Source organism: Nipponia nippon, unplaced genomic scaffold (genome assembly GCF_047370975.1).
Source record: "Nipponia nippon isolate SJK-2023a ecotype South Korea unplaced genomic scaffold, ASM4737097v1 scaffold_5, whole genome shotgun sequence".
NCBI classification, from domain to species: Eukaryota; Metazoa; Chordata; class Aves; order Pelecaniformes; family Threskiornithidae; genus Nipponia; species Nipponia nippon.
Genome location: NW_028262369.1, coordinates 69,247,267 through 69,391,445, shown reverse-complemented (window position 1 = coordinate 69,391,445; position 144,179 = coordinate 69,247,267). Strand labels below are relative to the sequence as shown.

Genomic DNA, 144,179 nt, shown 5'->3' with positions numbered 1-144,179 from the left:
GGGGTACCAAACCTGGGACAGCCTTTTTTAGTGAGACAATGTTCTCCCAGATTGTGCTGCCCAATACAGTGCCACTTTAAATATGCCAGTAATGCAGATACTCAATGGGAAAAGATGCTGGATTCAAAGAACCTTATTTGTAAAAGAAGACATTTTGACTTTCAAATGTTGTCTTTTCCTTTCTGTAAAATGGGAATGATGACATTTCTTGAACTTTCGTTACCCTAAAGGTCAGATCTAATCTTAGAAAAAGCTTGAGGACAATAGAGTTTGCCTTTTTCCAGCATGCAGTTTAGGAGACCACTGAATTAGAATGCTGGGTTGAGGACAGGGTTTGGAGATGGCTGCCTTTGCTGGGTGATGATATGCACAACTTGCAAGCTTCCTTGCTCAAGGATGCCAGTTGCAAATCAAACAGCATCTCCTGCCTGGCCTCAGACACACATGCTCCTCCAAATGGAGACAACTGCTCAACTAATGAGTGGCTGCAGCTAATTTGTGTGACTTTCTGATGATGAGGAAAAACTGCAGTGACTCTGGTCATTGTGATTTTTTCTTTGTTTTTTTTTTTTTTTAATATTGCTTTCTCCTGAGGTCTAAATTTTCTTAGCTAATTTACCACATCAAGGTGCAAAACTTCTGCCTTGCAATTTTTCAGTTTTGAAGACCACTAAAAACATTCTGGTCAACAAATGTTAAATTTCCAGTAAAAACTCGGTACCCTCCTGAAGTGGCAACCCTTATGGTGAAAAACCACAAACCCATTTGGTCTAGCCAGATGCTTTCATCTCCTTAGTTCAGCTGAGTAAATGATTCCTATGGTTCACCCCCACCCCCTCCTACTGCTTTATTTACTAACACAATAGTAGTACATCCAAGATAGAGGGGTTAAAAACTGGTTTCTCTCTGTTCTTTCTTTTTCCTTTTTTTCCCCTTCTTTTGAGGACATGACCCTTTCACATAAATGTTTTCTGCTTTCCCAAATTCTAGTCTCATTGTGGAATGTATGGAGGCAGCAAATAAATTATACTTAAAAATGACATAATTACATTTTCAGTAAATATGAAATTCTCTTATTAGTATTGTAATGAAAAGACTATCCACCCACTCCCGGGAGAAAAGGCAAACCAACAGTGGATCAAATACTGACAAAAAACAATAGTAAACAGTGTGAGCAATTAATGCTTTCGGTATCTGCTGAGACAGTAAAACCTTGTATTGGCTTCATAGAGAGCATCTGTACTAGAAACCCCTGCCTGGTTCGTTTTGGACTTTAGCGTTGCAAATTCTTGCAGCAATGCAAGTTTTCTGCATCAAAGGTGACCAAACAGACTTGTCTACCAAAGGAGGGAGGAGGGCCACTGCAAACTGGATCCAGATCTGTGTTAACTGCTTTTGAGAAGAAGGTAAGGAGCATGGGGAAGAGATGGTTCTGGGGATGGCGAGGGAGGAGTGGTCAAGTGCCTGGAGGAGTTGCTGCCTTACACTTTCTCTGGATGTACAGACACTTGAAACTCCTCAGCTGGGACAGGACAGAGTACTGGAAAATACAGTGAATAGCCCAGCTTTGAGGGCTGTAGCATGGATGACAAAATGCATTTGTTCGGTCTCATTCATGTCGCTTGTGAATGGTGATGGCTGGTGAGCAGTAGGACAAGGAGCAGAGCAGCCACCCTGGGTTTTTGTACCTTGAAGGGAATCTGACTCGCCCTTTCATAGTGATACTTACCAACAAAAGCTCTCCGTTCTTTGGTCTTCTGTGCAGTTTTGCTATCCCTTAGTTATGCCTGAGACACAGGGAACAGAAGAAGGGGCAGGCTTTTATTATGGGTGAATTGTCTGTTTGTAGACCTCCAGCTGAAGGTCTGTCCCTAGCTGTAAGGCTTCTGGATGATAGAATCCACTCCCAGGACGAGCACTGGGGGGTCACACTTGGGGTGTCCATTGGGATTGTGCCATGCCCGTTTACTTACAGCAACAAAACTAAACCTAGAAAGAAGGACAGTTTTCATGGATATGTGAAAAAGTAGAAGAATGCTCGTCTCATGTATCCTATTGAATTGATGGAGGGAATACTCGCTAGTTAAAAAAGACACACTGTTGAGTACTTATGTAGAACAAAAAGATCCATGTACAGTAACGTTAAAGCAGCAAGAATGCAATTTTAATATAAGCTGTTGCCAGTATGATGTGAAATTAATTTTTTTGTTGTTATATTAGGTGCCAAAGAATCCAAGGTCTCAGCCAGAGAACAGCCTGTTTGGTTTATATTTTTTCTTTTACATAATTTGAAAAGAAAATGTCGTGCTGTTGGCATTAGAACAGCGCAGGAAAAGAGTAAAGTGATTTAAGATGCTCTATAGGCCAGTCCTCAGTATTTCTCACTTACATGGACCAACATGTTTACTTTTAAATTTCTGATTAATTATAATCATGTTAGAGTTACATTCTATAGCTTTCAGAAACAATAGTAAGCTATCAAAGGGAACAAGTGTCTATACACAGACATTTCACTGCTATTAGTATCAGAGCACTTAAACTTACCATACTATGGGTTTACATTCTTAACATTGCTGAAAGGCAGGGATGTAACTGTTAGCGTTGTAAAGGTAGAGATTTGAGGCCCAACAGCTAGGGCTGGTAGTCCCTGAGGAGATGAGACGCTTGGCTAACGTGGAACAAAAACTTGCATTAAATGAAAAATGAAGTTGTAAGAGCTTTTGGCCCTTTTAATGTGGTGCTATGCAGTAGTGAAGAAGACAGGAGGACTGTGAATAAACCAGTGATTCTTTTGCATGAAGCAAGAGCTTTCTTCAGCCTCTCCTTCATGTTCTCCCTCTCTTGTCTCTTCTTTCGGTTCTGGCTTGAAAGGAGAAAAAGTGTTTTCTCTTTCCTGAGCCCACTGGAAACAATGCAGCATATTAGTAGTCCTGGGATGTGGTAATAGTGGAGGTAGAAGTTTCCTCTGGGCTGAGGTGCAGAAGACATTGTGCTAGCAAAACCAGATGACACTAAGAGGAGTGAGCCTCTGCAGAGAAGAGTCCTAGCAGACTTGCATGCATCTTAAATGTGTGCTTGGTAATGAATGTGCTGTGGGGGAGACTTGAACATCTGGTCACTTCATTCTAGTATTTCTTAATTTATAAGGATATGAAAATTTGAACATGATATTCGAGATAAAGTTACCAATCTGATAAGACTGTCATTCCCCATGAGTGAGCATTGTTCTTGTGAATATGGGATAGAACTCTTACTGTATCAGCTGTGCCTGTAGCTCATTAGCAATGTACATTTCTGAGCTGGAAATCTACTTCATTTATGACTTGGTGTATGAGTGTCCCAAACTCTCTGCTGTTGCCTCTCTCAGAAAACTGCAAAGTGCTACGTATGCAGGAAAGACTGTTCTCCAAAAATACTCTGTATGTGCAGTTTGAAGAGCAGCTGACTTACTTTAAGGGTCAAAACCTTTGGCAGACAAACTCTTTCATGTGTTGCATGCCTGGTGTGTGAGTGTGCTTCCTGGGGTGCCATTTCTCTTGGTGGTTAGAGTTGGAAAAGGGGCAGGCTATCTCCAGGATGGTCAGTACCAACTTGCAACTCAGCTGGGAAAGCCTCTCCAAGTCTTGACAGAACCTGAAAACAAATTAGGCTGATGCAAGAATAAATGCCTGGTTTTAAAGACTTTTTTTCACAGGAAGAGGATGACCCTGTTAATGAACATTAGCAGCACTAATTCCTGGTGGTCCTGACCGAGGAAACAACATCCACCCAAAGTCTACTTTTATTTTGCTTTGTCTTTAGAAGCAGACCAAATGTTTGGTACTCCTGTTTTTGCTTAAAACTGCTTCCCTGCCCATCTGTCAGCTGAGATGTAGGCTATGGCTTCTGTAAGGTGAAGTTCTTGTATGATGCCAGCACCCTAACTGTGGCTAAAGGCAGTATGCATCTGTCTGGGATGCTGGCAGATGCCCTAGGGAGATGCCGTGTTTTCAGACAGCTGAGGATGCTTGGGGTACTTGCCATGAGTGTTGCAAACTAGAGGTCCCAAGGCAGTGCTGAGGTGACTCACTTATCAGCCTCTGTACCCTGTGTGCTGGTGGCATGTCTCTCCAGCTCCTCATTAGCGGGGGTGGCAGCAATGGCCTGAGACAAGCTCTTTGGTCTCCTGTTCTTCCTTGTTCTGTCTTCTTCCAGAAGACATGATCCCAAGGTATCTTGTTACCTATATAAGTGGTGATGCCTAAGCAAGACAGATGCTTGCTGTTGAAGGAAGACCTTTCAGGCAAAGGGTGCATGGCATGTGGGTTTGGCTCAAAAAAATCTCTCTCCCTGGCTGTGGGCCAGCTTCCTGTCATCGTCCTGGCCAGCTCTCCAGCATGGCCAGCAGCCCCGCCTTGGCACCTGGCAGCAGGGCCGAAGGAGGGACACCACACTGATATCCCTGGTACGGCAAGGTGAACTCATGAGTGCTTTGAAGGGAGGACTTAAATGCACAAAGGATTAAGAAGTTAACCGTATGATTCTGCGTGTGCCTAAAGAGACAGAAAGCGTGAACTGACTCCTTAAGCTGCTGCTTTCAGATTTTTTTTTTCTTTCTATGAAGCATGGAGAAATACAGCTAAGGTTTACTGTGACAGTTTGGAGTCAGGATGAGTGTCATTGTCCTGGGACACACAACCAAGCTTTTGGCCCATATTTCTCCAATGATTACCTCTAAGAACAGGGTGTTTGATTCCTCCCCCCCAACCTCCTCCTCTAGACTAGAGTTGTTCCTTAATGCTTACCAAGACCCTAAGTGTTCTTGGAGAAACTCTTTTGGAAAGTGTCACATTATGTAATAATGTGGGTTTTGTTTTGTTTTGTTTTCTTTAAGTTGCCACTTAGTGCCATGCTTGCTCGAGTACTGTGTGGCCAGACAGGAATGCCAACCAGGGGAGGAGCCTTTTGAATCAGTAAATTTGGTCTGAAGAACAGCTACTGTTTTCAGGGCAGAAAAGCATGTTCCTCCTCCATCTTTGCCCCATAACAAAATTAGAGCCAACTAGAAAAGAGAATTCTGTTAATCAGAATAGTCAATTGGGGAATCATTAGCTCTGATTTTAAACACTATTTGTAATTTGCTTTAGGGTCTGTAGCCTAATTCTTTCCTTTGAGTTAATTAAAATATGTTTGAATGTGACAGACATTTCCAAATCTCCCCGCAATCCAGGAGGAAGGGTAGGTTTTTTGTCATCCTCCATCAAGTACAGAGGCTCTGAGCGCAGAAGAATTTCACTACAATGCTGCAAGGTTGTTTACCTTAGCTCCTTCACAAAAGATAATCCAACAAATTACATTAATTATAAACCAATATGTTCTGTTCAATTCCCACATGAGCCAAACCTGGGTATGAGCATCTGCTCTTATTTTCTGAGCTGGGTTTTGAGGACAAGACTCACAACAATGCTCAATCCATAATTAACAGAAAAATTAAAGATGCAACATCCCTTGCATCCTGCTTTTTGAAGCAGCATGTTTAAAAATATACATGCACTGTCCTGGCAGTTTTTATTCAACACAAAAAAAACAATACTCTATTGTTACCCCTGGTGTGTTTTTGTTTGTTTAAAATATTTACATTTATGTTAGGCTTAAAATAAACATGTAAATACTTTCCATAAGAAAAAAAAAGATTCCTAATTCCCTCTTGTGCTACATTTTTTCTTTTCAATTGTTTCTCTCCTCCCCCCCCCCCCAAAGATGACCTCTTTTCATAAAATGCGGTTTATTCTGCATTAAGCATATTGTTTTCTTTATGAAAAAAGGACTGGTTGGGCTTCTTCTTATTTTATTTTTTTAAGTGGCATATTTTTTCAGTTTCATTTCATAACAGGAAACAAAAGAGAACGTGATTGTTTGACCTGGTTACCAAAGAAATATTTGGCTAATAAAAATCCCATTAGCATGATGCCAAGTTCTGCTAGTTGTTTATGGTAAGCATGCCTATACAATTATACTCCATTTGCATGTCGAAGGAGTGGAGGAAAGAGCGCTTTTGTGGTTTAGGCACTAGACTGGCACTTGAGATAAGAAATCAGTTCCCAGCTGCGCAGCAGACTGACTTTGAACAGACAGCAAATTTCCGTAGCTTACTTTTGCAGAAGGGATTAATAACACTTCTTTTCTCTCATCTTCTATCTTATTTCTCTAGAAACTGAACTCCCAAAGGCTGCTTGCCCCGGTGTGCAGCATTGGGCCTGTTGTGGGCCCCCACCCCTTGTCCAAGGGGGATAGCTACATTGCCTTTACCTCAGACTCCTGCGGGAGCAAGACTAAATTAATAACTCACTCCAGGGGATTTATTAATTGGTGTTTAATAGAGCTCATGCAACATAAATGGAATAAAAGATTATGTGTTTGCTACTATCTATTCCCATTTCAGGGAGGAGGAACTGAATTTCTTGATAATGAAGGTCTTTCCTTTGTGCCTCCCATTCCTTGAGTTTGCCCGTGGCTGCATCTGATGGTGCTGACAGCCCCAAGGCTGCTAGGTGCTGTGGAGCAGCCTGTGGGCCTGCCCCGGCCCTGGTCCTGCCCATCCTGCCCAGAGGTGCCCTCCTTGCTGGGGACCCCCACGCTGCTGCTGGAGACAAGAGTGCAGTCACTGTCCTGTTATAGTCACGCTTCTCGTACCGCCGTGCTGTGCAGCAGCCTCTGTAGGCTTGCCGGGTTTCCTGCATTTCATGCAAGCCTTGTTTTAATGAATAAATAATTGACAAGAAAACAATAGAAATTCATTAACTACAGGGGGAAAAAATAACATGGAAAAGCTTAACACGTTGGGAAGCATTTCTTCTGGAAAGAGGGAGGGACCATTTCTTTGAAAGCCAAGACATGTAGCCCCTGGAAGTTCAGAGATGTCGCCTCTGTTCCCCGAGTTTTTTTTGTTCCTCGGGGACTGGCAGCATGGATTCAGCTGTGAACACACTGCAGAGAGCAGGATGTGGTGAACCAGAGGCTCTGTGGGCTCCCTGCTTGGCAGCACAGTCGGAGCTGCTGGGGCAGTCCAAGGAAGGACTGCGGGAGCGCTTCTGGAGTGACTGGTTGGTACAGAGGATTTTTCTTGTTTAACCTTGTCTGTAGAAAGGGCTCTGAGCCTGGGTGTAATGGTCAGGAATGCCAGCCCCTGCTAAATGCTTAGATCCTCCAAGCTTGTTATTCTGGTGTTCTCGGTGTTTGAAAAACGGGAAAACTCCCACCCCTTCCAGTTAAGGGGATAAGCTCAGTGTTAACAAGCAGGAATAAATTCTCCAAGTGTTAAATGTTGTGGTGTTTAGGCTCAGAGCTGGCTGGTAGCTCTGTAACTGGGCACAGAAGTACCATGAATAACAGGTACGTGGGAACGGAGGGTGCTGCTGCCCACAGGAGGGGGGATCAGGCCTGATGGGAGATGCACTCGGGGAATTGCCCGCCTCCCTTCTGCAGGGCCGAGGAAGGGGCACTGGTGTGGGGCAGATTGCCTTGTGCCTGGGGCAGCCGCTCCTGTGTGGCCCATGCCACCCACAGTGGTAGGACTTGCTCAAGCTGCTCCTGCCCCTAACGGGTAAGTGGTGGCCCTGGGGTTGGCTCTTCAGGAGTGGTTTCCTTTAGGCAACATCTGTATCTTCCTGGGCTGTAAATAGGTAACTATAATGTCTCAGTAAGAGAAACTTTCAGACAAAGGCACATCTCAACCTTCCTCCAAATTTAAAAAATAATCAACAGGCAGCTCTTGGTCTCTCTCACATCTTTGATCGTTTCTCCTCCCACTTCAACTGTGCTTCTTGAATTCTGGGACACACACATGCCAAAACCTCTTCCTTTGCTGGGAGCATGAAGTTTTCAGCTGCACAGTTTGCAGTGTGCACTTGAGGAAAAGCCTTCTGCCTTCAGTATTGCTCTTGGGGAGAAAGATATGTGTGTTCACTGCACAGCTAAGGCATGTGCTGTGCAGCAGCCCTTGCTTGGTAGGACTCTGAAAATGACTTCAAAATGGCACAGTGTGAATGCTGCATGCTCAACGTGTGATATTAAAACACTTAGAACCGGATCAAATCAAACCCAGGTTTCACCACAAACGTGCAGAGGCTGTTCTTCTTGTTTGAAGACTCTTTTCTTGCCAAATTCCATCTTTCCACACTGAGCTGCTTAAAAAAAAAAAAGTGCCTTGTGTAAGTATATATAGCTGAATATTTTTTTGATCAGATTTTATACAAAAATATTGCCTTTTGGCAGGGAGTCAGCTAGTAGGTGTTGGATTCAGAATGTATCGTAAAGTTACGAGTGACTGCAAATGACATTTACACCCTGTAAATCTGGTAGGGAAGTGTTAAGGTCGAAAAATCAAGGCCTTCGAAGCTGGGAAATGACAGAATTAATAATTGTATTGAGCTCTTTGTGTGTCTGTGTGTGTATGTGTATTTATAATTGTAGTACATGACTGATTTTTCTTTTTTTTTTTTTAATTCCATGGGACCTGTCTCTTCTGGTGTGTAGGTTGTTATTCAGTCTTACTTGCACCATGTGTTAATTTCCACCACCAAAGCCCTATGGAGTTATCTATATGTGCCTGTGCTGGGAGTGGGTCAAGGCCCTGAGACTCTGAAGTCAAGAATACCCTGACATGGAGACTCGAACATCAAGCCCTGTGAAATGGGTGGCTACCCCTCACGTGACAGAGTGTGCGGGGTCCCAGGTGTGTGCAGGGTAGGTGGGGGACACTGTCACCGATGAATTTGCTGTCCGTCAGCCCCAGAAGCCAGAGGCAGCTGTAGCTGGTAAATATGGACCTGTGAAGCCCCAGGCTCCTGCAGCTGCAAAAGAGACTGAGATAGCAGCATGGTAATGGGGAAGCATGGGCATAACTGGGAAGCAGGGTGTAAATGTGTGTAAGTTGTGTTCTTGTGGGACCTACAGATAACTGCAGAAGTTTATGAAAAGCCTGCAGCTTGGATATATAAGTCTGATTGGATTTCCCACGAATGCATGTGCCTCAAGACAGAGTGCACTAGTGTTTCTCAGATAAAAGCTGCAAGAATTGCCCACATTTAAGGAAAAGGTAGAGTATGGGGATGCACCTGCTCTGAGCCCATGCCAAGAATCCCTGGCCCATCTTTGAAGGAAGTTTTCTTTTTGTTAAGTAACCTCCAAAGAAAGAGAGGTACCATAACCTCCCATACAGGTCTTGTTCAAGTAGCGAGTTACCTTTATATTTTTTTCCTTCCTAATCATAATCAAAGTGACATTTGCTGTTAATCAAGGCAATTTCTTTCTGTGTTATTCCCAATATTGCTGGAGAGCTATTGCTCAATGTCTTTTTCATAACCTCTTTTGGAAAAGCCTTATCATATAATCTGTTGTTTCTAAACAAAAGTTCACAATGAAAGCTGTTACTTGGAGCAAAGACTCAAAGAGCAAAGGCACGTCTGTGTGTTATTTCATTGGTTCTGCATTGCAGAACCTTTTGGAACCCACAGTTCAAAAGGAAACCTTATAAAGCATTTTTATGTTATTGGATGATGGAGTTATTTTCAGTTTTGGGGATATTAGGTTTCTACATATTATAGTTGGCATAAGCTTTCTTGTTTGCTTGAGGTTTTCTCCTCTTAGGATTTTTTTTTTTTAAATGGAATTCCTCTTTTTTTTTAATTCTTTCTATTTTAAAGCAATGTGTTCATTACACTTGGATCCTTATTTTGGAGGCACTTCACTTACTGGAAGATTAAATGGCATTTCTACATGTGTAAGGAGTTTAACAAAATTGAGTGGCATTTATTGAATGATCTTGTTTTTATTTATTCACAAAGTGCACCAGGATATTACTCACTAAGGCCCAAGTCTGATTTTTATCTGAGGTCCTGGCCTGAGCAAGAGACAAAACCGAGGATAAATTAAACAAGAACATTGGTAAAAACTCTTTAAAATAAACTTGTAAAGTAAATTAAAACTGTGAGTGAAGTAGAAGAAAACTAAAAGAGAATGAGGAAAACCAAGCCTTCTCACAGATCCGTAAGAGGGAAGCTGGTGACGGTGTGATTGAGGGTAGAATTAGTCTCATCTGCCAAGTGCCTCTGAGCAGTAGAGATGTCACCTGGCACATGCTCCCCAGGAAGGCTTTAGGCCAGACTCTGACCTGATTTTCACCCTGTGCAACACTGACTGCAGTCTGTCTGCACAGACACAAGTTAAAGAAGAATTTGGCTGGTGGGTTTCTAAACATAAGTAAATAAAGTAGTACTGTTTCTGGTTTCTGTAAGCTCTGAAATGATGTTTGCCTCATGTGATGGTAACTTCCTTGCAGTGCTTGCTAGAGGTGCCAGCCTGACAGCCCTGGGCAATGCGTCCCTCGTCCCTTGCAGCAGCAGTGCCAGTTTTACCAGGCTTTCACAATAAACGCTCCTCCCCTCCAGCCAGTCAGTTCAGTCCTCGGGGTCTCTGCTGAGATTGCCATGAGCTGAGACCAAATTTACTAATCTAAATGAAGTAGATGTGCAACACTGCAGTTTGGCAAGGCAAAACTGGCTGTCCATAAAGCTGAGCGGCTTCTCCTGATAATTCTCTAAAAGGATACAGGTACCTCTCAGTGATGGCTGCGCTGCCTTGTAATCGGCAGCTTGTAGAAATCGCTATGGGGCTATTAAAACCAATATATGTCAGAGCAGCACAGAATTTGTTCTGGGTTATGTCTCTTGGCATAGGAGTGTTTCAAATATGATGCAACCGATACTCTGTTCGGGTACCCACACCGAATGGCGCAGAAGATGGAAAAGGGTTTGACTTGCATGAAGGCGTTTGTAAGGTGTAACTTAGGCATCTAAATTAACTGCTGTAGCTCAGATACCAACACAGTGGAGAGCTTCCTTTTTGCTACCAGCTTCTCCTGGAGAAGCTGGGCAGCCTGGGTTTGATGACCACACGGGGAGGCTGGCTCCTGTCGTACCAGTGACTTCAGGAAACCGTCGTGAATTTCCCCCCAAGCTCAAAACTGCTCCCCTAGATTCTTGTAGACATGAGCCTGCTGATCCAGGGCTGCTTTGCCATTGTTGACACACGTTTCTGGAAACTAGTGACTGCTTCAGTCATACTTGAGCTTTTTATCACTGTAAAATATACTGTGTCCCTTTTATTGCATTTAGAAAAATGTTCTAAAACAGCTGGCTGCTTTGAGGGCATGCAAGTATGTATATGACAGTGCATGCTTTTACTTTTTAATGAACTATTTCCCCTGGCTTCATCTTACTTCCACAGTCTATTTTTGTTGTTGTAATGACACTGGTCAGTGAAGCTCAGAGGAAATCAGTCATCACGATGCATGGTGCTGAAGCAGTATTTCTGCTGTGGTGGGGATTGCATTAATGCCTTTGGAGACTTCTTGCTGTTGTCACTGCTGTATCCACACCATAATGCAGAACTACCTAAATTGAACCAAGAGGCAAAATTTGGAGCTATGTAACTAAGTTACCTAAGAAAAATTTCTTGGGACATTAATTTTAACTCATGCTAGAACAGTCAAAGTGACCCCTAATATGTTCTGTTGGGATGCCTGGCATCTGTTGTCTTACTCTAATGCACAGGATTTTCTTCCTCCGTTTCCTCACTAGCAAAACTAGCTTGGAATCTGTGAAACTTTTAACATTTTGAAAATATAGAACAGCACCAAAATAACAAGGTTTTGGAAATTAAGGTTCTTTTAATTGGTCACATACGGTTAGATCAGGGTTTAGATAAAGAGTCCACTCATATTGACCATCTAGAATTTCTTTTGAACTGCTATTTCATAACTTCTCTCTTTCGCCTTCCTTTTTCTCCTGTAGGTGCCCCTTTTCCACACTTTTTTGCACTGCGTTTCTCCAACTATTCTCATCTATGAACTGTAGCTCTGCAATAGTCAGATCATATCAAACAAGCAGGGTTTCTTAAATGCTACAGAAATACTCATGGTTATCTTCCAGCAAGCTCCCCCAGATCCTTTATCCCTTGATGTTTCTAGGCTATTCCTCTTCCTTCTGCTGCCTTCACTTGCATCATCTCTTATCGCTGCTTGGTTCCTTTGCATCTTGTCAGAAGGACCTGAATGAGCTCAGCCTGGGGGGGAAATAAGAACAAGCCCAGACAAAGTGAAATACTGTCACCTTTTTGCTCAGCAGCCTAGGCGGCTTGGAGAGCCAGCTGTCTTTGGTTCCTACCTCTTCTGTAATGGTTTTGTGTATGTGGATGGTTCAGCATTTATGCTTCTGTATGCATAGCCCTAAATGTAATAAATCTAATTGTTCTTAATTTTTTCCCTTCAGAGGTTCTGCCTTAGCTGGCTAGGATCTTGTAGGGATGCAAGCAAAACCCAGTTTTCCAATTCTTTAGAATAATCTTCTCTACTGCATATTCTCAATTGGGTTTTTTTATTAGTTACCCAGTGGATCTATTCAGACAGCAGGGTAATAAAAGACCACATACCTGGCCTGAATGCCTATCAGGATGGACACCATGAATGCAATTAGTCTTTAATAACTCTCATGAAATGAAACTGATATTTGAAAATTATTCTTTAACAGAGAGAACTAACTCTTTCCTTCCTTCCTTTTTAAGAAATAACAGCAAGAACCTGTGATATTTGAGACTGAAAGTGGGAAGTTCTACTTGGGTTTTTTTCTCAGTTTTTTAAAGTTGATCATAGTTTACCTGAAACCAACTTTGTCAGCTTCAGATGCCTTGTTAACATAAAAATAAGACAACAAAAACAACTTGTAAATTGTAAAATTTATGAAAATAAAAATGGATTAATATTTGATGAAACATCCATAAAAAGAGACTTAATTGTTCATATTTTATTTATGAACTTTGGGGAACAATTTATCTTGTTTTTACCTTTTAGAACAGCCCCTGAGAGCTGTGGTGCAGAGCCACGTCTCAGAGAAGAAAAGGCTAGTGTTCCTTCTTCTGCTCATTTTCTCCTTAGCCGACCATGGGCAGGGAACGAGCCTTCTGGTTCTGTCAGGCCACAGACCCCCCTTCCCACTGCAAACCTGCTCTTGCGTTCCTTGGTGTGGGCTCAGGCCAGAGGTCAGCCTCTGTGTCAGAGGACCCAATTAAATCTTCAGTGGGTAGCATCAAATGCGACATAAAATTGTCCTGCCTTCACGTGCAAACTGTTGCACATCCCTTTGCCGCTCCTTACCGAGGACAGACAGGGAGTCTGGTGGGAGGACTTTGTGTTGCAGATGATGTAAATTGCAAAACCATCTAGAAAACTTTCAATTAATTATTTGTTGGGTTTATGTCTCTGTGTGTATGTATAGGCACTCTATGTATAGTATATGTAGTATATATGAATGGGTTGCACTATGAGCATGTTCCTTCTGTTCTTATGGACACACAAAAGTCATTTTTCTGCTTCAGCTGCCCTGGTAATCTTTTGTTTTGTTTTGTTTTTTCTTTTTATCCCCCTCCCTCCTGTAGTCTATTCATGCAGAAGAGATCTGGGTAGAAATGGTAGATGAAACCTCTTTTCTTCAGGAAATCAGGCAATAGAACTTGGCAATGACTATCAATACAATAGAAAATGTTTCCATGTTCCACCAGCAGACAAGTACTTAAAGGGGCTTCTCATTAGTGAGTGTTGTTGCAGGCAATAACGTGAGGTGTAAAAGTCACTTTGCCAGAGATCAACTTTTGATAAATATATTTTAATTTCTTTATTGAGTTTTAAAGTATAACAACCATTGTTGAATGAGTGCAACTGGAAACATGTTAAATAGCCTTCAACTCTTCACATTTGTATTGAACATCATCTCCAGGAGTGACATTTCATGTTACCATGGAAACAAATTTGACATTTCAAAAATACATTTATTGCTGGGTCACCAAGATAGGAATTCTGAAAGAAAAAAAGGTCAGAATATTTGCCTGTCTCAGAGATATTATACAGTTTGCTGTATTCCTTCGGAGGAAAGAAATATGTGGTATCGTTGTAAAATAGCACGCTCCAGCTTGATCCAGTTTGAAAATATTTTGACAAGATGGTGGCAATGTTACAGGTCAATAAAGTGTGTCTCAGTCTCTGAGATTTTGCAAAGTGATTAAAACTGTTTCTTGGATCAAGACCTTTTCTGGATCAATTCATGTTCCTAAGGACTTTCAGTCATGGCTTTCATAATCGCAGTAGCTGTTCTCTACTTCATCATCTCTCCTTGTAGAAAATATTTGAAAGACTGATGTCAAGATTTTATTTCATATTCAGGAAAAAACATTGCTATCTTTAATTGGAATTATGCCAAAGTTTTATCCTAGATAATGTATTTAATATAAAATAGGAAATTGAGGAATCGGTACTAAGGTTTGGTACTGAAGAATGTGTGCCTGTATTTAAAAAAGAAATATGTAATTTAGACAGTATTTTATTAAGATGGGTCAAATGCTGTTCTTGAATGCCTTGGTGTAGTTCTGTAGTGATAATAATGAAGTACCGGTAAAGTGAAAATAGTGATCATATAAAGCGAAATACTGCTTTTTCAAGAGATTTACCTTTTACACGGAGTTGTTGAAAGCTAATAATGATTGGAGAGTGAGTTATGGCCTGCAGCGAGATCTTTGTCATTTGTACTAGCAAATAATATCTTCGAGCAAGAAGAAAAGTGAGGGTCGGGGGAATGTGGTTTTGGAATGGTCCAGCTCACTTAAGTGATACTGAGCAACAGCAATGAATGTCTGCGTGGAGAGGTACGCACAAACCTGGCCTCCGGTGCTGACTCGGAGCTGGCTGTGTGCGATTCAGCTCTATTCTGTGAGCCCTGGGTGCTCCGGCGCCCCGTGACGCGCTCTCAGAAGGGCTTTTCAGCTTCCAGTCTAGAGCTGGCTTGTATCTGGCCAGCTTGGAGTGTAGACAGGTCACCAGGCATCTGTCTACCCGCGTCTCTGTAGACCTACATCCACAGAGAATGTACGTGTATTTCATTAGACAAAGAAATACTGTTGGAGTGGGGTCGTTCTGCTCTTCTTAGGTCTGTGCTTTAGCCACTTTGTCCCGCAAGTATGTTTTCTGAGCATCGTGAAAGAGAGAATCGCTTGACTCAAAGCCATCTCAGAAGCACCATTAATTACCATGCCAAGCTGAATTGTCATTGTGGTGTGTGGGGACTGGGGAGGAGTACCTCCCATTAATATCAATGGACTAGTCTTGTGATGAAACCCTCAAGGACCACACAGAAGACTGACCTACTTAGGTATTAACACTGCTGTTGCTAGACTTATACCTGCCATCAAATGCAGCAACGCAGCAAGGCTTTCACTTCTTAAAATACAATCATCTAATTTTCTTGTAGAAGAGGAAAGAATACCTGCATAAAAATCTGCCTCTGATCCCCAGGGAGGGGAGGGTGTCAGTGAACAAGATAAATTTTTGAATGGCCTTTCTTTTTTCTCCTTGTTTTCACAGTGGATGCAGCCTGGGCTGAGTTCTGCTCCTTTTTGCATCTGGACTTGCATAAAATCAAACTGGACCAGCACTTTGTTTATTCAAAGTAAAATGTAGTTGGAAAATGTGTAATATAAAAAAAAAAACCCAATCCGCAGGAAGTACAGGGTGTATTCTATGATTCTATGTATGTGTGTGTTACAGCTAGATTGTAGTCAATATATGACTCATGTCGAGCCTATATTCTATGTGAGTGTCCATGGTGCAAGGGAATAAATCTTTGTTTTCTCCTGGTTCCTTTTAAGCATCCCCTGTCTATTCAGAAAGCAAGGTGTTAAGTACTTGCAAATGCAACAGCTGTGCAGGCAAACATGGTGGCTTGCAACTTCTATTCGGTTATATCTTGTATGACCTTGGACATTAGGCACTGTTTACTGAGAGGGGATGTTGCCCAGGACACTGGGGTTATCTGCTACCCTCTCCAATGGTTCACTTACAGCTTGGACAGGTGGGGGGACTTTGTTTCAACATCGTTTCAACCACTGTGTTAATGCTGCTGAGGCAGAGAGACTCCCGAGATTAGTGCCTCTGTTTATGATGCTGAGCAAAGCCAAGTCAAACTTTGAATGTAAAGACACTAGTTAATATTTTAAATAAAGCCCAAACTAGCTGCAAAGCTAACAGGACTACTTTTGTGGTATTGGCAGCTTTAAAATAAGCTGTGATAGTCTGATACAACTCCTTCAGGTTCTCTGGAGCACTCCCAAGCTGAGTTTGGCTCATTTCAGCTAGGTGTACATAGGACTGCAAACCCCAAGTTATTAACAGAATTGTAATCTGCTGTGCAAGGATATGCAATAAAAATACACATGATGGAGTGCAGTCAGAGCTGGAAAACCCTGCTGGGCCCCTGACAGAAAAGGCAATTCCTCACTGTCTGTCCCCTGCCTCTTCAGAACAAGGAGCTTTGGTGAGTGAGCGCACCCCATCTCCCTTACGTTAGTTCTGGTGAGGCTGCCAGCCTCTGTGGGAAGGACACGTGCTCATGTGAGACAGTGCATCCAGAAAGGACAGCCCTAAACCAGCAGCTTTAGAGTAAGATGGTTTGAGCATCTAAACATGTACTTATGTGCATGGGGTACTTCACTCTGCTTTGTAGACATACATGCTATAATCTCGTGTGAGCTATCAAATCCCAGTTGACCTCTCGGTATGCTTGCTACTGTATTTCAGTCTGAAGACGTGCTTGCTATCATCTACTGTGATTTACCCTGAATTAATTCCAGTTTGAATTAAAGCTGATCTTTGAGGGGTAGACTGTCAAGGAACACAGTCACATCACGGTTCCCTGCTTAATTCCATGCTGTCTAGTGTTAACTAACTGCATAGATTAGGACTTTGTTTCTATTTCACACTTTCCAGATCTTTTTGGTTATTTTTATGATGCTCCTGCAAAGCTGTTCCAGTTCTTCAGCACCTTCAGTCGGGACATCAGATAGCACACAGCAATCCAGTAGCTGGTACAGCTAGTGCAAAATTGTGTATTTGAGGTCCCTACTCCTCCTGGAAATGCCCCTGCTTCTGAGTAGAGGAGGATGTTCATCCTTTTGCCTATATCCTCACTGTGAGAGTTCCTATGCAGGTGATGGTCCACCAGGATGCTGTAAGAATTTCTTAGCGTCGGAGACAGCCCTCTCCCCACGCCCAGAAAGTACAAGTCCCTTCTTTGTTGGTATTTGCACCCCGTTTACAAAGCAATCCAGGTTAGTCTCTCTCTTCCTTATTTACCACTCTTTCACTTGTATCATCAACCTCCTTTATCACTAATGATAGGTTTTCTCCCAGGTCACTGAAAAGCAGAGTGTAGGGCTGAAAGCTGGGACACTGCTAGGGACACATCTGCTCGGTGAGATCTTCCTTTCCATATTTTGTGATTTGTCAGCTCACCATTCTTAAAGCATTAATATATGTCAAGCTGACTTTTTTTTGTGTTGTGCTAGTATCTTAATCAAAATGTCATGCAGTCCACTGCCTTTGTAGAAATATATATCTATTACCTCAGTACTATTACATTTATTGGCAACACTAATTTTATTTAGAGAAAAGATGTCAAATTAGTTTGAGGAGCTCTGTTTTCCATAAACCTTTGCTGCTCAGTATTAGTTATATTACCTTCCTTTAATTTTTAATTGATCGAATCCTGTATCTGCTCTTCCATTATTCTACCTGGGACAGGTCTTTGTTCTGTAAGTCAGTATTTGCTTGGGCCGCTCCATTTCTCTTCCCAAAGCATTGCCTCAGCATTACTTTTGTTTCATTGACCTGGTTCTGTCCCAATATCCAAAAAGTTCTTGAAAATCATATCTAGTTATTCAGAGCCCCCTGGTCTTTACTTTTAAAATTAATGGGTGAGAATTTTTGAGATTAACTTGATGAAAAAAATTTAACCTTAGCAGCTGCTTGATTTTTTTGCCCCCGCCCCCAAATTTAAATATGTATTTGCCAATGAAGTGTTTTCTGTGTTAATATTGACAAGTCTGCCTACTGTTTCCAGATAGTGATGTTTAATGTTTGTTTGCAATACACCTAAACTCTTCATTGTCCTCCTTGTGCTGATCGTAGTTTCTCTTGTGTATTTATCAATTTTCTACATTTCCTAGTTTTTTATTTCTATTTTATTACTATCTACTTTTTTGTCTCCTTGCATTTCTATTTTGGTGTGTGTGTGTGTTTCATTTATTCTGGTTGCTCTGACTTCCCCTGAGCCAGGTTAAGTTCCTAACCAACGTGGCCTTTTTTTCTTGATTGTGGCTTTTGGGCATCTAGTAATGCGTTCTTAAGTATCTCCCAGTTGTCATTCATGTTTTTCTATTTAAATTCTTTTTCCTAACTGGTTTGGTCCATAATTGTTTTCAGCTTTGTAAAACTGTCTTTTTAAACTACCACGTGTATAACTTACTAGTTTGGGCTTTATTCTGTTTGCATATAAATGTAATCAAGTCACAATCACTAGTATGTAAGCTATTGCTAATTTTTAGTTCTGTGATCAGTTCTTCTTTATCTGTCAAAATGAGGTCTGGTATAGAATTCCCTCATGCTAGATTCAGTCTTTATTGAGTTAGGAAATTGTCAGCTATAATTTTTTGAAATTCCTAGGATGTTTCATTACACAAGACCTCCAGCGTGTCACTCAGGTTGGTGTTCTTCATAGTAGTGTGTGTATTTGTATACATATAATTTGTCTTTCCATAAGGTTATGAATTGCTGAAGGAGCTTAGATTGAATTAAGAAAACCTCAACAACTAGAATTCAATTTCTGCTTTGTTTATAGGTTCATTTTGGTTTTTGTAAGGATTGTAAGGTTTTGAACAGCTACTCAAAATCTGTGAAAATTCAGAAATCCTCCAACCTGTTTGTGACTTGTCACACATGTAGATAACACTGGTGCAATTTCATCATTTACCATTGGCGAATTCTTATTTATCTCTCTCAAAAAAAAAAAAAAACAAACCCAAACCCTGTCTCTGCAGCCCAGCTACTGCGGAAACCGTTCAAGTGTGCCAGCAGAAGCCATCAGCGCCATGTGACTGCTCTTAGGCTCTGCATAGCAAGAGTTGTCACCATCAGACGGCATCCCATGGGCCAAAGATTGTTTCTTTAAACTGTTTGGCAAACATGTCTGTATAATACTCAAGCTTCAGATGACTCACAAACAGAAGCAGCTCTGCTTGTAAATTGAGTTGTATAGAAAAAAAAAAAATCCCAGCAATTCTGTTGGTGACCCTTATTACACACTATCACAGACAAGTGAAGTACTTACAGCTAAGAGTACTCCCTGGACTGTTTTCTTGTGATGTTATGCAAAGAGACTGTTTACAGTCAGGGGAAGGAAGGTGAACTGCTGGTAAGGTCTGAGACCCTTGCTCAGCACTCTGGCTGTCTGTATTACTGGGTGATGAATTTCTCCTCTGTTCAGGGTGCCTGGATTAAATTTAAAAAATCCCTGATCTTCTTAGGAACATTTCTGGAATACAGTAGCTTTGTGCTGAAATGTTTAGCACAAATCTTGCCTCTTTGTAGCTCATGGAAGCTCCCAATAGCTGTTCTTGAAAGGCTGTACTGTATCCCATCTTCTCCTGGAGTCCCACCTAGTCCCTGGAGCCCTCTGCTTCCTCGGTGACCTCATGCTCCTCTGCCCTTGGGGACAGGGCACTGCCTCCTCCCTGGGCTAGCAGGAGCACCTGGAGGAGTTCCCCTGTATGAGGGATGCCCTTCTCAAGCTTAGCTGCCTAATAAGCACCATGTGGCATGAGGAGTTGCTGGAGGGAAATTCTCTGAGCTGTCTGATGTTCCCGTGCCATGCCATTAGCCTTAAACACACATTCCAGCACCTTCGCCTTGACCTCTTAATGGCTCACTTAGTGGAGGACACAGGGCTTATGAACGAGTGTATTTGACAGTTTCCCTGTGCTTAGTGATCCAACTATGTTAGGGGCTTGTTTTCCTGCATCAAAGAAGAGAAATACACTAGGACGTTTGGGGGGGGGTGGGTGGGGTGGGGGGGGAACACAACCAACCTACAAAAAGGAAAAAAAACCACCAACTATGCAGAGCAACATATGCAGAAGAAATTTGTCAGGGTGGAAATAGAGGGGTTACTTCTGCTTCTGAGGAAGTTCTGTCAGTCCTCCGAGCATTGCATGCCAGAAGTGGAAACTACTTCTGGTTTTCTGGCTCCTGGGGCTCAGGACTGTTGCTGCACTCACGGCGTGCTGGTTTTGACAGCACAGGGAAGGCCAAGATCTGCCAAATTACTTTTGCAGGCAGGGACAAGCCTTAGCTCCTGCAGTTGAATGCGTCTCCTCAGCAAGAAGGTCTATTACTGAGACAATGTCAGCAAAGAAAGAGGTAGTAGCGGTGGTGTGACTGAGAGGATGCAAAACATGGCAGAGGTGAGATCTGTGGAGAGACATCAATGGACAAAGGATACAATTTGGGGACACAGCAGATACTGGTTAGGAAGGAGGGCTGGGAACACCTAGAACATCACACCCAACAGTCTCTTCCAGGATGAACCTGAGTATCAACATATTTGCACCTTTCTCCAATTTTTTTGTAAACTTCAACAATTTCCTGTGAACATATTTTTTGCCCAAAGCAGGAGGGAGGGGAGAGCCGGAATTTCTTTAGGTTAAAATGTTGAAATGCTTCACTGCTATTGTTTAACTTTGATGAAAGAAAAAAAGCCTCCTATGCTTTGCTGTTTTACTTTCTCTTTCCCCCTTTTCAAAGAGAAGGTAGATACTAAAAAAGCCCATTTATTAACTTTTCAAATAAGAATCTGACAGTGTCCTGAAGTCTTGAGTGTAATCACAGCACTTTTGACGTCTATCATGAAACATTTTCATTGCAACCGGTTTGAAGTGCAGACGCATAAGCACTGAGAGATTGACAGGACCTACCTTGGAGCACATGGCAGGGCACGAAAGTGGGTTACTGCTCTCTGCGCTGGCTGGGCATGGACTGAAGCCTGCTGCTGCTGGGATGGGTGGGCCAGGCCTGGAGTGGCCCTTGCCAGGCTAGAGAGCTCCTGTCTTTCTGCTGTGTGTCTCTCTTACCCTTAGGAAGGAAAGGCTTTGAACAGAGCGATAGGTTGCTCATGCTGGCTGTTGAAAGCCAGTTCCCAAGTTCAGCTGGGAAATGGCAGATGAAGGATTTGCGGAAATTTCATTCTCTGAGGCTCAAGTCTCTCTCCTCTCAGGACACGGTGTCTCTACTTTCCTTGTCATGCTTGTGTTTCCCTCTCATGCTGCTGCCTTCCCTGCTGCCCACCGCCCAGAGGAGCAGTAGCCTCGTACTGCTGCACGGGCTCACCTTAACTCCAGGGTCACAGCTCTCAGCTCCGGGCCAAGCATTTTCCTCCACTGGCAGCTGCTGCTGGACTGCTGGCCCCAGTTGCTTCTCAGGCTTTTGTTTAAAACTTGGACAGTTTTTCATTTTTGTTCTAGCACTGGTGCAGCTCCAGAGAAAGTAGCAGTGGTGGAAACAATGGCTTGTTCATTTTTATCACTCTTTCCTATAGCTGTGTAGCGTTATCCTTCATTTTTGCCTACAGGCAAGGTAAAATGCTTCGAGGGCAGCTGAGAGGGGAGCCAAAAGGTTTGGGCTGTGCTTGGTGGCTAGAGAAGCTCAGTCTATAGCGGTGTTCCACACAGGAGCCTGTTGCTCTCCAGCTGAGGTGCAAGGCACCCTGATTGAGTCGGGAAGATTATGCCACACTGCCCAAACCTAGTCCAGAGCAGGCAGGCTGAGGGGTTGAGCTCTTCCTGCCTAAAACCCTTCTGGGAAGGAGGCAGCCATGCCAGGGCTTGGATGGAGAACTCTGTTGTGAGGATGAAGGAAAGGCAAAGGAGATGTTCAGCACTTTTCCTATCATCCACTTGAAGGCAAGGGAAAGGGAGATGCAGCCCCAACAGGCTGATCCTGCAATTGCCTCTGCTTGCCAGTAGCCTGGCAGTCGCACAGACCTTTGCCAAGGCCGGTGGGTTCCTCCTGTGGGAGGGAGCAGTCTCAGACCCCTGACTCTAAATGACCAACTGGAAAGTCAAGCACGTCTGAGGAAGTGATCTGGTTACAGTCCGTATTTGCATACATGACTGTACCAGGTGTTACTTCAGGGAATGGCAATATTTTCCATTAAACTGATTAAATAGAGGAGGGAAAAAGAGTAAGTAAAACCAAAAAGACTTCTGCAGTGTTTCCAGTGAAAGAATAGAAAGAAAAAGAGGCCCAGGGCAACCTTCAGATGGATCTAAGTAAGCCTGGGAGGGTGATGCTCTCCTTGTTGGCAAATTGCGGGTGACAGCCCTCCCATAGCCCTTCCCCTCAGTAGCTGCCACTCCAAGTGAAGTATGTTGCCTTTTTGGGGCGGATGTGCGCACCACTGGGGCACATGCAAGGATTGGTTTGGTAATTAAATGCAACAGCCTCTGCTGCCGCCCCAGTCAGAAAGCAGCATCTCCTACTGGCATTGAACTTGCTCCCCTTTCAGAGGGACCCGTATGCTTTGAAGAAAAATGTGTTTAATAAACCACAGGCTCTATTTAAATAAACCTTGCTAAGATTGTTATTTTTAATTGGGGTGGAGGTGTAGGGTACAACAAAAACAACCTGACATAATAAAAGTTAAAGGATTGGGTAAGCCCTGCTCTGGGAAATAGGCCCAGGGGAGGGAGGAAAGAAGTCCATGGTTTTGAAATCCAGCTTGCAATGCGGTGCTGGATCCAGAATGTAAATAGACTTTGTGTGGGTGCAGGCCTAATAGGAAATGGGTGTGCCTGCCCACACTTGGCTGCCTGGAAAGTGGTAGCTGCGTTGGGCTCACCCTGCCCCTGGCTTGGCCACAGCTGCCTGATGGTACGTGGCATTTGGAGCTGAAGCTGCACCTCAGGCTTCGATGCTGCCCAGACATTTCTGCCTTTGCTTCTTGCTTCTGTTCTTTCAGGAGCTTGCAGACTGCTTCATTGCTCTTTTTCTCAGGCAGGGGGGTTGGTCCTGCCAGCAGCATGGTTCAAACCTGTTTAACAGTGGAAGTAGAGTTGCACTCCAGAGTGGCGCTAGCTTCTGCTCTTTTCTGATGATGGTATTTGCAGTTTAGGGCCATGCAGGGTCATATGGTATCACTTAACAGTACGTCTATATGGTTTCCAAGAGTATGCTCATGGTCTTACTTCCCGCACTCATTCTTTTAAACATCAAGTAAGCTTAATTATCTCTTGGCACCTCTGTGTCCTTCCTGCCTTTAAAGCTAAATTGTGAGCCATTTTCATCTCCATGGGTGGATCTGACAACTTATCCTTCTATTTATCTATTTTGATATTTTATGGAATCTGTTATGGTTAAATGTTCTCGTTCATAAACTCAGTTTAAAAATAAAATATGGATTTGGTGATTCAAATACACTCTGTTTTGTGCATTAGAAATTCTCCTTGAAACAAGTCTCTTCATCTCTCTGTTGCTAAAGATCATGAGGATTTGTGGTCTAGAGTTCATTAATATTGTCTGCCTGTTCCCCCCAGCACTCAATCCTAACTGATGGTAGGGGCTGCCCGTGGGGCAGAGGTTGCTTAGAAGAGAAAAACAAACAGAAATGCCTCGAAATATGCGCAAGCTGGGAGAGATGTTCCCTTTCCCCATTGCTGGATGGGCCACTGGGCACAGAGAGGAAGTACTGTGGGAAGGGAAGGAGCTTGGTGCCTCAGGGAGGAGGATTTGGAGACTTGCAGGGAAAGATTGGCGTGGACCTGGGGAGGGCCAGAACACAAAACTGGGCAGTAATAGGATGGCTGCCTCTGAACTTCATTTTTATACCTCTCATTTTGCAGCAAGATGCTGCCCAAAGAGGCATTTTAGGTGGTTGTGCCCCGCATCCCAAGGCAGGTCCTGCAGTGATCCCTGCAGCCAGCTTCAGCAATGGGAGGTTGGTGTGGGTCTCGTACTCCTCATGTCTTCAGCAGCAGGTGAGCAGGATGGAACCAAGAGGCAAGCAGACAGGCCCTAGCTGGCTTAGCCTGATACAGCTCGGAAAGGGATGAAACCAACCTGGCTTGTGCCAAAGGAGTAACTGGCCCTGGGCCATGCTTGTTTTGCCCTGATCTCCAAGTATAGACATGCAAAACCTCCTTAATATTGATATGTAACTGGTCTCAATGTTAGTAAGCCAAACTCGAGAAATCATGATCTCTTCTTACTGGCCTTCAACGTGTTTCTTTTGTTTTCAGCTAAGTGTTTCTTTGACTCCGCTTAAAAACAAGCGGGAACCATTTTGTTCTACTTCTTCCCACCACCTTATAATTTACGCTTTAGCAGTGTTGTTCCTACCAATCATTTTTGGAAAGATCTCTTTCTGTTAACTGTTGTTCTTTTTTGAGAAGAAGAAATCATTGGGAGACTTCCCAAGCCCTATTTATTCAAATCACAAATCTTGGTCACTACTGGGAACGGCATCTATTTCTTTGATGAAATGGTAAACTAGGATTGTAGCCAACACCTATAAAAGCGGCATTAGTAGAGTTGTAAGAGTCTAATGGCTGTGAGTTTAAACTCCATGTATAATGTAGTAAATTTTACAATCCACATTTTCAATGTAAAAATGGAAATGAGATACAATAAGCAGCTCCCCTGAGGTAGCAGTATAAAATCTACAGTAATTCTTACAGCACTAAAGAAGAAAAGAAAGATCACAGCTAGTTACAAGCTACTGTAATAGAAGGAGTTTCTTGCTCACCTTACTCTGGGTTCTCTCTGTGCATTTCTGGCCCTTCTGCTTTGTAGGTAGTTGTTAAACACAGCTTTGCTAGTTTTGCATAAAAACGCACAGTCCAGAAGCCTGTCTGCTCTGAAGAGCTGGCGTCAAGTCTTCTTGCCAGAAAGAGGAGGGGAGCTGTGCAATGGAGCAGAGTAGGGAATCACCCCTCAGCTTAGGCACTGCCAGAGATGATACGAGTCCATGATCTGAGCAATGACCTGTGGCAGTAGCTTTGGGAAGCTGTGGTACCTCAGGGGAAGATGAGACTAGGCTTGGCCAAATGCTGTAAAAACAGTACTGGGAGGTCTTGCTCTAGATTTGCCTTTGCATGGCTACCTTCACACAGGGGAAGTTTCTATTTTGCTGAACTCGCAAGTAGAACAGGCTAGTGTGGGCTGGTTTTTTTCGGTGCAAAATGGAAAGCTGTTTTTTCCTTAGAGATGGGGATGCTTTACTGGCTAGATAGGAGACAGCACTGTACTGATTGTCTGTTCAGAGAAACCTTGTCTGGTAATGACAACCTGACTGTATTTGTGAACTAGCGTGTTAAAATATTCTGCAGGAAAGTTAGTATGCTCTATTGGCAGCTATAAAGGAAAGTTGTTCCTGCTTGGTTTTTCCTCTGGGAAAGAAATCATTCTGCACGGGATGCTTTTCCTTTGTATCTGCCCTGCCAGCCTCCAGGGCTTCTGAGGAATTGCTTGTAGGTACGTAGACCTGAGAGGACCTGTGTGAGTCTGTTCCCCACCTGCCAAGAGGCGGGGAGCCGGAGGGTGCAGATGCCCACTCTGCAGCCAGCATAGCCTTTGGTGCAGCCAGCTTTTCCCACCTGCTGGCCTGTCCCACACAGGGTATGGTAGCACGAGGTGCCTGCCCAGACTGTCAGCAGAGATGCCGGTGCTTTCTGTGTCCCAGTCTTGCATGGCATGACAGACAGTGCAACATCTACTCCCAAATATCTAGATGAATGATTATAAAAAGTGCTATTTTTGAAGACATAGCAGTCGATTATGCATTTGACAGAAGGTTTTAGGAAATAGGCAATGTGGGATGTACTGGGAGAAAAAAAAAATCAATCTGTGTATTTGTCTTTTAACTAGTTGGAGACACATTGGCACATATTTTTGGCACATTAATGAATTCTGCCTTATTTAATCTCTGCTACTCTTATAATATGAATTTGTGTTCCATTTGGGTGTTAAAAATCAGAAAGTCAGGGAGTTAAGTTTCCAGAGGAAGTTATAATCACTTCAAGCTCCTGAGCCGGAATGAGGAGGCAGCTACAGTTGCTCTGAAGGAGAGCAACCAGACAAAAGGCTTCATAACGCAGTTTGTAGCATGTCCCTGTAGCTGTACGTCGGTGCGAGGGAGGGCTCCACGTAGCAGTGTAGCTCCCCGCAATTTCCTGGCAAACACCATCGCTCAGCTGCGGGCTCCAGCCCAAGCTGCCAACTTTGCTGGAGTGCACGGGCCAGGGAGCGCCGAAAGCCTCAGCGAGCACGTTGGGGGCTGGAGGTTGCCCTTTTTCAGAATAAACTTTGCCAGTTTATTTGCGTATGACTCTATCCTGCTTGAAACTTTCAAGTGCTCAGTGCTTCTTATCAACGACTTATTTTCAGTAAATGGAATGTAATTCTTTTTCTTTCTTTCCTCATTGTATGTCCACTTCAATTTTTTTTTTTTTTTAATTTGAATGAGTAGAGAACTGCTGTGTACAAAAGTTCTTATAGTTTGGCAAAAAATGACTTAAATGAGAAAACACTATCTTCTGTGGAATAAGGATCAGTTAGATTTTTTTTTTTTTTTTTTCCCCAAGGGTGAATATTTAGGATGACAAAAGGGGAAGATTTAGAGAAAACAGCACTGTTTTGAGCACGAGTAACAGCACTGGAGCTGGCATCAACAGCAGTGGTATGAGCAGCAACAGAGAAGTTGGAGAAGTAGCTCATTTGTACAGTGCTAAACTTGCTTCCGTGGTGTGTTAGGGAGGACAGCCAGGGTTGAAGCTGACTGCGCTGGGCTAGCTGGGGCGTAGGGGCTAGCAGCACATCTCGGAGTTTCAACTAGAGGTGGCCTACATTTTTCCATAGTGCAGTTGCATTGAAATCAAAACATTTCATGAGAGCAGGTAAATTGTTGATATTTGTGAGATGAAAAAATGGTGATACCCCCCCCCCCCCATGCTTGACAAAACAATTTTGTTTTGACAGTGTCAAAATAACAGGCTTTCAGAGAATTGTTTAGAAAACTCAAAAATGTGATTTTGTCAAAACCATTTTTTCTGTGTGAAATTGTCACTTTGATTAAATGTTTGATCTAAAGTTTCTAGAAAAACTAGAGGTAAATGGGGGTGTTTAATTCGGAGTAATTTTGTCTGATTTCCAGTATTTTGTACAGTTCCTTGTATTGTCCTTTCATCTCACAACTGCCTTCCTGTACCTGTTCATCCTCAATAAGGTTGGTTTATAAAAGCACATAGAGTTTAAATTTGTTTTACAGGAAACACTGAAAATTTGGTATTTGTTTTGCCACTTTGGAGACAAAATATTTTGAAAACATCATCAACAGCAATGTTAGACACAGAAATTGTTTTTATTTTTATATTTTATTGCTGACTGACAACAAAGCCAAATTCCAAAATCAGATCAAATTTTTCATGAAATGTAAATGTTGAGGTCTGGTCTGCCTTAGGGTTTTTGGGTGTTTTCCCCTATATTTCTGAAAGAAAAGGATTTAGCAATATAGTTATGAATGATTTCATTAGTGCTAAGCTGAAGTGAAAATAGTTTTTAATCTATAAGAAAATCCAAATTTTTCTGAGGCTTGGAAGGGAGTAGAGGAAGGTGTGAATTCCAGTTTCCAGCTACATGCAGTGTCAAATACAGAAATTCAGCTGATCCCCAGGCTGCACAATTTTTCATGAATGAGGAGGGGAGGAGACCGGGTTTATACCACAGAAAGTGGAAATGGGGAAAATTTAAATCCCATCTAGGCAGATGCTGATGCCCCAGGAATCGCTCCCCCAGGTAGAGCAGAGCAGGTGGGGGTTTGTAGGCCTGATATAAGAAGGGCTTGTGCTGCTCTCCCTGTCGAGTCACCTTGTCCACGGCAGGGTGGATCCATTTCTGGTCCAGCTATTGGGAGCCCGTGTGCCCTACTTGCAGCCTCACGCATAAGCACTTAGTGATTTCGTTTTATGTGAAGTCCAGCTGTCCTCATTCTTTGAAGTACCTTCTCTAGCATTAACAGATGTTCAGTATCACTTTGCTGCTGTAATCAGGATGTCCTTGATCTTCATTATGATGCACTGTACCTCTGTGAGTGACTCTGTGTGTGTATGTGTATTTTCTCCGTGGTCCTCTGGAAGATCACAGGTATGGAGGAGGCTCACTCAAGGCCTGGGTGGATTCGGATGTCTGGCTGAACATTGCAGTCAACCAGGGCAGAACAGCAAGTGGCTGCTCAAGTTCATTGCCAACATACCCTAGACAAAAGTTAATTTTATTTGCAGAGCTATTTGGAAAAGCCTGAGTGTCTGTATGGGTTTGTTCCATGTGATGTCTCACTTACTGTGCTTTCTGTTTCTCGCTGTTATGTCATTTAAATTGCTCCTTATTTTGTGATTTTGTTTTAAAGAAGGATTGATACTTCCTGAGGTTGGTGAAGTGGCACAGATCAGCTTGTTTCCAAGACACTGGTTTTAATCTGTTGTAGGTCACCAGAAACAACTGTGCCATTTAATGACTATTCAGTATATTTAAAATGAGCAAATACTCTCATCCCATTTCTCAGTGGAAAAGTATTTTATCAGAACTCCTTGGGAGGAAGCTCCACTCTGTAAACAGCATCCGTTGGCAATGGGAGCAGCACCTGCCTGCCAGTGCTGTTGCCATCTCCACTGCTACCTTATTGACAGTCTAATCACTTCTGCACCTCAAGTGCCCTATTCCTCCTGCAGCAGTAGTCTTCCCATTAAACGAGATGCACCTTTTGGCTTTTGTTTGCCTTTTCACTGGTGTAGATTGTGCTACTACTAAGTAATGATAGATGTCCTGCTGCTGATAATGATGGGGAGGGTAATGCTTTAGTGCAAACCTGGTAATATGAAAACTATGTATTTAATTTACTGTAGTTTATAACCTATTAAACTAATGTCCCATGCATGTGGAACGTGGTAAGAGTCTGTCCGAGTTGCTTGGTAGGCAGGTTTTCCCGAGTTCACCTCCTATATCGCATTAGTTTAATATGGATAATGGACACTCTCTTTCTAACGCCAGTGGAAGCTGTCCTTGCCTTCCTTCATTATTTCAGTTCTCCATTACACTCGTTTCTATGTGGCTGCTGCGATGGGTGCTGGAGGGCCTGTGGTGGCTCCAGGCCTAAGTCCTAGTACAGCTTCAGCCCTTTTCTGCATCAAACCAAGATGGTGAGCATTTGCTTTTTCTATGAAAATAGAGGCTCCTTCTAAATGTGCAGGTTTTTCTTAGGATATAGGATTACTTTTGTGAGTTTCACAAGTGGATCTATTAGTTTGTTAAAACCAATCAAAAATGGGTTCCTTGCTAAATCACAGTCCAACATTCTGTTCTGGGTGACACTAGTGGACCAGAGCAAACACTTTAAACTGTCTGTATTGTCGGATGGTCAGTGTTGGCTGTATTGAAGAAACTCTTATGACAGTGGTATATTGATGACTGTTATCTAATTCCTGGTATGGATTTGTTGAGGACAACAGTGTCCTCCAAACTCTTTAGCTGTTGCCTGAAGGAGCTGTGGTACTGGGACTGCAGCAGCTATTGCCCCACCTCAGTTCAGGACTGGCACTGAGACAGAGGTACAAAGGGACGTCGTACCTCTATGAAGGGCTCCTGTCGGGAGATTTGTACTCAGATCTTGTTCTTGAAATGCTCTGTGGCCTGCGGCCACCAGTGCCTCAAAGATTTGCAGGGATGCCACTTGCTTCCTTGGCACAGGTTAGGGCCAAGTATTGTGGGAAGAAGTGGGGTAGCCTTAAAGCTACTGGTCGCCGAGATTTTGGCTGGTGTTCTCAACTCGGGCAATGCCAGCCTCGTTAACGCAACTCAGTAATGCAACTTGTCAACAACAGGAAACGAAGGGGCAAATCTGCTACTAGACAAGCCATGACTTTTTCAATCTATCCTTTGCCGTTGGCTAACAAGGCAAACCCACCCTGGCAAAAGAACATTTAGATGCAGTGCACTGTCCTGCACACTAGGGTGACTAAGACTGTGACCCAAGGCACAATGATAGAATGAGGTCTCACCCACAGCCATGGACAGGGGACGGTTGCCCCATCTGGAAGCCTGGCTGGCCTGATGTTACCTTTTTGACTCATTTGGGTCTGGGATGAAGCTCTCAGTTCCAAGACAGTTATGAAGAGAAGCCTGTCCAGTTGCTAAGGTTTTCAGATAATTTCTTTGGAGATTAGTTATACCTGGAAGACTCCATATTCTTGCTCAGTGGGTATGAGCTGAGACTCCTACAGCCAGGAGGTTACCCTTAGATTTGCAGTCTGGATAGTTATGTTGCTTGTTGTCTTCTTTAAAATCAATATTCATCTACTGAGAGATCACAACTACTAATTGTATGGTTATTGCCTGGCATGAGGACTCGATAGCTTTACAGTTCTGGGTTGGAGCAGGGTATGCCCAGAGCTTTTGGAGACCTAGGTTACTTGCATTTGCCATTTTAACTCTGCAGTTGCTGAGTCTGTGAACTCCTGCAAGCAGTACCAAATGCTTATGTGTTCAGTTAATGCTCACATGCTCAGAGTATTAAAATAATTGCTGGTTTGGGGCTAGGACAGGATTTTTCACCTGGGTCAGACTTTCATTTTTTGTACTCTCTGTAGAGTAGGACCTAAGTTCATCCAGTACCTGCATAGGGAATGTCTTTAATTCTTTTTCTCCCTTAGGGCTTATTACAGTTAGGGGGTTTAGTCCTTTTGCTACAAGATTTTAAGTTTGATGCAGGGTGGTTTGTGGCCCACAGCAAGTGGAGATGTTGGAGAGCGCTTTGTAATAACTATATAGACAATAGCTGACGGAACAGGTGACTATAGTTGCCAATCTCCACAATGCTTTCTGGACTAAAGTTCATAACATACCTGTAAGGTTTATATCTGTAATTTAATATATATTTTTTAATTTTTAATATATGTCTATACTATATATATAAAATAACCTGTATATATACCTGTGTATGTGTATATATATGTATGTATGATGTCTTGAAGCATTTAAGGCTCTTTGCTTGTTGATCAGGCATCAGTGATTTTCTTGTACCAAGGAATTGCCTCCAAAATAAAAGGTAGCTTTTAAAATACTTCCTCTGGGGGTTAATTATTCAGTTTTCATGCATGATTTGCACTAATGTTGGTGGGAATTGCCATCATAGAACAATGAAAACCAAAACCATGGACCCTGAAGCAGGAAAATGGTTTGTCCTGTGCAAGACATCAGTCAGAAGGGCTGTTCTTGCTTTATTTCATGGTGGTCAAAATAAAACCACCAGTCAGATTTTATGTGGGCTGCAAAAAATTACTAGTCACTCGAGTGTAAGTCCAGCTTATCCTGGCAGCTGACTTTGGTACAGTACCAGTTCCCTGGGTACATTGAACTCTTGGGGTGTCAGTGAAGGTGGGAGGGGGATTTGCTCCTTCTGCATTACTCCTCTAAACCATCACATCTGTGAGCTGCAGCTGTGAGAGAGAAACAGAGACCCAGCTTCTGAAACTCTGGAATTGTCATCTCTTTGTGAGATGCAAGGTTTGTCCGCTGTCACTTTAGCAATATAACCCCAACAGCTGATTTAGAGAGTTGCTATATATTAGTGTAGGTATGTATTTGTGGGGAGAGTGAATTTCAAAATTGGCCGCTTGGCCTGGTAAAGAGCCGCCTCCAGTAGGCTGAAGCCTGCTTTGGTAGTACGGCTTGTGCTGGCAATGGAGTTATTAATTTTTTAAATAAAAATTCACATAAGAATATGCCATGCGGAGTCAGATCCATAATAGTGACGAGGAGCTATGGGCTGTGCTCACGCAGTGGAAGGAGGCCAGTGTTTGGGACTGGAAATGTGTTTAGGCTCGTCTCAAGTACGCCATTGTGTCAGTTCCTGCTACAGCAATCTTTTAAACAGTTGTTACTTATTATTATTATCCAGATTGAATTAGATGCTGTACAAGCACAGAACATAAAGATGGCCCTGCCCAGAAAAACTTAATATGGATGTGACTGCTTAAGCTATTTTTTTTTTTTATTTGAAAATAAATACATAACAGCTGCTGCCATTCCAAAGGAAGGACTGAGCCTATGAAATATCTGGCTTATATAAAAGTTAACAGTTCTTTTAAGTTAGAGTCAAGTGATGGAGTGGGTGTGAAAGGGTGGGAAAGTACTCACATTACCCACAACCCTGGACTAGCTGGGTTTTCCTGCTAATCAGATCAGCAGTGAAACTGTTAACAATGTTGACATTCACATTGTCATCATTAAACTGCAGCTTAAACACTCCTTTTTGATTAAAGGCAGCATCTTAAATCTCTCCTCACTATTGTTGGAGCATTCCAGCGGCTGGAGCCAGCAGTCTGCCCTTATGTCCCTGCTTGGAAGGTTTCCCTGCTAACCAGAGGACTAAGAAACTTCGCTGTCACTGAAAACAGCTGAGAACTTGCTTTCCTTTGTATGGGGCAGGGTGCATCTTGCCAGTTGTACCTGCAATACTTTTTTTCTTCTGTTGAGAAAATGAGGAGAATGTGGCTGCCTGTTCTGTGACTTGGCTGCACACAAAGGCGATGACAGACAGAGGATACTTGACTTTTGCCCGCAGTTCAAACGTGGGTTTTAAATTACAGGTGCAAGTTTTGTGGTTATAAATTGCTGGTGCAAAAAGGGGAGGTGGCCTTGGAATAAAGTGAGCCGTCCGCTTTAGCAGTGGGAAACTGAACATGCATAAGGGATGTTGCTGGAGAAAAGTTAGCATCTTGTAACCACCTGTCCTGCTGCAGTGGGACCCCTGGAGATAATTAAAGACAAATATGTGTTCAAACAAAAGGCAGGGGTTCTCCCTCTCTGCTCCTTCCTCTTCATTTAATCAAAATAAGGCAATATGGTTTTGTTGGTGTTTTTTTTTCTTAAATAATGTGCAGGGAAGTGAATCTGCCTCAGTGTGTGAAACAAAGCCCAGCTAAATTCAAAGCCGTGTCCTGGGACACCCATCCGAAAAAGGGTTTGAATGGAAACATTGACGTAGCCTGACCTGCAGTGGTACTGCCGTGCCTCATTACAGTAATTGCAGAATGCATGAGAAGCTGGAGCGCAGCCCTGGGTGGGGCGCAGCAGTGGTAGGTTTTATAGGGTGCCACTGTATTGGAAACGTGGCCATAAATGTGCATAAAAATTATCATCTTCAACTTAATAAAATGAGTCAGAGTAAATAGGGAAATGTGAAAATGCATTCTCTGCTTGTTTTATTGAATAGGGGTTTGGCTCTAGAGCTATGGTCATTCTTTTTGTGGAAGGCTTTTTCTTTACTCAGTATATGTGTGTGAGAGGGAGGATACATTAACAAAAAAAAAGAAAGAAGGAAAAAACCTCAATCCATTTATGTCCTTCCTATACACCTTAGCTTTATTGCTCTGCGGAGTACTACCCAGTCTCTCTCTTCACTGGGCAAGAGTTTCTGCAAATGTTTTTTCCCTCTTGTAAGCTAACCTTCATGTTTGGGGCAGGCAGGAGCCTCCTGCCAGGCTGCTCGCTGCGGGGTCACTTCTGGAAGGCTATGGGCGCAGGTGGATGCAGCTGACATCTACCTGCAAAATCCTGTGCAGATGCAGGGGCTTGGATACTTGACAATGTTGGAGACAGTTTCTCTTTCCCCTTAGTGCTGTGATAAATCTGAGTGCCAGAGGGAAGGAAAATAAGTGTATTTAGAGAAGGTTAGAACGGAGAAAGTTAGAAAAAAACTGCTGGAACCACTCACCTCACAGTATCTTGCTTTGTTGTGTGGAGGTGTCTAGGGCCCGCTGCCTGCTAATAGCCCCCAGAAGTTGTAAATGAACATTTTATGCACAGCAGTGCTCTGTGCTAGGGAAACAATAAGGGCCAAATCCTGTCCTCTGCAACGCCATGGTGGGTGGTGAGGGCTCTTTTCGGGTATTGGAGCCCTGGTGCTGTGACCACGTACGGTCCTCATGCTGGTTGTGCCCTCCTTTGCTTTTTGAAGTCCAAAATAACACCACCTTGCAAGGGGGAAAATTGGGGAAATATTTTTTTTCCTCCTTTGTTCAAAAGTAATGTGGTCCCCGTGGTATCCTGGGGAGGTTTGGCACTCCATATGCCATTCCTGCCTTCTGCGGTGTGACAGATGCAAAAGGTCCTTTCGCGTTTACCATGGTGGCATGACAACAATGTGTGTCCCTGATCACTGGCAGCATGTCACTCCCAAGGTTATGGAGTGCAAATGATTCTGTAGCCATAAAAAATTAATCTCGATGTTCTCTGGTTTGTCAGTCTATACATAATTGGCCACATTCAAATTTCAGTCAGGCTAGTGAAAATTAAGAATAATCCAGCTGAGTTTATAATTGCTCAGTCTGCTATAATGGTTAGCCAGATATGGTGTCTGCCTCTCTCTCTGTATGTATATATTTGTTTATACATATATATAAAAATAGATGTCTGTATATATAAAAATGTGTCTATGTGTATATATATATGTGTATGTGTGTGTGTGTATGAAAAATGCTCCATACTCCAAAACACCTTCTTTCAAAGATGGAAAGATACCAAGAGGATCATGCTGGACAGACAGTAACCATGGCCAGGGGGAGAAGAGGATTATTATGAACAGTATGGAAGGAAGGGGGGATAAATAAGTCTTTCTGCATTCCAGTTTTTGTGTGTGCCTGTACTATTTTATTTGGAGTATATTGTCATGGCAGAAATAAAAGCAAAGTTCATTTACTCAGAGGAAATGAAACAAAACCATGAAGGCTTAAACCAGTAAAATGTAAAACATGCTGGCGGCATTGACCTCCTCCTGCTTTACCTTGACAAAAAAATAAATAAAAAAAGTAATGTTCCTGGAAGGCAACTAGTGCTGTGACCTGCACTAATTAATCTGCCCATCAGATCCGATTAAGCACTTCCAAATCTGGCAAATTGCCACTCTTTTTGAGACACAAATGTAAATAAATATGAAGGTGGCAAATCACAGCCCTCCAGCGATGCCTCTGTCAGCAGCCACGAGCAAAGATCAGCAGATACTGAGCCTCCAAACACTCTGTGCCTGATAATAAAAATGTTTTTGTGTGCAGGGACGAAGCAGAGCACATCGCCATCTGCTCAAGTCTCGCCGATGTCGGGCAGCTTATGCACCTGCTGAAAGGCCGTCTCTCCTGGACGCAGCCCCAGTCAAGCAACAGGTACAGAGCCCGAGGGCAGGGCAGTGTCCGCCATGGGTGCAGGTTTTCCCACAGGTCTTAGTGTGGAGATGTGAGACATGATTCACATACAGCGGTTGGTTACTGCTTGGACTCAGTCTCTGCTGGGAGAGCAGATGAGCTGCAAAGCCACACGAAGGGGCTGTGCTTGCACTGGGAAGGGATTTGCAGGTGTTTTCCAGAGCTGCTTTTGCAGCTGACTGTTGGTTTCTTTGCACCGTTTGGTGAATGAGGGCAAATCCCTGCGAGGGCAGCTGTGGAGCTCCTTCCCCACGCTCACAGCAGCATGCTGCTGCTTCCCGCGCTTGGGTGGCTGGCCTGGCCTGGTCTGACCCTGCACCAACTGTGAGCTGGAGCTATGCTTTAGAATAAAGTGGCTACAATGGCACTAGTGTTACCGCTTGGTTTATAATCCCCTCCCTGCTTTGAGACTATCTGGTGCAGCAGAGACTTCTGAATAACATGTATTCAAATGGTGAAGTGCTTTGATTTGATCCTTTGGTCTGAACCATAAAATTACTTCCCTGGATTGTTGGCCTTGGTGTACCATTAAGGATTTAAGAGTTTGAATGTCTCTATGGGAAAGGACTGAAGTTATTACAGGTAAGGTGATATTATCTTCAGTTACCCACAGTGGACTGCAGGGGTTGATGGATCAGTCCCGCCTACTTTGCTTGTGTACATACAATAAAAAAATAACAAAATATAGATGAAAGTGGGGTCTGACTGTTCAGGAGCTCTGACCATGCCTATAAAACAGTGGAGTCCTAAAAGTTTATAAATAACTTGAACCAGCTTTACTTTGGATCACTTTGTTATAGACAGTTAATTATAACAAAGGGCTTTAAAGTATGTAGAAAAGGAGAAGGTTAATGAAACTGAAGGGGCGGGGGGGGGGGCAGTATGTCAAAGGCCCTTTTTCTGAGTGTTCAGATTCCTGAAAGCCGTAACTTCCAGTGTTGGAGCCGTAAGATGGCTGTAAGTAACAGTAACCTCTGTAGCCCCCGGTGCAGCTGATGCAGTGAAAGCTGGCTGACTCATGCATGGGTGGTGGGATTTCCTTTTTCACACAGACTTTGAAAGGAAAGGTGAGCTGTCTATGCTGAGAAGTGGTAGTCTCAGCCCCAAAGAGGCTAGTATTGAAATCCAAGCTCTTTTAAGGCATTTAGGTCACAGTTTTCTGAGACTTGAGTGAAACAGGTTGGGGGTGGTTTAAATAAAGATCTCATATCTTCATGTACCTGAGAAATGGCCTGGTTTTCAGAGGTGCTGAACCCACACTTGACGAATGATTGATTGATTTCTTTACAGAAATCCTTTTCTTTGTGTAACTGCCTTTGAAGTTTAATCCTAGGTTGTAGGTGGTGCAAAAGCCTGTTTAGTGGAAAAGAAAAGGTTTTTTTCTCCCTCTGTATTATACAATAGCATTGAAATTACTTTGAGAGAGAAAAGTGATTTATAGTTTTAAAAGACTATCCCAGTATGGAGTACTTTTCTCTGCCCTGCTGTCCACATGGAGTGTTCCTGGTACGGGGGTAGGGGTGCCCCACAGCTTGGGGTGGGGGGGGTCCCTGGGGTCAGCAGGACTCTGCGTTTCCTTGTGCACAGTCAGGCTTGCAGGTCTGTGTGTTTTCTCTTCCCCAAAAGTCTGCCCTCCTGTAGGGAGGAGTCTGATTGCTGGGCACCCTGCTGCCATCGCATGGTCCTTTTTACAGGCAATCTGTGCTTGTTACCATTCACTTACGCGTATGTTTTCTGCATCCCCTGTCACCAGAATAGACTTCACACGACCTGCTCTTCCTTCCACTGCTTCCTTTGAGCAAACAGCCGAAGACTAAAATAGGGCAGTGCTGAAATAGGGAGAGCTAAGAAGCCTACGGCAAATATAGCTGGATGAGTCTCCTGCAGTATTTTACCTGCGCATGTTTAGTTCAAGCCAATGTAGTCCCTTGCTTGTTTTAAGGGAGCAAGTGCAGGCAGAGGTCACTGGAAGGAGGGAGGGGCAATGTGCTACCAGAGAAAAAGTGGGTGGTTAGGCCGTGAAGGGCGTCTCCTTCAAAGGTGAGGCTGAACTGGGAAATGTGCTCCTGAGCCTCCATGTGTCGTCGTCGTGATCTGTACCCTTGTGTGACTGACAGCTGCAGGGTGAATGGAGTGCACAGTCACAGGTGATGTGCACACCTGGCAGATACCAAATTGATTTGTGGAAACAAGTCAGTTGTGATGATCTACTCGGAGACATACAGATCAGGTTTGGATGAAAGCTCGACAGTGCATTTTCTCCTAGACATTGCTATCTCACCTGCAGGCTGCCGGGTTTCCAGGGAGTCAGCCCTGCTGTACAGGTCAGAGCAAAACCAGATACCACAGGGGCTCCCAGTATCTGTGCCATGGTAGTGGAATGGCTGGCAGCCCGACAATGATGTGCAGCTTTCATTAGTATGGTAGAGAGCCCTGAGGCTTGAGAACAGCACAGCATGAGAGATTTCGGACAAGAGCTACAAGCCCTGCCTTTGGGTCTCCCTACTCATCCAAGTAGGATGATGCAGCCATTATACAGTATTAATTCTCAAGGGCTTATGTTCCTAGGCTGAGTTTGATTCATAGAAGTAGAAAAGGCCTCTGTCCTTCAAACTACTCTGTGCTTTAAAAATGCTCCTGTTCTGCATCGTATTCTGTGTGGGAGATGACTTGAAGTGCACTGCAGGCTCCGAACCAATGACCTGTGAACTTGTCCGTGCCATGGCAAGTCTTTGGTCTGCTGATTGTCTGTTTTCATGAATCATCACAAAAGGATTCTTTGGCTAGTGCACCTCCTCCTCCCATAACTTCCCAATGCTCTGAGCAAATAATCTTTTCTTAAATACAACCAGACAATAGTATCTTACACAATAGGGAGATGTTTCTTGATTCATTGATTCATGGGGAAAGCAAGCCTTGAATACGTCATACATCCTCAATATAAAATATGTGCTGTGGAATGCAGTCTCTGACAAAATATATTATAATCCATTAGCCCTGTAAGAATAATTTAAAAAAAAAATCCACACCAATCTCAGCCAAACCACGTAAAACTGACACCTTATGTTTCATAGATAAATTAAGCATAGTAGAGCAATTGTCCTTGGCTGTAGGTCCATGTTCTTATGTGACAGTGCCTTCCACACAATTATTTCATCATAAAGGTGTTTACTAACATTGTTTACCTTGCAACATTTTTTAATAACATTCTTTGGGGAATAGTTCCACCAAGAGTCTTAAATTACTAGCTTTTTTCAGACACATACATATTGGCACTTGTGTTTATGAATGTATTTTACCGTTTCTTTGTGTCTGATATGTTGTGGATTAGTAGATTATGTGAGACTCAAAAGAGAATAAGTATGTTTTTTTTCCTCTAGAGCTGATAGTAAATGAAAATCTATTTTCATGAACATATACAATGTTTTTGAAGTTGTTTTTCTATGAAAGTTAAAAATGAATCAGTTCCCTGTCTGTTCGCCCTATTTGTTTTTAAATGATATCAATATGTTTGAGAATTTTCTGTATCTTCCCCCAATTTAACAAGTACTACTACAATGACAGTTTAAATAGCATTTTTGATTTATGAAAGGAAACATTTCTTTTCCCCATGAAACCCACATTTTGGTAAAGTTCATCACTATTTTGTGTAAAAGCTTCCCCCCGCCCCCCGGCTATATTTAGTTAAAGGAAAAAACAGCTATACATATGAAGAGTTCCACAGATTTCAAGAAGAGGGATAGGAAAAAGCTATTAGGAACAGAGACCTCTTAAGCTCTTGCTCCCAAACCTTAAGTATTCCATACATGCTAACATACCTGGAAAAGGGGAGGACAGATGCTCTACTACTATCTTAGCTTCAGCCCGATACCTATAAGCTTTTGTGCAGCTACCTTGATGAGAAATGCTGCTTCTTCTCCTGCTCCTCCCTCTGTCAAGGCTGCTTGTTCAGGTTGGCAAGAGGGCTAGCACTGCCATCTCCATAAGTCACGCCAACCTGTGTGTAGTATCATTTATTGCACTTATTCTTTCCTGAACCTAGCTCTTCTTGAGAGACGGAAAGCAGTAGCTCAGCTTCAGTGGGGACAAACTTGAAGCTCTCATTGGCCCTCGAGAATGAATTTACTTTGTCTCAGGGCTAAGAAGAAATGCAGCAAGTGCCATCTGTGCATCTACCCAAGTTGTCTTCCACAAATTGCCCACCTCCTGGGTTCAGCTCTCCAGAGAGAGAGCGTCACAAGCAGAGAATTTCATATTCAAGTGAGCAGACAACAGCATTTGTGTTTAATCTTACTTGGAGTTGTCAGCTACCATTAAAATGGATTTTCTATCTCCTTCTTTGCCTTTTCTACTTCTCCTTTTATAGCATCCTTGCAGATTCAACTTAATGTTATTGAAAAATTGTCACCAGGAAAAAACTACCCAGACTCAGTGCCAGTGATGTCAAAGTTGAAAAGGTATTTAAAAATCAAACAAAATATTAACAAGTGGGTACAAATATTACATTGTAAGGCACAAAAAGCCATACTAAAGATCAGTTATTAATTACAAAGTTTCAGCTTATTATTTACATAAGTCATTTGCGTAGCAGTTGAAAAAAGAGCAAAAATTATTAGGTTTTTTCCTCTCTCTAAAGGCGCATATTTTTATTGGTCTAAAGCAACAACAAAAAAGCTTTAGGAAATAAAAAGCAAGAGCTAAGCTCACTTCTTGTTTGCACCTGCCAAGCTACACTGAAGTCAGCAAGCCAGTATGAGTGTAAACCCGGAGAGAATGTCAAATCTTTGCATTTTCTGCTGTAGAGCTCACTTGCTGCTTGAGAGGTGGACTGATGGATCTCAAGCCACAAAAGTAAGTTTTAATCTAGATTTCTAGGTGTAGATGCTCGGGACTATGAGACAAGGTGAGCACTTGGCAGCTCTGAGTTTAACGAGAGCCCCAGAATGTTTCGGAATTCAGAGGAGGATTTCAATGGCTAAATATTAATTTTGAGCCTAAAGTGACCTTCTGCTTGTGTAGAACTTGGTCGTAAGCCCTCGATGTTTAGATACCCATTTCTGGTTTTGTTGGCCCCTTATAAAGTTAGAGATTGCTTGCCACTTTTGGATCTGGTTAGTAGATCAGATTCTAGCTGCCCTCCAAAATATACGATCAGTTGTCTCTGGCTTCTTGAAATCAAGTAACTTGTCTTTCTAACAGGAAAAACCTTCTTCCCCACTGAGATGCACACGCAAGTTAAAGTCAGAGTTCACGCATGGCTACAGGCATGATTTGGTACTGCACTTGGATGGTTCGTAGTACAGGTTTATGACAGATTTGAAGAACGAAGGGAGCAATACTAGATGTTTGAGTCTGGAGCTGAAAAGATACGAAGATTTTAGTGCAAAATCTCTTCTATTTATTCTCTAAATGTTACTTTTTTCGGAAATTCTAGGAGGAAGAAAATTGGTAGACTTCCCTACCTACAAATTCCCCTCTTTGCCTGAAGAAGGTTTCTAGTGTTCAACCAATCTCCTGTGGTGCTTGGCCTTGAAAATATGTAGCACTTGGCACTTTTATGTAGCAGTTTCTGGAAAACTTTTCAATATGCCATTTTCATTAAAGCCAAGGTAAGAGAACACTTTTTTATGGTCAAGTCATGCAATTCCCAAGTGGCATTAATGCCAGGTGAAAATAGAACTGGAGGCAGAGATGTGTCTTTTGTAAGTGTGTTGATAGGAAGAACTGCTATATGTCTACGTCCCAACCCAGGGCTGGTTCCCATGCAGAGGGGACTCTCCTTCTCTCAAAGGTACCCATGCGATAAAGAGGGACATGTGAGGTGCTACTTGGTGTGACATAAGGGCTGTCCGAGAGAGTTAATGGACTTGGTTGAACTGCTTGCCATGTATTAGTCACTGCAGTCTAACGTTGACTTTTGGCAACACAGTACGGTAGCAGCTTTTACACAGTGAACAAGAGAAAAAGTGTCTGATTTTTTCCGTGAACAGTCAAAAGCCTTTGTGTTTCATAAACTCATACAGAGATACTAATTCAGAAGAACTTTGGCATTGATTAAACAGGTCACATCTGATGTATTATGCATAAATGAGCCTAAAAAGTGCTAGTCTTCACAAATAAAGCAAATACAATGAGGTGATATATGTTTCTTTCTGAAAACCAGCAGTCACTTGGACTCAACAAAGAGTAATTAATACAGTTTTAAAAGATATGCTATATAATTCCATGAATACTTAAGGCTAGGGTGAAATAATACCCTATATTGGTCTTGAACCACAATGAATAATATGATTATTTTTACTTTGCAAGAGGTCACAACAAATGTTTGAGATTTAAGCTGCCATAACTACAAATTTAGCAGAAAGTAGGCATTTAATGATGGATTTCATTGCTGTGGTTTAGGTTTTATTTTGAATGTTTGTTTTGTCTTAAAAACACTAATGCTAAAATGTTGTCTCAAATCTTTATTTTCAAGTTACTTATTATATTGCCATAAATTACAGGGTGCAGTAAAAGCCAGATTTAAAAGGAGGCATACTTTACTTTCTCATCTTTCTAAAAATAGTGCAACACTTATGAAACACGAATCATTAAAAAAGTTCTTTTTATACAACTGAAGTTGCTAGTGCTGAACTAGTGGCTTTCCTCCAAGTGGCACAATGGACTGCTCCAAATTTAGGTCTGTAATGGTAGAGGTTAACTTTAGGAAGTCCGAGTAAAACTGTAATCTATAATTCTACCACAATTACAATGTTTTCTCTCAAATGATAGTGAAGCCCCTGGGGTGAAGGCTAGCAAATACCTTGTAAAGATGTTCTTATGGCTTTTATTGTTTTGATGCTTTTGCATTTTCAGCACATGTTATTAGATTCGGCAAAAGACCTGGGCTGCGACCCAGGACTGTTTGGAGGCTGTGGGTTGCAGTCGGCTCTCAGCACTCAGCCAGACGCAAAGGGTGGAGCACATAGTTGATGGCGAAGAGATGCATATGCCACGTTGACAAGATGACAGGTAAACAAAGCTTAAGGGACACTTGTTAAACTCAAATAGCCAAAAATGAATCTTTTCCATGATATTTTTAGAAGGCTTCAGCCTAAGAAAAACATTCACCTGTGTGACCTGAGGAAAAGTCTAGAGAACTGGTTGGTATTTAGCCATCCAAAAAAACATATGTGCATCTTTTTCAGATGCCCTCATCAGTTCTTTCCTTCCGGGCATATTTTTTGAAGACTCGCACGTCTCCCCCTGTGAATCACAGTATCCTGCTGGCTTGTCAGAGTGAGGTGGGACCAACACACGTCAACCCTGAACCTAAATCATATCTAGTAGGTGTGACGTGAGGGCTGCTGGCAGCCAACACTCCTTTACCAGGCCACTGAAGGAACTCTGCATTACTGCTGCTTGTTCCATCAGCTCATGGTATAGTCCTGTACGGGGGAACCTGAAGGATGTGACCGTTATAATGTCATGTCTGCCTGGGAGTGAAGAGAGCTGGGTGCCTGTCAGCATTTAAACAGAGAGCTCTGGTGTGAGCAGGATGACCCTGGAGATGTGGGGGTATGTAGGTAGCAATCCGGATAGGAAGCAGTGCAGCTGGGGGGCTGTCAGCACCATCCAGGCTTGGCCTGGACAATATAAAAGTTCAGAATCAGTGGTACTGAAAGCAGGTGCGTTGTCAGCAGAAGGCTCTCTGGTCAGCACAAGGCAGTAACAGCCTGGCCAGGGGGGGCTGCAGAGGGACCGAACATGGGGTCCCTTGCTGGTGCAGGGGTACAGAGGAACAGCTCCTGGTGAAATGGGATTTCTGAGCAGGCATTTAATAATGAGTTCTTTCAAGCGTACCCTAAATAAATGAAAATGTAGTGGAAATCTTTCTTAGCTAACTTCACCAAAGCTTTTGGCCTAACGTGCTGCAGGCGTTAGCACAGCAAGTAGGTGGCCTGTGCTGCTGCCCATACTCTGTCAGGAAGACAAAGAATCTGGGAGAAGCATCAATCTGTTTCTCTTCACAGGGCTGTCTCTTCCCCCCTTTGTCAGTCAAAGGTGTCAATGTCTCTCCCCTCTATCCTCCCCCCTCCCCGAGTTGAGTAGTGTCAGTCATTCCTGTTTTTTTCTTTTTATTAATGATTTTGCAAGGCTATGTCATTACTGTGCTATACATTTTTATACAGATGGCACGACTGTGCATTTTAATGGCAAATCTGTTTCTCACATAACGCCTGAACTGCAAAAAGACTTTGACAGACTGGTTCAAGGAAAACAAACTGGTTTTAAATGTAGCAAAAACTAAAACAATGCCTTTTGGCTCTCCTAATCATCTGAACTCAAAGGATTATTTTATTTGGAAGTCAGAAATCTTAAGAAGAAGAGTGGACCAGACTTGCATGTTGAAAGAAAACCAGAGGAAAGAGAGAGAGAGGTTCATCATTCATGGGCTGTATGTTTTGTTCAGCAAGACACAGAGGATTCATCCTTGATCCTCAAACTAACAGTGTTTGATCAGAACTGAATTTGGCCTGTTACTCTGGAGACTTTTGGACCCTGCAGGGTTTTGAATTTCAGGAGGAACTGAGATATTAAGTTTATAAATGTGAAAAGTAGAATGCAGGGGGGAAAAAGGCATGCAGAAACCAAAAAATATGTATATGTTAAATACCATCAAAAGCAAAGACCAGAATACATATTTGCCCATTTTTGGAGAAGCCTATTTCTTCTTCGATCATCTCCTTTGTATTATTCGTTCTTTTAAGCCTACGTATGTGCAAACAGTTCTCGGTGGTCCTATCATCACTGTTCTCTGAAGTCATACATCAGTTTCTGTTTACATCGCTGTCCATTTATCTGTTTAATATGTTTACCTTGCAATTGATATATGGACACAATTGACAGTAGCCCTGATCTTTCATTGGCTTCTACACTGTGTAGTTTGGTAGCTCAAATCAGAAATGTTAGTCCTCTCTATTTGCTCTGCTCCAAGGTATTCACTTACATGAATTGGCTGAGGTCGGTAGAGAGTTGCCGGTATCTTAAAGCCCTTGCCATGTCTGAATTTTCACATCCTTGATGCTTTTATATCCCAGATTCAAAGGACTTGACAACTTATTGCTTTGGCACTTAAATTCATAGCGATTAAAGCTCAATGGGTTTATTGGAAAGGATGACCAGGAGAAACAGGAGGAGAAATTCATTCTTATTAGCATTGCAAACCCAGATATTCTCTGGGGGCCCCAAATAGCAGCAAATTCTGTCTGTCATATTGTTGGGCATGTTCTTGTCTGTGCTGGCTGCAGTAAAGTGTAAGAATAGTAATGTTCGGAAGTCTATAAATATTTGCTTTAACAACGTTTGAGGAGTTAGGGAAAATGAGTATGAGATGGAAAGCATAGACAGACCTAGCTGCTGTTATTGACATCTCAGTCTCTTGAAGCAACCTGAAGGTCTCCCTGTAGGTAAGAGGGATCACTAGTTGCTAGCGATGCTCTGAGGTGCTGGAAAGACAATATAATGTACAGGCATTCTACTCTTGCTCCAAATTTTCAGCAGAAATCAGCATTTTCTGCTGCTGCTCTTGATCTGCTGAAGGCCCACCAGTGTTCAGATTCAGCTCCCAGGGTGTTTTCCTTTTTTGTAGCCTGGCTGACTGTAAACATCTGATTTTTGGTAGGCCACTACTTCAGTAACATTGCAAAAATTGAGGGGGCGGGGGGGAAGCACTTGTTGGAGTGTCTGCTCCCTCTTTCTTCTTCCAGTCTTAACGTTGAGCTAACGTCAGACTGAAATCACGTTGGTCATTGACCACAGCTGCATTTTATATCCACTTCCGCAGCATGTGTGCAGGACTGTAAACATATAAATTATTGGAGAGTTGTTTCAAGAACAACAGTGTATATAATTAAAAAAGCATCATTTACAGCATTCTTTCACGACAAAGTGTTATGTCACTTTCGTTTCATCATAAATAAAAGGGGCATTGGATAAATTCTTGGCATGATGGGAGAGCTGCCAAACATGAATGTGGCTTGAGTTTATTGGAAATCATTATTATTTTTATTCACCATGTTGTACAGAAGGCATCCTTTTGTGTGGTGCAGGTAACTTTCTCTCTCCACCCTAAATATGTGGCAGGTGAAAACCGTTGCACTGAGACATCACAATGGTAACTTTTTTAAAAGTTACTCCAAATATTTTTCGCAAAGTATTTTTCCTTCATAAAGACTGTTCTCCAGTTCTAATGCCTGTTTTTTTTCCTAATTTGAGTGCTCCAGCAGACTCCCAGGACTGTTTCAGGAAGGCTGGGAGGGGGCAGATGGCACAAGAATAGAGAGCCAGGTAGAAATGGATCAGAGATGAAACGATTGGGCTCTGTATGCAAAAAGCTTTACTGGTAGTGTGAACTCTGAATATTTCAAGTACAGTTGATGGTTTTGTTATGACCTAGTGGAACGAGGCTGTGTTTCTGCCTTTTTTTAAAGCTATCTAATTTTGGAAGCAGTTAGTAAGTAATGACATTCGATGTAGAAAATCCAACAAGACTTTGAGTTTTCAGGTTGCAATTAGTAAATAGTACATAAAATCGGTTGCGTAGATCCTGTACACTTCGTTTTCAACACTGACCTGAACACCCTCAGCTGGGTACGATTGTTATTGTTCCCTGTGTCCAGTCCTTAACCTGTATGAAGAAGATGGTTGGTATCTACTTGAGATGGTACAGAAACTAAGGAAATACATGCAGGAACATTTCAGTAACATCTAGATGAAACATCACTTCAGTCATGTCTGCAAACCTTTTGATTGACCTTTTTACAAGCAGAATTTTGCTTATGTAAGTGATTGCAGAAAGCAGCTTTTAAGAATGTGGCCCTGAGAGCTTTTAGCATGTGTCCTGTGAAAACAGAAACTACTGTTCTCAGGAAGGCCAACATTTTCTTGTCGTTTGGTTGCCCAGTCTATTAGAAGACAGAATAAGCAGTGATTTCATCTGAATCAGTAGCTAGTTAACTCAGACAAGATTATAGGTAGAAGTAGACACAGGTAAGCTTTTCAAACCCATCTTTAATGACTCTTAGCAACAGCATTACAGGCTTGTATAACTTCAGCTAGTATCTTGCTTTCTTTTGAAATTTTTACTCCTTATTCCACAGCTCTTGTGATCTGTACTTGTCCAGATGCTCACCCACGTGAATTTGTACTTGATGTAAAAGGATGAGCACAGGCTAGCACTTTGAGCCGTGGCAGCATGCTAATGACTGCCTTCTTGGCAACAAGGAGGCATAACATCTTTTAAAGAGTTAGATATATAGTACCTGTGGGGGTGGGGGTCAACTGGATAACAGCCACTTAATTCTGTAGGGGGCTGAGAGAAGGTGGCAAGCAAAGCTCTGATTTGTGGTGGGCGTTTTAACAGGCCTGTTTGGTACTAAAATAGTTTAGTGTAGGAACTGGAAAATTTGCAAGGGCTCCTGCCTTTATGGATCAGGATAGTAAAAGATTCCTATCCGTCCCCCACCTTTGCCTAGAAGGTAGTGGCATTTGAGGTGTTAGAGTTTATTTACTGTCTATTCACTGTTTCTCCAGCAGGTAACTACTTACTCTGTGAAATGTCCCTAGGCAGATAGGTTGTGATGATTTGATGATGTTTTCTGCATGTTTTATTGAGACTGTGGCTTGCTATTTGTTTCTCGGTGGAAGTGGATGTAGTTTTGTGTAGTGTGGGACTGTCACAAGTCACCTGCTATTGGAAATAAAGATAGGAGTTCACTCCAACAATAAATTCCCCAGGGCAAATACCTGTGAAAGTGTCCAGTCCAAAGGGAATCATAGTGGGACTTGTCACAGCTCTCTCCTGAGAACTGTCCATCAGTCTGCCTGAGCACCTACCCCGGGTGCAGCAGGGCTCCTTGCCAGCCCCAGCCTTGGATTTGCTCTGTGTGGAAACCAGGCACAGGGCACCGGTGCATAATGAGTCCTCACCCTGGGACGGAGGTGAAATGTGGCCAGGAGCTCAGCTCCAGGCTGAACGTGGCCATTGCTGCTCCCCACAAGCGTGACAATCAGATCCCCCTCCTGAAGGGAAACCCCTGGAGGAGATCCACATTTCGGCCATGGAATTAATTCCCTGAGTAACATTCGTGGGATATCCTGGTTCCTATTACAAACAGCAACAAACCTGTTGTTCATGAGATAAGTTGTGTTTCCCCTTTTTATTAACAGTGCATTAGGAGAACTAATTAGCAGCACCTTGGAGATTTCCCTTCTGGGAATCCAGGCTATAAATATCTTCACTGCTCATCAAGGAGCTCTGCAGAGTGGGACTGTATGGGGGATGCTACAGCTGGTTAAACAATGCAGCCTCTATGTGTGTGTCTCTGTTAGATTAAGAGAAGCTATAAAGCCACTTCACTGAAAAGTGGTTGTAATTTTTCATCAAAACATTTTTTAATTGAAAAAAAAAGGCTTTGATTTGCTGGAAGAATTTATGTGACGAGCTTCTGCCTTGGTTTAATTTTTCCATTTTCTTTCTGTTAGAAAACCAAAATAATTTCACTTTTATCAGCAGAAAAAACAAAGGAATGGGAAGATGCGGATAGGAAGGGAATGATGATCTTTTCACTGTTGGGCTTCAGAAACTGACCCCTCTGTTTCCATTTGTTTAATAAGGATGCAAATAACAAATTACAAACAAAGCTTTGGGGGTGTGTGTGGGTTTGGGGAGTTTCACAGCGACTGGCTTCAAACATTTCTTATGAGACTGATGGAAAGCAGAGACCTTCCTCAAAGGACATTTCAGAGTGAGAGCCTGGCTTAGGCACTTTGCCTTTCCATCCGATGAACCCCAGCCTTCTCCATTGCCTGAAGGTGGAGCCTGGGCAGACTGGGTGTCTAATTTTAATTTTGGCAGCAAAAATATTGCCGAATGTTCATTCTGTGGGCATGTGTATGACTGTGAGTAAAAGTTGAGGAATTTTTAACCAACTTCATGCTTTAGTTGTATTGATAGAAACATGGTTGGAAGTGAGTTTTGATCCTGACAGTTAATAAACGTTAAAATGAGAGAAAGTCATAAAATGCTGTGATAAAGGTCCTGAAGAGGTGATGTCTCTAAAATCATGACTGGCACTGGGAGGGTGGATTTGGACTGCTTGTGCATTGGTTTTTTTTTCCTGTTGCAAGAGCTAGGGGACATCATGTGAAGGTGGCAGACCGTGTTTCCTCCCATAACGTGCAGTACCCCGATGTGCTCGCCTTCCCCTTGTACGGTGCCATTGGCAGCTGCTTGGCTGCCTGATTGGACACTAAGCTAGAGGCACGCTTGATGTGACTGTGGGCAGTGAGCAGGAGCATGGGACAGTGTGCAGCTTGTCTTCTGCTGCTCTGAGCATAGGAAGTTGGTGACCTATACTATTTTTCCTCTCTTTTTACTTTTTTTTTTTCCCCTGCTTTCTCACAATTCACTAGTCCTCAGAGCACTGGGTGTTGCTTTGCGTGCTCCGTGGCTGCCCCAAGAGAAGCAGTCTGACACTGGGCACTGGCAGCCTTCGGAAGCTGGATGCTGCATTCAAACAGCCCCCGGGCTGTCCTCCATGACAGCTCCTACCTGCCCGTGTCCAGCCTGCCTGCTTATTTGACAAAGTTAACTTGATCCATGTTGCAGAAAGTCAGGAGGTTGAGACATGAGCTGTGTGTTAGTGCTGTTTGCAATTACCTGCCCAGCGTGACTTCGACTGAAATCAGCACTGAGTATTTTCACCATGCTTAGAAAAAATTGCAGCAGAAAGTCCTGCCCTGCCCTGGTGGGGCCACATCTCTGCCCAGCCACATGCTTCCCCCTGGGAACGCGCCCTTCCACCTTTTGGACGGTTTCACTGGAGTTGTACTGCAGGGAAGCAGAAAGGGTGATCCCTGAGGAAGAGTTGTGCAAGGCTGAGTCATTCCTGAGGTGGGGCTGTCAGGACCTGGGGTAAGGAGCACTCAGTAGCCCAAGTGGTTTGGCTTGGTGTGCATGTGTTTGGGTGGGAGTGTCAGGAGCAAATGGCACTATTGGGAGGTTGTGCTGAGAGAGGGATGACGCAGGGATTTCTGCAGGAAGGGAGGACATTGCAGAAAGCCATAACGAGAAACTAATAATGAGACTCTAGCTTCGAAGGGAGATGAAAAGAAAGAGAGCCTGGGACAGGAAGAGGGGTGGAAGAGAAGGTCCCTGTTCAAATTAATGGAAAAACTGCCACTGACTTCCTTGGAGTCTCTGGTTAATCGCTGTCACGCGGGAAAGGATAGGAGAGGGGAAGTGGCCTTGTCACTGAGGGTGTATTTGGCTGCTTGAGCAGTCTGTGCTCAGGGAAGACACTTGGGTGGTCAGCACAGTTCCTCTGAGCCAGCAGGAAGCTCCAGTTTGTCGCTCTGTCTGACATTGCTTGCTAGCAGAAACGTACCTTGATGGGAAGCTGAGGACTTCAGATGACTTGAAACCAAAAGCTGCTCAGCAGTAGAAATGAAAAATGTTTTAGGGAAAGGCTTAGCTCATACTCAAATTTCCAAATTAGCAGTGTTTGTCTTTTAGCATCTCCAGAGCTTTGTATCTTTGCAGCTAATGAAAAATATACAAGCTCATTATCTTAGAATAATTAGTAGAGTTCCAGAAACCTTCCTTCATTGTTGTTTGCAGAATTACAAACTTCTTGGGTCAGGAGAACTGCAGAATCCAGAGAGAATAAACTGCATTAACATTTTAGCAGTTGTGTGACCCTTGTGCACGCATGTTTGCTATTATTTCTAGGATGATAAGCATGATATAAAAAATTTAACCACAAAGAAAAAAAATGTTTGAAGGACCGTTATGGGTCTGACTAATCCCAGAAAAGTAAGGAAGTTCAGGATTCAGCTGACTCCATCTGTAGTGCTGGTTTTCATTAGTGAAATCAGAGTGTCAGATGATGCAATTCACCACTGGTTCTGTATTACCCAAAACCAGAACCATTTTGCTGGTGGTTTTTAAAATCCTAGAAATGTAGGGCAGGAAGGACCTCGAGAGATCTTCTTATCCTCTGCAAGGACATGGAATCAAATGTGTGTACTCCACCACTGGCACGTGTTTGTCGAGGTTTTTACAAAAACTTCTAGAAAAGTACAGCCTGCAGGTTTCCCCCCTCCAGTATTTCTTAATCTGTGACAAGAAACACAACCTGAATCATGTTTAGATTTGAGGTGGTTCATTCTTCCCACTTTCTGTGTTGATTCCTGGGCCTTCAGACTGGTGTTGAGCACCGTCTCATTTTCAGCATGAAAACACTGCACCTCTGGTGTGTGAGGGAGGAGCGAGGCTCACCCAGGTCCCAGAGCAGAGAGGCAAGAATGCAGTGGCAGCCTGACCGAGCAAAGGTTGGAGATGCTGTCACTCGCATCAGGTCAGCTGAAATACTGCTTCTAGACCAGGCTTCGGGCAGAGAGTGAAGTTTCATGTATAACCCATTCATTTAGATGCTGATGCTTGTGCTTCAAAAGTGCTGTCGGGCTCCCTCCTCCTCTCCTTCCCCTCAGCTGGTGCTGGCTGCTTCGGGCTGCAGAGCTGGGAAGTGGGGAGCAGCAGGGGTCAGCTCTGCTCTGTGCAAACCCCTTCTGGGAGGGGGATGCCAGGGAAGGTCAGATGATATCAGGTTTGGCTCCCACAAAATAAATTACTTTTTCTCCGCCTTCTTCCACCTTCCTGCTGTTGCTAAATGCAACTTGAAACAAACATAGAAAACAACTATATATCGTCATGGTTCCTCAAACCAAATAAGAAAATGTTACATGTTTTACCGTCTTAGTGGAGAAAACGGAGCAGTTGCTGGGGAGCTGAGCAAATACTTCAGCATTGACAGTATAGTCAGCTGACCGCTACATGCATCTGAACAAAAAACGTTGGCTGTATTGGCCAAAGCTGTGCTCATTCCCCTTTTTGAATTTGCTTCCCACAGCAATTCTAGTGGACCAAGAATTACTCATAAATGTTTCCAAGAATAATGAATAAAACCAAATTGTAAGCTGCTTGCAGGCATAGTCAGGAGGAGATCTAATTTTCCAGATTACTCAATGTGGATTATTAATTCTGTTTGACTAACGTAGATCAGTTTCCTGGTGTTTAAGAGGAAAGACAGTCTGCTTTATCCATTCATTGCTGATATCTTCCTGTATTTTTCACATCACATTATATTTAACTTTTTCTGCCTTCCTGAATCAAACCTAGCACCAAGGAGTAGAAGTGCTCTAACTCAAACAGCTCTGTGAGACACGAGCTATTTGATAACTTGACTGTTCCTGAGTGCTCTTCAGTCCTAGGATGCACGTGAGCACGTCGCTCATAGGGCAGTGGGAGTTGTGAGCCTGCATACAAAAAAAAACCCCACCAAACAAAAAAATCATTTGTAGCTTATAATAAAACTAAGACAACAAAAGACACCCCGTGTTCCTCGTCTATAATTATTTGTTGCCTTTTTGCTGTGTTCATATCTAGCAAACTGTACCAGAGAGGCTCAGTGCTCTCCTGTCTGCGAGTTGTCGGGTTTATGTGGGTAGCACACAGGTGGCTGCTCTAACTGATGGGCTGAGAAGGGACTAGGGCTTAGCTTGTCTGGAAGGAAAGCCTGTTGCGATTTCAGGGTCAAATCGTACATGTTGTATAATTTTGGAGTAATTTCAGTGACTTTCCTAGAGTTGCTTGGGATTTACTCTGGATTTACACCAGGATGAATTTAATCTGACAGATAAAATGGAGCTCAGAGCATCTGTGCCAAAATTGAACAAAATGTAAACACTTCAGTCCCTCAAGAACACTCATCCCGAGTGATGATGGAAAAAATAAAGGCGCTTTGCATTCTGGCAGGTAACTCTCAAGAGCTAGTAAGCTGAAGGAGATGAGAAAAAAAAATAACAGTGCAGTGAACCAAGCCATTACAAGTAGTTTAGAACTGATCCATTTAAATTTTTTTTTTAAAAAAAGGGTTAGAAAACAGACCTCACTTTCCCTGCGAAGCCAGGAGACAGTAAGACGTGGTGGTGCCTGCGTGCTGTAGGAGCAGGCAGGACAAGTGGGGTGCTCAGCCAGCTGGAAGGTGAGCTGCAGTGCGGGACGTGTTACAGTGCAGTAAGCGTTTTCCTATCTACTCTGATCTAGTTTGTGGTAAGGATGAGAAATGTCGCAGAAATTAAGATCTTAATAATCAATCCTTATACGTTATACAGAAACATTCTCCTATGTATAGTACAACCTATTCTAGCTGAAAGCAGCCTTTTTTCCTGCCCCCTCGGTTCCTATGTACTACAGTATATAGCTGGGCTTCTGTGGCTTGAGCTGATTTCTAGCCAAAGGACTATGCTCAAATGAAAAGGATAAATCCAGGGAGGGTGTGTTTGTGTCATAACTACAGGCGGTGTGATGTGGCTGTTCCTGGTCTCTAGGTCAGTACCAGTGACAGAGTTATCACAAGAATTTGATTTTAATAAATAAATTAAAAAAAAAAAATATTTTAACTCAAAAAGCTAGTTACTCATTTTCCTTGGCCCTATCCTGCTTTTTCTTTTCTGGCTACTTGATGTATAAGTTGCAGTTGCTTAATGACACAAAACTCCTGTCTCCTACAACATTCTTCATGAATTGGACTCAAAATTTCTGTAACTGCTTATTTTAGATAGGAACTGTACATTTTGAAGTATGCAGCATCACTCTTCTGTAAAATACACAGACCCTTCCACTGCATTGTATTTTAGTCACCGTTTTTGGATATCCTTTATCAAAAGAGCCATTAACGAGACTTTCTAATTCTCTTTCCATGGGCACATAATATGCTCTATGTCTTTAATTAGCACCTTCGTTCCTCTCCCCCTTCCCCCTCTCCCAGGAAAAAGCCAAACCTTCTTCACTACCAAAATGGCCTGTCAAAACCTGACAACTGAAGTTCTGCCTTGTCAATATAAAATTGTCTGTACCACTGTGCAAGCTGAATATTTGGGACTGGTGCAAAATAACGCACCAGCTGCATTGTCTGCTTTCCTACTTTATTCCATTTCTTCTTAATTTTTTCAGGGCTACTGAAGGATTTCTGGACTCCCCTGAGCATTTGCTATAGAAAACAGATCATGTTTCCTTAGGGGCTGTGTGGAGAATTGCTCTAAGAGAGTATTTGTGGATGCATATGGAAATTGTAGTTGTATATCCATTTCTATATGCTTTCCTGTGTATATTAGTATGTTCAGAAGTGCTGAGAACTCTTCTGTCAAAGGGTACGTGAATTCAAGCATTGTTTTCCTCTGAGAAGTGGGATTTTACTGGGAATGCTGGCAGGCCCCTCACAACAGAAGGATGGGTGGGTGCTGCTACTGTATATATCTGTTGTTGTCGCATTGGATTTTGTGCAATAAAAATAAAACCCTTGGTCAGAAGTGTCATAAAAGTTTGATTGACTTTCCTCTTTAATTGCTTATCATCCTTGAAGAGACTTCTTGGCATTTAGAAACCAGTGAATCTGTTTCCCATTTCTTTAGGCTTTATAAATACACCCTGTTTATATTAAAATGATAGACAAATATACATAAAGCTGGAAAACATGACCACAAACTCTTTTCCTCTCTCTATGCATTTAAAAAAAAAAAAACCTAAAGACACTTTTATTGTTGCTAAACTTTTGCCCTTGGCTGGTAGAGCCTTCTTTATGTTTTAACAGATCCAGACATCCTTTTCATGTGGTCCTTGGATGTTCTATATTTTATATCTCTTGTGGCTTTATAAAAAAGGAAGAATGAGCTTGCTGCACAAACATATCTGATGGTAATTTTTTTGTTGTTCTTTGCAAGTCAGAAGTATTGTGACGTTTCCATTTTAAAAAGAAACTTCTTTCTCCCTGCTCTGGGAAGCTGTGTTAAAGGGTTTCAGTAAGCCAATGGAAACTGAGTAGATGGAGTATTTTGGAGGTGGGTGCTGGGGATGGCCAGGCGAGCGCAGAGACCTTCCCTTGCTTGTGCTCTGATCTCCCACCATCAGAGACGTGGCCTGTGCTGCCTGCAGCCTGGTGCGGGAAGAGCTGTGAGCTTGCTGGGGCCTTTGTTAGTTAGGATAACACCCAGGGACTATTGCCACAAAGATATAGCTCCTTTCACATGGGCTTTTCCCCTGTCATGGCATGCTTCTTGCTGTAGGACAGCATCTTTCCCCAGACGCACTCAAGTCCTGCAGAAATTGAATTCTAGGCTCTGCTCCAGAGGCAGACAGGGAAAGGGGCCTCGTCTGCACTGTACCCCTGGCTTGGGGAGCAGGTAAATGAAGTACCTTTAGTTTGTTAAAACAGGAGAGTGTGATCCAAAATGGGAAAGAAAATGGAAATGAGGGTCTGGTGGGGTGCTCTGTGGGGCACACAGCTCTGGCAAAGCTCTGGTGAGGCCTTTTCACTGCCGAGGGGGACAGCGGGCAGGGAGAGGGGGTCATAAGGAAAAGGGGAGGTCAGGGGCTGGATTAGGGGCCATTGACCCCGCTACGCCACTGGAGTGAGCATTGGTCCCTGAAGCATGGAGGCTCTCAGTCCTTGTGCAAGGAGATTTAAAAGTGTCCAAATATGACAGTACTATTGGGCAGTTTTATACCAGAAAAGAAACTTTCGTTTAATAATACCAGTGTTCAAATCAGAGGAACAGAGCCCCCAGATGATTCACTGACTAAATACATCAACCCCCAAATATTTCTAGAGTAAAAAACCCAAGTTAAGAGAGAGAAAGTGCAATGCAGCCATGAAAAGATGTGGTAGTAGTAAAAACAGCCATATTGGAAAAAGTTTAACAGGCAGCATTTTCAGATGTTTGCCAACTGTTTCTTTCTCATATAAAGCATGACTTCAGCTCTGTGTCAGGAGAGGGATGGGGCTGGAGAGGCTGGGGCAGAGAAGCAAACTCCCTGTTTTTCTTTTTGAGGTGCTGCATGCTTGTGTTACAGCTTCCAGAGCCTGAGAAATTCACCCCTCAGAATGAAACGGTTAAATGCTGGCAGAAGGTGCCTCCTGTTAGTGAATTTAAAAATTTAAGCTTATTTAAACAGGCAGAGTAGCAAACCACATGCCCCAGAGGGCTAATTTTGATCTTTCTTCTCTGTTCAGGGCTCCTATGTGTGTTTCCTAACCTTGTGGTCCGCACTGCAGTAGTTCTCATGGAGCGTTAACTTCACTGTTTGTATAGTTAACTCTTTTCTTACACAGCTTTATAAAACAGCATATCTCTACACAGCCGTACTGATAGACATGAAGGAAATTGTTCTGGGTCAGGACTTTCTGTTGTGCATGACAGGCAGTGAAGTTCACAAGTTCAGTGATATGCAAAACACAAGGTTGAATTTCTGTAGCAGAAGGATCACATCTTGGTGCCTGTGGCTGGGGTTAAATCTCTACCTGCAACCCTGCTCACATAACACCACCACTGCTGCTTCAGGAACTCATCTCACCTTACCGTCCTGGCTCTTTTACAGAAAAGTAGTTCCTCCAGATTGAATCAGTGACTTTCTCGCAGTTTGGCACTTAGATTGCTATTTAATTCTGAGATTAAAGGGATATGATGTCTTTCATCACTCAAATGACTGCAGAAAACCTCAAATCCAAGCTGTAATACCATTCTGCAATCCAAGATCAGTGCTCTGAAAAACAAACGCTGATATTTCTTGCCAGTTACCAGAATCAGCAGCTGACTGGCACCAAGCTACCTTGGGTATCTCAGAACTTTGCAGAAACAGGAAGATACATTTGGAAAATAGAAATGCTTTGACTGTAGGCTTGAGCAGTGAGGTACTCAGATTTTACTCAGTTGCAGGATTTGAGAGGAGAAGTCTTACATGTCACTTAAGGGAGATAAAAGAGATACACTAGACCAGGAGTAAATGTCCTCTCTGGGATGTTCCTGCCCAAAATTATCCTTAAGGTTTAATGTTGGAAAAGGGTTTGCTGCTATGGGCTGACCTCAAGCTTTCTCCTTTCAAAGATGTTTCCTCATCTGCTTACTTGACCAAAACCACATTATTCTGCTACCCCAAGCCTGCCTAGATACCAGGGATTCCCTGGTGTAGGGATTTCATCCTGGAAAGGGCCTCTCATTGCTTTTATACAAAGCTGCCAGGTGCCTTCTTCGACCACCCAGCAGTACTTGCTACCAAGGGCTGTACTAATGACTAGCAGGCCCAGCTGATGTAGCTCTGGCTCCTGCTGTTTAGAAGATAAGGGGCTTCAGGGCGTCCATGTGTGCCATTAAAGGGTCTGGTATGCAGCACCTAGGAAAAAGTCACACAAGTCCCTTTGTTCATCATATGTATGAAGCCAGGTGGATAGGTCACTTAGAAGCAGAAGATGGATTTGTGGCTCTTCGCTGTTCTACATCAGTATTTTTTTACCTGTGGAAAATATGTCCTGTGCTCTGGAAGATTCAAGCTGAAAGAAATGTCAGAGCACGTTTCTCTTCAGCCAAGGGAATCCTGCATGGGGTAGGAGTATCGTAGGAGAAAGCCACTCCTTCCACTGTTCGCTTTCCTAGTGAGAAGGGAAGCTCAGATGTAGTTCACTGATCTGGCAGCCTTAGTAAGGCTTTTGATCCCACACTTTCTCTGGAAATTTTCTATGTGATATCAAAGGGTTTCGGTGGTGTGGGTTGGTTTTTTTTTTGGTTGTGAAGTTTGCGTAGGCTGTGGTGAGCCCTTTTGTGTCCCGCAGTGAACTACTAGGACCAGCCCTGGTCTTTTTGACCATGAGACTTGATTACTATAATTCCCTCTTTGCGGGGCATTCAGTGCAGTATCTCGCCAACTCCCAGTATGTTTGGTCTGTAAGTAACCCAGTTGTTTACTAACAAGGGCAGGAGTAGCCCTCATTTTGTAACTATACTTTGTCTTTGTGGCCTCACTTGCCTTTGCCTCTGGCATGCTCTCCATTGACTTTCTTTGCTGATTGCTTGTTCAAGCCCTAAAAGTTGTCAAACCCAATGATAAATGATTAATAGTGGGAAAGAATTTAAATCCATTTGTCATCATGGAAGAAAGCATGAAAATAAGTAATGTCGGAGTGGAAACGTTTTAGGTAGATTCTGGCAGCTCTCAGCCCTATTGCTGTCTCACGGATAACACAAACGATGCATGTCACAAGTTGGTGCTGGCAGGGCAACACAGGGAAGCTCTGGGAAATATTAACCAAAAGGACACCAAGTGGGTTTTGTCAGCAAATAAATATTATGAGGGGAAAGATCAACTCAATTACTTTATTAGGTAGAGCAATTTGCAATGAAACTTTGTTAGGGTTTTTTGGGTAGCTCTGTTCGACTGTGTGTTAGTACACTTCTGATTACCCTTCCTTTCTGTGCTGGAGCCATGAGAGGGCCTCTGTGGCCCAGCCTCGGACTTGGTTTTCACTTTAGCCGGGCTGTAACTTCTTTTAATCAGATCTTTGGGGTTTTTCTCAGTCTGTTGGTGTTTATTGGTGGCATTTTTTGGAAAGATGAGAAAATCCTGAGAAAGGCACATTTTGAAATCTGTCTTTGTAAAATGGCCTAGTCAAGAAGAGCCTATCTGATTTGTTCTTTAAATCCAAAGCACTAAATGGAGATGTTCAAAAACATTTAGCGCTGGGGTAACACAGTGCTCATTGACATTCGTTAGCACTGAGTCTGACTGGTAACAGATCATGGTTTATATCCTAGGAAATTTGCTGTTAAAATTAGACATAAATAGAGGTGGGGTATAATTAGTTATTCCTTCCAGATGGACTAGACTGTGCTACTCAGCCAGATGATCCCAAGCAGTGTGGTGTACAGCTGCCCTCCCCCTCCCGATCCAAGCTACCCTCTCAGAGGAGCTCCCCTGGGCGACTGTCTCTCTATTGCCCTGGTCCTAGCACTGGGACCTAGCAAGGGTCTTCATGTTCCTCTGTTGCCTGCACAATCCCACATGTACAATGATGAGATTTTTCTTTCTTAGCCCCAAGCAAATAATTTAAACCTCGCTGTAAGTCTGGAAGCACACACGTTCTCTTTCCTGCTATACCTTTACTCCCAGTAGAATCGCTTCCAGAGCTTTAAATGCTATCCATTAACTAATTTTTATTTCTAGGGAATCACATGACTCCAGGATAGCAGGTTTAAGAGAAACGGATGGTACAGTGAAACCATAGATGAAGTTGCGAGCATTTCCAGCTCTCTTTCTGGCCTCTCTGCTCTTGGAGATGTACTACTGATCGGGCTGTGCATAGTTAAGGAAAGGGGAGAGGCCGTGTGCCCTATGTGCCCTAGTCAGCTCAAGCTTGGGGCGTTAAGCAGCTTGTAGGTACACGGTTGCGCCATCTAGTTAACGTCTGCGTCAGCCTGATCAAAAGCGCTGATGAATTTGTCACAAAAAATATGTTTGATTTTCGTTTGGTCTTTTGAACCTTTGAAACGTTGAAGCTGTGCTGGCTGCCACGGATGCTGCTGTAACTCTCGTTCTCCTCCTGGTCTCTGCTCTTTCACTCCCACTGATCTTTCCTTGTCTTCCTTCTCCATAAAAGAGACAACAAGTGTTGGCAGAACCCTTGAATCCTGTTAATGAGCATCAAATAGAATTAATTTTACCTGTGTCTTAACGTACCCGTATTTAGCACCTTGATTTCACTGTGAATGCTTTTATTTTTATAGTTATTTTAGAAAACATTTTCCCATTGTAAATATAATTATTATATATATGAAAATAAAAACTCTGCTCAGCAAACAAAGGTTCATCTATGCGTTTCTTTAGTCCCAGTTTTTATTAGCAGTGCTAGGAGTATTTTTAAAGTGTTTATTTAATCCAGCTATTTAGTAGTCTCTGGAGTCCAGGCTTCTGCTTTAGTGCTGAATCAATGCTTGGTCAAGCCTTAAACTTTATGGGTTTTGGCACAGTGTTGAAACAGAAGCTTTGATGCTTGAGACTGCTGCTTGCACAGAGCAAATATAAATTTTGATCAGTACAGTAAGTGTTCACCATTTAAAATGTTAGTGGCCAGCCTCTAACAGTCCCCTTGCCCCAGAGCTATCGGGTTGGGTGGTGCGCCTGGGCCGTGGGCACAGGACGGTTAAAGGCTGCAGTGCGTTCCTGGGTGCTGCCTCAGCCCCAGCCCACGTCCCCTGTGTCGAAATAGCATTGTTGTCTGATGGCAGTTCAGGATGAAATTACTGTTTCTAAATTCCTACCAGGCAGTTATTCTTGGTTTTGCAGAGGCTGAGGGTTCACGAAGCTACCCTCCTCTCCAGAAGCTGTGGGTCAAGGTCAGGTCTGAGAAACTTTGTGCTGTGACCTGTGAGCCAAAGCTGTAACTCCTAATGTTATCATTCAGGTGTGCTTCAAGTCCACTGTGGTACAAGGAAGGCTTTGTCTTCTATAATCCAGGCTAATTCTAGTGGTTTTCCTTTAACATGTACCTGGATCTCATTTGGATAACGTATGTAGGTAAGACTCTGATGCAGAGGAAAGCCAGAATTCCATCCTTTCAGAGTTTCACGGCTAAGACGTATTTTTTATTTGGCGATCTCTGTGCATTCTTCAAGGTAACATACAGTGGACAAAAGTCTAATTACAAAGACCACATTTCAGCCACTCACCTCCAGCTCCCCAGCATGGCTCTTTGGGAGACAGCCTGGGTATGCCAGCTGTCCTGCCCCTGCCCTGAGCCAGCACGACTGCATGCAACAACAGCTCCATGTGCCAAGCAGAAGCAGGTTGTGGACACCCACCCTCCAGTGCACACAGGGACTGTGCGATCCTCCCTCCCCGCAACCTTGGCTTCTCTGACACACAGATTGTGGCAGACAAGGAAGCACAGTCCTATGCAGTATCCTACAGTGGGGGGATCCCCACTGCGTAGCGTGCAGTGGTGGCTCTAGTGTGCAAATTCCTCTCTCAGCTTCCCGTATACTGCAAATTCCTCCTTGTTCTTTTGGCTTGTATCTTCATCCCTTCCACCAGAGATATGATTGCAACCTGGGCTGTAAGTCCTGCAGTGCCAATGCATGTTAACAGCATATGATGGAGCAATATTGTTTCAGTACTTTACTCTGTGACCCAAGGAATTCTGTTAATCTCTTCCCTTATGTGTTTGTATGTGGATATGCAAAGTGTATGGTGTGATTTGGTGCCGTAGAGATTTCACTGACATACAAGCATGTTTTATCTCCTCCATGTGAGGGTTTTATCGCTATCTGGTATTTCTCATTAATTTTTTTGTACAATTTGGAGCATGCAAGGGACCTGCCTGGGCCCCTGAGCACCCCTGGTTTGAGGCCTGCTGCTTTACCTCCTCCTGGCGCTCCATGCCATGGCTTCCCACCATGGCCAAGCCCGTGCTGGGGGAAGCTGGCGTTGTTTCCTGGATAATACCAAAATGCTAAGGGTCACGCTAATGTAAGCCTGTGGCACTGTGCAGGGTTTTTTGGCACAGAGTCAAGAGTCTGTGTCACTTTGTGCTTTGGCCAGTCATTTCCAGAAGGGGCCGAAAAGCTCTCCAGTCAGATGGTGGAGATGGCCCCTGCTAGCTAGCAATGACTGAATGCTGCTGTGGAGAGCTTTCCTTTGTGGTGGTGTTTGATAGACAATCATACAGCCAACTACTGGGAACTTTATTAGCATGCTTGGCAGAGGCTGTGAAGTCTCAGAATTGCCCACACAAGGAAAAGACCGTATGTGATTTCACTGGAGTGGAGTGCCGGCCTCCTCGGTGCATCCCGCAGAGCAGATCTGGGACTGGCAGTGAGGGTGCAACCAGGATGGAGAATTGCTGGAGGAGCTTATCCTAATGCTGCTAATTAAATTGTGGTCTTCTCCTGATACGTTTCCAAGACTACATTTAAGAGAGAGAAATCAAAAAAGTAAAATACGAGTTCTGGGAGCACTGTTAGGCTCCAGATATGCATTAAGGAAAACAGAAAGGTTTTCCAACTTCATTTAACAACACCAAGAATTTATGGCCTGTCTGTAAGCCCTTAACAGGGATGTTTGGGGAAAAGAGGGGCTCCTTTCCCCCTCCTGCAATAAGGGGATCTTAGGAGAGTCTGTTGCCTTTCCTCAGCCGCATGGGCTCTCTGCACAGAGACACTGATAGATTTGGTGCTCTCCTCACTCCACACTCTGCCGTGTCTGTGTCAGGAGTGCTTAAGGGTGGGGACTCACCTGAATGGCAGCACAGGCAAGCCCTGATCTTAGCAGGCACCGTTTGGCCCAACTATGACACCAGTAGGTAACGATACCTGGAAACGCTCCCTATTATTTGTTCCATGGAAGCTACCCTCTGGTCTTCCTCGGAGTAGAAGTAGTCAGACAGCTGAGTAATCTGCTACAGCAGCATGTCACAGCTGGATGCAAGAAAACTTGGGCAATGCCTGAAACCCCGTGGCCACCGCCAGGCACTCCTGCTTGTTGGCGGGTGGTGTGCCTTTCCTCTCTGAAGTGCCGGCTGTTGTGAGAGTGTTACAGGTTACAGGTTTCAAAGTTTCAGAGCAGAGCTGCAGCAGCGAAGGGGGTGGATCAATGCACTGCACGCGGGAGCAGTTGAGGCGGCCAAGCCATGGCGTGCCCGTGTCCGCATCCTGGGAAGCTGGCTGTGGACGAGTTCAGCTTCTGTGCTGGTGGGAGACTGAGCAGGGCAGGGGCCTCAGGCAGGTGAGCTCCCTCCTCCCCTCGCATCTGCAGCTCCCCAGAACTTGTTGTCATCTCTCTGCCTCCCGCCACAGGAGGAGGGAGCAGATCATAAAGATCAGACACTTCCAAAGCCTTGCCATTCAGATTTAAAAAAAAAGAGAAAAAAAAAAAAGTAATTGCAATCTTGGTGACAACTTGTATCTGACCTGCTTTCAGTGGAGATAACTCTTCATTTTTATGATGCGTCATGTTGTCTAAATTAGGAAACTTTAATAATGTATGCAATTTATCATAAGGCTTATGTGATAATGGCGGAAACTGACATAAAATGGAGAATTTATAATGCTGGATTAGTCTTATGAAACAGTGGTGTACCTTCATAAAGAGTCCAAAGAGCAATTATTATGTGTGTTTGACTGGCACTGTAAAGTCGTTAGTTCAATCATCATTGACCAATTACTGCTTTATTGTATTTTCTTTTTATTTTTATGGTCAGAGAATGGCATTTTTCCCACAATCAGTCCTTGAGCACAAAGACAATAACAATTAAAAGAAATATTTAAAATCTGGGTTTTATCTGCACAGAGGGATCCATCCATCACTATAAAGATCAGTTTTGCATGCATCTGTATTTCAATCCAATAGCCCCCAAATATCCAGTTTTCCAGAATCAGAAGTTTTAATTTTAAACCTTCTTCAAAAAATGAGTATTTGTGTTTCACAAACTTGCTCAAAATATTAGAGTTCCTTATGACCTTACACTTGTTTAAACACTGCATGTTTACAAAGATGTGTGCGTGATAAGGTTACATATGACACTGATTAGAGTCCAGATAAGAATGATTATTGTGGTCATTAGGGACAGACTTGGGCAGTATCCAATATTATCAGCCAAAAGAAATAGAGAAATGTAATACTGTGTGAAAATGCTTATTTATCCTGACAGAGTACTGACCCGCAAATAGGGTTTTGGTCTGTAATTAAGCTGAAGGTATTACTTACAGTAGCTTAGTAATTGTACCTGTCCTGAGCCTTGGCTGCTTGATCTGAAACTCAGGAGTGCGGGAGCGAACTGGCCTGTGGTTTGGAGTGAGGTGACGCGGTGACAGGCTGGGGGATGACCTTGACTTCAGCGCGGTTGAATCAGTGCGCACCGCCAAAGGACGTGGTTTTGGATCATGTTCAGAGCTGGGCGTACTGTGTGAAAACGAGCTTTTGACATCTAACGCAGCGTGTGTCCTCTTAATTGTGCCTGTGCGCTGCGTTGCCACCCGGGCACCCCGGGGATGCCTGGCTGAGGCTGCGCAGGTTCAGGGAGCAGCCGTGGGCAGCCCCTTGCCATGGCTTTCCCTGGGGCGGGTGTGTGCCCTGGGAAGCTCCAGGGAGAGCCAGACTGTCTGCACGTGAGTATGAGGTGCTTAGCGCAGGAGAGACCCAGTGTTGTTTGGTATCCCTAAATGAAAATAAAGCCAAGCCCAGCGTTCCACTGCCCGGTCCTCCCCTGCACAGCTCTTAGCGCTGCCCAGAGTGGCGACTCCTCCTGCCCCACTCCTCCTGCTCAGCCTTTCCCCTCTCCCACGATGCCAGCTGTTTCCCCGTGGTGCCCATCCGTCCCTGGGCAGGAGCAGGCTTCCTTGGGTGTGCTGCCCTCTTTCCACCGTGCAAGAAGGAGCGGCACATGGCACCACAGCATCCTCAGGGTAAGAACACATGGCATCACATATACAGCTCTATCTTGTGCTGTCTAGCGGGACCCATCAGCTGTGCTCTGCATGGCAGCAGGTAAAACACCTAGCTCTCCTTTTCAGAGCCCTTCCCAACCCAATGGGGAATGGAGTAGTTAATACATGTGTGGTGATTGCCTCACGGCTGCTGCAGGTTTCCACAGACTCAGCACTAGCAGAGCTCTGAAACAGCTCTTGGGAGTGGATTTGTAAGGAGTGAGTCCATCCCCATTTGCTGGTGTGATGCAGGCAGTGGCGACTCTCCTGGGCGATGTGCTGAGCACCTGCGCCAGTGGTCCTGTGCAGGCTGCAGCCCCCAGACAGGACTGTGACCAGGGCTCAGCATCAACTGATCATCAGCTGACCAGAGCTGCAAGCTTCTTGGGAGAGATTAGTGAGCCTGCTTTGTTCTCCCTTGTTCTCCTTTGGAACATACTTATATTTTGGGCTTGGGGTTTGCTTTCAGATCAGGAGAAGTTTTTTGAAGTATGTAAGAAGCCATGGCAGGGGGTTGGGGAGAGGCAGGAAGAGGGAGCAAGTCATGGAAATGGAAAAAGGGCTACCAAAAATAGTACATTGTACAGAGGGAGTTACTTCTTTTTGCTTATTTCAGTTTTGTTTTGGAAGTAATTCTTTTTGCCCTGCCTGGTGTACATCCAAAAACTTAATTTAGACGGGAACGGGAATGGGAATTTCATTCCCAATTGGATGAAATATCTACAAGTCCCTGGTCACTACAATTAAGTATAATTAAATGGTGAGAAATTCAGATTAGCTGAAGAGGTCAGCCAGATCTCCAGCAACAAACCAGTTTTTTTCTCCTGTTCAGAGGTGCACCAGGCAGGCTTACAACCAAATCCATAGGTGATTTGCCCTGAAGACATTGAGCAAGTTCCTCAGTCCTCATAGTCCAGTTTTGAAGTAATTTGATTTACCTAAATGTGGAAGCAATGAGACGAACCCCGTAAGTCTAAGAAGCCTGCAGAAAGCTGGTATTGTGTGTCCCCATCTGCTTTCAGCTGACTTTCTGTGCATAACCTCTGCACTGTCTCTGGCTACAGAGGCTGGAGTAATGAGGGCGTCAGACAGAGATGAAAAGCCTGTCATGGCTCCTTCTGTGGGACCCTCTGTTGCAAGTACCGACACTGCTTACGGTGGGTGAGGAATTTCTCGTTGGCTCCAGTCCTGCTGCATCCAGCTTGGGGAATTTGACAAGCTACAGCCATCTCCTTCCACTCCTTTCCCAGTGATTTTATCCACGAGGGTGGTTTTACTAAGTCAGATCCTCCTTTCCCTCCCCCTTGCTTTATTTTCTTAAGAGACTTAATCAAAGGTAATTTGAGTTCTCATTTCTCTATCAATGGTTGTATTTAAAAGGAGCTTATCTGATTTCCATCACCAATTATGGGGTCCCATTTCTTGTTTATATCCATCTCAAATCTGACAAGGTCCCTGTTTGATTTTGATAGGAAGTCAGGGCTTCGTACAAAGCTAAGGAGACTCTGAAGCACATTTGTTCGGGTAAAATAATATCTCGGGAATTACTTCACTTGTACTGCATGAGGAGGGGGTGGAATAGGGTGGTCCCTGCCACTTCTGTTGAAAAATAAATTCTGAAGCTAAGATAGTAAATATTTCCCTGAGCCAACACACTGGGAGGGAAATTACAGTGCCCAGGAATATTGCTATTAAGGAGACTCGAGGTCAGAGGTTAATGCAACAGGAGTTGGTCTAGCCAGAAAGGTCAGGAAAGGTTGGCCTTGTAAGTACAGAGCTGTTTGATGACATTTAACTATTTTGGGCAAGAAAAACATCTCTGCCCTTGTCTTTGGGAGATAGCTGGCAAAAGTTGAGGCCTCTTAAGGAACTGGCTGCTAAAAACTGATGGGGCAAATTCATGCATAAGGTGAGGTGTCCCTGGACCATTAATGCTCTTTCAGCTTTGATACGGCAGCTTTTAATCTGCTCCAGTATTTTGCTGTGCTTGATTTTTAAAATTCATTTATTTGGAGCATATGAATCTCTAGGATGCCGCTGTAGCTCACTCAGAGCTTTGGCGCATGTATCAAAGCACGCGGTGCCATTTCCTAAACCAGTTCACCTAGCACACTCCTGGAAGAGGCCAAAACCTGGAGCCGTTCACAGCAGTGGCAGAGGGTTAGCCCGAGATCAGTGTTCGGGAGGCAGTTGCCACTACATGGAGAGATTTGTCTTTGCTGTTTGAAAAGCTGGTGGATATTTTTATTTGGTTTTAGTTTTCTTTTTTATTTATTTTTTATTTTCCGTAGCATAAGGTCTATAAAACCCTAGAAGTAGACAGGCAGTTCTAATGTTTACCACAGGGTAGCTTGGCGAGGCTAACATGAGCTTCCTTCCCCCTTGGGTTACCTCTCCAGGCCACCGTGATGCCAGCTGGGGTGTTAAGGTGTGCCGCTGAAGCAGCTGATGGCTCTTTGCATGCTGTCCCTGCTCACCAGGACCCAGGGAGCTCCGCGGGCCTGGCACTGTGTCTCACAGCTGGACACACAAACTGGGCCTGAATTCAGCAGTGACAGCACCAACAGAGCTTCTGGTTGGGCTGGAGCAAGGACAGGGTGAGCTAATGCCTGCAACGAAAGACAGTCAGGGATTCTGCATTAAAAATCCATCTTTTCCTGGGAGACAATGAATATCAGGGTGGTTTCTCCCCTTTCCCAAGCTATAGCTATTCCTTAAATCCACGTGACCCCCGCTGTGTGGCGGAGAGGGAGGCAGGGTGCCTGAAAGCTCAGCACCTCGTGCAGCAGGCAGGCGGAAAAGCCACCTACCGTGGTGCCCTCGATGTCCTCCAGACTGCAGGATCCCCCCGAGATAACATGTGCAGTGGGCAGCATGTGAGCTGAGGGAAGCAACTGTAGGTTGGATGCCCCATAGACTCAGGAAGATAAATTAGTACTGTTCTTAACCTCATTAAGTCTTTTGCTGGGTCTTCTATCCCTGAAGGGAGTGATGGAGTAAAGCCTAATGTGCTTTGGGAAAGGTGCATATTTGCTGTGTAATGAGGAGCTTAGTTGCCTGCAGGAGGAGTCAGGAGCATGTGGAACCAGGGATCCTTCAGGAAACTTGCAGAAGGCTCCCAGCAGCGCACGGGGTATGACGGCAGCTCTCAGCCAGCCGCATGCATACATGTCACTATGCAGAGCATCAGTGCAAGAGACCATGCGCTGGGATTAACTGGTGATAAGTGCAATTATGCAGCATTTTGAAATGTCAGTCGCACTGAGCCGACACCAAAAAAAAAAGAAGTATTCTTGGTCTGTCGGGCTGTATCTAGGTACCCTGTGGCTCTCTGGTGTCTCCTTGGGCTGATTGAGTATTTCTTGCTCAAAAAAAAAAAAAAAAAAATCTCCCAATCTGTTTTCTGACTGAAGTTATTTCTTTTCTTGTGTGGAGAACCCTGTACTGAGTAAAAGCTAGTGAGAAAGGAGGTTCATCCCAGCAAACACTGCAAGCTTGTTCTGTCGTAAGCACTAAAATATTTCAGAGGCAAGTTCCTCTGAAAATGGGTGATATGCATGTTTTGACACTCTCGTTATTTCTCTTTTGGGGGTAATGTCATGCCTGTTTCTCAGAGGACATCAGCTTGGAGGTATGTCTAATTGTTTTGACTGGTATAAAATGTGGAAGAGCTGCCCTGGAAAGCCAGTCTGCCCATGCCTTGATGTGACAGCTTGTACAACTCACAAAAGTTCAATATTAATCGCAATAACTGGTTGCAGACTCTTAATTCCTGTTGGCACCTGTCTCTCATTATGAAAGGAGAAGCCCCTCCACTGGAGCTTTTCGATGTTCTGTCTATTGCTGATTGCTTCTCCACAGTGATACATACTTTCCCAATGCAGCGGCCACATCACACGTAACATGGGGTTAGCGTTGTTCCACATTTTCCTCCCTCTTCCTACGAGCAGCACATTGGCCCCATTCCATTCTGCCTACTATCGAAAAACTCAGCATACTTGATTTACTGTGTGCAACATGCATGTTGGTAGTCTTCTTTCCTTTCCTGCAGCGGCATGTGTACTTCAGCTTTACAATAAAGGGTCTGTACAACACACAGCAGGATAATCGGACAGATATTGGCAGGGCATCTCATCAGTGCCAAGCCAATTAAACCATTAAACCTGATACAGTAAGCTTGATTGCCACTGCCTGTCTGAGGTCCTCACCAAATATGCTCCCGAGAAGGGGGATGTGAACAGAATGTGCAGAAGGGGGCCCTGCAGGAGGAGCTGGGAAGCTTTGACATCCATGCTTTTGAGTAATTACATCGGTTTGGACCGTGATGCAGAAAAGATTTTTTTAGTGCGCACATTAGAAAACAACTTGAATTCTTTATGATATGAGATTAAATGATTTCATCCCAGATAAAACTTAAGACCAGCAAAAAATCCTAATGCTTGATTGCTCTTGAGGTAATATTTCAAGACTTGAATCGTTCTGTTTTAAAATACCTCAAGTTTACAATGATAAATCTACGAAGCACTAAAAATCCTACTCAATCAACTCTGGTTCTTGAAATGGCATCTGCCTTTGAGCTATAAAAATAACAGATGATTTTTTGATAGCTTATCAGTTAACAGACTGCTTAGTTAGGATAGCACATTTTTATGCTAATCTTAGGGCTGTGATGAGCGAGAGAGAGAAAGAAAATCTATAGTATTATTTTGTATCTACTTTAAGTTCAGCCTAGCTTTTGGAAAAGATCTGTCCTCTTCTAGGAATTGCCAGCCACACGGAGGTTTCAACACTCATCTGAATGGAGGTGGAATTGATTTAAACATGTTGAAGTGGTAATATATGTGGCTGTTTAATGGTGTCTCTTCTGCACTACAGAGCAGACACATGAGGCAAGCGAAACAGGCGCTGAGTGCTTCCCAGCATGGCTGCCGAAGCATCTCCCTCAGCCCAGGAGAACAGGCAGCATCGCTGCCTCATCGAGGTTTCGGGTGCCCTCATCTCTGAGAGCTGGTGAGGCAGAGGGCAGAAGCACCGATTTGCCAAGCCTGCCTGTGGTCCTGCTCTCTGCCCTCGGTCCTGCCTCTCTGCATGTCCTCTGAGAGAGGTGGGAGGAGGCATGCAGTCTGTGCCGGTGGAACGCTTTTAGGGAAGGAAGCAGAGGGGATGGCACAATGGGGAAGCACCTGGGCTTTTCTGTCTGACGTGTCAGATGTGCCTGCCGTGGTCTGGTTGTGAGTTTGCAATGGAGAAAAGGTTCCTTCTGTTTATCCAATTTCTTGATTCCCTAAGACTGGGAATAGTTTGGCAAAAAATTATATTGTGACAAATTTGAGCCTGATTTGGCATTTTGCTGGCATGGGTTAGAAGTGATGGTGTCTCAGTGGCCAGGCAGGGACAGGATTTGAATTGTCTTTTTGTTCACTCTGAAGAATTCTCACATTCTTTAAACAGAAATGATACTAGCTTGGTTTGGTGTCCACTACCAGTTCCTCTGGGAAATGAAGTGACAACCTAGATGGGCCTTGATTTGACCTACAGTGTCTTTTTTGCATTCCTGTGTCTTTGATCTCTCATTTTTGACGTATTCTTTTTCCAATTTCTGTTTTATGAAAGGCTTGGGCTGTTTTTTTTAAATAATAAATTGAATCCACATTCAGACCTGATTTTCCTTGAATTCAGGGTGGACAGGGGAACGGGAATAGGTGGCTTGAATCTGATGCTCCTTACTGAGATTGTTTCCTACCCAATTCTATATCTCTGGAGAGCAGAAGACTAACTGAAAATCAGTATGAGCATTAAAAAAATGTCCCATACAGTCAACTTCCCTTATGTCTGTTCTCTGCTATGCTGATCGTGACTTCTTTCTTTTTTCTCATGAAAAATTATTTTAAAAGTGTCTCACGAAGCATGAGAGCTGCCCATGGAGGTAAAGCTGATTCCTTTTCTCTGACACAAACACGCCAGCACCAGTTCTTGATCTCTCTGAAAGGGACAAGTGGAGAGTTAAGACTAAATGAGGAGGCATGTGAAATCTTTGTGTGCGGTTGGTTCAGCCAGAGATTTATACTTTAGAGCTGGGGTAAATCAAGGTGGCACTCAGACCTCGACTGGCCAGTAGCAACAGTTCTTGGTCAAGTTGTCCTGATATAACCAGAGAGGAGTTTTGTCACCCATGTGCCAAAAGTGGGTCCTTTTGCTCTGGATTTGATCCAAAGGTGAAATTGTAAAGAATACTTGGAGATAAAAACTGAAACCTGAAGATATATGATGCTGTTAATTAGTATGTGTAGACCGCAAAATTAGGGATTTTTTCCCCTTTTAGGTCAAAGCTAAAGAAACATACTTCATCCCCAAGCTTGACTGCATGCAGGAAGGAAAAAGGAACAAGACTGGCTGCTGCCTTCCATCCAGTTTAGAGACTTCCTCAGGCTCTGAGCTCCTTGCCCAAGAGTGGCTCCCATTTTCCCTTCAGACATGCCACTTGTCTCTGAGCATGGGAAGGAGGAGGGACAATGTCTGCCTTAGTCTGCTGCAGATCTTTGTTCTGAGGAGATCAGCCAAGGTGCATTTTTAGGGGAGCAAGCTGACCCCTTCCTCCTTTATCCACCCGAGTGTGTTGGAGTTTATACACACAGTGTCTGAAATGCAGAACGACTTGAATCTGTGCTTCCATGGGGCTACCTCTCTTAAACTTGTCTATTTCTTTGCAAGGACGTTTTGTTGAAGACTGCTTTACACAGAGAGCATCCTTATCAGTGACACAAAATTGTTAACAAGATTCAATGTAGCCAAAATCAGCAAACAGTGCTGTGCTCCCACAGACCCCCAAAATCTGGGTAGGAGCATAAAAAGAAAATATGCTTTCTGTGACCCTTCTAGATTTTTATACTCTTAGGTTAAGCCAAAAGCCCGAAGAGATCAACCTTTCAATTGCCTGCATCTTCATCCAGACATACATATCAGATAAAAATACTACTAAGGATAGAAGAGAGAAAGTTAAATGACTTTCTCCCTGTATAAACCAAAATTCTGATGAATTTGGAGCTCATGGTTGGATGAGGCAGGGAAGAGGTTTCCTTCAGTAGTCCAATTGCTGTGCTGGCTCACTTGCTAGTGGACTTCCATCCAGTCTAATCCTATTCCTCTGTTCTTCTGCATGTTGCGTATTACTTGATGCAGCACTACAATAGGCAGATTGGCTCATCCTTACGCTCCCATCCTCTCTGCTTCCAGAGCAAGGTGCTCCTGTACTTACACACACAGAAATTTACTTAACCCTCTCTACCAACAAGATGACCTTGAGAAGGGTGAAATTTTAAAAGAGCCTGTTCTTTAAAAGCATTTGCTGAATGGAGCGTGAAAAAGTAATAGAAAATCTTTGTTTAAAACTGCAAACTCTGAAAATGCTCAAGTGGACGGAAGCTGAAGACAGAGGAAAGAGTTTTTTTGGTTTTATTTCTGGAAGGAAGGAAGTCACTCGGGTTTCAAAATGCCTGTAATACAATGAGTCCGCATGGCAGAGACAAGTGCTGTCATTAAAATGAATTCGCTACAACAGTCTACAGAACTTTATATAGATTTCATGAAATCTAATGCTGAAAATTTATGAGAGCAAATAACAAGGCTTTGACTAGGCTGATGGGAATGAAAGCTCTTGGAGAGACTGGATTAAGATTAAATGGAAAATAGCAGTACCCGCTAGAAAAAGCTGAGCTAAATATGATGATTTGGGGCTTGTGGTGACTTTGTCACGTGTGGCTTGTTGGTTACTTGAGCTAGGTGAGTAAAACAGATGCCAGTCTAACTTGCCCTCACAAGGTTTCCTGGCATGGTTGAACCTAGATGTTTTACGATTACCGTATGTCATTCTGGTTTATGATTTCCTTCTTTCTAATGTTTCTTTGGCTTAATTTCCCCTCTGGACTGTGCAATATTGTGCAAAAGAGGCTGTGTGGGCTTGGGTTTTGTGCATGTGTGAGTGAGAAGGAAGAGAGAAGCGTAACAGTGACTGATTTGGGTCCTACCTCTGCTGTGCACTAAGCTCCAGTGTTTACACACCATCTTGCTGCAGGCATGGTCTGATGCCTTGGTTGGGGTTCTGATCTCCAGCTAGCTCAGCTTTTCAACCAACTCCATTTAATCGGGTGCAAAATCTCTGGGTAGGTGAGAGAGGTGTGGGAATTAGATCAGCTTACAGGAGGCTACAGATGAGCGTGGACAAGGAGAAGAGAACCACTCCTCTTCATTCTGTGCTGGGTGTGTAAAAAATATGCCAGGGAAGGAGAGCAGCCCAACCCCTGTCACCTGTCCTGGGCTTTTCCCAGCATCCTCAGCCAAACTATTGTGACTGATGGTGTTCTGGGAAGCATCAGTGGGCAGGAAGGAGAAGAGGTGGGAAGGTGTGGAAATCGGTCCTGACCAAAAACTCTCAGCACCTGGAAAATGAAGCTTTGTTTCCTTTCCCTCCTTTGCTGGTTGGGTGCACGTGTCCTCCCCTCAGTGGTCAGAGCAGATCGCCATCACCGTCGTTCAGGAGGCTCCTTGGTGCTGTTCCTATTCAGTGCAGAGGCTGGGCAATTTCTGCTCTCATTTTGGCAAATACTTTGACAAAAGATGTTTCAGAAGGCCTGAAATGGCTCACAGATTTCACTTGAATTTCCTGACTGGATTCAGTTTTGAAAAATGATGGGATAATATTCACAGGATGGAACAGAAAATTCAGTTTGGATTCCTACCTCCTTGTTTAGGGGACACCCCTGGGGGACAGGCAACCTTCCCACTTATGCAAAGAAAATGTGAATACTCGGGCCACCACCCAAAGACAGGCATTCATTTTGGCATGAATGGCTTTTATTTTTTTCTTATTAAAACCCTTCCATTTTCTGTGGCTCAGACCTTAATTATGTCAAGCAGATTAATTTTAAATGTGTGAGACTTGCATTATTAGAGCAGCATCCTCAGCCCTGGCCTCTTGCCTGTCTGGAAAGTTCTCCATGCTCTGTGGTACAGGACACTTAGAGTGGATGTTTCTGTCATTCTCATGCTGAAATTGTCCTCTTCATATATAATATTTACTTTCACCTCAAATACATGTCAGGGATGATGGTAAAGTTATTACTGGGTAATCAGTCATTCTCCTCTTTTTTGCTTCAATGAATATTGAAGTATTTTATAGAAAGCAGAACAAGTCCAAAAGGATTGAGCACAAGCAGTATGCCTGGGATACCCATATCTTCTTAGTTAGGAAACATCCCTGGGACTTCACCTCTGCATAGGAAGATGGGTTCCCCTTGGACATTGCTCACCCTCACAGCAATCCATGAATTGGTACCTTAGAAAAATTAAAAATTAAATATTTTTGGGCTTTTTTTTCAGCACAGTAAGTGAAGGTTAAGAAAATGACTTCCACATCAATGTGAATCTTTTTTGCTTTTTTTTTTCTGGTGTTGTAAGTCGAGCGACAGAGCTGATAAATGTGTTATTTGTGTGGTGCTATTCAAAGCCTTGTGATTTTGGGGCCAGGCCATGGCCGTAGTATTTAGCCTGGATGTCAAGGTGTGGATCACGCCAAGGTGATTGCCAAATGCTTTGCGCTGAGACATTTTGAGAGCAACGACATTTCGCTCTGCAGAAAGGCAAGAAAACAAGCCATTCCCCTCTCCCGCTGCTGCAACGGTTTTTATTTTACACCACCAAGAGATGACATACAATTTGATGAATTTCATCCCTTTTTTTTTATACCCACTTGAACTACTATATAAATATTAATAGCTAAACACATTGCAAACAGGTGGGACCCGTTCTGCCTCTGGAGAGCTGCCACCGCTAAGTGATATCTCAGATGGGGTGACAGAACTTTCCCATGTGGGCGCTGTCTCTCCCTGCCAGCCCCTCGGACACGCCTGGAGCTGAGAGCTCTTTGTTTTTTTGGGCTTTTTTCTTTTTATGGTATCGCTATAACAGTTTTTCTTGGTCTTTTAACAGCTCATTCAGAAGGGGAAGGACAGGGAACTAAAAGGCTTTTTTTCATTACCTTTTCTAGTTAGTGGGGTATTTCAAAGGGGGTTTGTTCCCCACGACAACAACAGACCCTCCCGGTTTGTGTTTGTGTCTGAGGGCAGCATCTCCAAAACAGTAATAAAGAAGTGTTCATCTGTGGGCTGTATGGTAAATTCAGCTTTCTACCACCTTGCGTCTTCCTCTAACCCGCTTTGCAGGTACTGTACAGGGAGTGGTTGTGAGGATCTACCCTGTGTGTGCAGCTGCACAAGCAACGTGATTTGTTCCAGTGCCCCTGCGAGCTGGGCTCTTTTGGGCAGGACTTTGGGCAGCAAAGGGAAAGGGGTGGTTGCAAGAAGCTGCAGGTCTGGAAGGAAGCCTGACAGGTGATAGGGGATAGCATTGCACAGGGGGAATGCCTGGATTACCCAGTTATTCTTACTCTATGATTATTTCCTCCACCCCTCCTGATTATAGCATTTATCCCTCCTTCACTGTAAAATCTTAAAAAAGAAATAATGGGTAGATTTTATTTGTCACAGACCGTGTTCAGGGTCAGCAGGCTGTGGTGGCTGCCTCCAGCCTGATGGTGCTGTTGGAGCTATCGCTGTTGCCTTCCCAGGGCATGCAGAGCTTTCTTGTTTTCACTGAAGAAGCAGTGGCCTTTTCCCTGAGCAAAATCATGAACGGAGTTCAAAGAGGTTGTTTGGGTTTGGGGTTTTTTTGCTCAAAATGGTGTTTCCGCAGAAGCCATCACCACATTTTGACTTTCAAACAATCACAAGTCCCAAAACGTTCGGTTGTTTAAAAGTCAAAATTTTTCCTAAAATATTTTCCGATGAAAAATATACTATGTTCTTCATACCATTTACTTACTTCTTTCCTATTAGAACTAGAGAGATGTAATGTCACTGCAGCCAAATTTGGGAGTCTGGGAATCTGGGACTTGCTGGATACTTTGTACTCAGAATAGTTTCAAGTGAGATATTGCAATCATTTTAAATTTCTCTTTTTGTAAGAATCCAGAACAGAAGCGAAGGTTTTTTTGGTTGTTGGTGGTGTTTTCGTTTTGTTTTGGTTGGTTGGTTTGGGGTGGGGGGTGGGGGGTGTTTATTTTTCAAAAGCCTATACAAAAACTAAAGATTCACATTTTCCCCAGGGGCAAGAACAGAAATATTAGTGATGTGCCACTTGCTTGGTGGCACTGTGGAGGGAATGGTACAGGCATGAATCAGGGACTGCTGGCAGAGTCACTTTCCAATATGTGCAAATAAAAATGCAGACCACATATTACATTTGGGGTCTGAAGATTTACCAAGCTGCCATAAGGCCATAAGTTTGGTTGTTTGCAGTTTTGGGTTTTTTGAACCATCTAAACAGGTTGCATTAAATGATGCCTCCATTTTTTTATTAATACATTTTTTAAACTGATTCTAGCTGAGGAGACTCCAGCATTCCTATTTAATGTTCTGATTAATGAGCGTAAACAATGCTTTTAAGATATTTTTTACCTGTGTATAATCAAGCCATCTAGCCACCAGTAACTGCAAATGTCACAGATTTCAATGGTCTCTTTGGGACTTTTAATCTGTTTGCTTTTATAAAGGAGGTGATTTTATTTTTACATTAAGGAAGCATTAGCATCATTAAATGGGCTCCCACTTTATGATAACTGCAAATGTCACATTGATCCAGAAAGATAAGAAAATGTGCTCGTCTTTGGAACAATATCCAAGGCAAGAGCAGGCAACCCACACTATTTGCATTAAAAAACAAATTGTATAAATGCAGAAGATTGATGTGCCATCTGTTCATGTCCTTCACTTTTCTGGCTCTTATGTGTTGAGATATTTTTATGGAATAGTTACGTTTATTATTTTGAAAATGACTCACAGGTTAAAAAAGTTTACGATGGGCAATATAAGTTGAAGATACTCGTTTACAGTATCTCAGGTATAAAAACTGGCATTAAAATTAACTTCCATGCCCACAAACAAACTACAGTATTCTGTAGTCTATATTACCTAGATCCTAGGATCAGAGAGAAAGACTTTACCAGCAACACTAGCAGTTTATGAGGTGAATCCAAAATATGTAACTTGTATATTGTACTTCTCAAGTAATGGAAAGGCATTTAAGACGGTATAGTGTCTAGAAAAAGCTACTGGCTGGGCTTTGCAACAAGAACGTAAATATGGGGTGGAACTTGTTTAAGATCAGGCTGTACAGTTTTGGTGAAACACTGGCATTAGCTGGCGTAGATGTGGTGAGCAGAGTGCTGAATTGTCAGAATTTTTGTCAGAATGCTAAGCCCAAATCCCAGGCAGCGACTGCTGATAAAACCTGTAAGCTCCAGAAAGATACCATGAAGGAAACCTGCGTGCCTCACCGCAATCCCTCGCTATTGCTTTCATACCCCTCCCGCTTGCCACACCAAGCCTCCCGTTGCCTCGTGTAATGCCCATTGACGCAGTCCTCTGCAGTGCCATTTTTTTTTGTTTTGTACCAAGCTCCATTTGGAAATGATCCTTGTCCCCAAGTCCTCCTGAGCTGAGGGCAGGATGGTGGAAGGGCAGGGGAAGGCAGGAGCATTGCTCCGTTGCCCAAAGGCTGGGAGCAGGAACATGGGAGCTGCCACAGGTGGCACAGCACGTGGGGTGAAGGAGATTGAGGATCCCAAGGGTGAGCAACAGCTGGGAGGGAGGGAGCGAGCGAGCGAGGGAGAGGACCCAGCTGCAGGGGCTGTTGAAAGCACCAGGTCTCCGTATCTCCTGATAAAGGAGCCCATAGAAACCTTCAGAAGAGCAGGCAGGAAATGGTGGCTGGGAGAAGGGGGTTGATACTTGTTATACAGGGTCAGAGAAACCACTGGCACCAGGAGGCCCTCTGCTTTTAGCAGGGGGAATATTAGCAGAGAGGAGAGGATTTACTGTCATTAAATCCAGCCTGTTGCACATCTCCAAATGTGAGCTTTCTGGGGAAAGGTTTTGACGTTCCTCGTTATTCAAGTATTCATTCTTGTTGTTACTATTATTTTGCCAGTGCCTCACTTCTTCTTGGGTCACTGCTGGTCTGAGGCAAGTAGAGCCCACAAGTGACTGCAAAATATTGCAGCAGATGTTACAAATGTTCATGTGTGTCCAGAGAAGTCCTTGTTTATCTGCATTAAATCACTGAAGACAACTAAAAGAAGGAATGTCCACCCAGAAGTTGAGACAAACAATAATTAAAAGGTATCTCAACTCCTGTATCAGAATTTCCCAATACATTTTTTTTACAGAAGTGGATTAAGATGCTGTTCTGTAAATCATGTAAATGGCTTTCTGAAAGAGGGTGAAAACAACTACTTCAGATTTAGATACGTTATTTTGTCCCAGACTGCTTGCATGTCACCAAGGGACAACATGGGTTTGATTTCCTGATGAGAAATGCTTTCCTTTGTGTCCCCAGCTCTTTGCTACTTTACCTCAGAGAGAGAAAACTGCGTGTGGCACTCTGTGCCCTTTGCAGACATGAGATGAGGACTGTGCCTGACTCAGACTCAGACCTGGCTCTGTAAACAAAGATAAAAACCCTGGGAATGCCTATACGAGCTTTCTGCTCACAGTAGCCTTCGAATGGGGTAGGAGGACGTGATCCTGGCCCAGCGTCCAGCGCTGCGTGGCTCAGAGACTTCCTGGATGAGGAGGTTCTCACAAGTCAACAGAATTGTCCGATTGCTTTCTGAACCCATTTAAATTTTGCACTTGCACAGCATCCTGCAGTGAGGAGTTCCCAAGTTAGCTATGCTTTGTGTGCAGACATATTGTTGCTGCTTTGCCTGCTTGGACCCTGCCACCCGTTTGGTATTCTTCCCACCTCCAGTTCTTGGTTTGGAAGAAACAGCGAGCCATTCTTTTCCTTGAATGATTTATCTTCTCTGTGTTTCCGTAGGTTTATCAGTTGCTGATAATTTGTTAGTCATTAGTGGGAGCAGACTTTGTATCAGAAAAACGCGTTATGAGTTAGACTCGCATTTTTTAAACCCAACTGAAAATATTGTGTTGGCATTGGTGTTGTGCTTGATAGCTCCAGCTGAAATGCAGATATTGTCCTACAGCTTGCGTTAGATGGAGACTGGAGTTTCATGGTCTTTTCTGAGAGTCGTGGAGGATGAAATTAAGAACAAATCTATTTTTGATCAACATAAATCACCAGTAAACAAGCCTGCATCTTCTCTACTGAACTTGTTTCAGTATTGGCCAATTGATATACTTGAAAATCATTTTAGTGCAATACCAAGACATACTAAAAGTATCGCAGCCCAGAGGTGTGCGGTCAGAACATGGCAAAGCAGGAAATGGGAGCACAGGCAAAAGAAGTGATTGAATGTGTCCAGAAATAAAGTGAAGAGCTAATGACCCATGCTCAGGATGGTTTTATAACCTATGTTCAGAGCCTGGCCCATCATGCCACCTGATCATACCCACGGGACAGGACTTGGTGAATGCAAAGTCCTTCCTGTCTTTTCAAGGTGTCTGCACTACCGTTTAAGCCAAACAGGTTTGCTGCTGCCTCAGAAAATGCTGCATTTTTACCTAGCAGTCAAGTTACATAGATCCCACACTAGCTGTGATTCTGTCAGTTATGTTATGTGATGGTTGTTTGAGTTTTTGCCAGTTTCTGTTGATTAGTGTAATTTCTGTCACGTAGCCATACATGGGACCATGGCTGGAGTCGCAGGGTGGCTATAGGTGAGTCATATCTAAATGACTACTGGATGCACATTTTGGTTTGGAAACTTTTTGATTCCATAATGGATCTTAAAGTCCTTATTGCTGAGTCTAATACTGCAGTCTGCCTCACAAAAATCAGCTACAGAAATTGAAGATGGAGCAAAAGAAACCACACTAATTCAGAACAAAGTGGATTTTAGTTTTGCTGTTGGAATACCTTTTATCTTCTTCAAATCTTTTCTAGGAATGCCCATCTAAAAACTTGAGTAAATAGAATTGTGTATTAAACAAGGGAATATACAGTACGCCTGGTACCTAGAAATGACACAATTTTTCTTAAGTAGGTAAGCACTGTCCTTAAAATTTTACATAGTGTCCTTTAATAAAGAAGCTCACTTTTAAATTGGAGAAGACAGAAGTCTATCTTTCTCTTTAGAGAATCTGATGTTGCTGCTCTCAGGTCTACTGTCAGGAGGGTCACACAGTTATTTCTCAGAGTGAAGGACCTTTTCAAATAACTTGTGTGCTGAATAAGTTCACCTTGAAAAAGACCCAGCGTTTACTTTTCACTTTGAGAGGGAGGCCAGCTTTGATGGAGTCTGCATGTCTTAGACTTTTCAAACAATCTTTATCACATTGCTCCAGCTAACTATCTGCACAAAGTGAATCCTACCCTACAGATCAGTATGCTGTACAGCTAAAAAGAAAATAACATTAAAAAGCTCCAGATGTTTCAACTGATGAAATGAAAGAAAAGAGGACAGCTCAGCACTGTACACACCAATCTTCACTCATCATTTTTCTGTGCTCCCTCTCTCTGGGCTTGTTTCTGTCTTTCACTCAAGATTTATACTGTAAACAGTCCGAAGCAAGGACAAGCTGCTGTGATGTTCCCTGGTGCAGACACCAGCAAACTGACCTGGGTTTTGACTTGCAGCCGAAGCTCCTAGAGCTGCTACTGCAGTTTAAACAAGGGCTATTAATTCCAGGTGCTCCAAAACTAGCTCTGGAAGATCACAATAAAATGGGGAGTGTCTTATTAAGGAAAGGTTTACTGCTATTATCCATAATCTAAATTGTCACCCTCAATTACTTGAACCTTTCCTGTTTTGATGGAATGGATTACTTGATTTTCATCTGAGCCTTCCGTAAACCCAGGAGTCACCAGTGCTAGCAAAACCAAAAGGCCTGTATTTCAAAGCAGTGACCCAGGTACTGTGCAAGTTCATCCTGGTTTGAGATGGACACTGCGTGAATGTAGCAGAGTAGGACTGCCCACAGTCAACACCGTGCAGGCTGCAGTCACTGTGAGTAGCTGCAGGTGGCAAGCCTGATACCTTCTGATGTGCTCAAGGCATTTGGGCACCTACCTCCTCTTTGGTTTCAGTGGGATTAGAACACCTGACTCTTTTTAAATTGTTTTGTGGGTCCCTGCTGACAAAACCCACACCAGGAAATTACAGAAAGTTAACAAAAGCCCAGATAAACAACTGAAGCTGTTGACCATTTTGTAGGCTATCCCCTGCATCCTTGTAAAATGCTCTGTGGTTGACTGTGCATCTCGCCAGATGTCAGATACAAAGCCCTTGATGGATTGCAGATAGTTTTACCCAAAGATTGTCAGTGTAATTTTCACACTTCTTCAGGAGTTTTGGGGGAAAGAAGCATCTACTTCTGTGCTTGCAGCAGTAGAAGAACAGGCCGTTGTATGGTAATTTGGGAGCCTGGTTTCATGCAAGGCTGAATTCCCAGGTTAGTTTGGTCAACTCTCCCTTTTCTTCTCTGCCTTGGCTTCTATGCCTGTAGAAAGGCTGTGCTTATACTGATCTGAGTTGTGAAATGCTCAGCCTTTTATATCCCTCCGACTGCTATTGTTATTATAACTCATAGCTCAGTTGCGTATGTTTTGTTCCCTTTCCCTTTCCAAAACCTGCTTGAAAGTTATTCTCACTACGTCCCTGGCAGCAGCACCATGGCTGTATGCATCCAAGCATTTGTTGGTGTGATCTGCATGCCCTTCTGCACGTGTGCTCCTCATTGCTATCAAAGGTGTGCAGCGCAGCTCAGGACTAAGCAGGGAGGACTCGGGTCTCACTGCTTTATGTGTAAAAAGCTGCAGACAGAAAAAGAAAGATTTATATCTCTGTGAGAATGGCTTGAATTGCCACTCAGCAGCTTTGGTGGATGACCTTCGCACCAGGGAAGAGGCTGGTCGACACTGAGTGCATTTTACTCCTGTTCATAGGAAAACCACATAATGTTTTAACTGCATTTTGTCACAAAAAATAGGTTCCAGAAAGAAAAAGGCTATTAAACTAGCTGACTTAGAGAGGGGGAAAGGGGAGAAATTCAGCACTGGTTTATATATTTGTCTGTGGGAAACCTCCAGAGCTTTGCTTTTTGAGATGGCCAGGGTGTGGTGGTACAGTTTTTTTGCAATGGAAACCATTATTTATGCGACACTTAGACCACAATGCTCATTTCACTCTTTAACTCAGCAACATTAAGACTGCTCTCCAGACAATGGGAGTTAGATATTCAGCGCATTGTTATTGCCATTCCTACGCCGTTTATGCAATGGAAGATGTTTGCATATTAAATTTGTCACAGACAAGTATGGGGTATCAGATGTAGTGGTATTATTTTAAAATAGAACTGTAAAATGCAACTAAATATGCTCAGCTGCAGAATGCTTTGGATTTTCTAAACTGAAAATTCCCATAATCTTATAAGAATGTGGTGCAATGTGAAAGTTAACGGCTCAGGGGACTGGTGAAGGGAAACAAGGTTTCTTAACTCTTGATAAATAACACAAATCAAACCCAGCTTGATCATGTCTGAAAGTCACTATTATTCTCAGATTTACTTGTATTTTGTTTTGGTTGTGGTTGGACTATATGAATTTATGATCCAGTTTCTCAAATAAAAAGGTGACTCATTCTGGTTTTAAAAAGAAATCAGAGTTGAAACTGAAGAGCAAACATTTTTTATGTACTAACACAAAATGAGGACTTGCTCCCCCCCGCTCTTGGAATGAATGCTCCTATATGTATCCTCCCCAGGGGAAACCTTTCTGCCCTCCAGGATGAAGTGGCTGCGATGGAAGTCAAGTCTGCGCTCATTTGCAGCGTGGATGTGTTCGCAAAAGGTTTACTGCACCTTTAGCATGAGAGGGAGCATTGCTGACCTGTGGGGAATAGCTCAACAGGAGCTTGGAGGGATGGGAAGTGGCGGGTGAGCGATCGTGGGTGGCTTTACATCATCATAGCAGAAACTGAGCTAGTTCAGCCCTAGGGCCACACTGCGCTTCAAGGGGGCAGGTTTTGAGAAATTATATTTTATATGTTTTAATGAAGAGGATGGTGAATTTAAAAAAAATCTGAGAAGGAGCAGTGGAAGGGTATGTAAAAATCCTCAAGTCTTGAAACGGAGCAGGTAATGCTAAAAGACAGTACGGTTGAGGTAAAATATACTGCAATTTGGTTCTGCTATGTAAAATAAGCTTTTGATTTATGGAGTGTCAAAAATGTAGATTTCTACGCCTTTCACGATGAATTTTTTTGGCAAATTTTTGGATGAAAATGATTATGGGAAAAATGTTCAGAATATAATTATGGCTTTGCTGAAGAACTGAGGGCTCTTTAAAGATGTTTTCTGCTTGTATCTGCCATTGCTGCTGTCAGAGTGCCTTGCTGAACTACTGGGTGGCCCCAGCTGTTCTGTATATTTTACCCCCACCCCTCCTCCAGGGAGTAAAAGCACAATTTGGCCCAATACTTGCTAGAAATGAATTGACTCCATGGCAGACTCCATGCAGTACATGCTGAGATGATTAAATAAGGACTATAAACTGTTGTAATAAAATATCATTATTTGAAGTAGGGATAATCATCTTCATTTTGTGGTAGGACAGCACCTATGGGGTCCTGGCCCATAACGCCAATAAAAATGATCATATAGAACATCCTTCATGTGCCTTTGCTTCTTTTGGGAGGCAAAGTCCAGCTGAAAGCATTTTGAATGCTGGTTATTTGAATGAAAGTATTTTTATTTCTAGCTTCTGCAATTAGAACAGTGAAATTTGAGTGGGAACATTCTTCTACCAGAGAAAAGCTTAGCCTACAATTTAGTCTCAATTTATTTGGTTAGAAGAGCTGAACAACAAGACTTTGGGGGCATCAACGGGTTAGTAACCTCATGGTGAACCATTTGTGGTGCATCTATTTTTTAGCACTTGGTGCTCCTCATCAATATACTGTGGACCCCCTCAAAGAACTTGCTGTTACCTCCTCTGCTTTGGACATCAAGGGAGGAGGAACCTTGCCCCGTTCATGAAACCAATGCCAGCCTCACCCGAAGGCCCCATGCCAGTCATTCCCTTTGAGGACCTGGGTTTGGTATCGCTGTTATCTCTGGGCACCGGGTGAATCCCTTCTCTTCAAATCTGACCTTTCTTACTGTTTGAGTATTGTGTACCCGTCATTATTAACAGTCCATTTAAAGCAACCATTTCTCCATTGTCAGAAATTTGTCTGTAGTTTTCACAGAGGCCAAGAATGAATTAATATGAGGCATAAATGCATAAAGGTTTGCATGCTTAGCTCTTCCTGGAGGCTATTGTGAAAGCCAATCCCAGGCTGAACAGGAACACATCAATAGTGTCTCTGTGAGGTGTGGGAGTGGGCAATGGCTGTAATTGAGTCTACATGCAGTGTCTGGAAAGATTTTGTGTCCCGCAAGCCACTTATTCTTATCTTACTGTAGTATGTAACAATTAAAGATATTAATTAACACTTCCCTCAGCGCTACATAAGGTCTACATTATGGTGTGCATCTACAGCATGGGCTTCTGAGGGAGGAGACATTAGTGCCAGGATGCTCCTTGGTGACCTACAAGGAGAGTACCTTGTCTTCGTTCTTTGTCAGCCAGTGGGCTTTTTTGCTTTATACAGCCCCTACAGATACGGGTCAGATTCTGATCTGGTAAAAATCTGTGTAGTGTGACTCCAGTGAACCCATTCCAGCTTACACAAGCCAGGGAGCTGGGTCTGTACTCTCTCTAGCTGCTCTGAGCTAACGTTGCTGGCTGTCTTCAACGCTGTATTCTCTTCCTGCCATTAGTGGTACTATAATTAAGCTTCTGCCATCGTTTGCTGCCCTTTTCTACACATACACCCTCCTACATCTTTTGGAGGAATGTTCCCTTAGCAAAACAGTTTGCATGTCAATTGCTGATACAACATTGTGTTCTCGATGCCATGAGGTTATATTAGCACTTATATTTGTGTTCACAAGGGTTGCTTGCATACATAAAGCCTGTGAGTGTTTCAGAATTGGGGCCATAGTATGCAGTGTTACTGGGCAATAATCTTATGATGTAACCATAAACCTCGATTGCCTGTTTAATATCTCAGATGTTTCAATTTGCATTTCGTTAAAACTTGGCAAAAGGTTATCAGCTCAGATCCAAAATTCTCACAAAAATTGTTCTAATATGTAAAGTAAGTTTTGATTTATGGAGTGACAAAAATGTAAATTTCTAAGCATTTCAGTTTATTTTTTTGCCAAACTTTAGACTAAAATGACTTTTTTAAAGTGAAATGATTCTGGATGTAGTTATTTTCATGATTGTGGAGTAAAAGCAGTTGAAGATGTTAATTTAACTGCACTTACAAATAATTCTTATAAAGAGCATTGCTTCCCAGGAAATGAATAAGATATCTCTACTGAGCTTATTAAGAGGAAGATCTATAGACAGAATATGGTATTATTTTTGCAGGGAACCTGAGTTATAAAATAATCTATAAATACATGTAATATTACTAAACATATATATTCCTCTTGATCTCCTCTTGAAAGCTGTTTACTCATTTCAGAGTTCTGCATTATAAAATACAACAAATCATTGTTGTGTAACAGTTGTTGTTAAAGAGCACAGTAAAAATATGTAATATTTCAGAGGAGACTTGTTTTGCAATAGGAATACCTTTGACCACTGAGGAAAAGATTCATTTCATGTTGTACTTTTTGCTGGAATTAATACAGACTTCCAGTGTATATACAAAGATAGATTTTGTGGAAGAAATGTATAACAGCAGATTGCCTTTGATAGAATAAAATTTGAACATTGGGGTAGTCTCAGATTTGTACTAGTAGTTTGGAGAAGGAGAGAGTATCAACACCTCACATGAAAATCCTCAATTTAAATTCAATTCTCAGCTTTTCCTTTAAGATACACAGAAACATGATATTTCTTTCATAAATCCCTACTTTGTTTTTGTTTTATACATAAAACAGGCAATGGGGTCTCTTGTGTTTAATCATTTTAATTAAAAGTGTGAATTTTGCCAGTTGCATCAGCTGGTCTATCATTTTCTACGGAAGGATTTCTGCTGTGAAATTGGTTTTAAATCTGGTTACCTTTTAATATTTGAAATCCCAGAAAAGTGTTTGGATTCAAAGAGAAAATTATAACCCATTAACTTTGCTTTTAATATTTGAAGGTTATTATTTAAATTTGATATTTTCCAGCAAGTCTTCTAAAATACTTGTGGGGTGGGGTGCAAGGAGCCAAGCCTTACTCAGTGTACTTGTAGGCACAGCTTCTCTAGATAAAGCTTGAAATATCTCATGCAAGAAATGTCAGCATTTCCAAATTCTTTTCCCGCAGTGAAACAAATAAAAAAAAAAAAATCAGAAAAGGAACATTTTCACACAGCAGGGAAAGGATTCTGAGGAGTTTTGAATGGGAAATGTCAAAACAGAAAGTGTAACTGTTTCAGTTTTCCATTTCTTTTCATTTTGATTCAAGATGAGATTTTTCATTTTGATTATCTCCATCACAGAATGAAAGGCCTTTGTCAAAACTGCCATTTTCACATGAAAAAGTTTCAAGTTGTAAAAATCACCTTTTTCCGGTGAGAAATCTTGTTGACTGAGGCAGCTGGACCAGCTCTAACGTGATGCTGAACTGCAACCAACAGCTGTCCATGACTCACGTGAGGGTCTCGGGGAGGCTCCGCTGGCCATCCCCACCGGCTCTGCTCCTCAGCTGGGGCAGCCTCCCAAAGGAGGTTTAGTCTGAGCACAATGAGCTGAAGCGACGAGCTGGCTTTGGGTGGGTGTCAGGCCGTGTCAGGTGGCAATGTGGCCCTGCAGCATTTTGAGGGAGGATGCAGGCAAGGAAAGGGAGCGATGCAAGGGAAAACACGTGGCCCCAAGGCGTCCCCTTCATCAGGCCCTCCCAGAGGCAATGGGAAAGCAAGGCTTGATGTGCTTTCCATCCTGTGTCCACAAACCATCTCATTTGAAAGGGGTGTAGGATTGAAGACTCCCTGGAGGCAGTTAATCAGAGAGTTTCTCACAGACTTGTATGTCTGAAATGTCAGGCGCTGTGCTGACGTTTTTGGGTTTGACGCTTTCATATGTTTCAGCCATGGAGCAGTCAGGGATGAAGGACAAATGTGTGGGTTCCTCCCTCGCTCCCTCTGTCCCTCGCCTGCCTGCACCTGCATGGGCAGCAGGGCTGTCTCCTCCTCACCATGTTGTATGGGAAGCAACAACCCCATTTCTGGCAGAGCCAGGGCAGGCAAAGAAGTCTTGGGACAGACCCTGCAGCTTCATCCTCAGTGGGAAGGCTGGTGTCCCTGCATGGTGCCCAGCCCAGCTGCAGCCATCTTGTCCCCATCTGCCCGGAGAGGTCCCATGAGAAGGGGCATCAGTCCTCTGTATGGGGACAGCTGTGCAATGCTCCTCTGGGGATGCCAGCTGTATTTGGGGTTCTGAAGGGGTACTCTGGTGGTGACAACAGGACCCCCCAGGTTGCTTTCACCAGAAAGACTTGTTGCTTCTTCAAGGCTTTTAAAGCGTGTGCATGCATGCAATGCGTCTCCCTGGAACAGGGAAGATATGTCATAAGGAAACCAATTCCCTTGCTGTACAAGAACAGGGTAGGGTCTTATAAACCCCAAAGACACAGAAGGCAGTACAATAAATAGCCATGTAGGCTCCTGATCCTTTAGTTATTTATGTGTTTAATGCCTCATTGATCTCATCAGGATGAGTGACGTGATTTTAGTAAAATATGTGAGTGCAATTTGCAGGATGCTTTATGAAAGTGAAGTTCAACTTTTGGTGACAGAAACCACAGCTAGAATTTTTTTTGTATGCAAGAGGAAAAAAAAAACCCTATCCTTCCTCAATCTCAAACTCTATTCAATCTTCCCCGTATGTAAGTGGACCATTTTTAACTTCTCCTTACTGCATTCCTGATACTGCAGGCAAACCTGTTACTGTATGTACTTTGTCACTGTGATCTGCTTAAAAAAGTAGGATATATTTTTAATATATATCTTTTTAATATTTGTATGTGTATTATTTAAATATGTATATACATATTTAAAAGTTAAAATCTGCTGTTTTTTCAATTGTCTTTAGTTACAGCAGAGAGAAAACAAAACTTTGATTTTTAAATGCTTATAAGCCTTGGTTTTAGATCTCATGATAAAGCTTATATTTCCATTGGAGTACACATGTCTGAAATTTAATGCTAGTTGCTAATTTTGCAGAACTTTCATTCTGGCAGAGTTCGCGTGAGTTCAGTAGGTCTCAGGAGTGTTCACCTAGGCTGTATTTACGCGGTTTTGAATATACCTAGGAAATCTCAGTCTAAACAATATCATCATCATCATTCAGCCCCCAAGCCTTTCCATATTAACAGTCCATGAGCCTTACCTCCTCTTTAATACATTGATTACATTTGATAATGCTCCTGCTTACAACTGTCTAAGCCGATAACCTCAGAGTAGACATTTTTGCATAATATTCAGCCATGCCTTGATCAGTCCTCAATGCATGTGGCACACCAAATTCTTCTTTGCATTAGCATAAACAAAAGAAATGCAGTTTAAGAAACATTAGTATGTTTTCCCTATATTCGCGTTAATTATAAGTACACCATACCCAAGTACTGATATAACTTTATTGTATGGAAGCCTTCAAGTAAAACAGTATTTATTGTGAATGATGATTGCAGTTGCAATAACAACTCCTTCTTATTACTTAAAAAACGTATATTTAGCCAGATACCATGAACACTAAGTTTAGTTCACTTGGCAGCACTTTAACCAATGCTTTTATAATCTTTATATTTAAAATCCCAAATAAGCCATAATTCACTGGCCATGCTGAGTAGTGACTGTAGGTATCCTATGTTTTAGAATAAAAGTATAAAATTACAGAGATATGATCAATTATTTAAAAAAATGTAAATGTCGTGAAATGGTGTAGAAGAGAACCACATTGGTCTTCATTACTCTGAAAACAGAAATTGCTGGGAAGTAGGGGAAAAAGCAATCTGAAAAGAAATGGTTCCTGGGGAGAAATGGCTTTTCTACAAATGGCACTGAGTGATTTCAAAAGAAAGTGGCTAACAAGGCATTTCCTAATAACAAGCCAAGGGTGTTTCATACCCTTTCATCTTTAAAATTACAAATGTAAAGTAAACGTACTCTGTCTTATCACAGGATTACTTACCGGAGCCCATGTTTTTCTTTGGGACTGAGAGTAGTGTATAGCATAGTATAGCATGTTGTGTGAGAATCCCTCACTGCTGCAAGTGGCTATCTCTTCTGAATGACAGGGGGGAACAATAGGCATCCGCTTGCACGAGAGACCTTCTTTCACCTTCATCTAAAATGTTCTCCTACAGCCAAGAGCTGGGAGGAGTTTGGGAAAATATGTGGTGCTCTCTTGTTGAAATACGACATTGAATTTTTTGGTTTCTTCCTTCTCAAAGGAAGGAAAGGACCTTTGAAGGCCCTTTGAAGGAGTCTTTCTTCTTTGAGTTCCTGTAAAAAGGGGGATTTTACACATTGTGCTTGCGGGGTGGATGGCCCCTTGGATTCAAGTGGGAGGTGGGACAGGTTGTCTGTGTGCTGGCAGTGCCCCACTCATGCTGCTGGCCAAGGGCTGGTGAGAAGGGAGCAGAGCTGGGTCCTTTAAAGAACCTCTGCTGAGTTGTCCTGCTCAGTGCAATTCATTCTGGAGCAGAAGAGGGGAGGGTCCTACCTCCACTGAGGAGGGATAAACTCCCTCAGTTAAACACTTAATTAGGGGTAAAGTCTCCCACAGCGCGTTTAATCTGGATTTGTATATCCTGACAGCACAGAATGGATGAATGAAGCTTTTCAACTTACCTTGCTACAAATTTAAATAATTCATTTCAGAAATGTGGCCATGTGGAATAAACCAAAGCATTCCTCTAAAAGGGAAATACTTAACAATGGCCAAATGATAGGAGATGCGTGTGCATCTGATAAACATAGGGCTTTATAAAAACGTAAAATTTTGAAATTTTGGTTAACTTGGTGAGAATTAAGAACAACATGAACAATTATAGATGATCTTTTGAGGCTTGGTTATAGGAATGAGCTAATATTTCAATACTTCGGGCTTATGATGTGTTTCTAAGATGGACAACACAGAAATAAACTGAAAAGAAGTGGCGCTACCTAGTGGGTAAGGAAACAAACTCGATCCTCTACTGATCACGGAAGTTGCGCGGTGTCTTCCTCCTTTGTTCTTCAGCTTCCCACCTGTAAAGCAGCATAAAATTGCTGACCTCCAAAGGAGCTAGGGAGCTCTTGAGGGAAGCAACCACTCAAGACAAAGGCATTTTGGAGACGGTGCCCCAGGGATGGTCTTCTAAATACATTTCCCTTAAGCTTGGTGTTGATGTTTTTGGTTGTTTTTTTTTAATGTTTTTTTTCATGTTGGATGATTTGTTAAGGATATGGGATTGCTTAGTAATGTTGTTTTGTGTATTTTTTACCACATTCAAAGGCAGTGGAAGCTGTTGGCTGTCCTCAACCAAATTGGTTGAAGCAGTAAAGGCCTCAAGGATAATTAATTTCCTACAAGTTTTAGGAATATATGTGATTGGTTAGAGCAGAAAGGCTCTGTCAATTTTTGACAGATTGAGAGGATGTGGCATGAACACGCATGTTACTAGGCATAAAAGGATGAGTGTGCCTGGAGAAGCTCTGCTGTATGGCCCAGGTACCTGCAACACTTGACTAGTAGCTCACAGCCCAAGGCCCTGCGAGCTCAGGCTTCGTTATTTCCAGTGCTATTGGAAATGCATGGTAATTTTACTCAGGTTACACATTTGCTGTTGCTTTGCTGCCAAAAATGCTAGTCCTACTGTCCATCCCAGTCCTGTCTTCCCAGTCCCACCTCAGTCATTGTGACAGCATCAGTACACACACTGTGGAGCAGCCAAGTGACTTGCTCTGTCCAAGACTGGATTTTTTCGGCCAGGTTAGTCTGTAGCTTGATGAGATCCTTGATCTAGTCCCTGAGACAATTGAGTCAGTGTTGGTGCTGGCACAAGGGATGAGCAGGAGCCTGTACTGGGGTGGGGCTGCCCTTTTTGGTACCTTCAGCTGATCATGACACAGAACCCTGGGGCTCCCAGGGAGCTGCTCGTGGTGTGGTTGCCCTGGCTTCTTTTCTGCTCCTGTTTCAGGTAAACCATTGTGAGTTATCAGGAAATTCAGCCTGCATCTTCGTTGTAAGCCTTCTGGGCGAACAGCAGCAGCTTTGCACTTGTGAATTTTCTTCTGTTCCTCCTAACCATATTCTAATTTGGAGTTTCTCATCTTTCTGTTTAACAGGAAAGATGCCTGCTCTAAAAATATAGAATATGGCTCCAGATCCCTGTTCTGAGAACAGCTGGTCACGTTCAAAATGAATGCCTAAAGAAAATAGCAAATTTGAAAAGAAATGTGAATTTCTGAATTCTGGCAAGTGAAAGGCTGGCCTGAGGTAAGCCAGCCAATTCCTGGATGACTCCAGCACCAGTGTGAGCGCCAGCACTTTTGCCTTCTCTCTTTCGCTGCAGAGCTGGTGCTAAGGTTTCAGTTTCAAGTAAACCATTCCCCAAATGGTTAGTTCTGGAAATAACAGCCCAGTTCCAACGATGACACAGGTGACATTTTCAAAATCAAAAACTGGGACAGTTCTGTAGTGACATTTTTAGGGTCTCAAAATATCCCTGCAAAAGACGAACGTATGCTAAAAAAAACATGCTGATGTCACTACTGCCAGTGTCTGCTTCAACAGCGATACATACACACTTCTCTGAGCACAAGGTTTTTTCCAGTTGCTTTAATTCGAAGTAAATTGTGTCATGAAACACCAAAAGTGCTGCTAACATCCGTTCTGGTCTTGTCTGAATCATGAGGCTGAACCAATTTAACTTAAATTAGTTCAGTAAACCAGCGGAACAAGTATGTAGAGTCTCCTGGATTGTTTAAACTCATTATCTTGTAGCCCATACGTTTGATTGGTATACGATAGCTGGCCACAGCTTGGGTTTTAAATATCATGTAGACATTTGCACACAAGGCTGCCTGGGTATGAAATCACACGACTGTACAAGCCACCATGAGCGTGCGAATGCTTGCACTGCGAGGGGAGCCACATGGGGGGCTGCGCTCAGCGGGCTGCTCTGCCCACCCCAGCTCCCGGCCCAGGCTGCGCTCAAGTCTTTGCTCTCTGCAAATGTGCAGTAACTTTTGCTCGTTTTTGAGGAACATCTTGACCATGTGTTTTGCAGCTAGGAAGAAACCAAACATTTTTCAGTTTAGATTGAAAGTGGAAAAACTTGTGCACCTCTGAGGTGCTGAAAGAAGCTCCTGGGTTGCTGAGATGTCCTGTGGGGCAAGGATGGTCTTGGTAAAATAAGTGTCAATGGTCCTTTTATTTTAACAATTAGAAGCTAAAATAGCTTTTCACACAAAGTCACAAGTCCTACTAATTAGAAGCAGAGCTTTCCTGTCTATCATCAAAATACAGTAAATCCTGGAGTTCCGTGAGGTATACGGTGTTTGGGACAACACGTTGGAGGTAAGATATCTCTGCTTAATGAAGTACAGAACATGTTTTCCTCTGGGACTGCAAGGTGCTCTGTGAGCAGAGATAATTGAATTGTTCCAAGAGCTTTCTGAAAAAGGTGGTTTTGCACCAACTTGCAGATAACCTGAGCTCAAGATTCCTGATATGAATTGCCCGTTGTGGCATGAGGCACGTGGAGGGGACAGGAGCCAGCCCCAGCGCCCTCCCAAAGGCTTGGCTCTCCTTCCTTGGCGGGGCTGAGCACATGGAGGGGCCAGGGTGTGAGCAGCCGAGGAGGAGCCCACGCCGCTCAGCAGGGCGCTGGGAGGAGCTGCAGGGCGCCCACGTGTCCACATATGTACCGAACTCGTTTGTCCAGACCCCTCAGCTTAAGGACAACTGCTTAAAGTACTTTACAATGTTAAGTGTACACAGCAAAAGGTGACAGGTACACAGAAGTAAATTGTAGGCATCTTAAACATACCGGCTCTACTCCTCATTACAAAATGGCTTTTCTGCTGATGGGTATTTCCTACAGTGTTTGTCAAACAGTAGGTTCATGCCTTAGTCAGGGACAAAGATATTAAGGACATAAAACACCATCTGGATGATGCTAATAAACATAAAACCTAACCTTCAGATACACTGCTGCAGTGACCAGACTGCGCCAGACCAGATTACCCTTTGTTTGTGTTAAAATCTGAGCCCTGTACTAACCCTCTGGGCTGCCCAACCTCATATATTTTACTCTGAAAACCTAAAATGTGGTTATTCCAATGAGACAACCAAGTGACCTGTCCCTGGCATCTTACTGGAACACTGTCTTAAAAGGGCTGATTTCCTAGTAGAGTTTCTTTTTCGGTTTCTAAACAGTTGGTGGTTGGTTTTAAACTTTTATTTAGGATTTCTGCTTCTCAGTTTAGTTGGCAGTTCATGTGGCGAGGAAAAAAAATTCAAAACCCTCTTGCAAGCTGAAAAAACCCAAACCTATCCTATAAATGCATTTTGGACTTGTTTATACAAGAAAATGATGGGATTTTCCATTCAAAGTCTATTCTGTGCTGTAGGAACGACCTAGCTATCACTTTACTCCCATTACCTCTTGCAGAGTGTATCGCTGTAAGGGAGAGAGAAGGCTATGCAGGCCTAACCCTAAGCTATCTAACATTAAAGGATACTTTTCCTCTGCAGGAAGGGTTTCATTTTCTTTCTACGACAGGACATGGTTTGTCAAATGAATTTGTGCTTATCGCTAGTACTTGCCATTGAAAGCCAGTATTTGCTGACAAACACTACAAAGGCATTGTGGATATTGTTCTAAATACAACTGCTTTGCAGATAGCAGGTGAGAAGTGCTAGCAAAGGGCAGCCATTCTGGTTGCGTCCAACAGCACTGACCTCTACAAGGCTCGAAGACAAGGACCAGCATCGGCTCCGGCTGAGCAGTGCCTTGCTCTGCAAGGACTTGCGCTGAAACCCATGGCTCTGCTTGCAGTCAGGTACCACACACCCTGCACCAGGCCATCAGGATCTCACCCCTGTTGGCAGCAATGTAAATAAATATCTGCCTCTTCACCCACCCAGGCTGAACTGAGCAGACCTCTAGACAAATGCAGCTTCATGTGTTATTCAGTGCTATGAGACTGTGAGGAAGATGCACACATTAAGGTGTCCAAATCTGATGCCAGAACTAGTCAGATGCTTCCCAAATGAGCATGCACATGTGTGAGAATGAAAATGTTACACTTAAAGAGGACAGAAAGTGAAGTTTGCTGTCTAATCAGAGGCTTCTCCATGCTGTCAGGCTGATTTGCAGCTTTGTGTATGGTGTGTTAAAATAGGCAGGACAATTGTAAGGTACCTATGAGCCTAGCCTAAGCTTCCAACACAACCCAGCAGTAGAGTGGTTAAATAGGTTTGCCACTGTCACTTGGTACTTGTCAAATAGTGTAATTTTTGGAAAAAATAAATCATGAAGCACTATGAGCCATGCCATGCAAATTGCCGTGCAAACAGCAGCAAAGTCTTGACCACTTGGCAGCATCAATACGTGCCCACAGGCCTGAGCAGTAAGCCTGGCATGGGGAAATGGCAGCTATAGGCACATGTATCTTCTTGTTCTCCCTTCTCTATATAGGCTTAGTATTAGAAAAGTGTTTTCTACAGGAGTAAAAGGTATTTGCACTGTGCCTCCATGATGATCGTAGGGATAGTTCTGGAAGCAGAAGTGTGAGTAGCTGACTCTCACTCTGTGAAATGGTGTCGATGTTAATTATTCCTCTGCACTTTTACACCTCCATTGCGACCATCATTTAATGCTTACTGTAGATGATACTTCTCTTATGTAAGTTTAAAAGTATCCCCTTCCTTTCCCTCAGAGAATTCAGCTGCTGGAGGTCTGTTCCCTCTCTGTCTCTGCTAATAAACGCCACTGCTACATGACCATCCCTCATCTCCATGGAGTAGATAGGCACAGATGAAGCTCTCATGAGGCCTTGATCATTTTCTTGGGTCCGACACAAGCCCACAGGGAGGAGTTGCTGCTCCCAGCAGTGTCCATTCTCAAAGGAAAGAAAGAGTGGGAGAGTTTTAAGCAAGCGCGGTGAGAGACAGTTAGTGTTTTAGTGCAGGGCATGGGTTTCCACCTGGCCATGTGTTCTTGGCTCCCCTCCACCACCCAGCGTGAGATGGGCTCTTTGGTGCCATGCAGCAGCTCAGGCCAGGGCTTCCCCTCCCAGTGCAGCGGCCCATGCGTGGAGAGCACTTGGTTTCTCCTCTCCAGATCCCTCTTCTCTGTCCCCTACACTCTGCATTTGGGATAAGGTTTTTTTTTATATTTCTGGTCAGAGACACGAGGTGTAAATAAAGTGAAAATGCTCGGTCAGTAGCATGTGCTTAACTAAACCAATTTCTACTCGTGAACTTTTAATACTAGTAAGTCATTTGGTAAAAATCTTCATTTGTCTGAAGCCATTATGGGTGTATGACACTCAAACAAAAGGAGCATTTCTGTTTTTCATCCGATATATACTTTGGCTTGAATCTTAATGTTCCTTTTCAAGAATATATTGCCTCTAGTTGTCTCCATGTGTAGTGGATTTAGCTTCAGGTGGAAGAAAGTAGCAATTTTTGCAAACAAAAAAATTCAACCTTATGAAAATCAGTTGCAATTTAATAATTCATAGAGTAATATTCAGAAGAAGAAACAGCAGAATAGAACTTAACTAAATATTCACAGTTTGGGAATATCCATGTTTACTTGCTAACACTTTTTGCAAAATATGAGCCCAAATATAGGAAATCTGTGCTATTATTCATTACAATTAAATGGGCTTTGGTTCTCAGAGACTCCCGCTAAAATCTGCACTCTGGTGAACAAGTCTGTACTGGATTATTTAGTGTCTGCTATTAATAAATATTTCATTGTGGTGATGGAAAATATTTCTTTTGCTTTGTGATACAAGCCCATTTTTTGCATCCTGAAGAATATTTAAGGCCTTTTTTTTTTTTTTCTTTTTTTTTCCCTGGGATAGGACTTTCATGCACAAGCAGCTGCTGATCTGATTTAGTGGCTTGTATTCGGGTTAGTTGGCTGCGTGTGATTGAGACGATGTGGTAGGCTGGGGAAGGCAAATGGAAGAAGTGATAAGGAGCCCAAATCATCCTTGGGAAACTGTCTTCTCCTTCAGTGATACTGAGATGCTGCTGAATTCAGACAAGGCTCCTGACCTTAAACCAGGATTTCAAGTAGAGAGGCCTTTTCAGTCAATGGTCTTTTTAAGGCCAATGGAAAACAAGTGAGTTTTCCAAAAGCCATTTTTCAATGGAAATGTTCCTTTGCCAGAGATACCATGAGTAATTGCTTCCTGCCACCAGAATGGGACTCTATTGTGTGTCAGAGAAGTGAGACGAAGGAGGAAACCTGGCCAAAACATCTTTGTGTTTCACCATACAGCCTTGGGAAACCAAGGAAATTTCTGACAAAACCATCTTTTTTTCCTCATTTTTATCAAAACATCCATGGGAAGATAAAAGGGCAGGAGGGGAGACTCTGGGAAAGAAAGAGCAGGTGGTGGGTTTCCTGACCAGATTAGCTTCCTTGGCTATAGGACCCATAAGTTCCTCTGTCCCACAGGACTTGCTGACTTTTCCTTTTCTTGGTTGACGAATTCAGTGGGCTGCAGCGATCGTACAGACCCAGGGATTCTTTCTGTGCCACAAGCATCGATGCAAATCCTGAGGTATTTATGCATGCTCTTTTCTGGTCTTGGCAAGGTACCTTCTCAGGAAGGTTTCTCTGACTCTGCAGCCCCTTCTGTTAGATATCTTTATATAGGGGCTGTGCGCTGGCTAGCATTAATGTAACGTGGGAGTCAGATTCACCCCTGGATGATAATCCAGCACTCATCAAAACTGTCAGAAATTGTCTCTTCTCCTCAATAAGAGCAAGAGCAAGCCCACCTCGGTCAACTGGCTGAGATTCCCCACTCTCTTTGGCTGCCCTTAGAGTCGTTGATTTTCATGTTGAGTTTGTTTGTGGTTTTTTTTTTTTAAAAGATCAGTGATAGTCAGAGGAGCAACTGCAAGGTAACAGTGCTCAGGGCACAGCAAAGATATGTATGCAAATTCTACGCTTCCCATGCCTGCCTCGAGGGCTGGATGTGAGTCAGGTCCTTGCTGCAAGCCCTGTGACCGGGCACTCTTACAGATCCAACAGAAGATACGGAGGAGGAAAGCACAGATGCAGGGAAACAAAATGCCTCCTGCTGCTTCTCACAGCTGAGCTGGCCAAAGCAGCGTTGCCTCTTGCTTCCTGGTCCATTCTCTGCCTCGGGCTGTGTTGCGTCTTCAGTGTCAAAGTGTTCGGCATAGACTGAAGCTCGGTATTTATCTGTGTACGTTGTATGGTGTGTGTTCATGGCAGAGGTCTGTGGTGGGGAGCTATGGGCACTTTAGTTATTTCAGTAGAGGGGTTTGTGGAAGAGATGGAGATAGTTCATACAATCTACCCTCTTGCTTTTTAGGCAGTACTGTAATGTTTTTTCCAACGTCCAAGTCTAATAGCTGCTTAGGAATCCAAAACGTAAAGGTTGACAGCGTTCTCCAATTCCTCCATTACTTCAGACAATTGATTCAATTTTCTAGCTGAAGAAGTTGGCTTTTTATGTTGAATGAATCATGTTCCAATGCCCTTTCATTATTTATGTTCATTAATGAACAATCCCTCCTCCTGCCCTACCACCTCCCATTTGCCCATAATGTAGTGGCCGTTATGTCCCTGTACCAAAATCACACACCCTTAACTGTTTTTAATAATCTGCGTGTGGTCGGTCTGGCTGTTCTGTCTGTCTGGCACAAGTTTCCAAGGCTATTAAAAAGGAAAAATAGCATTGGCTCCTGTCAATGAGACTGGGGAAGATTTTCAAGGTCAAATCCTGCAGCAAACTGCTTTCTTTCACAAATGTGAGAGACTTGTAAGGACCCCATTCACGTGATAAATATTTATGATTCGGGAGGAGGAATTCAAGAGTAAGCAAAATCTTCTGACATTGACTATCGTGGGAATTTTGGGGGGAGAAGGATGGGAACAAAATTGAGGGGAAAACCTTCAGCAATTTTAATCATTTCAATTGCATTTTCTCAGCAATTTACTTTTCACTTGGGAAAAATCCTTTTCCATTGGAAATAGTGAATGAGAGGGGAATTTTTTTTCCTTTCCAGCCTAAGTTCCTTATATTAAGCCTGTAAATCCTGAAGTGGGACTCTCTCAGTGCAAAATACTGTTGCAGTAATGGATTTGTTGGCATCCCTCAAAGCTGAGGGACTCCATGAATTTGCCAATGTATGGATCTGCTTTCCTTCATTCCAAGTTTCTCAGCTGACTTGTAATTACATTGCATGAAAGGCATATATGTTTTCTTGGGGTAAACTGAGATTTTGACCCAGGGGAGGAGTAAATCCTTACTCTTTTTTCCTTTCTTCCTGTAGAAGCCTAAGGAGATGGAGACCGCTCCCTTTAGACTTGAACATGTTTCATTGCCAAGAGCATTATCTTGGTTTAAGGGATGAAGTGCATTGAGTAAATATCCCTTACCCATTATTGGAGAGTTTGAACCTTGAGTATGCTAGAAGAGACTGGCCAGATCTTCTCATTAGTGGCCAGACATTTCTAGGAAAGTCTGGAATCACAAATCAGCATGATTCCTGTGCAATCTGATTTATCTGTGGGATTCTGACTTTTTTTTCCCCATCAAAACTGTTTCAGCTCTTTTTAGTGGGTCCTTGTGCGACTTGGGCTTTTCCTTAAGAAATGAAATTCAATTAAATTTTAAAATCTGACTATTTAGAAGCTTTGAGTAGAAAACATTGTCCCCCTAACAGCGACATTCCTTTGGGGATGCTGAAGCATCCACTCAGCCACGTCTGGCGGAAACAGATGGGGAAATTTCATATTCCCAAATAGTAACGTTTTCATTCTAGCTCAGTTTGACTTTATGCTCTATTTGTGCATAATCCAAACATACTCCTGCATGGACTTAGGCTGTTAGTCTGGCTACATCCTCCAAGATGCACCTTTTGCAACATTTTCTGTGGGTTTTAGCAGTTATGACAGTACGCACAGGTATTTGTGCTCCTATGGCAGATGAAACTTTCTTTGAGCTGATGACGGCAACAAAAGGAAAAAAAAGTAGTTTATACACAGAGAGAAAAGCTTTAAAATATTTTTGTGTGTAAAATAAAAAAAATAACCCTGCTGCCCTAAGAAAGTTAGCTAGAAATTCATATATTAAAGCCCAGGATTTTCAGTTCTAGCACAACATGTAAAAGGAAGACATTTTTGCACAGTTTGAGTAGCCCACCAGCACAATCACCATGTTCCTCTGCCAAGTCCAGGGGGAGCCAGGGGGCAGGGCATACAGGACATCATGCACCGGTGCCAGCAGGCTCCACACATCCCCTTCCTCTGCGCATCTCAGACCTCCATGCCATCCCCTGCCCCTCCTTTCTTGCACCTCCCTTCTCGGGCCACACTTCTTTTAAACCTTGTTCTTCATCTTGCTGCCTCCCTGGCCTCCTCAAACACCCCTCATGCCTTGGGTTTTGGCCATGGTCTCCAGCATCTGGAGGACCTGCATATTCTCCAAGAGACCTGAGACTCAGACAAAGAAAGAGCAAAATCCCCAGGACAACAGAGCACTTGCATTCAGCCTCACCCCTCCAGTTTTGTAATATTTTCATGTAAAACCAAAGTATTCCAAGTGGTGCTCTCAAAATATGGAAAATCTCTTGTGCTGAGCATCCACAGGGTTCATCTGAGCATGGTGTGTGGTATTTAGGAGCCCCAGCATACCACTGCTGATGACTTCCATCCTGGGGAAAATATAAAACACAGGTTACTTGTGTCTAAGCTGCAGAAAAAAATTCAAGTTGCCAAAAACCTAAAGGAAAAATTATGTCTTGTACTTACTTTATTTAATGATTTGTAAACAAATCAGCTGCTTTGTTGAGAATAATGGTTTCAAATCTGATAATTTTAGAATAAAGGGTTTGAAATGGGACCTGCAGTCTATCCTAATGACAAAGTTACAGCCTCTCTCTTCTTGACACTGACTGTGAGAGAGCTTTGTAAGCCTTGGTATGTTCCTCCTGAGTGGATAAGAGGGTGTTTTATCAGTTACAAATAATGTTTGGCAACACTAAGGTAAATGCAGTTCGACTTTGAGTGGAGAGATTTATGCAGTGACAAGGCCAATGATGTTATTTTACATTAATATTTACTAAATACCACTATTTACTTGATTAGTGCTTGCTTTATGTATCCTGGGTCGAGGAAAAACGGTAAGTACCTGCGAAGGATAGGTAAATGCTAAGTGAGACAAAGAGGAAAGGAGGGAGTGGCGTGCGGGTGCTGATACGCTGCCCTGTCACTCTGCTCCGCTCCTGAGAGGGGCTGGCTTCAGATGCATCACCTTCTCCTGGCTTTTTCAAACCTGCTGCACAAGGCGAGGCAATGCGTGGCGCAGCATTTCCCGTCTGTGTCGTTATTTTCTAAAGCAATATGACAAGAAGCAGGGAAATGATTTGTGAATCAGACGCATGTTTTCAAATCGTGATAATTAGTCATTTATTAGGAATGTATTTTTTACTTTTTAAATTTTTTTAGAGATTTTGCTTCTTTTAGGCTTGAGAAAAAGCAAATTTGTAGATGGCAAAGATTTCACAATGCTTCCTATTTTCAAACAATTTAGTATATCTAGGGGAAATCATAGGTATAAAACCAATGTGCTGCAATTGCTCTTGAAATGGCTCTTTTTCTCATCCTCTCATTTGATGTTAGGAAAGAAGTCAGATAAATAACTTTAACTGAAAGAGGTCAGTATTCCCTACAAATGGCAGCCATGCTCTGTGCCTGGCTGGATTTTTGCTCTGCCAGACAATGGTCAGGACGTGGGTGAAGTGGAGCCCTGCTCTCGCTGGGGGCCACAGGCTCCCCGGGCCAGGGAGCAGCTGGCAGAGAGTGCTGGCTGCACCCCTGTGAGCTGTGCATTTCAGGACCTTCCCTGTGGAAATGCCTCTGGTTGGGTGCACAAGGCCCAAATGCCAAGCAAGGGAAAGGAATGGGAAGGGAACAGCGGTATGCTACGTAGACCTGACTGCCTTATCTCACTGTCTTGATAGAGACCTGCCAGCAGCTTCCTTCTGCTCCCAGTACCTTCTCAGCTTTGCTTCCATCTCCTCAGGGCATGTCCTGCCACTGGCAGCAGGGGATGGTGGTACATCCCATCTGCGTGTGGTGGAGCTCACGTTGAAACCCCAGAATATTGCACTGTGGGCTTTGTTTTTCAGTGCTTAGAGACCAGAGTGCGCACCCAGGCAATCTAGCATCAACTGACTGTTTATTCTAAGATAGATGGAAAGCCTCTTTTAGTCCTGCTCTCGTAACAATTTTCCTCCGACTCTGTTTCTGCTTGATGTAAGTCCTAGAGATGAAGCCTGCAACCTGAGGGCAAGCTCTGCTCTTGGGTCAGCAGTGCTGCATGAAGACGTTACAGCACAGCTATCCTGGTCTCGCCTAACTTCAAGTCCATGGTTAGAAAAGCTGTGTCTTTGGCTTTGTGTTGTTCACCGTTCACGTTGTTTGGGTGATTATTCGCACGTGAGATGATTAACCTGACAGTGCTGGTGGCTGCCTAACATCAAGCAGAACAAACACACAAAGAGTTTATGATACTTGGGGTGCTGGCAGCCAGGTTCACAGTTTGCAGAAGTTAAAAACTCTCACTTTGCAAATAATTTTTTCCCATTAATTTGTGTATGACACTGAAATAAAAATAACCTTTTCCACTTTCTATTCCTTCTGAAGGAAACCATGCTAATAATTAAGCTGTGTGCCAGGACATTTAAGGAAGAGCAGATACTGAGCTGAATTCTAAACAAAAGTGTAACGGAAAGCAAAACTGTGTTTTCTGTCTAATTTTCTCAGATGTTAGGGCCTATTTATGATCTCCCTCATGCCTCAGAAACCTCTCTGAAATCAACACATATGTGCTGTCATGCAACCTGCTTAAATTTAGCAGGGGATGAATTTTCATTTAGGGCAACTGTTTGCTCAAAGCTGATATTGTTTCAGTTTCAGGAGGAGCTCTGGTTTAGTTGTTACTAATCTGCCGCCTGGAGAGCTGTGTGACCATCCAGATAACGTGTTGTGCAAGTACTTCGTATGCACCGGCACGGAGGGTTCCTGCTGCCCCATAGCTGCGGCGTCGGGGGCCAGATCCTCAGCTGGGGTGTCCAGGCTGACCCCTCCCCAGAGCCAATACAGCTATGCCAGTTTGCACCAGCTCAGGGTATTGATCCTGCCTGCAAATGGCACCAGCAACTTAAACCAAGAAGTTATCAATTTTATTTCTAAGTGGCTAAAACGTGGGGTATAAGATAGCCAGAGTGCATCAGGGAGCAAGCTTTTCCTAACTTCACCACCACTGAGTGGCTCCCTGTTTTCTAGAGAGCAGGAGAAGTTACACGTCCCCTCTTGCAAACTCTGCAAGCTAAAGCAGCCTTAAATCTGCCTCTTCAGCCTGCGCATGAGGAGAGGGTTCAAAAGGAGCTGAGGCAAGTGTTGCTGAGCAGAGGCACACGGCTGCTCTCACCTCTAGCCCTAGTGCTGCAGCCCTGGACTTGTCCTCTGAGCTGACAGCTTTTCCTTGCTGCAAAATCCTCTGCTGCATGCCTTTAATCCTGAGAAAAAGGGGACTAATGAAAACAGCCAAAGGGGCAGACTTTCACCAGATGTGAGAGCAGTCTGATCCTGCCCAATGGTGCTGTGCTGGTGTACGTACCTAAGAAATCAGTCTGTTATTTTTCTAATTTTGCATTAGGCAGTACTGATTTCACAGCTTTCATTTTTTGTCGGAAAACAGTACTTAGTAAAGCTGGCTGTTAGATGGGAAAACCTAACAGTGCTACCTTTTAATGAACATTACTCTTTCAGTGGATGTGGATGTGTACACACAAGAGAGAGCATATGAAAAGTTGGTAACAGCTGGAATTTAATTTAATAAATGAACATAGAAAATGCAGGGCTGACTAGTGAGGTGAATTATTGGCTTTTTCATCACCGAGATAGTGAGCCATATCCAATCTAGACCAGAGAAAGAAAAAATCCTTTTGATTAAATGTAAGGAGTCGTAAAGAAAATTTGAGTACAAGCAGGCCAGTTCTGTTTCACGATTGCCATGCAGAGGCTGCAGGAGGTCCCAGCTCTGTCGCCAGCTGCTGGTGAAACATTAGGGACCTGTGGCAATGGACTAATACAGTCTGGATGCCACCTTAGGATGCTCTCCCAAGACACTGTATTAGAAACCAGAATCTGAGACAGCTTTCTCGAGCAATTTCCCTCACCCTAACTTACACAGCAGCAACTCCAGGAAATTGGGGGGTGGGGGGGTGGGGGTGAGAGGAGTTGTGGGGGATTTGGGGCTTGGGGTTTTTTTAGACCAAAAGTATCAGCAGACTCCTAACCAAGAGGATTGGTTTTTGTAAGTTTGAGATTAAACAGAGATGGCAGTTTGGACATATTAAGGAATTTTTTTAAGTAAGGGCATTTTCATTGTTTTTCATCATTGCTTTCCCCTAAGAGAGGACAGTGTTACCATATGTGAGAACGACTTGGTCTAGAAATCTCGCATCTGTTTTATCTACTTGCTCTTGCTGTGAACTAGTGTGTTTGATTAAAGTTTTTACGCTGGATCCTTACTGTTGGAGCTCTTCTGTTTGAAGTGTTAGGAGTCTGAAAACTTCATTGGCTACTTTAAATCTTATGTACTTAAGCGCTGCAAGGAAGTTATTTTTGTTGGCCATTTCTCAAGAACCAGCAATGTGCTCGGTGATGTGTGAAATGCTAATATCAGGAAACTTTCTTTCTCAAATAATTTACACTAGAAAAGGAACAGATTCAGTGAGACAGGGTGAAGCCCCCCGGCGCCCCGTCGCAAAGTCAACAGGAGATGTTTTCCTCCTCTTTAACCCAGGGTGGTTTTATATTTCATATTAAGGCATTTTGGAAGAAGTGATCTTCCAAAACATCAGGCTTGTGCAGGGTGTTGCATGTATTTTAATGTCTCTCTGGCGAGAAGGGAGAGCAACTAACGGCAAGGGAGACCCTGGCTTGGTGCGGTTTGGGGGCTCGGAGGACTGAAGCCTCGGTAGCCCCGGCAGCCTCGGCTCTGTGTTGCCCTTGTGCCGCGTGGGTGCTGAGCACCGCCCCTGCAGCGAGGCAGCGTTTGCACTAACTCTGCAGTGGCGTCTGCAGCTACTCACGGCACAGATGACAGGTTAGATCTGCTTCAAGTGTCCCAGAAGTCCCTGGACTTGTCATTTCTCCAAGTTTAAAGATATACTTGAAGATTCTAAAAATATTGCATCTTCCCACAAAAAAGTAATAAATTGAAAACTGTTAAGATTCGTTAAGGGCACTTGCCCTGACCATGCCTAAAATCAAGGGAGTGTCCACTTAAGAGAGTACATATTCTTCCTATTTTAACCCACACAAATCGCACTTATAACTTCCCCTGACAGACACTGTCTCTATAAATAAGTCCCCGTCACCTCCCCCGGGTACAATAACACAGTATACTAGAGGTGTCAAACATACGGCCCATAGGCCAGATCAGCCCACATATGTACTCAGAGCTGACAGAATCTAATCTTTCATCTGAAGAAAACGAAGTCTCTAGACCTCAGAGTTTAAAAAAAAAAAAAAAAAAGGAAAAAAAAGGCTTCGGCAAGGAGTTGAAACTAAGGAGTTCAGTAACATCTGCTTGAATCTGCGGGCAGCCAGACACAGGGATGGAGGGCAGGAATTTGTTGTTGACTTCATTGGGATGTCGATGCTTTGGGAGGATTATCAAGCCTCACATTTCTTTCTCTGGCTGAGACACCATAGTTCAATTTAACACCCTGAAGAAAACATTAATGTTCATTTATGGCTAGTTAACTGCTTGTTATAGATCTTTTGCCAACACAATTATTGAAAAGTATTTCCCTCCGTGATGCTTATTCCTCCTTCTCCTTTTGCACTCCCATGAATCTGCAGCACTTCTGGCTTCACTTTGCTGGGCTAAACTGGCCAAGATCCTCAGGATCGCACTTCCTTGGTCTCCCTAATAGCCTTTCTCTCTACCTGTTTCATGTTTCCTGAAGGTTGGTGGTGATAAGAGTTTGCTGTGCTCCTGGTGAGGTCTCCTGGCCTTGAACAGGGCTGTTGCTGCTGTCTTATCTCTGGGGGAATTACCTTGCCTCTCCTGCCACAGCAGGCTCCTGCTTCTCTCAAGGCCAGGTCATACTGGTGACTCATGCTTGTCCTGTGACCAGCCAGTACCTCCAGGCTCTTCTCATCTGCTACCATTCTCAGCTGATGAGCTCCCAGGGCACAGCAGCGATGCTCACAGCTTACAGTCAATGCTTATAGCTTACGGTCGGGCATGTTGTGCTATTGAATCCCACCCCATTTCTGTCATTCCAGTCATCCAGCTCTTCCAGTTCTCCTCCTCCAGATCAGGAATATCCACCCTATGCACTCTTTTTCAGCCTTTGTTGCGTTGATCCATCCATCTAAATCATTAGGAAAATAAGAACACTTGTTAAAAAAGGATGTTTAGGATTTTTTATGTCAAGTTTTTAAATACAGGTTTTTTGACTCATTTCATTTTTTAACAACAACAAAAAAAAACAGTAGTGGAAAATGGAATTGTTTTCTCTTGCAAAATTACTTTGGGTTTGTTATTTTGCAGGGTTGCCATTTTGACCTAAAAAAATATGGTATGGATATTACTTTGATAAAATGCAGTGGTTCCCCTGGTGCCCCAGCTAGGTTCGGAGAAATTCCTTTATCTGCGGCCTGAGACACCACTGAGACATGCACTGCCCCAAAGCACGTTTGTCTGAAGTGGCAGCAGTACCAAGAAGCCAAAGTATTAAGTTCTGCTCTTTGCCCCAGTCAAGTCTTTGTTTTCCCTGACTTTGTCCCAGGAAATTCAGGTAGGTACAAATAATGCTCTTATCTAAAGAACACTGTTGGCCCCTGGTGACTAAGGCTTTACCTGTAACATTGTAAATGCACTAAGATGTGTCCTCCTACATGAGATATTTGTAAGACTGTGGGAATCTAATTTTTTCCTGATCAGGTCTCAAAGCTGGTTAAAGGGACTCCTGCCTTCTTCCTTTCATGTACAAAATGGTTTTAGCTACTCGGTGCTCTCAATTCCTTATTCAGTAGTGAGGGAGTTAACGCCGTGCTCCATTAACTATCTTGAGGGGCTTTTATAGTATTTAAGCACTGCTTCTGTTGATGTAAGTGATACATTCCTAGGCATGTCCATTTATGGCACATGTAACCTTTTCGGCCATAAACCAGGAGAATCCTATTGGGGCGAAACTGGAAACCATCACACCCACAGTGAAAACACCATCGTAAAGTATCGACAGGAAAGTGAAGGCTGGGAGTCTTACTGTTCAGTCTCATTTAGGAGACAGGCATTCAGCATTGCCTCACTCAAAACTTTACCAGGGGAAAAATCATCAAGATAGATCTGTTTTCAACCACAACGCTGAAGTTGTTTTTAATTTTTTAAGTCAGGTTATTTCTACAATGAGACTTTCGCACGAGGCATAGAGCACAGGCCAATATACCGTATTCATCGGGGCTGGGAAAACCAAAATGACTTTATTTTTGACCCTTTAAAGTTTCTGATATCTCCATTTGGTTTGGATTTTCCCAATCTCCAGTATGATGCTGTAGCTGAGTAAAGCATATGGTCCTAATAGATATTCAGTCCAGATGTTAGTTGTCTAATATGTATCCTGAACGGCTGTGCCGAGCAGCATATAAGAAAAGCTGGTGGAGCAGTTAAATAAGGAACATGCACATTCCAGTATTCTCACCAGTTTACGAAAGTTTAGAGTTCCAGATTGCAATACCTCCGGTTCTGTCACTTTGAATTTCTGGGAAATGTTAAGAGCATGAAGCTTGCTGTACATGCTAAGAGCAGGCGGGGAACAGGCCCACCTGAAACCTGAGCACAAATGTGAGGCTGTGAGTTGCACCGCGTCCTGGCTTGTGCAGGCGGCGAGCACTGCCCTCTGCTCCACAATAGCTGTGAGAAGTGCTCCGATGCTTGTGGCCTCCTGGTGCAACTGAAGGTTGGATAGCAGCTCGCTGTCCAGATGGTCTTGGAAAGCGGGTTAGTCTGAGAGAAAACTTCACACTTAGTGAGGGAGGGGAAAATTTTCCCCTGCACCTTTTGAACCCACAGGCTAAGCTTGAGCAGCGGCTGTGAATGGTAAAGATTTTAATTCTGGCAGACTACGTGAAACTGGTGATGGACAAAGAGAAAGAGCATTAAGCCTGGTGCTGAGGGAAGGGCTGCTCTCCGAGCGGCAGCCTGAATGCCCCCCACCAGTGGGAAGAGCTTCAGTCAGAGCTTGCATACTGCTCGGCACAAGAAAATCCCACCACAAATTACAAAGCCAAGGAAGCCTTCATGTTTTCCCTGCTGCTCGGAGAGCTATTTATATTTTAGTGTTCGACATAGCACATAAGCTGAGAACAGACCTGCTTTTCTTCTCCCATACTGTGTCCTCTTCTTGCTGAGGTGATGCTGGGGCTTCTGGGGAGTCCCATGCTGCTGGTTACTGGCGTGAGTAAGAGGAGACTTGTGAGCAGGACTTGTGCACGGCTGAACACGGCCAAACTGGTTCACAGCAACTTGAAGTAGTCTGAGACATCTGGCATGTCCTTCATTCCCTTTTCTTTGGCTAGAGCTGGGGAATGATAAATCTGTGTGATGCTTAAGTATTCTTTAGCCCTCTCGGTTAGATTTTAATTCAAGAGTAGGGACAGGACTACATCCACTGGGTTTCTTTAAAAAAACCCAAAAGCTCAAAACCCCCTCCTCTTTCTTTATCCTTTCTGTTAGTCAGGAAGATTCACTCCCTGTAACAACCCCCCATAAACTGTGACCAGATGAGGGTCCTGACCTTACTTCCTGAGTCCTCTCAGCTCAAGCCGTGTTCTGATTTTGTAGAAGTAGGACCCCATGTCAGGAGATAAAGCAAACTGCTTTATAGTTTTAACCTGCGAGTGCAACTTACTCAGCAAGGAAATTAGCAGCTTCAAACACATGCACAGGTACACACAAACCCTCTTATTACTCAAGGAAACCTGAAAGTAGTTTCAGAGCTACAAGTTTATTGACTGGGAAGTCAATAAAAAGGATTAGCTTTTAAGATTAACAGTAAAACTTGATTGCTGCTTTCAGCAGCTAACCTAATAATTTCAGGAGCAGAGACTCTGGGAGCTGTAGATCACATACAAAAACTTGGTGAACATCTTTGAAAAGGAATGTTTTTTACACATGGATGGAAATAATTTAAGCCACATAAAGCAGCCTAGATATGCTCTACTATGTGTGGTTTTTCTCCTTGTCAAATAGAGAAAAGAAGGCTTTGACCTTTTTAGAAACAAAAGGAGAGCATTTTCTTTTTGAGAAGTACTCTTTAGTGATTAAGTACAAGTGTCTCATTGTGTTAATTCTCAAGGTCTATGCTTATTAATGTTCAATTGTTGATTAAAGGCATTGTCTGCAATTAATGCCTGTCACTGATGTTTACATGTGATGATGATATTTCGTCAGAAAAGGTAATACTGTTAGTAAGTCACAGCCCTGAGAAATAAGCAGAGGGTAAGTGCCACACAGAGGCCTTTGATCACATACATGTGCTATTGGGTACCAAGCTAGACTCTTGCATATCGTCCCTGTGCTTGCTCACAAAGGCTTTGCCTGCTCTGCAGATAGGTAGATTTCTGCTTTTGGATCAACCCAGGGAGTTGATGGAAGGGATGCAAGGGGGAACACGACAACAGAGCTGACTGGGTCCCAATAGCAATCTTCTGACGGTAGGACTTCTGGGGTGAACACCATGGTTGCCTGCACTGAAAAACACATGAGCAACTCTCTGAATTTGTTCTCAGTGGCCTTTAGAAGAATGTATTTTACTTTTCTCCCAGGCTTTCACAATTCTGCCTCACCCCCTTTGAAAGACTTTTTAAGATACGTGATAGTTTGAGGCACTACTGTCCCTGTGCATGCTTGTGTTTCAACCTGTAATGCAGCTGTGCCTCTTTCCTGTTTGTGTTAACAACTTGACTGTGGGTCCCTTAATGCTAAAGGGAATTTGCCACTTCTCAGCTCCCTCAGCCTCAAGCAAAATCATGACTTTGAGGTGAAGCTCTCAAAAACCTCCTGTAAGAGTAATGCAAAAGAGGGTTTGAGTTCTTTTTTCTGAGACCAGTAGCTGCAGCTTGGCTGGATGAGATGCAAAAAAAATGTCTACTTTACCAACTGTCAAAGCAGTTAGAGTCAAAGGCAGGAATCATAAAATCATAGAATCGTTTAGGTTGGAAAAGACCTTTAAGATCATCAAGTCCAACCGTTAACCTAGCACTGACACGTCCACCACTAAACCATGTCCCTAAGCACTACATCTACGTGTCTTTTGAATACCTCCAGGGATGGGGACTCCACCACTTCCCTGGGCAGCCTGGTCCAGTGCCTGACTACCCTTTTGGTGAAGAAATTTTTCCTAATATCCAATCTAAACCTCCCCTGGCACAACTTGAGGCCATTTCCTCTTGTCCTATCACTTGTTCCCTGGGAGAAGAGACTGACCCCCACCTTGCTACAACCTCCTTTCAGGTAGTTGTAGAGAGTGATAAGGTCTCCCCTCAGCCTCCTCTTCTCCAGGCTAAACAACCCCCGCTCCCTCAGCTGCTCCTCATAAGACTTGTGCTCCAGATCCTTCAGTGGCTTCATTGCCCTTCTTTGGACACACTCCAGCACCTCAATGTCCTTCTTGTAGCAAGGGGCCCAAAACTGAACACAGTATTCGAGGTGCGGCCTCACCAGTGCCGAGTACAGGGGGACGATCCCTTCCCTAGTCCTGCTGGCCATGCTATTCCTGACACAAGCCAGGATGCTATTGGCCTTCTTGACCACCTGGGCACACTGCTGGCTCACATTCAGCTGGCTGTCGACCAACACCCCCAGGTCCTTTTCCACCAGGCAGCTCTCCAGCCATATTCAGCAAAATAGAGAGTTGTCTTCAACATCTTCTTGGAGGAAAGGTGTTTAAAAGAAAAAAAAAGGAAAATAGTAAGAAAATTGTAACTGGGGAAAAATAATTCCAGTGCCTATATAGCATAATAGCTATATGTGCATGTATTGTGTTTTAGTATTAGTTCGTTACTCAGTGTCGTACCTGAAGCAAATCCTGACTTTAACAGAGCTAAGTAATTCCAGTGATCTGGCCCTAGCTCCCAAGCTTAAACTTGTGCCAGGACTAGTTCCTGACAGTTCAGAGAGGGTCTGCCTGTTTCCCTGTCTAGGGATCAAGTTGTTCCCTTTTAAGGCTAAACTCCAGTAGCGGTCCTATGTGGAATACAGAGCTGATCAGAAGAAACCTGCAAAAGTCATATGTTCTTCCCAAAGGAGGTTTGAACTCCTCACAGCATTTGTAGGAAGAAGCAGATCCCTTCTGTTAACTTTGGACTCCACTTTTACTTCTCTTCTTAAGTTTTGCAAACAAATAATTGTGCAAGCATTAGTGGGCAAAAGGATCCCCCACAACTGGAAAGCCAAGGGGAACCAAGGGAATGAGAGAACAAGAAGTAAGTATGCCGCGAGAGAGAGCCTGGGCACAAACTGAGCATTTGTTGCATTAGATGGAGCTTAGCTCCACTGTGACTTTTAAGTGGCCTTGCACAGGGAGTAGTTGAAGGGGTTGAAGGCAGAGCAAGCAGGATTAGTGGAACAGGGCCTTTGTCCCTGTGAAGAACCTTCTCATCCACCTTCACAGATGCTCTGTGGAAATCCATTTACATCACTAGGAATCACTCCTCCCTGAGGAGACTTTAATATCCAAAGCCCTCATCCACCTGAAAATAGACCTTGAAAGGTCCACTGCAAGGTGGATCTCTTCCATGGTGGAAAAGGATCCTTAGAAAACAATACTGAAAGTATAGCACTTTTTCAGTCAGTACCCAGTCCAGGTTCTTCAGTCAAGGCACTCTCACATCTCTGGCTCAGATTTATCCAACCACAGATGAGTTCAAATGCTCCAGGATTTGAGTGTTTAAATAATCTTCAACTGTTGCAAGCTCTCCATCAGTAATCAAGCTGCTCGTTCCAGGATGACATAGCCTGTACTTATGGGAAGTATGATGCCATGCTTCCACCCAGAAAAATAAAATCTTTTGGTCTCCTGCCAGTCAAGTTACCAACATAGCACTCAGCACAAAGCTGTGGCCAGCCCTGAGCCGTTACAGACAACTCCACAGAAGTTTTCTATCTTCATTTTTAGTAGGTCTGCAGGAGGAAGAAAGCAAATAGTTTCGAACAACTTCCACTTTTGCTTCTCCAGAACGTAACACTGAGATACCAGTGGAAGACACTTTTGTGAGTTAAAAGCATTAAACCCTCATTTCTCACTGTGTGACAAATGGAGGTTTCCATCCTCACATTGGTAGATCAGTCATTCCCAATACAAACAGAGCTCCTCTTTCCTGGGCAACCCGCATCAAAAGAAGCAGGACACCATCAGTCTCGTGTCTTTATAAGTCTTGCCCTGTTCGGCTTTGAGGTTGCCCTTTCAGTGTCTCTAATCTCTTTGATTTGACCCACCTCATTTGTGGTGTTCTGGATTCAGTCAGGTCTCTAGTTTACTGATGGGAACATGCTCTTTGGAGGCTTAATCCATAGCTCAGCTCAGTCAGTGAAAGGACCCTTGTTGGCTTCAGTAGATGCTGGATGAGACCTTAAGCGTCTTTTGCTCCATTATCTTTGGCGTCTACTGCATAGGGAGCACAGCTTGTAGGCATTCCAGAGCTTCTGAATTTGCCCAGCATCTGCATTCCAGATAACCAAGATGCTTACTTCTTAAAAAAAATAAAAATGATGCCTATAAACCATCCTGGAAGTTTACATTACATCAAAGTTCAGAAGAATACATAACCATTTCATTCTGCTTCCAATCTTTCGTGCACGGTTCTAGGTTATCCTTTCTATTTTAGGAAAACCACTAAACATGATTTGGGGTGACATAAACCAACCTCGCTGACAGTGTGACAAAGATAGTGTGCCCTTTCAGAAAAATCATTGTGTCTATTTAAATATTAGGCTTCAGCCTGTTAGTGAAAAATGTGTCGCGCACAGCATTTTTTTTTTTTTTTGGTGTGGGAAAATACAGTACAGATTTTGAAGTTTAAAAAAGTCTGGCAAATTACAAATTAGGATAATAATTCATGGGAGTAATAAAATATCAGACTTTTATTGCACTATTGAGAAGGGCATTAAAAAGCATCTGGGAACTTGAGGTTTGGAAAGATGGGCTTTGAAAGACTTGGTGGGTTAAATATTAATGTAGAAAATATGGCATCTGTAAATGCCTGGAAATATGCTAATAGAGCTTGATTCAGCGAAGGATCAAGCATTCCTTTGGGGTCCTGAGCGCCTCCAGGAGCTCCTGCTGACAAAGGGAGCTCAGCGGACTGCAATATCTCCTGAAAGCCTAGGATGCCCGAGAGAGCTGTGCTCATAATGAACATCCCATGGGCCTTTGGTGTCAGCTGGGCCAGCTGAGGGGGACATGGCAAAGTGAGAGTCACCCACGCAGCTGAGGTGCCTCAGCACAGCTTTTTCCCAGGCCAGCCTGGGCCCCAGGCAGCCAGGAGCAAGCGGCAGAGCCACCCCACACAGCACCGGCCAGCATGGGGCCGTGGGGCAGGTCGCTGGGGAAGCTGGGCTGAGGGAAGAAACAAAGGCTGTGTATCTCCCAGCACCCGTGGTCTGGTACCCTCCACTGCCAGGCTGGAGGCAATACCACCCCCGTTATCTCCAGCAAGCTGCCGGAAAACTGGCTAGAAAAGCTGCTGTCCCCCAGTGTGATGGGAGTGTGAGATGTTTTCTGCTAGGGCTAGCAGGGCTGGAGAAGGAGACCCTCACATTCTCCCTGTGTCCTCTAACTCTGGCTAGCAGCTACAGTTATCCCCCCATAAAGTCTTGTTCTCTTTTTACCTTGATTCTAGTCATATTTTTCAGTCTTTTATTTGTTTAGATGCAATAGTCTTAGGGGAATTGAAGTCCTCACTCATCAGCCTTTTATTGTTTGTGCTGAGGAAACCAGCTCTTGTTAGCAGTGGAAACCTCCAGAGGCATGTGCTTTTCATGCTGTTTTTCAACACGGAGAACCAGTCTGTGTGACTTACTGTCCTTTTGAAGATGCTGTGAGTGCAAGGGAGACTGGTGAACTGGGACAAGCCACCTTTCTGCTTCAGCCACCGCTTCCTACCTGCAATGGGCTGCCCTGGCTTCTTGCCTTGCAGCAGCAAGTTGCCAACCCAGCAACCAAGGGCTGCACTCCTCTGCTCTTGAAACACCCTGGTTTTATTTATATTATCATTTTTAATACCCTTCTCTCTCTTTCCACACTCCCACGTGGCCTTTAGATTGCTGGAGGAGTTACTGTACCATGTGCTCCACATCGTCTACATGCAGCAGCAAAGCTGTGATGGTGCACAGGGGTGATGGGTCCTCAGGCTCCACTGGCCACCAAGGAGCTGGAGGGAGTGCAGTGCCATCCCTCGCTCACCCATCCAGGGGTGCCAGCACCGTAGGTGCAAAGTGCTGGGGAAGCCTTGGTGGTACCGTGGGCCTTTGTTAGCACTTGTCACAGAGCGGAGCTGCGAGGGGGCTGCGCGTATTGCGTTTCCTGAGACAGAACAAATATGTCTCAGCTTTCTGGCATTGATTTTTGACAAAGGATTCAAGAAGCTGCAGCTGTGCTGGCTTCCTCATCCCCTCCCCCGCTTTATTACAATGCGTGTTGTTCTGAAATACTCAATTCAGCTATAAACAATCTACTCTATCAACAACATGCTTTTGCACTTTTTGAAATGGTGCTTTGAGGCAGATAAATGAAAGTAAGTATGGCAGCTTGCCAGTAAAAATCCTGCAAACTGTATCATCACAGGGGCACTGACTAAGACAGCACATTATTTTATTTACTGTGGAAACTGAAAATCCATTTCTGCCCATACAATAGCTGTTTATTTCATCTTTGCTTGATGTTTGTTCTAATCTTTCTTGACACTTCTAGATAGTAATGGTTCACAAGCTGTTCAGATCAGTGCTCACAGGGCTCCATCAGCCAGCACTTCTTTCTGGTTTTAGAAGTCCAGCACCCTCTTCACTGGCATGTGCCCTCTGGCCAACAGCAAGGGAACCTGCCCCAGCCCTGGACATGGGCAAAGTGCTGGGGAGGTCCCACAACTCCCTACATCCGTCCCCTGGGTTAAATTAGCACGTTCACCTCTGCCAGCCAAGATGTGCACAGAAGCCCGTCTTGTGAATGTGTTGCAGTGGGCTGACCCGGACAAAGGAGCTCCTCAGGTTTGGAGTTTTTCTTTCTAGATGCTCAGCCTGTCAGATGTTTATGTTGCCAGCTGTCTAAATTGTATCACGCATCCTATATTAGATAAAACTGATTTTGACAAGCAGAAAGATGAGGTGATGGGGTGACCGGTGCATTCCTGCTAAGGCCTGCTGGATTCAGCCTATCCCTGGTGATTTCTTAATCCAGGCGATGTGTCCTCTGACGGCGCGGTGGCTTGTTCCCCAGCTCCCGCTCTGGTGGAGCGGCTCCTCTGGCACCACTCATCACAATGGCTTGGAGATGGGAGAAAACTGGGCTGGGGAAGAATGTTGAAACCATTTCAAAAACCTCTGGAGAGAAAATTAGTAATATTTTGTTTCCCTGAATGGTTTCACTGAAATTTAGGGAAAATAATTGCAGTTGAAAGATCTCAGTTTTTGTTGTTCTGTTCTTTCTTTATTATTTGTTTTCGCATGCTTCTTTTTAATATACTTCCTCCTACTCCTCTCCAGCCTCTCCTTTGTTACCCCATATCCCATACCCTACCACAGAAAGGTGAAGAGATGGTGGAAGAGAAAGAAAAAATATAATAAAGAAAAGATAAACATTTCCAAATTTCATTCTCCAGATTAAGTGAAAACAGTTTTTTGTTAACTTTCAGATCTTAATGATAGCCTTTTATGACCAAAAATCAGCTGAAAATTATTCTAAGCAGCTGTGTTTAACTCTTGTTTCGTTACCTACCTGTTTCTGGGGAATCCATTTTATCCTTTTGACATAGCCAGAGGGCCTACCACATTCATTTTGCTCTGGGGAGTTCTCCCCTCTGCTTAGCCATTATAACCCATCATGCTGAACAGTCAGGAAACTCATGAAGAGCTTTTGGATACTGTTTTGTTGGCCGTCTGACGCTGAACTTGCCCCTTTCATAAGCTTATCCAGAGTACAGTCTCTTCCTATGTCCTATTCTTGACTTTGAGGGTGTTTGTTCAGGTATAATGGTGTTTCATGTATGAATATATTCTTTTCGCTGATACTGTATGATTCCGTATATTCTACATTTGTGGTTACTTAAGGAAAAACACTTGTATGGAAAGAGATGCACCAGCGGTCAAACAGCAGCCAAAGCACTTCTGTATCCCAAGGCAGGGGAAACATAGAACTTTGTGATACCTGGAAAATCTACTGAATGAACAAAACAAACCACTTTTAAAGCCACCGTCCATGGCCAACAGACAGAACCTCCTTCACACTTACAGTAGAGAAGGTGATTGTGCAGGACAGCTGAGATTCACAAGCAGAGAGGTTGGTAACAGTCCTGTTGTGCAAAGCACTGGCCTCTGGAGCAGTGCTAATGTGCAACCAGCAGTGGAAAGGTAAAAAAGCTGTGTATGGCGTGAAACTGGGTAGCTGGGCTGGTGAGAAGGACAGCGTTCAGCAGAAGAGGTTGGCTGAAGATGGATTAATAAGAACTACACTTTTTGGAGAGAGGGGTTCCTTTAAATCTGTGGATTCAGCTCTGCTTTTACCTGTTTCTTCTAAGTTCTGAGCAAAAATTGGTAATGCAGTTTTCTGTTTGAGAATAACCTACAAGCTGAATGTGCAGGATTGCTGAGCGCTTTCAAAAGGGTGTCAGGCAGATAGGTGGGTGTTGTTCTTCATTCTGTCAAATTCAGGATATACCTGAGAGCCTGCATTTTTGTCTGTTTTATCTTACCTTGAATCTATTAAAAATAAACTAGAACTGACGATCACACACATGCATTGTACATTTGAGACCCACAGGCATACTTGCAATTCAGCCTAGGGGACTGAACTGCGTGTGTTTGGTTAATTTTAGTGCTAAAGTGTTCAAATCCCTTACTCAGCCTTGCGGTGCTCACCTATACCTCAGCCATACTCCATATTGGTGGCCCTTATTATTTTTATTTCACAAAATATTTATTGATCTCTGTTCTCAGCCCATCATGCTTCAGAGCTAAAAGAAATGGCCCTTCCTTTCTGCACAAACATTTTCCTGGAGCATCCCTCATGGTAAAAGGTATGCGCAATATTTTGGGTATACTCATCTGTGAAAAAACGTGTATCACTCAAACATCCCCAAAGCAAACTCCAGGCATAGAAGGGCTACGTTTCAGACTAGAGGGGCAACTCTTCAGCTAATGCAGTGCAGTAGGCTGTACAGGAAAGTCTGGAGAGCCTGCCCACCCTGGGTGCTTGCTGGGGGTGGCAAAAAAGTAGTGCAAAAAATTTCAGCAAATGGAGGAGTTCACTTTTAATATCAGTTGACCCAAGAAACCCAGCAGAAAGGGGAGAAAGGAGGTTCTCCTATATGACACAGCACTCAACATTTCCTCTCTCATAACTGTAACGGGGGGAAGAAGCGAGGCCAAACTGCTGTCCTACGAAGGCACTGCTGGTCACTGCCTTTGCACAGCAGTGCTGCACTGTGCTGGGTGGGTGAGATGGCCAACAGCAGAGGCATAAAAAGCTAGACTCCTACAGGATCGTCTTCCTCCTGTGCAGGAGCCAGGGATGTCAGGAAATTTATAGCAGACTAGCAAGAGTGGTGGCTTCAAAGTTTTAACTGAATTTGTAGTTTAAATCAGTACATCCTTTGCAGATAAACACAGTCTTAGCTCTTGGAAACCTGTGCTGGTTAAAACACAGAGTAGACAGGATTACTATCTTAGGACTAATAGTCCAGGGCCTAGTCATTACATGAGTTTATTCTAAAATGACTGGTAATGGTTTGACCACTGCACAGCTGGAGTAAAGCTATTGTGTGCATACAACTGTTTTGACAGCAAATACAATATAATGGCATGAAAGTCTCTTGGTGACTACAGCTTCTTTCATTCCTGAAAGCGATACAGGCTATGCCAGGCAAACATCAGCTTGGAAGGAGGAGTCGTCCCAGGGGCAGCTCCCACCTAGATGAGGTTTACACTGCTCTGGCACAGGGAATGATTGTTTCCAACCTGTGCAACACATGGGTGGGTTCAGAGCTGGGGGGAAGCAGATAGGAGGGGATAGGATAAAAATATTAAGAAAATCCCACTAAAAATGCCCCTGGGCCAGGAGTGCCTTTGCTTGTTTTCTTACTGAAAAGCAAATGTTTTAGAAGATGTTTCTTCTGGCCTCGTGTATCAAATATAACCGCATTTTATCCTCTCAAGTACTGACAGGATTCCCAGCTCCTTCCAGAGGCTCAGAGACCTTCCAAGGCAATGTGATCCTTAAAGGGACACAGAAATAGCAAAAAAGCAGCAGATATTGCAAGGTGTCAGTGTGAGCAGCAAATCAACATCACCTATGCGCTTGCAGAATACCCCGTGTCCCTTTGGATCAGAGCTGGTGAATGGCTACCACCCGTCTTTCTCTGTTCAAATATGCAGCAGATCACTGTTAAAAATTCCCATAATGAAATGTCTGTTTGATCCTGCTCCCTTTCTTTTCTGTTTGCTTTTCATTTTCCTATGGCTTGTATCTTGTCTGTAATGTTGAATGCTTTATTAAGCAGCATCGACTCTATCAAACTACGTATCCTCCGTCTCTCATTTCCTGCGCGCTGTGAGAACTGTTGTTGTGTTGCATGTTGTGGCGTGGCCATCCTGATGCAGGTGGAGGGATCCCTTTCGCAGCTCCCTTCAGCCCTTTGCCCCTCAGGAGGGATTCAAGCCCTCGCTGGTACCAATTCTGCCCTAAAACCTGTCAATGCTGATTTATGAGGAAAGTGAGGCCTCGGTGTAGGCAGAGGCAGAGCAGTCATATGCAGCGTGCGCTCCACCGAAGCCTCCCTCCTCTCAGCCAGCCCAGGGGAAGCGCCAGGGGCACTTCTGCCCTGACCCGTGCTCACAGCGCTCCCCTTCAGCACAGTCGCCTGCACATACCCTGGGGGAGTGCAGGGGCTTGAAGTGCCTCAGCCAGGACGTGCCTGCTCACCCTGCCTGCTTGTAAGGTGAGCCCTTACCACTGGAAAAGAAGAGGCATTTGGCCTTACAGGTGTCTCAAAGGCTTGGGACCAGATCTGCAGATTCACTGCATAGTTATGCTCTTAGAAGAGATATCAGCCACCAATGGGGAGATATAAGGGGTGTGCTCTGGATGCCCTTGGACCCAAAAGAGGACATCCCTTTGAGAGAATGCCAGTCAGTGGTACTAGTTATTTTAAATCAGGGACACAGGAAGAAGTTTTCTTGGGGAAAGCAAAGTAAATTTAATCCTGCTGGCCCCCGTTCCTCCAATGAGTGATTGCTCTCTCAGCCTGCAGTGGGAATTTGCTACTAAACAAAAAAAAGGAGTGGGATTTTCCATGCAACAGATACCGAATGTAACTGCTGGGGGAGAAAGCAGGTGGAGAGATTAGACATGCCTGATGCCGACAGAAAGCATGTTCATGCCTAATACATCAGAGAAAATGTTCAGGAACAATTCAGCCATGTGAAAATGCGACCCTTGTAATATTGCCAAGGTCAGAAAAACCTAAGGAGATCCGCTGAGTAAGTGCTGGTCCTGCAAGGAAAAGCCATCTAGAGGCAGTGCAGTTGTGTTGCTGAGGCAGTGTTCCATCAGGGTCCCGTAGGAGCAGAGGCAGGGAGAGGAGCTCCCGCTGCTTTTCTCTGTTCTTGCAGCTCACAAGGAAAACTATATCGAGATGCAAACCTGCTCAAGCCCACCTGGCTGTTGGCTCTTTAATCACTTCCAGGTTGAGTCTAAAAAATCACACTGGTCCAGAAAGGTTCATGAAACCTGTGGGAAGGAGTTGAGTCTCCTATGGGTCCTTTTTCCATGCTGTCTTCTTTTCCTTTTGCTCTGTTCTGAAAATAATGAGGTTTAGTAACCTGTTTCCTTCCTTCTTGTCAGGGCCAGCTTGGGAACGAGAGAGAATGATGACTTCCTACCTGAAAACATGTCCCTGCTGGGAAAGTCTCTCTGCAAATCCAGAAGAGGCGCATGAGCAGTTTGGGGCAATCCTGGGGTGCACCAGGTGCTAGGAAGAAGGTAGATGCTTTTACAGAAGAATGACAGACATACAGGCAGGAATATTTCTCCTCTGAAGTCCTCTCTTTCACTTCCCTAAAGTTTTAATATAAAAGAGTAGTCCCATATCTCCTAGTAGATTTGGGCTGAAGGGAAGTAATAGCCAGATGCTCTTCCCAGGCAACTAAGAAATGCCATGGGTTAGATCTCTGTCATGTCCTGGCCAAGTGAGCTGTGCACAGACAGGCAACTGTGGCAGGGAGGCAACTAGTTTTGGGTTGGTGCAGGCAATTTTTACAGTGCCAGCTTGGCACTCTATCACTCTCTTGGTAGCATCCGAAGAGACGTTTGCAGGGAGAGCAGCTCTGGAGATTGTCTGATGCTCTGTGAAGGAGGGAAAAAAAGATGAACTAGCAAAAAGTTAATTAAAACTCTTCTGATTATGAGGTGGAATTTAATACTTTAAAAAATGCAGTGTGACACAGTGCAGCACTGCAGCTGAATTAATCATGAATGTGGATAGTAATTTTTAATTTTTGTGTGCATGAGAAAAACACTCAACAGATTTGACAATTAGAGCAGGGTAACAGCATTGCATGGCACAATGTGAAGTAGTTTTTCCCAGTGGTTTTTGAGAGGGAGCTAAACAGATGTGCTCAAATATTTACAAGTGCACAATATTCACATGCTTTTCAAATGCTGACCCTGCTGATTCGCAAAAGTCTGCTTCAATCTGGAGACCAGCTACTGCGGTGACACAGGCTATTTATCATAGGTAACACAGCGGCACTACCGCCAGCTCCCAGTGTACTTGTGTGCGCAGTTATCTCCTACTCTACTGACAGTGTTACGCCACCTCAGCAACTCACCCGTATTGCCAATTTGTCCCACTGCAGTCCTGGCAGCAAACTGGGCCCTGCTGGCTCAGCCCCAGCCTGTGGGATAGCAGGGGTTCCTGTGCCACTCCACACCAAAGAGAAACAGGTTTGATTTCAGCCGCAGCAATAAAAATCAGAGTAGTTCAACTGAAGTGACATGAGGGCAAAGTAGTCCTGTAGGGGTCTAATATTACATGTTTACACTATGTAATTCAACAGGGTGAGCCATCAATTATCTGCATCAAAGTGACCACCCAGAGACCCAGTGTATTTGGCCTCATCTGTCACTTAGCTGTCCCCTGTCACGCTTCAATTAAGAGCTGAGAATGCTAACTAACATTGTCCATATCACCAGCAGTGCAGGGTGTTTCATTGCCTTGTTTTCTTCAAAAGGAGCCCAAAGAAAAGTCAGGTTTATTCAGCACAAGCTGTAGTTGGGGAGGATTCAGGTAAGCCAGATGGCAATGTCAGTGATGGATGGTACAGATACTGCAGGGCTATGCCTGAATATCCTAACAGGGAAAGCTGAGCTGCGCTGTACCTCACTGAAATATTGACTGTTGCAGCAGTTGCTTTACACTGTTCAATTGGCTGTGTAATTGCTTTCACAAATTAAACAAAAACAATGGTGAAAATATGTAAAATGTCACCTGGACTGAATTGTGGTTCAGATCCCCAGTGAAAATTAGTTTGGCAGCCTCCCTTAACTTCTTATCTGCTCGATTTCAGCCTGAACGGCTCTCTGCTCACAAGCCCAGGTTGGTGTTGCAGGTCAGGCTGTAGATGTGGTATGGGTGCTGCTGTGTGAGAAGCCCTGCTTATCTGGCTTAAGCTGGGGTAATTAGCGCCCCTTTTTTTCCAAGCCATCCCACTCCTTCCACACCTTGTATACTTTTTGGTTTGCTGTGCCTGCTCTCCTGGGTTTCTTTACTTTGAAGGGCAAACATGCAATGCTGCACTTCCCTCTTGAGCTCACATTTCTTTTACTTTAGCATTTAGCCCTGTAAATGTGATAGTCGTTCATTTAGTGAAGGCAACCGAGGGAATGAGAAGGGGCCAGATCATCCAGTTGCAAGTTTACAAGTCAACAGGTCCCATCCATGCTGACCTCTCCTCTACAAGCTCAGTGGCACAGACAGCAGTGAGTCAGACAAGGTGGACAACATGCCCAGCTCTTTCCTCTCCCTCCCCTCTCCCCCGTGTTCCTCAGACAGCAATTAGGGGGAATTTAGCCAGCTGGGGTTCTCCTCATGCCAAGGGGTCTCAGGCAACCAGGCACACCTGCATTTCAGTTTCTTTCCACTGCACGTTTGTGGGGGCTGCACTTCATTTTCTTTCTCTCCTTTTCCAGCCCAATTGTGTTACTGATGCAGTGGCCTGCATTTAGGAGCAGTGTGGAGCTGATGCATCTGATGAAGTGCATCAAGAGACAATGCCATGGACCTGCAGACAGTAACTGCAACTGCTATGATGCATCTCACAGGTTTTCAGGGACAGAGGTTAGTTCACCCCCTCTTGAATGGGGAGACTGGTAAACTCTGCACTCTGAGCCCCCTTGGAATTTATGATTATTCAAACATTGCCTTTACCAATGGGTGCGAAGACCTCTAGCCAGTGTTAACCACTGTCTGGTTCTGGAGCCACAGAATGGCTTTGTTTTCTCTTCTTTAAGCGATTTAGATTGGAGAGCTTCTTTAAAGTACCACATGAAAGATGGCTCTGTTTCAGCCACACTCTTGAAAGCCAACAAGCTTTTAAATGCCAGTTACTGCATATCATGAAAAGAATGGGCAGTTGTGAGTTAGCCGTCTTGGTTTTGGTTGACAGTACCCCATGTAGAAAAGAAAATGAGATCTCTGCATTCAGCCTGAGAAGCAGAGTAACCCAGGTAGCTATAGGACAGTCTTCACTCTCAGTGAAACTCAAGAAATTTCTGTACCAGTGAGAATCTGGATTGCCACAGCTGGAATCACCATCAGGCAGTCACAGAAATACAGTGTTTTCTATCAGGCAGGCTGGAGGAGCCCATGTTTCTCATCAGATAGATGTAGTAGTGCTTTTTAATACTTTTTAATAGTTTTCAAAATTATGATAAGATCTGCAAGGCCATTTAAAATGGATAATCTTCAAGTGGTATTAAGGATTAAAATGGGTCTGCCTTGTATGCCATAATGGGCCCCTCACAGGCTGTTCAACGTTATCAAAAGGTGATTTTAAGAGTTTGTAATAAATATGTTCCTTTGGGGAAGATTAGGAAACAGGGTGGGATTTGCCATCCTTCTGCTATCTCCAAATTGCTGTGCTCTAACTGAATTTATTACAGTGGGTCTGTCTTGAACTCCAGAGTGCCAGCTCACTTCTAATCTATCGTTCAGTAAAGAGGTTTGTCCTTAGGGGGAAATGTTTGCTCCAAGAGCCAGGGTTATTTAGTATTTGATTATCAGCCTAGGAGAAATTAGTCAAATAAGGCTCCAGCTTCATGAACACTTATGTGCAAGTTTAACCTTCCATTCCTGAAGAGTCCTTTAGATTTCAAAGTGCAATAAAATAAAGTGTGCCTGCAGAAATCTTATGGGGACCAGGGGCTATGAGAGCTATTTATCCTCAAACCAGAAGTGAATGACTTCATTCAGAAAGTTTTCCTTGAGCAAGCTGTGCTTATCCTCTTTTAGTGTCCAACTCTTTGTCTTTGTTGCAAACCCAGTCTTTGTCCATGCCACCGTCAAGGACTGGGCCTGAAATTACAGAGAGATTTGAGTGTATGAGGGAAACTGGTTAAAGTTACTGAAAGTACCCTCCCTAAGCATTAATTTGTCATTTCACACTTTTCCATATTGACAAAGTCCATGTCCTTGAGCAACCAAGTTGTCAAAGTGGTACAATACCACAGTAATCCTTCTCTATGAACTTTCTAAGGTTTCTCTTTATATATAAATTCCATTGTATGTCAGTTAAAGGATTTAAAGTACGATTATGAAACTTTCACATTTCATAAAATGTTGAAGGTTGAATGATTTTTTGTGGAGCCCAGCAGAAAACTTCTCATAACACCTACTGCCAGTGTCCTGCCAGCAATGTGCTTGCTATTTTTGTCTGCCTAAAATCAACTTGAACACGCTGGAATTTATTGATTTGTCGAAAATTAACAGTTTTGGAGGAGAAAGTAGAGTTTTTTTGGTTTTACCAAATCTATTTGATCTTTACTGTTTCTGAAGCAGGCTTTTACCCCTTTGGCTCCCCAGCCCTCTAGGCTTTGTGCTTTGGAGCCAGCATTCCCAGAGCTTTCATATTGCCTGACTTTCAATTATTCTCCTTGCAGAGATACTGAGAATCCATTAGGACTGAGATGGTCCATGTTTTCGTGGACCTTGAGTGTGCTTTGGAGGCCTCAGTTCAGGCAGAGAGCCTTCAAAAGTCACAATAATATTTGTACATCAGCGAAGGATTTTGTGTAACTGCAAGCTTCCTGCAGTGATGTGTATGTGAGCCCAGAAAACTCCACACTTAGCTCTAGCCATCTTTCTGGACTGACAGGTTATTTTATGTTAATGTTGCCCAAATAGATCTTGCACACAGGATGTTCAATTTCTTAATTTGCTTAACCATATGATTGCAAAATAACAAGATGTAATACAAGAGCAGAAAACATTAATACAGTAATTTCTATTAACCACAAAATATGACGACTTGAGAAATTGTCGTCTGTATATCCAGCTCACTGATTTTGACTAAAAAATATCATAACTAGAGGTTAGGGGCTAGAAAATGTATTGAATTGGGCTGGTGATGGTTAATTTCAAGGAATAACTGAGGGAGGGGCAAAGGAGGCTTTTATGGGGCTGTAGAGCTGCTAACCACATGCTGTTGGTGTTCCCAGTTCACACGACAAGAGGAGCACATAGTCGGGCTGGGCAACACCCCTGTCCCAGCTGTGGCTACATTTGCTCCTTTTGTTGTGACTGCCTCCAAGTATATAGTTCCAGTTTAACTCAGCCTGGAGATACACCCTTCCTAAATTTCAGATTTTAGTTTTCAAGTTTGTGATTAGTGCCTAAACTCTGATTTTGGGGTTAAACTCTAACTCAAGAAATTGAAATGGGCAAATGGTCCTATTGCCTTCTGCATTTCACACCCTTAATCCTGTTTTTAGGCATCTTGGTGAATCAGCCTAACATCCTACTAATGAAAATGCTAAAGCAGATATTCTGCTTTGAGCACATGAATATTTGAAGGCCAAGACCTTTTAGATCCGAGAATAAGCTGGAAAACTCCAATGAGGTATGTACTGCTTTTACTTTTACCCTACGGGACAGTGGTATTCACGTATTTTTCCCTGCAGGACCATGCGGGGTGACTGAAAGCATGTGTGGAATCTGGAACATTTATGGTGCAAACATCATTTTAGCATTCTCCTACGCAAGAGATGATGAAACTTCCTAAGATGAGAGCCTATGTAAATATGTGTTATGCATCAGCTAGGCAAACAGATGAGGGAATGTTGTTTTTAGAAGCTCCAGATGATGGCCATGATCCTGTAATGTGATTATTGTGAACAGAGACATACATCCATCTGCAGTCCAACTAATTCATCCTCTGCAGATCCACTGCAGGACTAGGGTCTAACTCTGCACAGCCACCAATGCCGGCAGTGATTCAGGAGAACTGAGCAAAGCCAAAAAGGCTGACCCTGTCACCCTGGAAGAGGTGAAAAGGCACTGGAAGACCAGGAACCCTGCCATCCATGCTGAGACAATACTTGTTCAATTAAGCGTCTTATGCCTGCATGGTAATAGCCTGTATCTTAGCATGCAAAATCCCTGGCTCACTGCTAGCCTCTGCACATATTAGCTGTCTTACAACCCCTCAGACTGAGAGGTGGCTCTTCCACTGGGGAGAGTGGGGTCCATCCCACTGAGGGTCACTTCAGCAATCCTTTCAGAGTTATTTTCTTTGCAGAAAACGTGGAGAGCAGCAGGGCATATGCCAACGCCAAGCCTTGCTCCACAGTCACAGAAAAGGAAGTGCTCTACTCCTGCGTGGTAAACCTTCCCCCTACACCAGGTAAAAAACCCATTAGAGCTGCCACTCTAAGCTAGCTATGAACAGACCTGTCCTTTTGCAGAAGTAGTACGTGTATGTATACATATATGTATACATTTACATAAAAGAATATCAAAAAGACTACCCTCCATAAATTGCCATGGCTTCTTCTGTATTGTTTTTAATGCTTAGTTTAAACCTTGATGTGTAACTCTTCTTGAGCATTCCTGACTAGAGTAATTAATTTATACTTTGTTCTGAGAGCACATCAGCAAATGGGCATCAATGCAGATAGCCAATTATTGCTCTAGCAGTGAGGTTAAACAGCTTGTGCTTTTAACTGCACAGTACAAAAGATATAAAACTAGTTGCTTGAGATATTAATCCAGGATGACCTGATATAACGTGACAGTAAAAGTGCTTTTCCCAAAGAAGGGAAATATGTGCTCTGCTCAGTACCTCCTGCTGACTCTCTGCTCCAAGTGAATAAACATACAGCTGAATTCTCCCAGCCAGGTGTGATCCAGGAACAAACAGGCAGCACATATTTGTGCCTGCTAATGTCAATTCTAACTCACAGAAGTGGCCCACCACCAGCTCTGCAGTGAAAATGCTTGCTCTGTTTTCTCAAGAATCAACGCAGAAAATGCCACAAGCACAGAAAAATCACCCGGTTTAAATCTCTAAAGAATGAAGCACCATGATATACAATGAAGTATCACATGCAAGAGTGGTGTTTCAGGACTCAGCCACCACAGATGAAATGGAAGCAAAAAGGGAAATCTTGCATGAAACAGACAATAAATAATCTTAAAGACAATTTACAAAGTCTAACCTCTACAGAAGCCCTAGTGATCTGAATGGGAAGAGCTTATGTTGGAACATCTCATCTGAAATAATCTGCTCCGGAGAACATGGGAGCCACGTTCCCTCAGTCTGCAGCTGCTAAACTGTCCAGCAGGTCGGGCAAGGAAAATTGCATGCTGAGTTTGAATATTTGTCTTGTTCTTCTGTGTCCCAAGTTTAGCTCTGTGCCTTTGTCTCTGCTCAGAAGGAACATGAAACACAGTTAAACTCAGCTTGACGGCTCAATTTAGGCTGCACATAAGAGCACATTAGCTCTTGATTGTAAAATGCATACCTGGATTTGAATAAGTCAACCTTGTCTTGGTATGGTAATAAGGAAAAAGAGGGTTAACAAAAGATAGGGTCACATACCTAAAGATAAGAGAAGTTGGGTGATAGGTACCAGTGTCTGAACAGTCTTTCACAGGACTCAACTCTCACAGAATAGAGGAAAAATCAAGCAATCTTATGATTAATTATTGTAATGGGATACTGATAGTTGCCATTGGCTGAGAAAGAATGCACGCGTTTCAGATCCGCTAATTCACTGTGATCCTTTAGATGTTAAGCTCTGAAGCAGTGCTGAGTTTGGCAAAGTGAGGACAAAAATCCATTCCTATTCTAAGCATGCTACTTTAGCTACTAGCTTTTCATTCAAGAAAGGGATTTGTTGACAGCAAAATTATTTTCTTAGAAAAACACTAAATGAGAAGATGACAAATGCTGTTGTGAATGTTCACACAACTCCAGGAGCAGTCAACCATGATTATTCAGACAGGGCTCCTGCAAGAATGGATAGAGCTTGAAATCTGCAAGGATAAGGTCCTCAGTAAGGAGTAGCACTTAGAGTTGCTCTGGAGAAAATCTAGTTTCATTAGCCAGATTCGTGCTCATTTGGAGTTGACCATGTGCAGTAGAACGTCTTGTCTGTATGGATGCAATTAAGAGATACACAGTGAATAGTTGCCCTGCAGTTAGTGTAACATATGCTCCAGTACTTCCAGACGTGACTACTGAAGTTGGTAGCAAAATCCTGATGTCTTCAACAAGGTCTCAATCAATGGTAGTCATATAAAAATGGCTGCGTGTAAAAGCAGCTGGGGATCTCTCCCTTCCCTGGAAAAATGTGAGAAAGAGAAGAGGAATCCATGCTGAGGAACTGACTGAAAGGCTGAGAGGCCAGTAGGTAAAGCCCTGGCTTGTAGCATTCGGGAGACAAAACGGTATTGCTACCTACTCTGTGACCTGCTGTTTGCCTTCTGGTAGATGCTTTTATATCTCTTACACTTTGCCTTGCGCATCTCAATAAGAAATCCTGAGCCCAACCCCTACTAAAGGCATCAGAGCATTCCTCTTCAGTCTCCATAAGCATTGATGTCATGCGCTTAATGTTTAAATCCCATGGCCATATGTACTGTACTCTCTGGAAGAAGATAAGCTTGATCACTGCGCTGGACCACTGTCACAGCAGCTTGGCCTAAGGGACTGAAGCTCACTTGGTGGCATCAAGGCCTGTTTGATATAGGACAGTAACAGGCTGCACTCTAACGAGGCAGTGATCTGAGGAGAAGCAATCTTAGTCCCACTGACAGCAGTGGATCTGAAGCCTCCTTAGGTTTGTGGTGCCAAAATTCAGGGCTAAACTCTGCAAATTGCATGTATTTCCCCAGTGACCTATCCTGAACTCTGGCTCCAAGCAACCCCCACTGGAACTGTGTATGGTTCCCCACTTGAACTGTCTGACATGAGCCCATCTCTCATCATGACAAGCCCAGCGGGTGATGCACAGGCTCATTTGGCGCTCCAGTTCATGACCAACTCCCCAGCTCTGCAGATAGCAGGACCGTGCTGAAGGTTTAGACAGGGCAAACGATTTCAGGCAAGATAAGGATAGACTAGATTTTTACCCAACCAGAACTTATTTGTGTGAGGTTTCTAAAAGTTCAGTAGTTTTTACTCCACTGCTGTGTGCTTTACTGCTGTTTTCTGGAATCAGGAGAGGAAGTAACAAATTAACACAAGGGAAAGTGTTCTTGCAGCAACACCACGGTGGGAAAAAAGTCACGAACTGCTGGAAATCCACCCAAATACATTCCTCTGATCTTCCAAGATTTTTTTAATCTCTGTTCCAGATTCCAAAGGTCTATAATGCAACAAGTTTTGGATAGGTCTGCACAATTCTGATGCCAAATTTGAAATGGGATTTTTGATGCTCTCCCCTGACTAGTTTCCTTTTCACAAGTCCAGGGATTGGAACTTTTCCTTCCTCACTCTGCACTTGGGGTCTCCTGCTTTTAGCAAACCCGCAGGAGCTGGGGCTGTGATGGGAACATAGGCTGGGCACCAGCTGAACACTGCACTCAGAAAAGCCATCCACTGTGGCCAGGAGCTCTGCGAACTGCCAAGGCTGTTGCTGAGGCTGCTGCCTCATCTCCTTGGGCTCCCTCAGCTCTTTCCTTTTCCTGCATGAATGCCATCCTCATCCAAGAGAGCAGGTCTGCCCACTGGCTCTTTAACTCTGCCTTTAACTCCAGGACCAAATTGCCTGCTCTGGAGCCAGAGCTGGATTCTCCAGAACTAATTTGAACATCTGCATTTGAAAGACCCAAGTTACATTGTTTAAAAGCAGGTCAGATCCTGTTCAACCACAATAGCCAGCAGGTAATTCAAGTGCAAATCTGCAGCCTAGGCCATGGATTTGTACGTATCACACAAATGAATGTAAACACCCCCTCCTACTCGACCCAAGGAAGGTTATGGAGAGCATTGGCTGGCTGCTTCTCCACACAGCAGTTGTTAAAACATCGCTGCAAGGTCATGGACAACATTCCAGCTCATCGAAACTGCAGATAAACACACTTCCTTCCCAAAGAGCATATGAAAACAGCTGTTCGGCATTATAGTGTATTGCAAATGATTTCTTGTCTCTTCAAAGGCAGTTGTTCTTAGAAAATCCAAAGGCAGCAGTCCGAGAAGCACCTATCGCCTGCACTGATCTACGCTGGTTGGAGAGGAAGCTGGAGCAGACGAAAGGCAATGCTACTCCAGACTCACTGGTTTGCATCCCACATTTATTAACATGCTTTTGTGAATTAAGTGGGGAAAAAAATCAGGTGTTTAATGACCAGACTTCTGAGGCAGGCAACACGTCACACATTTCTCCTACGGTCTTACGTGTAGGCAGGGCTCAGTCTCACAAGATTCGGGGCAATGTGGACCTGCACAGCAAGGCACAGCCACGGGCTGGGGTGCAGGAAGGGTCTGTGGGGAGCACACCAATAACAGGGGCAGAAATGGGAGCATTTCATATGGGGGAAGTGACACAGGGGCTCCGACACCATGGAAAACCAGACCCGCTTGCAAGAGGGGAATGGGATAGGACCAAGAACCTGGCCTGGACAGGCACAGAGGTGGGGGCAGCTGGGGTTCCAGCTGGAGGACTGGAGGTGAACCAGAAGGTATGTGTCCTCCGGTTTCTCTGAAACAGCCTGGAAAGCAGACAGCTCTGCATTTCTCCTGTCTCATGGTCAAAAACATACGGACAAGGCAACCTGTACTGCACATGCCTGCTGAGGAAGCAGCCCACCAGGCCCTGTGGGGCCTCCTGGCAGGAGGTAGGAAAATATATAGAAGAAACTGTGTTCTAGTACTGTCCTTGTCCTTTCTTGAGTTGTAAAGCTACCCAGGATAGTGTTTGTTTAGCATACTAGGCTTGCATGTGTGAATGGAGTGCTGACTCGCTGTTTAAAAGCCCCCACAGCGGGCAAGCCTTCTAAGGCCAAATTAAAACCATTAGTTTGCTGTGTGATCAATTGGGACAACTGACAATTGATGAAAATGCTTTAGAACAGACAGAACCCTCAGAAATAAATAACTCAGTTCTTCTGAACTGAAGGCAGCCCTCCATCCCCCAAAACTGTTTCTGTTAAGATACTGTTTACACAGTTTTAATCAGTTGTGTCACTGGGGCACAGCAAAAACAGCAATGTGACCTGCTGAGATTTAGCACCAGATTGCGATTTACAATCAAGGCACCAAGAGTCACTGAAGTGCATAGCTCCCGCCCCAATTACTAATTAATCAGACCAAAAGAGGTCTCCATAAAAGGCATAGCAGTCAGCTGTGAGCCCTATAAATTCAAAGGGCTTCTCTATCCTTTATGTAGGAAAGGTGACCTGGGAAGCTCTGCATCCTGCAGTTAGGATCTGGTCCTGGGAGAAAGCAAACTTGTTTTGGGTTTGTTTTTTGTTGGGTGTGTTTTTTTTTTCCTCCCCTCCTTAATAAGAATGCATCTAGCTTGTTTGCAGTAAAGCATTGTTAAAAAGGCAGCATGAGTTGCTGGGATGAAATGAGTTGGCTAACTTGCTTTCTTGAAAGTGTGTGAAAATTCACATGCTTTTGGTTCGGTTGGTTGGTTGGTTGGTTGGTTTTTTTTTTTTATTTTCTTAAAAGCATTAACAAAGTGGCAATAGCTGCGTTGGTTTATAGTGGCAAGATGGTAACACAATGGCTCAGGGAGGGCAAACCGCAGCCCTGCATGTCACCGCGTGCTTCAGGGAGCCAGTCCCTGCCCGTCCCGCCTGTGCACGGGGCTTCTTCCGTAGCCAGGAGCTGGAAAGCACCACACGACAGGACTCCGGCAGTGACCTGCTGGCAATGCAGGTAGCAGCGCCCAGGAGGCAGCATGCCTCGGGCCGTCTGCTGCCGCCTGCGTGCAGGGAGCAGATTTTGCTGCTGGAACTCAGGCGTGGTGTCAGTGGTTTCAGGGGTGCTGCCAGGGCAAGGCCAGAGGGGGATTTAGCTGGGGTGACCCCCTGGGCTGGGACGGCCTGGTGAGCCCATCCCTTGGATGCTGGCAATGCTCAGTCTTCAATCTGGCACTGCCCTCGCTCCTGGCTGACCTGGCCGTGATATGTGTTGGGCTAAGTCATCTTTATGTGAGTCCTTGGAGAGCACTGCTGCCTTTGCGTGGCAGCAGCCACCGAGCCCTTCTGAAAGGGGCAATGGGCCTTTGCCACCAGCTGCGGCATCCCTAGGTTTGGGGCTGCGGCAAGGCCCGTCACCCATGGAGGGGGATTGCAGGGAGCGAGGTATGGGCTTAGCATTATTTGCTCATTGAACTCTTGCTGGGTTTACAAGACTTGAGGCTTTAAAAACTGCACTGCAGGTACTGAGCTGGGCTGGAGGTGAGCAGTGCTGCTCCCCAGGGGCTAATGGAGATGCCTTGTGCACATTCCCCAGCAGTTTCTAGCTCCTTTTCAGGGGTTAAAGAGTTTCCCACTGCCTTTGGCTCCACTAGCCTGGTGTCTGTTAGGATCAATGGGCTCTGAAAAACATCTCAAAGAGTACCTCTATCATTCCTCAACATATCTTTTAATTATTTCAAGGCAAAAGGGATAGTTCTGATGTTTAAAGAAAAAAAAAAAAGAGAAGGAAATATAAAAGCATGAAATAGATCCTCCCATTTGATGTTTTTGCTCACTTTATTGCACTTCATCTCATTACTTTTATGGTCAGGCCATTTCTTGATGCTGATAGTCCAAAATAGAAACCCACAGTTTTTAATATAAAAATAATACATGCCTTAAGATGAAACCACAAGATATTGTGAAAACAGGAAGTCCAGTGTGTCATTAAAGTGGGTTATTTAAGTATAAATATTCTATTTTCTATTTTTTGAAGAGTTGTGCCTATATTTTAGGAGATGATATAGATTTGGTTTTTTAGAGTGAGAAATAACAGGGTAAAATCACGCTGGTGGTATTTTTTCTAGTCACTTTGTCAAATGCATGACTGTGCACACTACACAGGGGAAAGAAAAAGCCTTCCCTCTCCTCACCCCTCAGCAACATAACAGGGAACAGAACTGCACATCTGTAAATAAATGCATCATTAGATTCTCATCAATTTGTAAGCTTCACTTGATGTATGGCTAAAATAATCCCACAAGGATAACTAAAGAAGTGTTTGCTTTCAAGCACACACAACAGAGACCAGCGGAAACACTATTTCAGTTGAGCGGGTTTTTTTGTTGTTGTTGTTGGCTATTTTTTTTTTTCTTACAACAGTCCACATTGAAGAATTATTTTAGATGCATTGCTACCAATATATTCATTAGCTGAGGATCTCTGGACATATTAAAAGAACACAGTAAAACAACTAATGATGCACTTGAGCAGTAACAGGTTGTCATTAGAGCAGCATCTGCTCTCATCAGAGTTAATTATTCAGTTGCTTTGTTTTCCAAGTAGGTGTCTGGTAGAATTTAGCAGAATCTTAATTAAAACACATTTTCAAACTCCATGGATGCTCATCTCATCTAAAGAAATCAAGACAATTTCCACCATAAACATCAAGCTTCAGTTGAGCCATCAAACAGCAGAAGGATCTCAGCCAAGGCAAGTTTTAGGCATTAACCATTACAGCGCCAGTGGGATGCAGGTCGCTGTGAACTGATGCCCCGATGAACTCCCCCGATAAACTGTTCTGTGTATGTACCAATAACTAACACGGGCACATGGTTAAGTAACGAGAATGCTTGTGCTGTGTAATTACTTTCACTGTACAAACCCCTCTAATGCTGCATGTTAATTCTGAGCTGCAGAGGGGCAGCGTGTGCTCCTCAAAAACATGGGTTGCTCCGTGTTCAGGCACAGACCTGCCTTTCTGTCCACTTCTGCTGTTCTGCACAACGCTGCCCTGGGCAGGTCCCCCAACCTGATCTTGCAGCAGATGCTGGTCATTTTGAAACTTTTTATTTCCCTGTGTTCTTCCGCAGTGCTGGAAAAAGATGGTTTTCCTCTTATAAAAACTTCTCCCTTGGAAAGCCAAATGGAAGTGTTCTGTCTCTGGACATAAAAAGATTAAGTGATTACTATGAGGCTGCATTGACTGTCAGCAACTTGCTGCTAATATAGTAGCCACAGTCATGCCAGAGAACTTTTCCCATCGGATGTGGTAAACCCAGCATGCTCCCAGTGAGGATGCTGGCAGGGAGGGAGTGGGGGACTGGACAAATCCATGGCTGTGTGTTCCCACTCAGCTGAAAACTCTCTGTAAAGGAAACAACCCTCTGAGGTAAACAAGCTTAGGTTCAACCTGCTTCACTCAAATGCCGTTATCTGCAGTTGCTTTCCAGGGTCTCCTCTTTATTAGATTTCAGCAAGCGCATACCAAAAAAGTTCAGTCTATGAGTAACAGCTTTATTTCCCAGTGGCCAGCACAGCATATGAGAGCTTGAATCTTAAGCCTGGACTTGTTTGCTGCAGTGTATTGACTTACACTTGGAGCTGGTCAGGAATTTTCTATCATAAAAATGCTGTTTCATCAAAAGAAAATATTTCATGGAAATAGAGTATTATAAGCAGGCTGAGACAGCTGGATCCAGCCTTTTGGATGGGGATGGGAATGTTCTGATTTTTCATGTTGAAACTCTTTTTATAAAAACATTTTTATTAGTAATCTTATAAACAGTTTTGTGAAAACTATAGATGAAAGAAAAAAAACCAAAATTGTCATGAGACATTTCAGGTTTACCACAATGCAGTATCTATTTTAAACCTGTTTTACAGTGCATTTCGAAGCCTTTGGGGTTAGTGATGTTAGGGAATGGAGCTGCACCAGGAGAAGTTTACTTCTGGTTTTGCTTTTCTGATCCCTTTATAAAATAAAAGTTGTTCTAGTAGAAAGTGTCTGTCTGTCATGAAAGGGAAAAGCAGAAATCTATAACTCAGTGACTGTATTTTAATGGCCTGTACAGTTTTTTACAGGTCTTTTTGAGGGGCTGAGTGAGCAAACCGTCCACAGAGCAGGGGTAATGCCAGGCTCTGCAGTTTCGCAGGATTTCTGACTTTGCTAATGGAAGCACCTTCTGGTTTGGGCTCCTTAACGGAAAACAAGCCTCTGAAGAACACCAAGGCATTTCTTTATATGTGTTCTCCTCCTCTTCCCCCTCCTCATCCTTGCTGCTGCTTCTTGTCTCAGAGCAGCTGTAAGAGGCTGCCCTTCAAAGTCAAGCTGGGCTTAGAAAGAAGCTCCTCAGGAGCTGTTACCCCACCACCATCTTCCCTCTTCCCACCAGAAGTGACTCAGGATGAAACCACCAGCATTTCTCTCCTGCCTGGCTGACGTGTCAGATCTCACACCTGACAAACAGCATGCCGCAGGAGCACAGTGGTCCTGGTGAGGGGAGGCAGACACCTCAGGGCGTCCTGAGGAGTTTGAAAGGATGCACGTTCGTTTTTCATCCCAGGCCTGAGCAGTTGGATTCACCCTTTCTGGCACGCTGGCTTTATGGGCAACGGGGCTCAAAACGAGAATGAGCTGATAACCATAGTGCTAGTGCCACCTCCGAAACCACGAGCTTTTCTCCAGAATAATCAGTTTCAGCATTGTTCTGAAAACTGGCTCAGGCTGAACACCTGATGGTCCGCATCCCTGTGAGCACACGTGGGAGATGACCTGAATAGCTTGGCCACAGTTTAATTCCTCGGGAACAATCCAGGCTCCCCAAACTCATGCCATCAGGAACCACACCATGGGTGCTTGCATGCTCCTGCGCTGACTAACGGGCAAAGCAGGCAGGCGGATCAACAAAGCTGTGGGCTGATGCGGGTGGCATTTTCATGCCACAGCACTGGTGGATGACGTGGAGCGCTGCCACGTTCGATCTGTGGGCTCCTGCTTCAGCAGGCGCTGAGCAGCCGTGGCTGCAGCTGCTAGGTGGCTGCTGCTGCTGTGATGATAGCCTGTGCCTGAGGAGCTTTGCTGCTGTGCTTCCTTTTAAAGCTTCATTTTTGCCTAGAAAAAGAGATATTTAGGGACCCCTCAGTGTTGGAGGATGCTTGTGCATGACCACTTCTGGCTTTCAGATCTCTCAGAAAGGTTGTTGGGATATGCTGCTTGAAGGGAACAGGCGGCATCTGGGCCATAGTCCCTGCTGTGGGACGTCATGCCCTGTCCCAAAGGAAGGTGGCGTTTTGGAGGGGAAGGGCTTGCTGGTGGTCCTACTGCTGTCACCAGAGCATTTGTTGTGCAGAGTGAAAATAAATACATGAAAGCAGTACTTTGGTCTTCACAAAAGCATCCTTTATTTACATGCTAAGTGGGGTCGTCTGGTTTCTCCGGAATAGCAGCTGCTGCCCATCAGAGGTAGGCGCTGGAGCCTGCGAGTGGCACGTGTGTGAGCTCCACGTGGCATCTTCTGATGAAAGACAACCATGACGAGCCAGTGGCACCTGGGCCAGGGCAGAGGAGAGGGCCACCGTTCCTACTGCTGTGGTGCAGTCACGGTGACTCGGCCAAGCTGCAGGTCTTGCACACAGCCCTCGCTTTTGGGAGGGACTCACATGTATTTACTCGCTACTGTGTGCCACCAGCAGAAAGATCCACCTTATGCCATCCAGTCTAATCAGAGCTGGGGTCAAATTGTTTGAGGTGCAGGCGAGAGCTCTGCCTTTTTGCTGTGAAGACTTCTGTGCCTGCAGAAGTGCGTTTTTCCACACTAAGCGAGATCAGATGGGTTGTAATAGTGGAGTAGGCAGAGGGGGGTGCGTAGCAAGCCCAAAACCGTAAGTGGGGAGCTAGAAAGATGCAAATAGCTCATTCCCAGAACTCACACTTTCGGCTCAGCGATATGATCTGATCAAATTTGTCAAATTCTTTGACAGTTTAAAAAAAAAAAAAGGAAAATGAGGACTTTATTTGGGTAAATGGATTTTTATTAAAACCTTTATAGCATGTTTTGTTTCACTCAGAACTTAACTTGAATGAATATGCCAAAGACTGAGTTTCTGGTGAAACTGTTTCCTCTCCCTCTTGCCCAGGCCTGACTGCAGGATCAGGCACCCGCACTGCCCCGGCGGTCCTGCACGGCAGTTTCGGTGTGGCAGAGGACTAGCCAAGCCCCTAGGAAGCACCCAGGGATCTTCGTAGGCACAAACAGACACACAAAGCAGACTTGGGGCGCTCAGCACTGCTGGGGCCTCACTCTCTGCCAGACTACCACGGCCAGCACAGGGCTTGCTCAAGGGGTGGCTGCCGGGGCTGAGCCTAGCCCTCCGAGGTGCCCCTGGGCAGGACCCCAGCAGGGCCTGGGCACCAGGTGCTCTGAGTTAACCTCTGGGTGAGCTTATTTTTTTGCATTGATTACAGCTGGGGCCCAGAGGAAGAAGGCTGAGGCTGGGAACAGAGCTGACTGGCAGAGAAGATGCAGTGGTGAGAAGGGCTGACCCACTCCACGAAGCCCCGATGGGGAGATGTGCAGTGAGAGCTCCTTGGCTGCTTCTCTGCCAGGCTGGGGCTCCTGTGGCCGAGACCAGGCTCCACCTGCCCCAGGTTCCCTGTTCCCCACCTGCTATCTCTGTGGCAGGAGCAGAAATGCTGTGTGGAGACCACTGAGAGGCTTGGACTCTGCCAGGTAAGATAGCGTGAGCATGCATCTGAGGCTGGGTGGTTTGTTTTGTGGTGCTCAGGTGGGGTGTTATGCCTGGCTTCCTGGTAGTGATGCTACTTGTTGCCTTTTGTGCTGTTTGAACCCAGCGCCACTGGTTTCATTGCGATGGTGCCTGAGTGAAGTATTGCAGAGACTGCTTCTTGCTGTCCTCGTGAAAACAGAGATGAGAGCAAGTGATTTAATGTTAATGGAAGGGAAGGGGGAAGCTACCCGTTTGGGTGTAAAATCTGTTTTTTTAAAACCAAGATGCTCGCTGCGCTCTCTGAAGTGCGTTGTTGCTGCCAGCGTTTGACCCAGTTCTTCATTCAGCTGGGCCGGCTGGTTCTGGGAAACTCCCCCTCCCTTCAACACAAATGCAACATCAGCTCAATTAATCAGGCTCCATACAGTAAAAGCATCAAAAGCCAAAAAGTCCTCTGTGACATTTATCTCTGTCTTCATTCCTGAGGGAAAAAACACAGGCACACAAACCTCTCCTAATGAAAATCAGACAGTGTGAGCAAGTGGCTCTGAAGCAAAGTTTTTCTGCTCCTAAACTGTACTTCAAGTCATTACAAGCTTTGCTTGCCAACGTTACAGTAGCTGAAGCAGTATGTACAGCCTGTGATACGCAGACTGGAGTAAAACCTTCTTCATGACATTTTGTTGTATGGGAAAGCTTGAGTTTTTGGAAGACGCTCCGATAACACAATATGGAAAGCATGCTATCTTAGCATTTCCTACGCCGACTTGGAATGCCTTCTGTTTGGAGAAGATCCACTGGCAAGTGAGGGAAGGTCTGAACAGTCAATTTAGATTTTTCTTTTAAATGTATTCTGTATGCATATACTGTGGTTATTTTGAGATTTTTGCCTTCTGGAATGATTACTGTCTGATACCAGATAGAAAAGTCATTATGCATAAAACATAGGTGTACAACAAGTTCAATAGCGTAGGGGATCTGTGGATGGAACCAATTAAGTTTCGTTAAGAGGTGCAGACCTTATTTGTCTTTAAAACCCTATTCCACACCTACAAAGCCATTACTCCTGCTGCTCAGACGCGAATAAAAAAACCATGTAGTAAGCCAGTTGCATCCACTTTCTTGACCAAGAAAATAACCAAAAAAACAGTTAAATTAAAATCGGGTGCAGAGGCTGCTTTTGTTTCTTTGAAGTATGGTTTTGCTGAGGATAACTAGATACTCTAAGAAAGAAGCAACATGTAGTTGCTGTTCCTGGATCAAATCTGTGTCCTCGTCATGTCTCAGTCCCTTCTGTGGCTATGTCCTTCTATGCTCAGCTCAGATGGGCTTGACAGTATTTTGGGGGGAAGTTGGAGTCCTAACATCTTTGTGAGTTAGACTGGCATCGATCCTTTCTGGGCTGTACCCCACAGGTCTGGCAGCACAGCTTGCCCAGAGGGGAAGGGTAGTGCATTCCGTCCCTGTTTGAGCATGCAGGGCTGGATCATGCCCTGCGGCACCGCTGTGTTGTGCAACAGGAGCATCCGTGTGTCTCTTCTAAAGAGCTTGCAACTCACAGGGGAGTGTAAGCGAGTGGGATGTTATCGGAGCATGTACAAGTGTGTTGTGCATTATATCTGTATTACCTAAATGCCTTCAGGATGGCTGTGAGTGGTGGGAGGATTGATGTGGTTGACTGGAACGGTTGGCTGGCTGGTCTGTGTTGGTGGAGAAGAGGGAAGGGTATGCAGGAGGAATGGCAGCAGTCGTGTCGTGCACAGTGGCACAGCAGAAAGGACAAAGATGGCTGTAAGGGAGGTGCCAAAGTGGCTGGATAGCCCTGCACATCTACAGCATTAGAGGAAACAGTGATGAGGCAGGAAAAGTGGAAGCTCCCCCAGCTAAGGGTACCTTATTGCACCTTGCACTGCCTGCCTGTACAAGGCAAAGACAAAATAATAATAATAATAATACTTCCTTCTTGTCCCCCTCTGAAGGAAACCCAACAAGAGAGGATGTAGTTACTAAACTCACCAGACAGCCTGCTGTGTACCCACACCTTATGCTTGTTGCCTTTGCTGCCCCGCTTGGAGCACAGCACAGCTCCAGGGTGGAGTGTGACCTGCTGAATCGCTGCCCACCCCTGAGACCCTGCTTGGGAAGATGGGGACCCTCGCTGGCTCCTTACTTCCTTCACAATGTAAATGGGGCTTGGGTGATGTGACTGGGTGCAGCACGGCCAGCACATGGCCTTATCCAAAACTTGGCCCAGTAAGCCCTGAAGCTGCTGAGCTGCAGCTCCAGCAGCCTGATCCAGCTCTCTGTGCATCTGGGCAACACATCAAAAATGTGGGATGCTCAGCTTCGCCGTGGCTTTGTGGAGCCCTTAGTCACAGCCTGTGTGGGAAGGGGAGGCAGCAAGCTGCCAGGGCAGCCTCCTTTCCTGTGGGAGCACAGCTGGCACTCACCTTTCGTTGCTGTTGTCCAGTGACTGCTCTTCATCTCTAGTCAAAAAGGCATTTGCTTACCACGCTGCTAATACCTGTGTGTTGTTGCACCATTGGGGATGTGCATGTTGCAGGCTGCCCCCTCGGCACTGGGGAGTGCCCGTCACGGGTAGGGAAAGTGTCTGGGCCTGTTGCTGAGCTCCTGGTTCACACCTGGTTGTTCATAAGCAGCATTAGCTAAAATCTGAGGCTATGAGCTAGCAGGGACAGCAGCTTTTCCTCCTTTCCTCCCTCCCCTTGGAGGATGCAGCTGTGCAGTCGCCAAAGTATCTGCCAATGCCTGTTCAGTCCCAGGCTCTTGTGGATGTGTGCAGTATAAAACCAGTAACCTCTGTGCTGTGTGCAAGCAGCTAGAGAAAAGCAATCTGAAAAGAGCATGTGAACAGAAGGCTGGAAAAAGAGCCATTTGATTATTCAGTTCTTAAGAGGGGGGAAAAAAAAATTGCTGCAAGAGAAGCAGAACTTATGAATCCTGTTTTTTCTCTGGCGCTCTCTCCCATGGCTTGATTATCTTGCGTTCATCCTGATTAAAGCTTTTCCTGTGGCTGGAGTATTCATAGTGTTGCTTTCCCATGTAGGATCTGTGCTATCTAACAGCATGGGTAATTTCACATTGCAGTCTTGTTCCTCAGAGCAGACAGCAGTTCAAGACTCTCTATGTATTTTCTTGAGACTCATAGGAATTTGGTACATCTGAGATTCTTCTGCGGCATTAAATTTGGCTGAAGTCAGCCATCAGAACGCAGTAGTACCAGAAAGGACTGGGAAGTAAATAGTGTAGTTGTGTAAATCTTGCCTCCTTAAGAAACCAAACCGGAAAAAAATGTATATGTTAACAACATACTATTGAATACCAGTGTCACTTCATCTCCCACATCCCCAGCTGAAGGTGTACAGGGCTGGCTCACATAGTGCTTTGAGCGTACCTGTTCTCTTATTAGGCTCTGATCCTGCAAACAGTTTTTCTGCCTCAGTAAGTGTCCTGGAAGCTGTGGAGTTCTTGCAGGACTGAAATGAGACACACGTGTACAGCTGGCGAGGCCAGGGCATTAGGCTGGTTCATGGTGGAGGGGGAAGAGCCTGCACTCCTGAATCTGGATGAGGCTTGCCAAGTGCTCCTGTCATGTGGCTGAAACACTGTTCCCATGGGCAGAGGGGTCTGCTGGCCCAGCCCAGGCAAAGGCTGCAGCACTGGACACCCTCCTGGAAGGTGGCACCATGTCCCTGTCCCTCATGGGTGGCGAGGGCAGGGTCCCATACCAGAGGGTGCTGGGGGTGCTGCTGATGCTGGTGTCCTGGCTGTGGCACAAGCACCGTGGCTGGCAGGGGTCTCTGCTGGCTCCTGGGCCAGCGGGGTTGTGTTCATGCTCAGGATGACGTGCCAGGAAGGAGAATGGTTTTTCAGGAACTGTGGCCTTTGGTGTGAGCTGATGTAGAAAATGACGTGCCCATGGGAGGCATCGAATCCCAGCTTTGTTTGGGGAAGGAGGAACTCGAAGTTTAGCAAAACATTCCTAATCCCTGAAAAACGCTTCACTTTGAAACGCTTCTCCCAGCAGGATCTGAGAGGCCTGACACGCTTTCAGTGCTGGCCCAGCTCGATCTGTGAAATCCAATGTGAAGCCCGTTTCCCGAGCCTCCGCCAATCGGCGCCTCGGCGTGGGCATGGCCAAGCGCTGCTGGCAGTCGCTCCCGCTGCTCAGCGCTCAGCGCTGGCACCAGCCAGAAACAAACAGGCAAAGTGCCACGCCAAAGAAAAGGGAAACATCTTACTCCTTATTTAATCAATATCAACAGACATATTAACAATCGCATATCAACATGCGCAGTTATTTGTAACCCACCAGTAAACATGCTTGTTAGGCCAAATCTGGTGGTTCCCTGCAGAGGCGGAAGGAAGGAGCGCATTTGGGAGTGCACCATCTCCCCTAGGGATGGGGACAGGTTGGGTGCAGGGTGCTGCCGGTTCAGAGCTGCCCGGGAGGAGCGCTGGAACTCCAGGAGCATCATGGCTCCCAGGGTGGCACATGTTCCCGGGCTGCTGTGCATGGGTGACGAGGCCAAAGTCATCTCCTCTTCCCAGATGTGCCTGCAGTGACCACAACATCTGCTCTGAGCCCCACATGTGTTTACCCTCGTGCAAACTTTGCACAAAAGCCTGGAGCTTCATCTTTGGTGGCTGCCTGTGGCTGGTCATGCTGCAGCTCTGTGTTATGTGGTGCTATGGGCTAGAAGAAAAGATGGTGTCTCACAAGTGGAAAACCAAGGTCTGGCCTCTAGCAGGGTGATGATAGCCTCAGTGCTTGGGTCCTGTTGCAGGCTCTAGCAGTGGCAGGATGGCTTGCACCAGGGGTGGTGTGAGCCAGTGGTTCGTAGCCTGCTGTGCATGGGTGTGGACAGGGGAAGCACTCCTGGAGCGGGTCCAGGGAGCACCTGCAGGAAGGCTGATGATGATGGGTCAGAGCCAGAGCACAGTTGGGGCTTCAGGTTCTCACCTGTGCAGAGGCGGGTGGTGGTGCTGTTGTTACAGCATTCATTTAAGAATAAAATAAGGCTCCATGTGAATTGCATCTCTAGCAAGTGAAATGCAGAAAACGCCCAGTGTCAGGCTTCTCATCTCTGGAACAAACAAAGTTTCATGAGTCCCACTGGCTGCAATGAGGGTATCTCCATAAAGAGAGGCAAAAATAGACCTCTGCTTTAATGTGAGGAATCCAAGAGTATTTCTCTAGTGGTTAAAGCCCCCCCAGGTGAATGTGCTGTCGATATGAGTATGTGTGGGCAGGAGAGGCAGCACAGCTGGTTTGGGTGGTGGGTTGGTGGGAGAGATGCTGCCTCCCCCCTCCTGGGGCCAAGGGGTGGCGTGGCCGCCCTGCATGGGGGACACCAAAGCTGGGGTGTGGGCTGCCTTTTCTGAGCCCTCTCGGGGCATCAGCTCAAAGGCCATCCACTCCTTGCAATATTTACAAATATATCTGTCTCTAAAATCTGCCCGAGTTTATCAATGAGATGGGGATAGCATTACAGAGCTGTGCGCACACATGTTATACATTCCCCCAGCAATAATTCCTTCCTCCAGTTATGCTATGTATTTAGTGCATTCCTCCAGTATGATAATCGTAAACATGCTTTAAAAAAAGGCTAGCGAGGTCAAAACAAAACATAGAAGCTGGCCAGATAGTGGGAAGAGGTTGCTGCAGCCCCTGAGGCTTGGACTTCTGTGTCCTGACAGCCTCTACCCTCTCAGAGAACAGCAGAGCTGCTCCCTGTGGGAAGAGCAGAAATGCTGTGGCAGCGGGTAGGTGACCAGCCAGCCCCGCTCGCTGCCTGCCGGGCAAATGGCTGGGGCTGGCAAGGGCAGAGAGGAAAGGAAGGCTAAAACATAACAGAAGTAATAGGAAGCAGGTTGAAAATCTTTTCTCTATTTATGTATCGACCCACAGAGGCAGGGGGAAATCTTTGCGGTGCGTTCAGCTGTTGTTAGCTGCCTGCCCTGTGCCGAGGGTGAGGGAGCTGCCACGGGGCCGCAGCTGGGCCCGTGCCCCCTGGTAGGTCTGGATCCCTCTGGCAAGGAGTGTGCTGTTCCTTCCCAAAGCGACCGCATTGTTCTTGGGCTCAAAACCTGCTTTCCCACAGTTTGCACACAAAGTAGTGAGTGGTGCAAGGCTGTTACCTGTCACAGGTTTTTGTTTGTTTTTAAAACTGATTTGGGGGCTCCAGGTCTATTGATGCTCAGCTAATGATGAAATGTGCTTGGTTTTTGTGGCCAATCTCTCCCCTTCAGCTTGTCCTGAGCAGAAAGCTGCTTCTCAAGTTGGCCCTGGCATGAAGAGCTTGCTGCTCCTTTCCCTTTGTCCCGCTTGCTTGGAGACAAGTATCCTGTGAGCACTAACCATTCCCAAGCAGGCAACGGTGCAGGTGACTGTCCGAGCTCCCTCTCCTCCCCTTGACGTCATCAGACGGTGCCAGGCTTGGCCCCAGGTTTGTGGCCCCTGTGGTATCCTGGCCAGCAGTGTTGCTGGGAGTGTTTTGGGCAGCATCTTCCAAGGCTTTCCTTAGCCAGGACTGACAGACAGGGTCTTTTGGGAATGAGAAAGGTGGAGAGGAGTTGCCTGTGTCTGCTGTCTGTGGGGCACGCGAAGTCATCAGCCTGGCACGAGCCATTAACCCAGGAGGTCTGGGCAGGAACTAGCAAGTGCTTTTCCCCCTGCACCCTGCTCCCTCGCTTCATGGGAGCCATTAGCTTTCCTGGCAAAGCAGATGCTTAAGCATCCTGATGGCAGCATGCTCCCTTCAGCCGGAATACGTTACGTGCTTGCTAGGAAGCAGGAGAAGCATTAACCGTGAGACTGACAGTGGTGAAATGCATCAAAGATGGCTTTTACCAGAAGGGCTTGCCTGGCTTCACAGGTACAGTGCCAGCTGCCTGGCTTCCAGCCACCCCATACTCCCCATGGCCCTCCCCACATGGGGGTACCCCACTCTGCCACTGTGGCTGACCTCCCCGTGAGGCCATGGGGCACGCAGGGATCACAAGGGGCACCCAGGGGTATCCATGGGACCTGGGGAGGAGCAGGGTGGTGTTTCCAGAGGATCAGGGCGGCTGAGATGTTCTACCTGTGCTGCTTCTCAGCCTGCTGCTGAGCCGTGTCGGCTCTGGTGCCTGCGGCCTCTGCCCCGCTGATGGGTGCTGTGTCCCACTGCGCTGCCAGGGCAAGGGCTGCGGGGTTTGGGGAAAAAAAAAAACAGCCCTCCCAGAACATGGCAGCGCTGAATGCTTCCCCAGACTTCCCATGCCCCCCCCCAAGGCAACAGAGGCGTGTTTGGGAAAGGCAGCAACTTTCTGCTTCCATCTCTTCCCGATATGCAGGCACTGACACTATTTTTGCTTATTTTCTACCCCCCAGGACAATTTAATCGTAGCATTTCAGCCAGGCAGCCTGTGTAAGCCCTGCTTCCCAGGGCTGCCGCCGCAAAGCAGACCTCCGCGGTGTCTGACGGCGAGAAGCACACGAAGCGGGGTCGCACGGGGGTCCAGGGCGGAGGAGGAGAAGGAAACTTGGGTTTAATGCCTGAAGCGCAAATACTTGGCTAGGAGCACGTGTTGAAGCACTACTGTGTGTGCCTCTCTGTCTGCGTTCGTCTTTCAGGCAACAAGCGGCAGCACATTATCGGGTGTGTGAATACATATTTACTACGGTAGGCCCAGAAGGGCTTTTCAACAACTTTCCCTGCATGTGTTGCTAACAAGTCACTCTACAGATTTACCAAGTGAGCAGAATCGCAAATGTTTCTCTTTACAATGAGAAGTAATCAGAGAAAGGTCTAAATGGCAAACAGCGATCCAATATATACATTTGTCACAGATATAATGTAAAGTCAGCTCAGCCTCTTTGATGTCACATAAACATGTCATTTTGAAGTGACTCAGTTTTGCTAGCATTTCATCAGCGAGCGCACAACAAACAGTGCCAATTATGCTCCATCACTGTTTATCATTTGCCTCCTTTACAATGCCCATCCATTACCAGCAGAGCGGTTTGCAGTGTTTAGTCTCTGGTGGGGATGGTATTCCACAGACCTCAGCCCCGAGGCAGACTCTCTCTTTCACTGTTTAACCCACTGGTTTAATTACTGTGTGGGTTCAAAAAAAAAAAAAACCTACCCCAAAAAAACTTTGAATCCCGTATTCCAAACCTATGTAATATTTAGACAGCCTCTGAAAAAAAGATGCTGCGGATAGATGTGTCGGGAGTAGGATTTCTGTTTGAGGAGGGAGGGAAGGACACATCCCCATCTCCTGGAGTGTCCCTGTTATTTGTCTGGTTTCCTTCTCCCAAGCACCCTTTCCCTGAGGATCTGGGCCCATGGGAGAAGCCAGGTTGGGGGGAGGGGGGGGGCATTCTCATGGCCAGGCCCCAGGACCTGCTGGCATGGCAGAGCCACAGTGGGCAGAGCGTGCCCCACTGGCTCAGCTGCATTGGGTCCCACTGCAGCCAGGCTAGTGCATGGAGAATCACTCTGAATTCACAACTAGGTGTCTGAATCCCAGCACTTGTGCTATAAAACACATTGCTGGTTAATTGAAGGAGGATGCGGTGCAATCCGTTGTGTATTAGCAAATGCACAGTTTGTAACATACATCAACCCACACATATACGTGTGTGTATGATGTAGTAGTCGGATCCTGTACTGATGTTATTTCAAAGAGTTTGGGAGATGGGGTACTAAAACTGTGGTGTTTGAAATACTAATGCTACCAGCTGCTGAACTCACCGAAAATAATACAGTTATTCTGTTTGCTTCCCTGCTAGTGGTTAAAAAGTAATGAGTCCTTTTATGCTTTTTTTACATAATAGGCTCCAG

General features: G+C 44.2%; 1 long non-coding RNA gene across 1 annotated transcript; it reads left to right on the top strand.

Annotated features, from left to right (window-relative positions):
- The first annotated feature begins 40,654 nt into the window (after positions 1-40,654).
- On the top strand, positions 40,655-127,966 carry LOC148052308 (uncharacterized). The gene is made up of 5 exons (XR_015698957.1): positions 40,655-40,823; positions 42,070-42,225; positions 123,174-123,301; positions 123,980-124,084; positions 127,845-127,966. It is a non-coding gene; the product is annotated as an uncharacterized LOC148052308 (long non-coding RNA).
- The last annotated feature ends 16,213 nt before the right edge of the window (positions 127,967-144,179 follow it).